Below are 106,750 nucleotides of genomic sequence, written 5' to 3' on the forward strand. Positions count from 1 at the left end.
GCTCAAAAAAAACCTTTCAGTGGTTCTCCAGTGCCTTCCAGGAAAAAAAATGTGTTCCTCACCTTGGCATTTAAGGGCTTCTACCAGACTTAATTCACGCAACTACTCCCCTTGACAAACTCTTACCTTCCAGTCAAACCATACTACTAGCTGTTCCCAGAACTCAACATACCATCCCATCAATCCATACCTGGAATTTATATCCTCATCTCTGCTTCTCAGGTGCCACCTCTTCCAAAAAGCCTCAGTTTTTAAGTCCTTTGCCTGAGATCATACAACTAGTAAGTCCCTGGAGTTAATTCAAACCTAGATCTTTCTAACTTCAAATTGAATTCTCTCTGCCCACTAAAAGATATACAATAAAGTTCTAGCAATAGAATCACTGAATCAAAAGATATGATTAGTTTCCACAACATATTTTTCCACTTAACAAAGTCAATACAAGTTTCAATGTAACTTTAAAATATTATTAAATAAAATAAAATTCATCTTTCAACAAAGAGAAAGCAATTATACAGTAGCAAAGGGACTTGTAGAAATACCTAGAAAACTGACGTCTCTAAGATTCCCAAATATATTTCTTTACAAACATGCAAAACCTTTAGAATTCCAAAAGGAAAGCTTGACTTCAGAAATAAAAGCGAAAGAGCTCATTCCCAGTTCAGATAAGTTAGAGAACGAGTTAGTTTCAAAAAGGCAGTGGAACAAGGAATAACTGACTCATTACCACATCCCAAGCAAAAAAAAAAAAAGCCCCCCAAAATAGGATACAATCTATCAATCTCCTTAGATCTTACTGAATGAAACAAGTTACAAGATATATTACAAGTTACAAGTTACAAGAATGTCCTCCTTTCTTCTTCATTAAGACAAACATCCTGAATTCCTTCTACTGATCCTTGTTTGACACAGTTTCCATTCCTCTCACTTTTCTGGTCCCTTGCCTCAGGATATCAGAAGAATAACTAAGGCAGAATGACTGGCACTTTGTATGAGGGCAACAAAACTTAGAGTATGCTAATAGTAATGTTAGCAATGAAGGTACTCTTCAGCAGGTAGAAGCAACTAAGCTTACTATTAATTAGCAAATAGGAACCCACCAAATAACTGACACGTTCCAAATGAACTCCTCCTGGAAAGAGAATTCAACCTTTCTGTCTCACCTAGAAGGTGGCCTCCAAGCAACAGAACTGTGGTCTCTCTGTAGACTGAGATGGAGATTATCCCAAGATCTCTTCCTCTATCCTCCATATGAGCTAATGTCCCAAGAATTGTGTCCAAAGGTCGAAAGTGTCACTGCTGTCTCTCCTCACTCCCCTGTCTGAATTTGTCTTACTGTTGACACCAGGTACATTTGATGGTGCTCTCTTAGGACTTTGTGTATGCTCCAAACTTGTCAATGTCTTTTGTAAAGTATAGTGCCCAGAACTGAATTCAGTGTTGTACCTGTGGTTTGACAGCATAGAATGAAGGAGTAACTACAAAATTCTATTTACAAAAGTACTATTTACAAAATAAAGTACACTTTCTACATCCTGAACATTATACTTGAAAATGTTAGGTATAGCCTAAGATCAAATTACCTTTTCTGGCTGCCCAGTCACACTGTTGAGTCACATTGCACTTACAGTCATCTAAACCCCTGAGGCTTTTCAAATGAATATCTATCTGGCTGTGACTTCATTTTGTGATTATATAGGTCTTTATATATCAAACCTAGTTGAAGACTTCACATTAATGCTGTTAAAATTCCATCTTTTTACATTTGGCCAACATGATATATTCTCTTTGGAGCCTAATTCAGCTATCTAGCATATTATGTCTCTCTTTGATTTGTCTCTCTCTTCCTGAGGGACAGTATGATGTAGTAGAAAGAGAGCTGAGTCTGGAAAAGTTAGAGAAGCTGGGTTCAAATCCAGCTTCTGCTACTTAATTTTCTGTATGACCTTGGACAAATAACTTAATGTCTCTAGGCCTTAGTTTTATGGTGGCCTCTACAGATATATAGCACCCAGTGCAGATATTCCAAGTCACAAGAACAGATTAAAAAAAAACAACAACTGTTTCCTGTGTACCAGGACAGACGAAAAAATGGAAACCCAAGAGAGGTCATACATACTGTTGGAGCACAGACCTAGAGTTAAGAAGGACCTTGGAAACCATACAATCCAACTTCTTCATTCAAAAAATGAAAACTTTGAGGCTCAAGGGAGGGAAGTAACTTGTCCATGGCTCAGAGGTAGGAAATGGAAAAATCAGGATTTGAACTCAGGTCCTCTGACTGAAAATCCAGTTGTCTTTCTGTTCTACTACTTCTGCCCTCCACATTTCACCTTTGTCCTTTCATTCACTTGCAACTTTGATTCCGCAGACTGGGATGTTCCAAGATTAGCAACTATAGAGCATCATCAGGAGAATGATTACATTGAAAACATGAGGCTTTATTGCAAGAAACAATTCAATATAATTAAAAACATTGCATAATTTTCCAAATGCAATCTAGTCTACTCTCTTCTTTCCACTCAGTTCTGCTCTCAGTTCACTGTATACCTGCAGTCTGTCCCAAATCTATGCTATAATGTACCAACCCAATGGCCTGGCCAGCCAATCTCATCTTGATGGTATGGCATCACCTCAAAAGTGATCTGGGATTTCCTTTGCAAGGGGTACTCCTTCCAGCACCACAGAACCTATATGAACTGATATAAAGTGAAATGAAAAGAACTGGGAGATCATTGTGCACAGTAATAGCAATGTTATAATGATGATCAACTGTGAAAGACTTGGCTACTCTGATCAATACAGTGATACAAGACAATTCCAAAGGACTCATGCTGAAAAAATGCTATCCACTGCTGGAGAGAGAACTGATAAACTCTGAGTGCAAATTGAAGTATAATTTTCTCACTTAATTTTTTTAAAATATGGAAATATGTTTTATATTATATCACATGTATAATTTAATATTATATTGCTTGCCTTCTAAGTGGGTGGGGGAGGGATAGAAGGAAGGGAGAAAATTTGGAACTTAAAATTTGAAAAGAATACTAAAAATAAATAAATTTTTTTACAGGAAAAAAAGCCAAATTAATCTTCCTACAATGCAGGTGTGACCATATCATCCCCTCCCTCATTCAATACACTCCAGTGGTTCCTCAGTCTCCAGGATCAAATATAAAATTTTGTGTCTAGCATTCAAAACCTTCATAACTGGCACCTCAGACCTTTCTCAGTCTTCTTACTCTCCATCTTACTCTCCTCCACCTATAGTGTGATCCAGTGACAATGGTCTTCTGGCTGTTCCTTACAAGCAAAGCTCAATCTCCTGACTCCATCTGTTTTCATGAGCTGTTCCCTATGCCTCTAATGCTCTCCCTCCTCAGTTCTACCTTCTAGCTTTCTTCAAGTCTTGGGGCTAAAGTCCCACTTTCTGCAAGAAGTCTTTTACTCTGTCATCTTGGCTCCACCCTTCCAAGAAGTTTCTCTGAAACGACTCCCAGTTTATTTTAGATAAAATGGTTATTATAAATTTATTATATATTTTTATTTATATAGTTATATAAATTATATATAGTGCTCGAGAGCAGCACTGTTTGTTCTTTCCTTTTCTTTGTATACCTAGCGCTTAGCACAGTGCTTGGCACATAGCAGGCACTTAAATATTAGTTGACTGACTCAAGGAAATTACTGTTTAGTAGGAAAGGTAAGATATGTCTACTAACTGCTGACCAATTGACACTAGTGGGCATAAGTACCACCCTACCACTACCACCAGCATTCCTCCTTGCAACCCAGACCCTGCAACCATCATCCAAGGAAGCAACCCTAGTGGAGGCACCAACATCCTCACTGATTACTGACCAAATGCCATTTCCAGGCCAGGCAAGGCAGCCTAGCTGAAACAGCAAGGTACCATGAGGGAGGGATAGGTAGCAACATGGTCCAGCCACATTAAACAAGCCTGGACTACCATGGGCACTCAGACCTCAGTGGAGGAGCCCAGGACACTGAGCTCAAGAACTCTGGGAATAACAGCATACCCCACACTACCAGCCCTGCTTTCAGCCCAGCCCCCATGGTTATCATCCAGAGAAGCAACTGTGGTGTACGTAGTTCAAAATCAGAAACTGATATGTTTTTTTGTTGATGGAAATTGCTTTGCAATTACATTCAGTTGAAACCTCCAGGTTCAACTCCCAGGAAAATGTGAGTGAACTCCTTGAGTTGCGTTTTAATTCATTCAGAAGTCCAAAAAAGAGACATAAAATGCTCAGAGAGTCCAGGGTACCAGGGAATGGAGCATTTGAGCTGGTTCTAGAAGGATTTCAATCGGCGGATGCATTAAGGAAATGGGCATAGGAGTAATGTGAGATATGATTGGAAAAGTAGGTTGGAGTCATACCATAGAGGAACTTCAATAATAATAATAACTAGCATTTATATAGTTTCTTTGCAAATGTCATCATTTTATCCTCACAACAAGGCTATTACTATCCTCATCTTACAAAAGAGGAAACTAAGACAAACAGGTGAAGTGGCTTGCCCAGGGTCACACAGCTAAAGTGCTTGAGGCCAAATTTGAACTGTTTAGTTTTTGTTGTTCTAATTATTGTTATTTTCAGTAAGCAACAGGGAGCCATTTAACTTTTTTTTTTTTAAGTAGTAGTAGGTGTCGCAGACCAGCTTGTTCTTTCTGTTAGTTGTTAAGTGTTGAGCTGGGCAGCTAGGTGGTACAGTGGATAGAGCACCAGACCTGGAGTTAGGAAGATCTGAGCTCAAATCCAGCACTTACTAGCTGTGTGGCCCTGGACAAGTCACTTAACCCCTATTTGCCTCAGTTCCTCATCTGTAAAATGGTGACACACTGGAGAAGGAAATGGCAAACTACTCTGTTATCTTTGCCAAGAAAACCCATGTTTTGTCTGTGGGATCCCATTGAGTTGGACACGATTGAACAACAACAAATTTGTTGTTGAGTTGAGTGTAGGAGCAACTAGTGGGGTGGGGAGAAGGATGGCGAGTGAGAATGGGGAGATGTAAGACTGGAAGCAGGGAAATCCTACTAAGCTCTTATGATTACAGTTGTCGGGAGAGGCACAGACCTAGGATGTTTGGTAATGTAGAATGGAAGGTGTCGGATGAGGGATGATGCAAACTCAACCTTAACTTGGCCACCTGACTGGATGTGGGGGTGGGGAGAGGGAGGTTTGCCAAAGCGTCACGACCTAGAGACTTGCAGCAAACTTCAGAGCCGGCACCAGTGTGGGAGGTGGTGGCCAGACGGGGGCGGGGGGACCCTGGGCAGTTCTTCCTGTGACTGTCCTCCCCGCCCCCATCCCAGGGAGCCTCCGTGCCAGACAGCGCGGGCAGTTCGGTATTCTGGATCAGGATGTGGGGAGGAACCACTGCTGGCTTTTCCCCACTCGCGGCTCACACCTCATTCCTGCCTAAGCACGCCCTTCTTTCAGCGTTCCCGCCCTTTCCCTTGAAGTCATCACGTGTCTGCGCCGCGGTCACGAGGCTGTGTTGCTGTCACGTGTACTTCCCCGTGGCCACGCTGGAGCCGAGCTAGCTCACCCCACCTCTATACCGGGCTCCAGCGGCCTCTCCCGGCAAGCCCCTCGGGGGCCCAAGAAGCTCTGTAGAACTGGTGCGCGTGCTTGTCGGCCGGAAACCAGAGCGCGCGCGGCCCGGAGCGAGGTCGGTGCCGTGAGCCCCGGCGCCTGCGTATCAGAGGTTCGCGGCTCGCCCGCGTACGCCGTAGCGTCGGGGACGGTGTGCACACCGAGACAAGGGTACGCGTGGCTACGGGCGACGCTCGGACTTTGCCGGACTCCCTTTAGACAGAGAGCAGCCGCAGGTAAATGCATGCGCAGTTATTTCGGGTGGTGGGGATCCGGCCCTTAGGGATCCGGCCCTTTGGGATCCATTCCTGAGAAAGACCGAGCGGGCAGGGCGCGGAGGCACCCTCATAGGGCGCATGCGCGTTCCACCCCTCTCCTGGAGGAGCGGCTGTGCGCGTGCCCGCTACAGCAAGGGGCTCGGGCTTCTCGGGGGCGCTGGGGGTTCACCTTGGATTTTCACCACGTACGCGCCCTGGATTAACTGTTCATTGATGCTTTGTCTCCTTGCTGTCCGCCGACTCTGTCTCGACAGCCGCAGCCGGGAAGGAGGCGGAAGAAGGGGCCGCTCCCTTCATTGATTCCTTCGTTCCCCGCTTAATGTTTGCGGGGAGTGAGGCGTGGTCAGGGAGGCAGACACACCGGGTTGGTTGAGATGGGCTCCGGGCCTTCACGGAGCTGACCATCTGTGGGAGAGAAGACGTTCAGACAGATAACTAACACCGGGAGGAATGGGCACAGGAGAGGCACAAAGGATCGTGTAGGAGCTCGGGGAAGGAAGAGATTACGTATGCCCATGGATTAATGTTCGTGCTGACCTCCCTGGCATCCTTTAAGTCTCAACTAAAATCTCATCTTCTAAAGCGGGAAGTCTTCCCCATTGCCCTCTGTTAGTTATTTCCTATTTGTCTTGTATATAGCTTTGTGTACAATTTATTTGCATGTTGTCTCCCCTGTTAGACTGTAAGCTCCATGAGGACAGGGATTGCCTTTTGCCTCTTTTTGTATCCCTAGCGCTTAGCACCTAGTAGACACTTAAATGTTTATTGATTAAGGAGGGCTTCATAGAGATGACATTTGGGCTAGACCTTAAAGGATGGATAGCATTTGAACTAGGAGAATTGGGGGAAAGGCAAAAGTAGAGAGGTGAATGTGTAGGGGGAGAGAGAAGGAGATTGTTAGGAAACCAGGAGTGTAAGGGTATGGAAGGGGGAATAATGAGACAATGTGTGGTATAGTGGAAAGAGCATGCTGGCTCTTCAATCATATCCCATATCTGACTCTCACTCCCTCTTTGACCTGGGACAAATTACTTAATCTTCCAAAACTTCAGTTTCCTTAGCCACCCCTAAAGTCAGTCTCAGTCATTAAGCTTTTGTTAAGTCCGAGTGCCAGGAAGGAAGGTGGAGCTGGAAAGAAACATTTAGGAGACTTTAGTCACATTAAGTGTGTTGAGTGAATGAATGAAAAAATAACCCGTTCTTCTGCCTTCATTGTCAGTGCATGGGAAGGTCAGAAGAGTCAGTATGTCAATTAATAGTCAAGCAAGGGAGTAGTATTGTTTGAAATTCACATAGAGACCCCAGCACCCCTTGGGTTGGACTAGATAGCCTCTAAGGTCCTTTCCATCTCTAAATCTGTGATCTGAGGAGATCCTCATAATAACAGCTGACCTCTTTATAGCGCATTAAAGTTTACAGAGTGCTTCACATTTATTATCTCATACGAATGTCACAACTCTGTGAGGTAAGTACTCACATATATTATGTTCATTTTAAAGATGAGGAAACTGCAGGTTGTTAAAGTTAAGTGACTTTGTCATCTTCACATAGCTAGTAGGTTTCAAAGGTGGGGTATGACCAGGTCCAGTCCATGACTGTCCACCATAACATGCAGCTTTCTAATTAGAAAGATAGTTTGGGGCCAGGTCTGGGGAAGTCTTAAATGGCAGCCTAAAGAAATTTGGACTTTATTCCATAGGCAGTAGGAAACTATTAGAGGTTTTCAGTGAGAGGATAAGTGGTCAGAATTGTGGTTTAGAGAGATTAATTTGAGAGTACTGTGGATGGGAGGGAGGGAAGACTGGAGGTTGGAGTCCATTTAGGAGACTCTTGACAAGTTTTCCTTGAATGTTGTTAAGGATCTGAATGAAATAGGGTTGCTGGCAATGAGAATGGAGAAAAATAGTTACCATCCATTTACTACATGAACCAAATCCATCCATGGATTGTAGCCCTTGTCTTGCCACCAGTTTAGCACAGGCTGAAAATTACTCTTCTTTGGTCATTCACACAAGAAGAAAGAGGAAGAGAAACAAAGTATATAGGTATATTTACAAGTAGTTTATTATAACCATTGCTAGTTGCAGCAGGACCTATATATACATTTCCTATCACCAGCAGCAACTAGAGGATAAAGAAGAAAAAGGAGAGTTCTGTTGTTTGTTAGGGGATTTATTCTAGAACAGGTAAAATCTAACTCAGATATGCCAAGGAGGTAGAATCAATGGGATAATTGGTTGAATATGAGGTTAAGGAGAAGGAACATTTCAAAATAACAAAGGTTTTTAATTTTCAACATTCGCACCATAAGATTTTGAGTTCCAGATTTTCTCCCTGTCTCTCTCCTCCCCCTACCCCAAGACAGCAAGCAATTTGATATAGACTCTACATATACATTTGTATTTAACCTATTTTCAACTGTCATGTTGTAAAGAAGAATTAGAACCAATGGGAGAAGGCACAAGAAAAGAAGAAACAAACAAAAAAAAAGAGAGCAAATAATATGCTTCCATCTGCATTCAGACTCCATAGTTCTTTTTCTGGATGTGGACGGTATTTTCCATCATGAGTCCTTTGGAGTGATAAAGTTTTGAACATGGAGTACTGGTGATGATACCATGGATGTCAGGTCAGAGAGGTACAGGTTTTAGGAGCAAGATAATCATTCTAGTTCTGGACATGTTGAGTTTCAGGTACGTGGTCCCCATATAGAGATATCTTATAGGCAATTAGAGATCTAGATCTGGAGCTCAGGAAAGAAGCTGGAGCTGGATATATGGATTTAGGAGATGTCTGTAAAGAGGTGATAGTTGAAATTATGAAAATAAATAAGATAACTGAGGGAGAAAATCTGGAGAGAAAAAGAGGTTAAGGGACAGAACTCTCTGGAGCGTCTTTCTGAAGAGATAGGGAAGAAAAAAGCAGATAACAAGGGAGATAGAGAAGAAAGATAGGATGAAAACCAAAGGAATGTGGTTTCTCTGAAGCCAAGGAGGAGAGAGTTATAATATTTATGTAGCTCACTACATTTTACAAAGTTCTGTACCTACATAATATCTGTTTTGTCTCAAGAAGCCCTGAGAGGGTACTATACTTATCCCTATTTTGCAGTAAGGAAACAAAGCTTCAGAGAGGTTGAGTGGCACGTCAGGGATCTCAGGATGAGTCACCATCAGAGGTAGGGTTTGACCATAGCTCTTCCTGATTCCGGGTGAAGCACTTTAGCCACATCTCTATGATGTATTCTGTAGTCTTTTGAACAAGAGTTCTTAACCTCTAGGGCCCATGAAGTTCAGTATTACTGGTTTTCTTTGTAATCCTATATATATATAATAAATTTAAAAATATTATTCTGAGGAGGTCCATAGACTATACCAAGCTTCCACATATGTCCACCCCTGCTGTAGCAGGAGCAAGCCATGTATGAAATGTTACAGAGAGGTAGATGAGGACCAAAGAAAGGCCTTTGGATTTGGCCATTAATAGGCTGTTTGTGACCATGGAGCAATCAGTGCTGTGAGGGGGGGAGAGTTAGATAGCAAGGCTTTAATGAAAAACTAAATAGTGAGGAGGTGGATATGTATAGATGGTGTGTGGGGTTTTTTGTTTTAAAGAAGTTTGGCAGTAAAAGGGATGGAAGATGGATCGGTTTTCTAGTTTAAAGTATAGTTGTCAGAGAAACTTTTTAAAGGCTTGGAGAGGCTGAAGTGTATGTAGGCTAATGATGATAGTAGCCAGCATTTATATAATGGTCTGCACAAAAAATATACTGTATTTAATCTTTTTAAGTTTTAAATTTGATGTCATGAAAGTATATTTTTATTAGTTCAAAAGGCTTCTATATCCTGGGCAGTCTTTTGGAACTTTTTCATGGGATTGGATTGAAAAAAAAATTCCTACTAGGAGGATCTAGATATTTTTTATTATTTATTTATTTTTAGGCAATTGGGGTTAAGTGACTTGCCCGGGGTCACACAGCTAGTAAGTGTCAAATGTTTGGTCTGAGTCTGAGACCTGATTTGAACTCAGGGCCTCCTGACTTCAGGGCTGGTTCTCTATCCACTGCGCCACCTAGCTGCCCCAGGATTTAATTATCTTAAGCAACTTTTTATGAGGTCATTGAACTCCTAAGACATTTTTCAGAGTACTAATTTTATAATGCTTCTTGTTCAGCATAATTTGTCCATGTACTCATTTGAGAATTTAGGATAATAGATTTTACCTGGAAATTACCTTGGAAGCCATCAGACTCCTTCCTTTTCCAGAGAAATTAAGTGACTTGCCCAAGGTCATACAGTTTTATTTTCTTTTATATAAGATCATATCTTTTATCACTCATTTGATAATATATTATTTTATTAAATTATTTTTACTTAAATAATAGTAACCCAGAGATAGAATATGCTTTGGGTGTTTTCATGTTTTCGATATTTGAAGTATCCAGGATTTTTTTTTCAGTGCTAAAGAAATATGAAATTCATAGATTTGCTTGTTTTAAATGGTAGAGCCGGAAATAGATTTCAGTTCCTGACCATCTGCTATATGCCTTCATATAATATAGGGGGGGCAGGGAGGGAGGGAGGGAGAGATCATGTGCGAATATATATTTGTGCAATAAGAATTGTAGTTGCCTGATTTTATTTTCTTAGCCTTTTTCCTGATGCCCACTTACTCATAAATATGAAACACTTATTGTGACTTAAGCGTTTCATTTTTGGTTTTTGATTGAATGCTGCTTAAGTTTGAAAGTTTATTTTTCCCAACAGTTGTTCATTCACCATGCGCAACCTAAAGTTACTTCGGACCTTGGAATTCAAGGATATTCAGACTCTTGGGAAACCTCAGTGCTTTTCTCTCAGGACTGATCAGGGGACATTGCTCATTGGCTCAGGATATGGGCTTATAGAAGTGGATCCTGTTGCAAGAGAAGTGAGTCACTGTGGGAGAATTTTATGTCATCTTGTCATAGTCTTTTGTCCAGTTCTTTTAAACTTTCTGCAGTTCTTTCTCTAGGTTCTAGTGGCATCATTTTAATTGTATGGTTTTTCATTATTCATTTAATGAGAAATCCCTACTGATTTACATGTGTTATGAAAGGTGTAGTTATTTCAAGTAATGATCTATTTCCATTCTCTGTTTGCCGTAAGATTCAGGTGATATATGAATGTGTGTTTTTATCTATAGCTATATCTACATCTATATCTATATCTATATCTATATCTATATCTATATCTATATCTATATCTATATCTATATAGATGTATATAGATATAGATATATGTATGTGGGTGTGGTTGTATATATGTATAATCACTGTTCCATTTCCACTGAAAGAATACTTGTTTATGGTTTTGAGTAGTTACATTCTTCTTTTGTTCCACATCCCATAGGGACTTTAATAGGGGGAAAGGAGACACCAACCTTTTTATTTATAGGTGTTATAGGTACATATTAGAGATAATTACTTGCTTGAATTGTTGAGTGAAAAGGCATACGCCTTGTTAAGTTAATATAAATTTGGGTTTTGCTTACTGAGGGTTTGTGGGTCCCAAAATTGTTTCAGAAACTGCTAGAATTGAAGACTGATGCTGAAATATGCCTCTTGCCTCTTGGAAGAGAAGTCATAGACCATAGTCATGGCGTGAGGCATGTGTTTTCAGAACTGGCCAATGTGTTGATTTGCTTTTCTTGATTATATTTATTTGTTCCAAGGGAGAGAAATTCATTAGGAAGTGACAATGGTATCTAAAAAAGAAAATACAAATGAACTGAAAGGAACTACTGAAATTTTTTTTCTTCTTTCAGATTCCCATACTGCTCTAATAAACAACTATTGAAGCACTGGTGTTCACTTTAGTTTTAGTACCACTTATTATAGTTTTTGAACAGTTAAAATTAGAATTTTAGCATTTCTGAGTGGGATGGGACCTTGGGAGCTACGTAGTACAACCTTGCCTGATTAGTCTTGCCAGGAAGTTCATTTTGCTTTTGGACAGGACCAATTTATTATGATTTTTTCCCCCTTATGTCTAGTTAAAATCCTTTCTACAGCTTCCATGGTTATTCCTAGATCTATCTATCATCTGGAATGAAGTAGAACAAGTCTTCCATTTGACAACACTTCACATACGAAGACAGTTACCAACTCCTTACATGTTCCCATTTTTGGTTAAACATACTCAGTTCTTTAACCAGTGCCTCCTGTGGCATGGATTAGAGTCCTCTTTTCTTGGACATTTTCTGGCTTCTCCATTCCTGAAATTGAAATACTTTTCATTCATCCAGATATATTTTATTTTATTTTATTTCTCTATCTATCTATTTATTTATTCATTCATTCACTTATTTATTTTTTAGGCAATTGGGGTTAAGTGACTTGCCCAGGGTCACACAGCTAGTAAGTGTCAAGTGTTTGGTCTGAGGCCAGATTCGAACTCAGGTCCTCCTGACTTCAGGGCCAGTGCCCCCATCTAGATATATTTTAGATGTGTTCAGGACAGCAGTACAGTAGGGCTCTCACCTTCTTTGTTCTGGATGCCATATTTCTACTAATGCAGCCTAAAATCATGTTGTTGTTTTTTTTAATCTGCCATATCACACTTAAATTGAGCTCGAAGTCTAGTAACATCCCCAGATCCTTTTCACATCAATTCTCCCCTAGCTATATTACCTCCATTCTGTATTATGCAGTTAATTTTTAAAGGTGTAATTGGTAAGGACTTTATATTCATTCCTATCTTTTTTTTTAAATTAAATTAAGCTTATTTTGGCCTTCTAAAATCCTTCAAAATTCTAATTCTATCATATACTATATTAGTTATCTCTAGGTTTTATGCCAACTGCTGATTTAACACACATACATGTTATCTTTGCCTCCTTACAAGTCACTGATGAAAATTTGAAAGGGAGAAGAACCAACAGAACCTTATTGCAATTCTCTACAGACTTCTCCTCAGGTTTACACAGATCCATTAGTCACTACCCTTTGGGGCCAGTTTGGGGTTCAGTTAGTTCTGAGTATATTCAAGTATTGTCATTTACAGCACATCTGCTTTTTTTCTTCAAAGGTATCATTAGATACCTTGTGCACATTCTAACTGAAATTCATATTTGCTATAACATCAGTTGGATCTTTCAGTTTAATAACCCTCCCCAAAAAGGGAATGACGTTGATATTGATGGATATAACAATCACCTCTAAAATTTTGCCTGGAGTTTAAGTGAGGGTCACTGTTCTACAAATTAAATTATATACTTTTCCTCTTCCAAAAAATGGAACATTTGCCCATCTTCAGTTCTGGAGTGCCACTCCTGTTTATTATAGCTTTTATTTTATTACCCTGGGATGTAATTTGCCTGGACCTATTGACTTGAATTCCCTGAAAACACCTGAGTACTCAGAATGCAATTTCTGCCTAGAACAAACAGGATTGGATTGAAATAGTGGGAATCCTTTTAACTAGGTTCTCTCTTCCCATCATCCTACTTTCTGCCTTTCAGGAGGTGAACATTTAGTCTTTGTATTCTTTCAGCTTTTACCCAATTTGAAGATAGAGTGTATTATCATTAGCTTGCCATTCCTCTAAGTAGATCTCACTGACTCTTTACTTGTTATGATCTTTCCCTTAGCAGGGCTTTAAATTTTCCCTAGTTGAAGGTATTTTATGAAACTTCTGTACTTGTAAGGCCATTAAACATTATTTTATGATCTGAGTGTTCTATGCTGTTTTGAGAGCCTTGGTTTTCTCATTTGTGTCTTCTTTTCTTTGGGTGAAAGGTAACCTGTGAGATTTCTTTGATGTCAGAGGGCTTTCTTCCAGAAGATGGCAGTGGCTGCATTGTGGGTGTCCAGGACCTGTTAGATCAAGAGTCTGTGTGTGTGGCTACAGCTGCGGGAGATGTTCTACTCTGTAGTCTCAGCACTAGCCAGGTAAAAGGAAGTTGAATAAATGTCTTCAGGTAACCTGAAAAGTGGCCTAATGTGTCCTGTGTTTACAGTAAAGATCTTGATTTGAATCAGTTACAATATTCTTAGGAGTATATTTTTTAGAAGTTAAATGTCACTGTATTCCATGTTGTGACCTTATACTTAATAGAGTTGCTATCCTGGCTCTGGCAGTGTTTAGACGCAAGGTTGGGGAACCTGTGGCCTTCTAAGTCCTTGGGTGTGGCCTTTTGATTGAGTCACAGTTTTACAGAAAAATCCTCCACACTTGAGAACCTAGAGGGCCACATGTGGCCTCGAGGACACAGGTTCCCTATCCCTGGTTGAGAGGATATTTTTTGGCTAGAACCATGTAGAGAATTTATATTGTCTTCTATTGACTAATCATAGAACTTTACAAGAGAGACTGTTACAGTATTGACAAGAGCTATGCCTTGTGCTTTTATGTAGGTCGACTGTTTCCAGAAAATGTGATCCTAAGTTGCAATTGTTTTGGGGTCTGAATTTATTCATTTCTTTTAAATAACTAATGTGACTTTTTTTTTGGTCATGAATTCATCAGTGCTACAGAGTGTTAAGACTAATGGGGTAAAGGTAGCTTCTAAACTCACTTCATCTTCCTCTATTCTCAGATTGTTGATGGAGTAAACTTTCTTTTTGTAGATATATAGATTTTCCTCCCCCCCCCCTTTTTTTTTTTTTTACTAACAGTGTATCCAAATTAGTGAACTGGCTTCCCTAATTCTTTTTGCTGTCTTGTCTTTCTGTCTCTTACATCAGCTGTATAAATTGTCCATTATAAAACTTCCAGATCATTTTATGATCAGAAGTGTATTGGATTTCAGATTTTGTTTAATTCATTCCAATAAGCATCTGTTAGGGGCCAGTTAGACATTTGTGCTAAGAATACAAAGACAAGAATAAAAGAGTCCTTGTCTTTAAAGGGCTTATATTCTTGCAGGGGAAGGGAGGGAATGAGGAAATGGTATGTACTTAAATAAATAAATGCAAAATAATATTGGTGTTGGGAAAGAGCCCAAACAATTGGGGGGGTGGGATGGAGTTAGGAAAAGCCTCAAGTAGCAAGTGTCACCTGAGCCAAACCTTGTAGGCATCTAGGGATTTCAAGAAGCTGAGATGAGAAATGGAACATCCCAGGAATGAGAGACAACTTTCACAAAAGCATGGAGGCAGCAGGAGCAGTACTGTGTACAAGGTACAGTAAGTAGGCCTGTTGAGATAGAATGGGGAGCTTTTGGAATCAGCTCAGAAACATAGATTGGAGCCATCTTGGACAGCTTGTATTATTTATTATTTTGTTTTTAAAAAATTAGGTGTGGTGCTTACAGGTATTTTGGTTATTATTTTGATTCAGGACTAGGAATCTTAAATAATCAGTGACTCTGAGTTTCTGGTCATTTGAACTTCAGCATTTCACTTTTCTTTTCCTCTGTGTGTTTCAGCTGGAGTGTGTTGGGAGTGTTGCCAGTGGTTTGTCTGTCATGAGTTGGAGTCCAGACCAGGAACTTGTTCTTCTTGTTACAGGTTGAGTTGTCACAGTTTACACTGACCCTCTCATAAAGTATTCTGGCTCAATTTGTTGGATCTTCAAGCTGTTTCTTTAAAAAAAATATATCAGAAGGAAGACTTTGAGAGGAGAAGTAACATAGCATCACAGTCTAGAGGGAATCTCATTTGTGTCCTTAGAGCTTATAGCATAGTGTGCTGCTAAAACCTTATTTTCTAAGTTTGTGGAAAGGGAAAGCAAGGTCATAAAATATTTAAGTGGGTGAGAATGCAGTGTATTTTTCTAGTAGAATCACTGTTGGTAAGTCTCAAGATGCTGTTTGTTCTTAACAGTTAACCTCGTTAAGTTAAGCTTAATCTTATATACCTAGTCTAGTATTTAAGATCTAGGAATTTTGAGATGCCAGAGTGAAAGATACACCCTTATCAACAATTTTTTAAAAAAAGTTTTATTTTTCTCTTTCTGTCTGTATCCCGTATGTAATTGTGTCTGTAAATAGATAACTTTTAATAATGTATTAGTGGTATCCCAAATATTCTTTAATGAATAGTAGTCATCAGTGTTCATGGAACAGAATTGTGATTACTAATGCAGTTACAGGGATAAGGGCATGTGTGTGCACATATGAGCACTAGCACTGACAAGCTAATAAATGAAAGGAAATATTAGGATATATTTTGAGTTCTGAGGAGTGAAAGCTTAGCATAGTGGATAGAGAACCAGCCTCAAAACCAGAAAGAGCTGGCTTCTGGTCTCATCTCAGATACCTGCTGGTCTCTAAGGGCTCTAGTCATCTCTAAAAATGATCAGTTAACCTCTTTTAGTAGAGGGATCTCTTCACTTGAGAGTGCTATGTTTCAATGCAATCACAGATCTAGTTTCCTATCCTTTTGAGTACTAAACATTTTCCTTGGAGAATAAATATTGTCTTTAGGGAGTAGCAAAAACTTGGGAAAGAAAAAAATTTTTTTCTCTTTATCCCACAGGCCAGCAGACCTTAATTTTGATGACCAAAGAATTTGAACCAATTATTGAAAAGCAAATCCATCAAGATGATTTTGGAGAAAGTGAGTAAAAGTCTAACTTTGAAATACCATTTCCTCTAATACTTTTAATTTTAAAGTTGGGCACTAATGCCTTTGTTTTATTATAAGCAAATAACTACATGGTACATGAATATCAAATTGATAGCTGAGCATGTGTGAACAGACATTTGTCAGTGACTTGGAGACAGGGTCCCTCTTTGGAAACTTATCTCCTCATTCACTCCCACCCAGCAGAAGGCTCAGAGTTGGTTTCTGGGGCAGAAACCCAAAGGAGGGAGAGAATTTGGAACTGAAAATAAAATTGAATTAAAGTTTTAAAAAAAAATCAAGAAAAGTGAATGGCAGCTGGTGAGTTGAAAGCTTGCAAATTTTTATCTTTTCCAATAATTTGCTCGTTGTTCACGGGTACATAATTTTGAAAAATGCTCACTTGTGTGAGATAAAATTACTGGCCTACCTTACCAGGAAGATTGTTAAATGAATCTCTAAAATAGTTTTAAAGAACAGGAAAATAGAAAATGCTTCTTTAAAGTCTTCATAGTAATAGGTATACGTATTAAGAAACAAGGTATTTCAGATGAATTACTTTGAGTCAGTTAAATGAAAATTCTAAAAGCTCAAGTAATTGCTGATTAATAGCTTACACAGGAAATAATAGAAGTTTTTGTTGTAATTTATTTAACTTAATCGTTTTATCTTTCACGTTTTCAAATTTAATCTGTAGGCAAATTTATCACTGTTGGATGGGGGAAAAAGGAGACTCAGTTCCATGGATCAGAAGGCAAACAAGCTGCACATCGAAAGCAAATGGTAATGCCTTTCTGTATGCTAACATCTCTCAGTTAAAAAGGGGATAAGTTATGAACATGCAAAGTGGATTTCTTTTCTAAGTTATTTCTTTAATATAAGTGTACTGGTCATACCCAAAAGAGTGAATTCCTGGGAGTAGTAAGTATATAGTGGTAACAGATAAGTTTAATAAGTATGGAAGGAAATATGTTATGAAAATCCCAGGTATCCAGCTAATGATGGTAAATGATTTGGTCTTTACTTAGTGTAATAAAGCTTCAGTTCTCTGGAGCTGTTAGAACCCTTGAGACAATGAGTCTTGTCATGTTAAGTTTTCTCTAGATAATTGAGGTTTAACCTTTTTAAGGATCAGAATTATGCCCTGAGGGCAACCAAACAGTGCATACTGTGATCCTGATCCAGCAATACCACTACTAGGTCTGTATCACAAAGAGATGAAAAAGGGAAAAGGACCCATATGTACAAAAATATAGCAGCTTTTTTTGTGCTGGCCAAGAATTGGAAATTGAGGGGGTGGCCATCAGTTGAGGAATGGCTGAACAAGTTGTGGTATGTGATTATGATGGAATACTATTGTACTATAAGAAATGATGAGCAAGATGCTCTCAAAAAACCTGGAAAGACCTGTATGGACTGATTCAAAGTGAAATGTACAGTGTACAAAGTAACAGCAATGTTGTAAGATGATCAGCTGTGAATGATTTAGCTATTCTCAGCAATACAGTGATCCAAGACAACTCTGAAGGACTTTGTTTTTTTGGGGGGGGGAATTTATTCATTTATTTTGATGAGCTTTACTTCTTTGTTACAAAGGAGGATTGGGGCTAGGGAATGGAAAAGCTATTTTTAAAAATCCTCAATAGGACTTTAAAAAACAGGCCTCAGGGCTAATTCACATCCCAGCGGTGGATTTGGGCCCATTTAGTCAACACAAGAATCTCTCTGGGACATTTTAAGTCATTAAGAGATTTCATTTTCCTTCCTTGGATGGGAGAAGGCCTCGCTGCATGGCTCCATCTTTTCAGGGAAATTCCCCTTTTATGTCTCTCTTGAATCTTGTACTTGAAGATCAAATTTTTTGTTGAGCTCTGGTCTTTTTATCAGGAAGGTTTGGAAGTCCCCTATTTCGTTGAATATCCATCTCCTCCCTCTGAAGGACTTATGATAGAAAATGCTGTCCATCCCCAGAGAAAGAACTGATGGTGTCTGAATGAAGATTGAAGCATACTCTTTTTTTTACTTTTTTTTGAGGTTTTTTTTTGTCTGCTTTCTTTCACAGCATGACTATTATAGATATGTTTTGCATGACCACACATGTATTACTATATCAAACTGTTTACCTTCTCAGTGAGGGGGAGTGGGGAGGAAGGAAGGGAGAGAATTTGGAACTCGGAGTTTTAAAAACAAATGTTAAAAATTGTTTTTTCATGTAACTGGGGAAGTATAAAAAGAAAATACTGGAAAAAAAAAGGAAACAATAAGCAGACAGATTTCAGGAAAACCTGCAAAGATTTACATGAACTGATGTTTCATGAAGTGAGCAGAACAAGGAGAACATTGTACATAACAACAACAACATTGTGTGATGATTAACTATGATAGACTTAACTCTTCTCAGCAATATGATGATCTAAAACAATTCCGAAAGACTAGTGATGGGAAATGCTAACTGCCTCCAGAGAAAGAATTATGGAGTCAATACAGATTGAAGCGTGCTATTTTCTTTTTTTTTCTTTCTTGTGGTTTTTCCCTTTTTAAAATTTTTTTTAATATAAATTTATTTATTTTTAGTTTTCAAGATTCACTCCCACAAGTTTTTGAATTCCAGATTTTCACCCCATCTCCCCCCTCCCCCCACCCCAAGATGGCATGCATTCTGAATATCCCTTCCCCTAGTCTGTTCTCTCTTCTATCTCTCTCCCCTTCTCTTATCCCCTTCCCCTTCTATTTTCCTGTAGGCAGGATAGACTTCTGTACCCCATTTCCTGTATTTCTTATTTCCCAGTAGCATGTGAAAACTTTTTTTTAAACATGTTTTTAAAACTTTAGGTTTCAAATTTTCTCTTTCCTCCCCCCCACCCACCCTCACTGAAAAGGCAAGCAACTCAATATAAGTTGTACATGTGCAGTTATGCAAAACATGTCCGTAGTAGACATGTTGTGAAAAACTAACTCTTATTTCCCTTAATCCTGTCCTGCCCTCCCATTTATTCTATTCTTTCTTTTGACCCTGTCCCTCCTCAGAAGTATTTACTTCTGATTACCCCTTTCCCAATCTGCCCTCCTCTTATCATCCCCCTGCTCTCTTGTCCCCTTCTCCCCCTATTTTCCTGTAGGGTAAGACAGATTTCCATACCCAATTGAATGTGTATGTTATTCCCTCCTTAAGCCAAATCCTATGAGAATAAGATTCACTCATTCCCTCTCACCTTCCCCTGTTTCCCCTCCACTGAAGAGACTTTTCTTTTCTTTTTTTTTGTGAGATAATTTACCCCATTCTACCTCTCCCTTTCTTCTTCTCGAGTAATCCTCTCTCATCCCTTAATTTTATTCTCCAGATATGACCCCTTAATCTTCAACTCACCCTGTGCCCTCTATCTATCTATCTACATATACATACATATAATTTTTTTCCCAACTACCCTAATACTGACAAAGGTCTCATGAGTTATAAATATCATCTTTCCATGCAGGAATGTAAACAGTTCAATCTTAATAAGTCTCTTATGATTTCTCTTTCCTGTTTACCTCTTCATGTTCCACTGAGTCCTGTATTTGAAAGTCAAATTTTCTATTCAGCTCTGGTCTTTTCATCAGAATGCTTGAAAGTCCTCTATTTCACTGAATGACCATTTTTTCCCCTGAAGGATTATACTCAGTTTTGCTGGGTAGGTGATTCTTGGTTGTAATCCTATCTCCTTTGCCCTCCGGAATATTATATTCCATGCCCTGCGGTCCTTTAATGTAGAAGCTGCTAAATCTTGTGTTATCCTGATTGTGTTTCCACAGTACTTGAATTGTTTCCTTCTGGCAGCTTGTAATATTTTCTCCTTGACCTGGGAACTCTGGAATTTGGCTATAATATTCCTAGGAGTTTTCCTTTGGGGATCTCTTTCAGGAGGAGATCTGTGGATTCTTTCAATTTCTATTTTGCCCTCTGGTTCTATATATCAGGGCAGTTTTCCTTGATAATTTCTTGAAAGATGATGTCTAGGCTCTTTTTTGATCATGGCTTTCAGATAGTCCAATAATTTTTAAATTCTCTCTCCTGGATCTATTTTCCAGGTCAGTTGTTTTTCCAATGAGATATTTCACATTGTTTTCTAATTTTTCATTCTTTTGGATTTGTTCTACTGTGTCTTGATTTCTCATAAAGTCACTGTCTTCCAATTGCTCTATTCTAATTTTTAAGGAAGTATTTTCTTCAGTAATCTTTTGGACTTCCTTTTCCATTTGGCCAATTTCTTTTTAGGGCATTTTCTCCTCATTGGCTTTTTGGACCTCTTTTGCCATTTGGGTTAGGCTATTTTTTAAGGTGTTATTTTCTTCATTTTTTTGGGTCTCCTTTAGCAAGCTGTTGACTTGTTTTTCATGATTTTCTTGCATCACTCTCATTTCTCTTCCCAGTTTTTCCTCTACTTCCCTTACTTGCTTCTCAAAATCCCTTTTGAGCTCTTCCAAGGCCTGGGACTGATTCATATTTTTCTTGGAGGCTTTGGATGTAGGAGCTTTGACTTTGTTGTCTTCTTCTGGTTGTATATTTTGATCTTCTTTTTCACCAAAGTAAGATTATAGTCTGACTCTTTTTGCGCTGCTTGCTCATGATCCAGCCAATTACTTGAGTTTTAAACTCTTTGTTAAGGTAAGAGTCTGCTTCCAATGTGGAGAATGTACTGTCCCAAGCTTCAGGGGTTTGTATAGCTGTTTTCAGAGATACTTGTAGGGACCTGTAAATTTTCAGTTCTTCCAAGGTGGTATGATAAGGGGCGAGGTGTTTACTCCTTTCCTGGCCTGTGACCACAAGTATTCCTTTCTGTCCTGTAACTGTGAGGAGGGTTCCTCTCCACAGCCACTACAAGCTCCACCACGCCGCTCCTCCTCACCCCAGCACTGCCGCCAGAACTGTGACCCAGATCCAACACAGGCAAAGCAAGAGATTCCTGCCTCAGCACTGGCAAAGAGATCCCTGCATCCCTCTCTGATCAGCCACTGGATTCCCCCTCAGTCTGTGGGCTGGAAGCTGGAAGCAGCTGCCCCCTCCACCCCCCAGGGCCACACTCTTGGGGAATGGAGCTGAAACCCCACCTTCCTGTCTCAGCACCAACAGAAACAGACTTTTCCTACTGACCTTCTAAGTTGTTGTTGGCATTGGTGGATTGAGGAGTCTGGAAACTTCCACAGCTGCCCGCGATTCAATCCTCTGAGGCCTGGTCCAGGTTCGCAGTGCCCTGTGCGCCCATGCAGCGCCATGCTCCCAGCCCGGCGCGATACACCTTTCTGATCAATCATCCAGGTTGTCTTAGGCTGGAAATTTGTTTCACTCTGTCTTTTTGTGGGTTCTGCTGCTTCAGAATTTGTTTAGACCCATTTTTTATGAGTATTTGGAGGGGTGTGGAGGAGAGCTCAAGCAAGTCATTGCTCTCACTCCGCCATCTTGACTCCACCCCCAGTTTTTCCCTTTTTTTTCTGATTCTTCTTTCACAACATGGCTAAGTGGAAGTATGTTTAACGTGATTGTACATGTACAAAATATCAGATTGCTTGCTATCTTGGGAAGGGAGGGAGGCAGAAAAACGTGGAACTCAAAATTTTACGAAAATGAAAGTTGAAAATTATGTTTATATGTAATTGGAAAAATACTATTAAGAAAAAAATAAGAAATAATCTACTTCCTTATAATGAAATCTTTAAGTGTCTCTGGTGACAGAATTGTTCTCCTTGCTTCAAATAAGCTCATGGTCCTAAAATGATCTTTCACTAAATGTACACAAAGCAGTTAAAAGTAGTTTAATTATCTGTGCATTAGTTGATCTGTATACAGGAGATAAATGTATGATGCCTTTATGATGGTGAATTTTTCAATTTTCAGTGAATTTTTTTTTTATCACATGTGTAAGTTCAGGCAAAAGCAATCTGCTTAAATGTGAGGCACACATAATTTACAAATACTCCCTGGGTAAAAGTAGATGAGTTTTACCATTTTTGTAAAATTGACTATGCCCAAATGAGTTATCTGGGAAAAACCACATAATTCTTTGGCCACATGATTTGTTGAATTGTTTTTCATCAGCTATATCTGGCCTTCTTATGCCATGTCTTAGTTTGAAGTGGCAGTGTCACCCTTCAGAAAATAGACACAGCTTATCTGACTATTTATAAAATATATATATTTTTAATGAACATTGGGCTAGAAATAGGGGTACCTTCAGATTTTTTTCTTCAAGAAACACATATACAAGTTGGTTTAAGTTGTCTAATTTAGTTGTGTGTTACATAGCACAGCTTTATATTGAGGAGACTCAGATCTGCAAAGAAAATTTTGGCAAGCTACACATTCTAAGCCATGGAGGTTCACAGTATTTTAGCAGTCATCAGCATTTTCCTGTGCTTCCCTTTTTTGAATCATATGTAGGTGTCCATTTTATATTTTAAAGTTAATGCAACCTTTTTATACTTCTCTGCTTAATCTTTGACCTAACACCAGTCAAAGTTATAGCCCTCCTGTACTGCTGAGTCAGTGAACTGACCTGCTATGGGATGCAGTTTGTCACAGTGGGTACAATATTGATGTGGAGTCAGGGAGACTTGCATTTGTAAACCACCTCAGATGCTTACTGCGTGACCTTGGACAAGTCATTTAACCTCCTGGCCTATTTCTTAATTGGTAAAATGAGGTTAATAATAGCACCTACCTGACAGGAGTATTTGAGAAACAAATGAGATGATGTGTGTAAAATGTTTTGCATAAAATGCTTTAAGGTGTTGCATAAGTAAGAATTATTAAGTAATATTATGACTCATTGAATATAATCTTCAATTCTAATAGTCTTGTCAGTGTTGTTCCGTTATTGTTAGATGTTCAGGGTCCTCTGCTTCATTGCCAAAGAAGTAGTTGGGGTTCTGTTTGTTTACTTTTATAGGGACCCACCACTTCTAAGTATATACTAGTTACGAAGCCTGAAGGGTGAAGAGGTATTTTTGATAGTTGACCTCCAGGCAGTTAGGGTTGTATTCTACATACAAAATATTTTATTTTTAATAACCAGAGACCCTTTTATGGGAGGGGACATGCATTGTTTCAGGTATTTAGATGATGTTTTTGTTTCTCTTTTTCTCTTCTCCACTCAGAATGAGCAGCCCGCTTTACCCTGGGATGATCATAGACCCCAGGTTACCTGGAGAGGGGATGGGCAGTTTTTTGCTGTGAGTGCTGTTTGCCCAGAGACAGGTATGGAGATGAACTGCTTCCATAAGTATTCTTTTAAAAATTTGATCTTATTAGTAAGTTCAAGAAATTGTCTCTCATTTCATTGTGGGATAATTTTTTCTGATTGGAAACTTCAGGGATACATTTATAAATGCTAAAGAATTAAAGAATCTGATTGATGAAAAGAGAATCAAAAGGTCTAAAAGTCTTGATCCAAAGTCTTAATGAAAGAGCCCGTCTTTTTTTTTACATAAGTTTTTTTTATAATGCAGATTTCTTTCAGCAAAGTCAAATTTGCAAAATGTGAATTTATACAAAGCAGTAATTGTCTATATAAAAATTGTTGATACTAAGGCTTTCAAATATATAACAGATTTTGTATTTTATCTTTTCAATGTAATGAATGCTGACACATTTTTAAAGAATTTTATTTTCTATGATATTTCTATAAATGTCTCAAATATCTATTGCAGGAAATGAAATATACTAAATTTACTAGCCACTTAACAGAATTAAAATTGGAAGTATTTTCCCTTTCTTTTCTAGGAGACAAAATATTTTGATTACACTAATGTCTTTGGAAAGATAAATCATGTTCCTCAAGGATTTTTAGGACTTAGTGTTAGATTACTATTTTTTTGCCTCTTAGCCTACTTTTTAATAATAAGTTATTAAGGTTTAAAATTATTTAATGTTGTTTGGGTATTTTATAGTGGATGGCCTGGTGGATGAACAATCCCTTGTGTAGCACCTTTCATTTTGGTTATCTAAATTCTCATTGACTATTTCCAGTGTTAGGAGCTTACTACTTTTCAAGGCAGCCAGTTCTCTTTTTAGGCAGCTCTGATTATTAGAGAATGCTTTTTAAAGAATGAAGCCAAGGGGGCAGCTAGGTGGTGCAGTGGGTAGAGCACTGGCCCTGAAGTCAGGAGGACCTCAGTTCAAATCTGGCCTCAGACCAAACACTTGACACTTACTAGCTGTGTGACCCTGGGCAACTCACTTAACCCCAATTGCCTAAAAAAAAAAAAAAGAATGAAGCCAAAACCTTTCCTCTATATTTCACCCATTGGACCTAGTTCTTCCCTTTGGAGATAACAATGTCTGATCTCTATGCTATATGATCTTCCTTTACATATATATAAAGGGCTATTACCTCTCCCCCAAGGCTTCTCTATTCCTGGTTAAATAATGATTGATTCATTGAACAATTATTTGTTGAGCAGCTACTATATATAAAACACTGCTTGGCGCTGTGAGGGATGCACAGATGTATAACATAACGCTCTTGCCCTCAAGAATTTTCCTTCAGCTGTATCTTACTTGACATGGTTTCAAAGCTGCCCTTCCTATTCATTATTTTGGCAGAGACCCACATAAAGTATGGTGACTCAGAAAAGTAGGTACTTTTCTCCCCAAACTCCCTGGCTTATTTCCCTTAAGTAACTAATAAATAGATTTTAGTTTCTCAGTAACTTAATGTTAGACACTTGTTTCCTCTCTCTCTTCCTAGTGAATATTTGTCCTAAAGACATAATGTTTGTGTCATCATCCTTTTCAAGAGATATAATTCTTGGGCAGATTTTGCCCTTTTTTTAGGTTATTTTTTTCTCTTGAATACAAAATTTGAACCAGTCCCATTGAGAAACAGAAGTGATCCAAGATGGGACAGACTCTAAATTCTAAAAGACTCAAGGATCTAGCAGAAAACTGTGAATGTATTTGTGTGTAAACTTATATATGACAATTAATCTTGAATTTTTTACTTATGAGGGAATTCCTCAAAAAGTGGTTGAATTGACAGTAATTTGTAGCTTCCCCTCATTTCCTTGATTCCCCCCTTGCCTCCTTCCATGCTTCTTTAAATATTGAGTTACTCTTTTTCAAACCATTTACTCTATAGGGGCTCGCAAAATCAGAGTATGGAATAGAGAGCTTGTTTTACAGTCAACCAGCGAGCCTGTTGCCGGACTAGGACAAGCACTGGCATGGAAGTAAGTGGAGAAGAATACTGCTTTGTTTGCTAGCTTATGGTTACCTTCAAGACCTTGACATTTCTTTTTCTGAACTCTCTTAAAATTCTGGTGAGGGTAGCCATGTAGAATTGTAATGCTGCTAGATTTTTATGTATTTTTTGTAGTTTGTCTTTGATGAGGTCTGACCTCACTGCTCTTTGTAGATCTCATTTGGGTAAAGGTCAGAGACTTGCTTATGATTTTCAGTTCTCCATTAGAAATGAGTGTTGAAAAAGATATTTATGTTATCTTTTTGTATACTTCAAGTTCTCTAAACAATCTAGTTCCTGGTCATGAAAGAGCTCCTTAGAAGTACTATCAATTGAGATAATATATAGGATGTTCCAGAAGTCTTAGTGCAGTTTTAAGCTGTTATATTTTATGTGAAGTACTTCGCAAACCTTTAAGATCTATGTAAGTGTTAACTTATCGTAACTATAACACATGGTAACGTTTGGACTTCCAGCTACCCAGAATTTGTTTCTGCTGCCTTGCTTATTCTTAGATGACAGTAGAAGGAGCAATGTATATGTTAGTTCTAGCCACTTTACCTCAGAGGTATCACACAAGTGGCCCTTGGGCCACAATGTGTTTTTCTAATGTTGGCCCACAGGTATCCTTATGTTTGGTTAATGGCCACAGTTTCTTTTTGTGCTCGACACCACTGCTTAACCTCATTCTGTGAAGCAAATTTAAGTAGAGATTGAACCAACATCTGTAAAAGATTTACTTTTAAACTACATTGTTTTGGTCGTACTCTTATCACAAAATACACAATTGTACAATTCAGTTTTGTTTTATGCCATAAAACCTTTCACAAGAAATGAGTGAGAGTATTTCATTAAACAGTAGAATGGGTTAAAAAAATCAGTAATTTTGTTCTGATCACATAAAATTGAAGAACTTTGACACGAATAAAATTAATGCAATTATAATAAGAAAGGAAGTGATCCACTGAGAAGAAAATATGTTTGGTTGCTTTTTTTTTTTTAAGAAAATCTTTATATCATTATCTCTGATAAGGGTCAGATATCTAAAATTTGTAGGCGCTAACAGGAGTATATGAGACCCAAATACAGAAATGGTCAAAAGATATCAACATGTAGTTTTCAAAGAAAGAATTGCGGACTATTAACAGCCGTAGGAAAAGATGGTACGCATTGCTAATAAGAGAAATGCAAAAGAAGGCAACTCTGATGTTTTACTTCACAACCAATGATGACAGAGGATGGGGATAGTCAGTGGAGATGGGGGATGAAAAGTACATTGTTATAGGATTTTATATACTGTTTTGAGCATAGAACAAGTAGTCCAGCCATTCTGGAAAACAGTTTTAAATTATTCAAATAAACTAAAACATCCACACAGCCTTCATTTACACATTTAATTTATTATGTTTAAAGGAAAAGCAAGCAGTTTATAATAAGAGATTCACAATTTTACATACAGTTCTCTTTTTCTATTAATGTATATGGAAATTCTCATAGGAAGGAGTGATTGAAACAAGGAAAATTCTGAGCTGATTATTTTAAGGACTTGTAAGAACTCTCAAGGAATGAATGTAGCTTCTACTCATTGGGAATCTAGTGAGAGTATGATTTATAAGAGTGATAAATCTTTAATGGTTGTAAAAGATACAAGGAATATTTTGGACCCATGGCTAAAGAAATGAAGTCATTTAACATGGAGATTTTGTGGAAATTTAAAACTTTTTAAACATTAATATCACTTCCTTTCACTCCACTTTTCTCTGAAGTAGTACCTTCTCTTTTTAACAAAGTACAATGAAGAAAAATGCTAATTGGCATTGTCTGATAAAGGATGCTTCATCCTATACCTATAGTTCACTGTCCCTCTGCCAAGAAGAGGAAGGCATGCTTTACACTCCATTCTCTGAAGTTGTGATGGTTTGCTGCATTAATAAGAGTTATGATGCCATTGGATGTTGTTTTCCCTTCTTGTGCTTATTATGTAAATTATCCTAGTTCTGCTTATTTTGCAGGCCCTTTTGGAGACCCTTTTTACTTCCACTTTCTTTGCTATTGAAAAAAAAAATCTCTTGACTTTACTGAAATACTCTTTTGGTTTGCTTTAAGGCCTTCTGGTAGTTTGATTGCATCTACACAGAATAAACCTAACCAGCATGATGTTGTGTTTTTTGAAAAAAATGGACTTCTTCATGGAGATTTTATACTTCCTTTCCAGAAAGGTCAGGTAAAGGTAAGTAAGTAGGTACATGATGAATCAATATTAAGCTTGCCATGTTTAGCAAGCTTTTTATAGCTGTAGGAAAGCTTTATGATTGTCTCTGATATAAAAGGAGAAGTCTTATTAACTGATATTAGATTAATTATTAATAAAAACATGAATTCTTAATAAGGAAAATTAATCAGTTACAGCTGGCATTTCATTCAGCAACCATTTATTAAGCACTTTATGTAATACACTACATGATTCTTTTCTTAAAAAAAAGAGAAAAATGCTTTTTCAAAGTAAATTTAAAAAACAAGATGTGTCCCCTTTTCCTTGATTGTATTGAGAGGGATAAGTTTAATTTTTGCTTTCTTTAATGATTCTGATACTATAGCTTCGTAGATAGGGTTGCTTTTAAATTCATTTGGATATCTATTAAATATTTGTTGAATTTGCAGAATCCCTTCCCTTGATTATTATGAATTCTTTCTCATAGAAAGAATCATGCTTATGTCTGATAGAGATAGACAGCATAATAAGTACAGCTGCTCTTTTGGCGGTTACCCACATTTTTTCATCTCAGCACTTAGTTGCTTTGGACTGACTATTTGCTATACCTGGAGCAAGTCAAGTCAGTAAAGATTTAGTTAAGGCCTCCTATGTGCCAGTAATTGAGCTAAGTCTGAGAGTGCACTTCCTCCTTAAAATCTCTCTCTTCCTATGGCAAAGCACAAGTGCTATCTTCTGCATAAAGTCTTTCTGATCTCCCTAGTGGCGAGAGCCCCCACTTCTTCCCAGACTACTTTGTACCTAATTACTTTGTATATATTTGTATTTGTTCACTTTATATTTTTGCTGTATGTATTCATATAAGTAATTGATGTCTCCCCCATTAGAATGTAAGCCCTTTGTGGTAAGGATTGTTTTATTCCTTGTACTTCAGGGCCTGACATGTGTTTGTTGTTCTGTCATGACTAATTCTTTGTGACTCTGTGGACCAATTGTCCGTGGAGTTTTCTTGGCAAAGATACTGGAGTGATTCGCCATTTCCTTCTCTGGTCTTGTGCAGTCAGGGATTCAGTGGCTTGCCTAGGATCACGCAGCTAGTAAGTGTCTGAGGTCAGATTTGAACTCTGGTCTTTCTGACTCCTGGCCCAGGGCTCTACCCACTTTGCCACCTGGCTGTCCTGCCTGCCATATAGTGCATGCTTAATGAATGCTTACTAACTGGTTAAAATACAGACTTTATGAGTAAGCAAGTGCTAAGTAGGTTAGCTGACTTCTCTTGAGAATTAATCTTGAGGTTGGACTCATTTAAAACTGTTTGGTTTAAGTAAACTTTGAAGAGTTGTGAAGTGCATGGGACTGTATGTGGGATGCAGTCCCTTAATCTGAAGCTCAGAGTTTTATACTTAAAACAGGATAGAGACAGATGCATACAGACATTTTTTTCTGAATTCTTCAACAGTTTGTTTACTGTTTCAAGCACTTCAAATACAATTTTGAAAAAATCTATTAATATATAATCTTATTCTCTTCTTTGTATATGGGAACATTCATTGATGTTTGCCAAGTTTATAACTTTTTTTTTTAAAGAAAACCTTATCTACATCTCCAAATTGGGTGCCTGTTGTTAAAAACATGACTCTTATTGAGCCATAAACATTGAATAAATGTCAGATTGAATATGTTCATTTGAATTGATTTTTTTGTCCCTTTTAGATGTCAATGGTTTTGCTCCTGAGGCAGAGAGAGAAGGATTGTTGAAATGTGATATGTACTCTATCACCCCTGAGTTTCCCTGAAACAAAGTTGTATTGGAGATGAATGAACTGTATTAGAAAATGGGAGTCTGGGTAGAGAGAGAAATTTGTTGTGTTTTATTGTTAATTTTACAAGATAATCACCTCATCAGCAAGCTAATCACCAGTTAAAAAATCAGATACCACCTTTGAAAGCAACTTAGTCACCACTGAGGTATTATTTGAGATCTTGTCAGCTAAGCAGCCGATTAAGTTCTTGGAGCACTTGATTTGTACAAAGGGGCAGAAACATTTCTAGCATCAGTGAGTCTTTGGGTTTTGGAAACGAGTAAAAAGTCAGTGGTAGTTAAAATACAATGACGACAGAATCTTTCTTACCAGGTAAATGAGCTGCTTTGGAATTCAGATTCTACAGTCCTCGCACTTTGGCTGGAAGACCTTAACTTTGAAGAGAATGCAGGGCCAGCATCCTATGGTAAGATGGTGTAGGGTCACAGCTTTGCTTATCTTGAGTTTGGATAAAAATATTAGGGTGGTAGGAAGGACAGGAGATCTCTTTTTTTATTCAGGGACATCACAGTGCCTTTACTCTATTCTACCATTTGCTTATTTTGTTTGTTTTTAATAATTATGCATGTACGTGTATACAGACAGTTCTCACTTTACATAAGTGGACCTTTCTGTAGACCTCTCTGTAAAACAATTTTTATGTAATACGAATTTGCCCATGGACATGGGGAAGGGAGGGATGTAGGAAGGCAAGAAAGAGGCTGAGCCAGAGGTGGGAAGAGGCCAGAACATGATTCAGTAACATAAAGAACATTTGGGAGGCAGACAAGCGGTGGCTGAACATAGACACAGATAGGAGAGGACAGGCGACACACCAGGGAGGGGACAGATACTCAGTATTTGACTAGATGAATAGAAGACAGATACGTGACAGATGGGCCTACTGGGGCAAAGGTCTCTTCTCTCAGCACAGAGATCTCAAGCTTGCCCCCAGTCCGGCAGCTCGTCTGGGGAGGGGACAGGCTCCCTGCCTTTCCATTTTTCTGCTTTCACTTGGAGGTTTTGGGCGGGGGATGGTTTTGTTTGGTTTTGTTTTGTTTCATTTTGTTGGTGAGGTAGTGGGAGGCTGTGGAGTGCCAAGCTGAGGGGCGGGAGAAAAGTTAGAGAGCATGGCATTGTGCAGTAAAGTTTACTTTGGATTTTTTTAGATTGTGGATTTCTTTCAGAATTTTTTACATAATGTTAAATTTGCATAATGTGAATTTACATAAAGAAGTACTCTAGGGAACTAAATCAAATATACAAGAATAAGCACAATTGATAAATGGTCAAAATAGTTTTCAGAAGAAGAAAATAAAACTGTCAATAAGCTATCAATAGCCATATTTTAAAAAGTTCTTGTCCCTAATAACTAGAGAAATACAAATTAAAATAACTCTGAGGTACCAGCTCATATCCAGTAGATTGGTTATTGTAACAAAAAAAGGAAAATGGCAAATGGTAAAGGGGATGTGGGAAAATAGGCACACTAATACATTGTTGGTAGAGCTATGAACTAGTGCAGTTATTCTAGAAAGTGATCTGGAACTATGCCCACAAAGCTATTAAACTGTGCATGCCGTTTGACTCAGTGACACTGCTACTAAATCTGTACCCCAAAGAGATCACAGAAAAGTACTCATACGTACAAAAATAGTTACATTAGCTTTATTATTTTTATTTTTTGTGGTGGTAGAGAATTGGAAATTGAGGGGATGCCCATCAATTGGAGAATGACTGAACAAGTTACTGTATGTGAATGAGATGAAATATTACTGTGTTATAAGAAATGAAGAGAATGGTCTCAGAAAAACCTGGGAAAACTTGTTTGAACTGAAGCAAAGTAAAATGAGCAGAACTAGGAGAACAGTGTAACAGCGGTAATGGAAAGATAATCAATTTTGAAAGACTTATTAACTAATCAACACGGTGTCCAACCACTATTCCTAAGGATTGCTGATGAAGCACCTGTCCACCTCCAGATAGAGAGGTGATAGACTGAGGGCAGACTGAAGCCTTCCTCCTGTCTTCCTTCCCTCTCTCCCTCCCTCCTTTCCTTCTTTGCTTCCCCTGTTCCTCCCTCGCTCCTTTCCTCCTTTCCTTCCTTCCTTCTTTTTTTATGACTATATGTTTGTAATGGGTTTTATTTTTCTTGTCATCTCAATGGGGAGGGGAGGGAGAGAATATGGAACAGAAAATAAATTCAAAATAAAATAAATACTTGTTCCTGCCACCACTACCCTTTCCTAAGGTCACACAGTTTGTATGTTGTCAGATGCAGGACCTGAGTGAGCCTGGCATTTTCTCTACTATGCCAAACTGTCTCATGTTCATTAATATGGCTCAACATGGTGATATTTAACTGCTTTAATAATATATAATTATTTTTCTCAAAGGATTCTTGTTTCTAATCTGTGTTTCTCAGCCAGCTGAGTACTGAGTACAAGAATATGACCAAAGTACTACTGTCTTGGCAGTGTACCTTAATTTCAGGCCAAGTCTGTAGTACAGGGGTGGGGAACCTGTAGCCTCAGGGCCACATGTGGCCCTGTGGGTCCTCAGGTGTGGCCCATACTTCACAGAACAAATCCCCTTGATAAAAGTATTTGTTATGGGGCAGCTAGGTAGCGCAGCAGATAGAGCACTGGCTCTAGAGTCAGGAGTACCTGAGTTCAAATGTGACCTCAGACACTTGACACTAGTGTGTGACCCTGGGCAAGTCACTTAACCCCAATTGCCTCGCCAGAAAAAAAACTATTCTGTAAAACTTGGACTCAGTCAGAAGACTGCACCCAAGGATCTGGAAGACCACATGTGGCCTTGAGGATGCAGGTTCCCCACCCCTGACCTAGAATAAAAACCTTTTTGGTGCTGAACTTACAAATCTAAATATATAGTGACAGCAGTAAGTTCACAATTATATAAAGGGTAGGGTTTTTTGCTAGTTATTTTTAAGGGCCATTTGCAGAATTTTTCCAAGATATCTTCTGTAACTGTTACTCTGTGAACAGCCTTCCAAGAAAGAGCATGTTATGCCTTAGGATTATTTCTCTGAGTTCTTATTACCATGAAGTTCAAATCCAGGATAAAAGTAAGCATCTTTATGATTCCCCTTATTGATACCTGACATTTTCTTTCCATAGGAACCAGTCTTTTAAAGAAATTGTTATCTCTTGTTGTCTTTTCCCCTCAACTGAACCCTCCCTTTTAACAAAAAAAAAATTAGCTAATCAAAACTATTAGCACTGTGACTACGTCTGACTGTGTTCTACCCTAGTTGTCAATTTCTTGCTTTGTCAGGTCAAATGGCTAAAGAGCTGCCACTGCCTACACTTTCACACTCTTGCAAATAATAGAAAGTTTAGTTAAGTCTTTATAGCTTTCAACAGCCCTGTTATTTTCTCCTGTAGTTCAGCTGTGGACAGTTGGAAACTATCACTGGTACCTTAAACAAAATCTGTACTTCAGTAATTGCAAAAAGAGCAAGATTGTGTCCTTGACCTGGGACCCAGTGACTCCATACAGATTACATGTCCTCTGTCAGGGATGGCATTACCTCTGCTATGACTGGCATTGGAGTACAGACCGGAGTGCAGGAGAGAATGCATGTGACCTAGCAAGTGTGGCTGTCATTGATGGAGGTAAGTTTAATCAGGGAGAGCTGACATGCAAGCAATTATATACAAGGGTAAATTGGAGGCAATCTCAGAGGGAAAGCACCAGTGTGAAGGAGGTCTAGAAAAGGCTGCTTTTTTTTTTAAAGGCAGCTGGGGTTAAGTGAATTGCCAAAGGTCACACAGCTAGTAAGTGTCAAGTGTTTAGTCTGAGGCTAGAACTCAGGTCCTCCTGACTTGAGGGCCAGTGCTCACTCTATTGCACCACCTAGCTGCCCCAAGGAAAAGCTTCTTGAAAAGTCTGTAATGACTTGGGCTCAAAGAGTCCATTCTGCATCTTTGTGATTGCTGTTATCTTAGATGTTACCTTTATCAAGAGCCATCTCTTTCCTAATATTTTCTAGAGCAGAAATCTCAAACATACTGGGCTATCAGAACCAGTAATTGGGAAATATTTAATAAAATAAATAAAAATAAAACAGAACATAGGTAATGTTAATAGGTGTTTTTAGAAAGCTCAGTATGGCAGTTTCTGGCAGAAACTAGGTATAGAACAATATTTTACACCATGTACTAAGGTAGTAGTCAAAATGAATACATGACCTAGATATAAAGGGAGATATCATAAGTAAATTAGAAGAACATGGAATATATTTCCTATCAGACTTAAGAATAGGAGAAGAATTTATGAATAAACAAAGCATTGTGAGATGTAAAATGGCTAATTACATTAAATTAAAAAGGGTTTGTACAGATAAAAGCAGGGTAGCCAAGATTAGAAGGAAAGCAGAAAATTGAGGGAAAAATTTTATAGACAGTTTTCAGATAAAGGTGTCATATCTCAAATATATAAAGAAATTTGTCAAATTTATAAGAATATGAATCATTCCCCAATTGATAAATGGTCAAAGGGTATGAACAGATGGTTTTTTGATGAAGAAATCAAAGTGACATGTAGTCTTATGAAAAAATGCTCCAAGTCATTATTGATTAGAGAAATTCAGATTAAAACAACTTTGACACATCATCTCACACCTATCAGATTGGCTAAAATGATAGAAGGGGAAAATGACAAATGTTGAAAGGAATGTAGAAAAATTCCACACTGTTGGTGGAACTATGAACTCATCCACCCATTTTGGAAAGCAATCTGAAATTGTGTCCAAAGGGTTATAAAACTGTGTATGCCCTTTGACCCAGAAATACCACTAATAGGGTCTATTTACCAAGGTGATCAGGGAAAAAGGAAAAGCACCTATGTGTTCTAAACTATAGCAGCTCTCTTAGTGGTGGCAAAGAACAGGAAATTGAGGGGATGCCCATCATTTGGCAGGAGTGGCTAAACAAATTGTGGTATATAATTGTGATGCAGTACTACTGTGCTATAAGAAATGATGAGTTGGTTGATTTTAGAAAAAAAAAACATGCAAAGACTTGCATGAAATAATGGAAGAGTGAATGAGCAGAACCAAGAGAACATTGTATGCAGTAACAGCAAAATTGTTTGAGAATAAGTGTGAATGACTAAGCTATTCTGAGTATTATAAGTACTCAGGTCACCTACAAAGAACCTGTAAAGAAAGATAGCCACCTCTAGAGAAAGAACTGATAAATAGAAGTGTGCATAGTATTTTTTACAGGTAGGTAATAGGTAAATAAATATCTGTGTCAACTGGTAGCCTTCTGTAGTGTAGGGAGGAAGGGAAGGAGAGAAACAGTTCAGAACTAAAAATATAACAAAAAATGAATTTCTTAAAAAACGAAGTCAGTATACTTCCCATGTTAGCACCCCTGCCCCACTTTCTATTTGTGTTTGATATCATTGTTCTAGAGTTTTGCCACTACTCGAAGATGAGCTCGGTGGATTATAGTTTAAGACAATAAACCTTCCCTTTTTTGAAAATTGGTCCATTTCTGTTCCTGACGTGTCTGTCCTGTTCTTTTAGATATCACTTTAGATATCACTTGGCAATTCTTGGCCATCCCTGGCGGGGGGAGAAACCTTCCCAATATAAACAGCATATATTTGGGTGCCCTTTGTGTCTCCTTATCTGGTAAAGCTAATGGGCATTCCACCATAGCCTTTAAGCTTGTTATTACGCTTTTCTTTCATTTTACATTTGTTTGTTGCAGAGACAGAAAAAGTAAGATAGATTTTAAAGGAAAATTAATGGAAATATGCTACTGCCATCACTATTTAGTTATTCAGTGTTATTTAAATGTCTACTTTTTAATGACAGCATCATTGTAGCTAACTCTTTATGTACTGATTTGTTTTTCAATTGAAGATAAGGTATTGGTGACAGCCTTTCAACATTCTGTGGTGCCTCCACCTCTCTGTACCTATGAGTTGCATCTTCCACATCCCGTGAACCAAGTCATGTTCTGTGCACATCCTAACAAAAGCAGCGATCTTGCCATTCTTGATGCCAACAACCAGATTTCTGTCTATAGATCTGGTATGAATGGTATTTTTGTTTGTTTGTTTTGTTTTGTTTTAAATACATAGACTTTTATTTTTCCTTGTTTTATTCTGGTAGAGACTTTCATCCAAAAAAATAAAATAAACTCAAGTGTTGTATTTTAGTATATAAAAAATTTAAAAATTTAATACTGGCTTTGGAGTGTATTTTGATATTAAATTGAACTAAGGGTTACTTTATGTTTCTGTTGGCTTATAAATAATTCTTGTAGAGCATCATGAGCTTGAAGAGTGGGTATCTAAGGGTATGGTTGTTCCTGGGGAATATACAATAGCTATGGGACTCCTTCTTTATTAAAACCAAAATATAAATTTTATGTGATGCTTGTACTCTGAGTTATAGTCACTGTCAGGCAATTTTGCTTAAATTGGGGAGGGATAATATTTTGTGAGGGCAGTTGTTTAAGTGTTGGGAAGCATCTGCTATGTCAAAATATTTTATCAATAAGTAAAATTTGATGCATTCCGATAACAGTGAATTAACTTTTGGTTTTGTTTGTGATTTATAAAATTATTTTATAAAAGCCTTGACTTGTTCTGTAAGGACCAATTTTTTTAAACTGGAAAACCCATGCTAGTCATTCTGTTATCTAGTGCTTTCTACCCTTCCCCTTCTCCCTGCCTCAGCCGTCTAGTTGCTTAATATTTGTTATAGAAATGAGAAACAGTGTGCAAGAGTCATGGATAACTTAGGTAAATCAGCTTCTGTGTGTTTCAGTTTCTTCAGTAAAAATAAGGAAGCTGTCATCCCTACTTTAATCTGCTTTTAAAGAATGATCAGTCATTCCAAATAAAAAAATAAGAAAACATTATTCTATTCTGGATCAGTATCTGTGTATGGGGAGGGGGGATAGTGTCCCCTCAAGCTTTCACTCCTTACTGTGTAGTAATGCATTTATCAAGCAGTTTGGTGGTAATGAAGGAAAAATTGTAGTGAATTGTATTCTTGCATATGTGTATGATGATAATAATTACATTTGTCTTCTAGGTGGTACTGCAGATTTAGACCCCACAGTGAAAATAGGAGCTGTAGGGGGAAATGGATTTAAGGTTTCTGTTACAACACCTCGCCTGGAAAAAATATACAAGTAGGCAATTTTTTTATGATATGATGCTACAGTGTGGAGTCGGGTAGAACCTGACCTGCTAAGTCACCTTTGAGAAAAATAAATGTTTATTAATTTTTTCGAAGATTTCTTGGTCCAGGGTATTTCCCTTTACCCCTGCTTTCCTCCTTTTGGGGATACTATCTGCTACCCCATCAGGTGTGGGTTTGTTTTCCCCAGATCCCTGGAAGGGAATAAAGGGGCATAGAGACTAAATACTTAAATGCTGAAAGTGAAATACTTTGAGCACTCAAAAATTTGATCTACATTCTCTTACTCTTTCTTACAGTTTGCCTTAAAACTGTTCCCAAGTTATTTCAAATATGCAAAATAAGATAATGTATATTAAAATGCTATAAAATGCAAAGCATTATGTTTATTATTTGTATATGTCTACTCAACAATACTTCTAACCAGTTGAACTAAAGGTTCACCTAATTGAAATGCAGAAATTGTAATAGAAATGTGGATATCTGATTAATCTTAATGGTATTTACTTCATTATATCACATAGAGCAGTTAACCTGGGGTCTGAGAACGTGGGTTTTTAAAAAATATATATATTTCAACAACTGCATTTCAGTAGAACTGCTTTCTTTTGTAATCCTGTGTATTTTGTGTTATGCATTTAAAAACATTATTGTGAGAAGGGGTCTGCAACACAAAAAAGTTAGCCCTTGTGTAGAGGAAATTAACTCAGTAGACTTTTCCTCTTCAACGTGTAAGTGCCTTTTTAACATCTAGATGTCTTTTCTGGCAAACTTCTACTTTAAAATTGTGCTTGTTCTTATCCATATTAAATATGAAATTCAGAAATACTGTTGAAATATAAAGTTTATTACTGATCTGTAATTGGAGCTCAGCCTATTAGGTTTTAATTAATTAAAGCAGTCACCTTGTTTTAATTGAAGGATAATGTATTACTTTGAGAGATAAGTGGTATATTGTAGACGTGTCAAACCCTAATGCTACCCAGCAGATTAAAATGTAATTGGGAAATGTTTAACAAAAAAATAAAAACACATTACAACATAGGTAATATTCATTGAAGTTTTCTAAGTCAATGTGCTGCTGGGATCCCTTTCTATTTGGGTTTTACATTACTGGCATAGTGGATTAAGGCCCAGCCTTTGATCCAGAAAGGCTTGAGTTTAAATCCTGCCTCTGATACATGCTATCTGTATAGTCATAGGGCAAGTTACTTGACCTTTGAAGGCCCCAGTTTGACTCGTAGATGGACTTTTCACATCAGGGTTTCCTTACACAGATGAAATCACAAGTTCAAACCAAAACAAAAGACACTGATTTGCAAATTACCTTTTCTTTTTGGTAGATTGGTCATCGTTAGTTTTTGGCCATGATTTATCTTTATTTTAGAGTAACAGCAACAATAAGAACTAGAATTTATATAGCACTTGAAGGTTTGCAAAGAGCTTTACAAATATCTCATTTTATCTTCAAAATGCCCTTGGAAAATAGGTGCTATTATTCCCTTTTTTACAGTTGTGGAAACTGAGGCAAACTTGAGATAAGTGACTTGTCCAGGGCTATATATCTGGTAACAGTCTGAGGTTAAATTTGAACTTAGGTCTTCTTGACTCCAGGCCCAGAAATCTCTCTGCTGGGCCTTTATATAATCAAAGAGCAATATAGTTGCCAAGAAATCTGAATAGTTTATTCTGTTACATATTATCATCATTTGTATAAATTGTGTATTCCATTGCACATCTTGCCTTCAGATTTTTGTTGGCAAAAGTATGTGGTAAAATGTATTGTAGAAAAGATCTCGTTTACTTTTGTTTTCAGGTGCAGAAGGAAAGATTTTAAAATCAGTTGCCATATTTCTTTATCATAACTTAGAGCAGGTGGAAACCAGAGCATAACAGTCTAAGAAGTGACAGCTTGTTTTAGGCTAGTGTTTTCTGGTGGCCTGAGAAATGATGCCTTTATACTTTATCATGGAATCAATAGCATGGAGTTCTGAGCAAGGAAATAGGGTGGCAAGATTTAAGAGTCTTTTACCTCCTAAGCGATGTATGTGCAATGTGAAATCATTGTTTATTTTTTTAAAGTGTTTTGAATTCCAAGAACATAATATATACTCACGTACAAATGAAAATACATTCAAGTCATTTTAGCTGTTCAGAGCATAAACATTTTTAATAATAACAAAATAATTGTTTTGAAATTTAAGGGTTACTTTAAATTTACATGGAGCAATTAAAATTGCAAAAGTAGTTTATAGATTACATACAAAAAAATTTCAGTTTGACTTTAAAACTTTATTGGTGTCTTGAATTTCTTGAATATTTTACATAGAATTCTGTTTGAGGATAAAGAAGATCAGGAAGTAAATCCCTTGAACTTGTGCCTTCTCACTTGGATCCAAGAGGATGCTTTCTTGGCTGTCAGTCATGATCAGACTGGCCCATGTTCTGTTGTGCACCATTTGACTGTGGCCTCTTCCGAAACAGAGGACAAAAGTGGACATCTGAATATCAGGTATTAGGAACTTTTAGATGTTTTTGATTCATTAATAATAAAAATGGAATTATGGTGTTTGAACAAATATTTATTGAATTGACTGTCATTTGGTAATACAAAATTCAAAGCCATGAGATTTCAGAAGAAGAGAGAACTCGGTTCCCTTTCTTAAGATAAGAGGAGACAAGAAAACACTCATTTAAGGATAAGTGGGATTTAAACAGGCAAATGTTGGGAATAGGAGTAAGGAAATAATTGGCATTCCTCTTCAGGTAGAGGGATGGATGAGCACAGGTTTTGAAGCAGAAAAGGGTAAAAAGTTCAAAGTTCAAAGAATGGCAGATAGTTTTACTACCCTGTAATCTGTGTGACTTGGAATAATGTAATCTTAGATGGGAAAGGTGGTTGGAGACAGATCATTGAAGACTTTGAATGCTAGGGTAAGGAACTTAAAATTTTATTCTGTAGAGAGTAGGGTGCCATTGAAAGTTTTTGGGCTCGGGAGTGATTTGATCAGAACTCTGCAGTGATCAGTCTGGCAGTGCTGTATGTAAGATGGATTGAAGGGTAAGAAGTCTGAGATCAAAAGACTGGTAAGGTAGCATTAGGTCAGATGGATAGGAATGAAATGCTGTACAAAGAGTGGAAGGACGGTAGATAAATTCAAGAGATCTTAGATTCTGTTATCATGAATTTTTTACATTGAACAAGTAGGGCTTTTGCCTTGTGTCTAGCAAAGAGCTTTTCTGACAGAAAAGGCAAGTCTTTTTATATTTGTGTTTGGACAAAAGCTTTTGTGACCAAGAAAATAGTGTACCTACTATAAAAGCATAGTCCTTATTTAGCCATACGGTATTGCATCAGGTGGAATTAAATATTTTTAGGTAGAGCTGTCAAAAACATGCCTTTTTTTTTCAAATTTGGAATTATCTCACGTAGAGACACAGAAAGACGACTAGTAAAAACAGTAATAAAATACATTAAATTTACACAGCACTTTATATTTTACCAAATGCTTCCCTCACATCTGTCGTGTAGATAGTACTGGCATTAGTATTTAACTGGTGAGGAAATCAAGATGCAGAGAAGCTGTTACTTCCCCAAGGCCATAGGACTTGTACATGATGGTTGGACTCCAATCTAGGTTTTCTTAACCTAAGCCTGGGCTTTATTCCACTGTACCATGCTTGCCTCTTTATGGAAATAGAAGAAGTCATGCCATGTGGAAACTGGCTCTTATATTCCTTTCCTTGCTAAAACCAGGAAATCTGTCAAATAATTGTTTGTTCCTCTCTAATTTTTGTTAGCTCATCAGTGACTGTGGATGGAGTTGTGATCAGTCTGTGTTACAATCCCAAAACCAAGTCAGTGGCACTACAATTAGCTGATGGACAAATCCTCAAATACCTTTGGGGTAAGTATAAAAATTTTACATAATAAGTTTTATGGATTTTCCTTATAAATTTAAATGGAAGAGTTTAGCTATTGTACTTTTTAGGGTGTGCTAATAAAGAAACAAATACTAGATTTTTTTTTCTTTTCGGTGAGGCAATCAGGGTTAAGTGACTTGCCCAGGGTCACACAACTAGTAAGTGTCAAGTGTCTGAGGCTAGATTTGGACTGAGGTCCTCCTGACTCCAAGGCTGGAGCTCTATCCACTCTGCCACCTAGCTGCTTTTGAATGCTAGATATATTTCATAAGCATGGGTTGGAACTTCTGTCTGGCTACTGTATCATTTTTCTATCTGTTAGTCTTTTAGAAAAGTGTAATATATTTCATTGAGCCTTTTTCAGGGTTTGAATTCTTGCCTTTTAAAATGTAATTTATATTGTTAAATGTATTATTTTTCCTTTTATGTGTTTTGGAGGGTATAAATGACTTGGTATACTACATCACCTGATAATGCCTTAAAACTTGTGCTGTTGTTTCTCTGAAGTATCAAAATCCAAAAAGAATGCTTTTGTATGTATTTGTAGAATCTCCAACTCCTGCTATTGAAATATGGAAGGATCGTAGTGGTTTTGCTGTCCAGTTTCCCTACCCGTGCGCACAGACTACACTGGCTGTAATAGGTGGTGAAGTAAGTGATCCTGGAAGAGTATTTCTCCAAGAGGGAATTCTGTGCTAGAAACGAATTGCCCTATGCAGCTGACTTCTGTGTGCTTGGCGTAGATAGAGGAAGAGTTTAATAAATGCTTCTTACTCGTTCTTTGAGTGCATCAAGATGGAATCTAAACCTTATTGGGCAAGTGTACATCCTTCTTGCACAAAAAATTCAATGGTGGATTTATTGTGTACTCACTTTTTGGGTTGTATAGAAGTGAATGGAAAGATAACCAGTGTTCAGAAAGCGTAGAATATTAGGAAAAGCTGTTCATGTGACATGTTATCGTACCCTATAAGTGTGGAATGTTCTGGTAACCATGGCAAAAATTTAGATTCTTCCCTTATAGAGTACTATTACTATATATTTGAATATGCTTCAATCAGTCATTGGTCTTTTCAGTGTGGGTATTTCCTCTAATGGTGCAGATTGCCACCTATCTACACTTTCTCAGCCTATCTGAATCTTGCCCTGTGTTTTTCCCATAAATTCCCCCTAGATGGTCCACCCAACATCCTGGGAGCCTTCTTCCATGTTTTTTAAACATTATGTGGGTATGAGTACAACACAGAGGCTGGCCATTTAACTTTATGACTGGTCCACATCTTCATCCAGCCATTCATCTCTTTGGTCATGTCTCTTACATTGTTTCTTGTGTACAATTAAGTATTATCAGTATTCTGCAGCCTATTTGTGCTGACCATATATCTCTGCATTGCTCTTTGAATGATCCATAATTTTGATTCTTTAGAGATTGTGGTATTCCCAGTCATGTAGCATCATTGGAATGCTTTTAGTATTAAAAAGTTGAGTTTTCGTTTCAAAGAGAAACTTGGGTAGTTGAAAGGGTAATTTAATTTTCCAAATGCAAACCAGCCTGCTATCTCCTTCCTGTTTTATTCTGGGCCAGGCTTATTTAAATTTGCAATGCATGTACGAAATATATGTCCTGATAGGCCAGTTTGATGGGCTGTCCATCCAACTGCATATCATGGTCTAGAAAATAAACTTTTTTAAAAAAAGAAAGAAAAGAAACTTTCTTTACTAACTTTTTCTCTTTTCTGGTGAGGATTGTTAGGCCTAATTCCTTTGAGTTGTTAGTTTAAATAAGGGAACTTTGTAATATTCTGGAACTCGATACAATCACCAAAATGCTGTCTGCAGACAGCAGCAGCATCTTATAGTTGAACTAAGTGATAATCATTCTTCATGACAGTGAAGGTACCCTTAGTGAACTAATTCCTTCCCATTTTGTGCTTCTGTTAGTTTTGATAATCAGGATCATCACAGTACTTGTGTTACAACTATGAAGGGGTCTTGTATGATTGAAGTACACAGGGGAGGGAGATTGTTGGAAGAAGTTTCCAAGGCTATTTTTTTACATAATGAGCAAACTATAAGCACAATTAAATCTTGTGTTTTCTGTGCCTCTTAGTCAATTATATGATTATGTATGATCCATTCTAGATAATCCTTTGCAAAAGCTGCCCTTTTCCATTCTAATGTTTTTATCACATGTATCTTTGATGTGTGTATAGATCATTTTCAAAGATTTTTTAAGTCTTTATTTAGTATTTTATTTTCCTCCAGTTACGTGTAAAAACAATTTTTAGCGTTCATATTTAAAACTTGTGAATTCCAAATTTTCTCCCTTTCTCCTCCTCCTCCCCTCCCCCACATTGAGAAGGTAAGCAATTCGATATACATGTGTATTCATGCAGAACACTTCCATAATAGTCATGTTGTGAAAGAAAACATATTAAAAAAAAACACCTCAAGAAAAATAAAGTAAAAAAAACCAATTATGCTTCAGTCTGCATTCAGACACCATCAATTCTTTGTCTGGGAATGGATAGCATTTTTCATCCTAAGTCCTTTCAGATATTTTCAGGATCCTGCCCTTTGCAATAATGGCTTCTTCTGTGTCCTAGTTCACTTGCTGTTTCCATTCTCATCATCTTGAGTATCATTTTTCTTTCTTCTATAGTTATAATATCAATGATGATCAAAATAGTTTGTTATGGAAATGTTAATGGTTATGTTTTTGCTAGTAAAGTATGGTGAAGGTAAATTATTCTAGGCTATAACTGTTACTGAACAAGAAAACAAAGAATTCAGCTTTTTTGTCCAGGAATACATTTTCCTAATTCTCCTGGCTCACTCCAAGTGGAAGGGCCTTTGAACTCAGATCAGTTTAACTTTTCTTAACATATCTTTAATTAATCCTATTTTTACTTTCTAGTGGTTTGTACCCTTTCAATTGTTATGACCAAACTTTTGGAGAAATTCTTTCTCTCACAGCAAGCAAAGCAGCTCCTAATTTCTTCTCAAAATTGGGTTAGGAGGGAATATGTGAGGAAAGAAGTTGCATATCAGATTGGCTCAGCAAAATTCATCTTTTGGACTAAAAAAAAAAGAGCATTAGGAAAAGCTTGATCTTTTTTTAAAAGACATTAAAATATCCAAATGAGCATTCTAGGAGAAGTGGTATCGTCTATAGTCCTTGTACTATCAGTAGTGAAAAATTAGGGTGGATCTCACAATCTACATTTTCTTTTCTTTTTGCAGGAATGCATTCTGGGGCTGACTGACAGGTGCCGTTTTTTCATTAATGACATTGAGGTATGTAGGTTAACTTTTTTAATTGATCCATTGAGCATAGCTTTGAATATAGGCAAAATGCTGACTTTCTCTCCCTTGCTTTACTCTCCACGTTTGTAGGTTGCATCAAATATCATGTCATTTGCAATATATGATGAATTTTTGCTGCTGACAACCCACTCTCATACCTGCCAGTGTCTGTACTTGAGAGATACTTCTTTTAAAGGTAAGTTTTCAGATTAGAAATATAATCAACTGTGAAAGAAGTTCTCTGTCTCCTTCTAAAGACTTGATGAATTTGTGTTCTTGCTTATTTTTTCGTTTTTGTTTTTACATATGGGGGAGTGTGTAAGGAATCTTGAGATATAGTTTAGTCACTTCATTTATTTGTAGACAGGATAATTAAGCCATTCTAAACCAGTTAGAATCTGTCCCATGTCCCATTTATAAAAACCTCCAGAAATTAAGATTCTACAATTCTCTTTAATGATTACAGTTAGTAACCCATTCTAATGTTCAGTGGTTGTCTTGTCAGCAATGTTGCCATATATATGACCTCCTAAATCCATCATTCTACAGACTAGGTCTCTTTCTTCGTATTTTATGTACAGTAGCAATAAGAAAGGACAGCTTAGTTAACATATTTTCCTCTTCCAGCTTTTCCTTTATTTTGTCCACCTTCTGAAGGAACCAGTCATCTTTTAGTTTGCTTAAAAAGACAAGGTCCTTTCTACTTTGTTTCTTCTGCATTTTAAAGGTTACTGCTTTTCACTTATCCTAATGTACTACACTTAATTTAATAATTCCTCCCACTACCACCCCTTCCATTTATCAGCAACTGTGGGAGTCTTTCCTTTTTTTCATATGATTACATTAGATCATTCTGCTTGAAAGTTGAAAAGCTGCCCATAAATTTTTTTTCATTTTGTTTTTCTTTTTTTTAGGGCAGTAGTTAAGGGGATTGTCGTCCATGTTAGGGAAATAAAACTTATTGGCAAAAATAAATATTCTCAGTTTTGTTTGAGGAGCAAAAGATCCTGGGTAACATTTTATTTAACAAGTTTTTTGAAGGGGTATAGGCAGGCTAGGTTCCCTAGCCCCCTCTCTGTATCTCCAGAATAAGGGTCATCCTGAACATGAGGCATTTTGTTATCTCCCTCTTTGTAAATAGGGTAGGATGGATGTTATTAAGCAGACAGATATTTAGCATATAAATCGATGTTTGGTAAGTTCTGTAGACATAGTTCCTGTTCTTAATTCCTCAGTCTGGGTCTCATGAACCAGGCCTGTAGTACCTTCTACTTTACTTCCATGATAATTCCTCCCAGGAGTAATTGTAATTATAATTATATCACTTAATTATATATTCATATATTATTATATAATATATACAAATATATAATTATAATTATTAATTATAGACAGTTTCAGTCCTAACATGCAACAGCATCTTCTCTGTTAGCAGCAGCTTTCACTTGTTACTTCAGGCTTGTGCACTTTAGTTATCAAAGGTCACAAGGCTACAGGCAGTTCATAACTTACCTAAACCTATGTTACACATCACAGGCTGCCATAGCTGCTTTCTAAGGACGAGGGAGGACAAAGTTTTTTTGTTTTTGTTTCTTTGCATTATTGCCCATTTTCCTAATCTTGTGTACAAATGCCAGGCGTTATGTTAGGGGCTGGGGATACAAAGAGACAAAAGGTAGTCTCTGCCCTCAAAGAGCTCACAATTCACAATTAGAGGAGATAGTATGCAAATATATACAAAGTAAGAGATATACAGGATAAACAGGAAATAAATAGCAGGGAAGGGGGAAGGTTTACTGTGGAAGGTGGGATTTTCATTGGAACTTAAAGGAAACCAGGGAAGTCAGTGGGCAGAGCAGAGAAGGGAGAGTGTTCCAGGCATGGGAGATGGCCAGAGAAAATGCCTAGAGCCGAGAACGGAGTGTCTTGTTTGTGGAAGTGAAGCCAGTGTCACTGGATGGAAGAGTACATGTCAGGGTGTAAAGTGTAAGAAGACGGAAAATTAGGAAGGGGCTGGATTACAAAACTTTGAATGCCAGAGTATTTTATGTTTGATCCTGGAGGCAATAGGGACCCCCTAGAGTTTATCAAGTGAGGGTGACATGATTGAAAAATCACCTTAGGAGAATGAATTAGAGTGGGGAGAGACTCAAAGTAGGCAGACCCACCAGTAGGCTATTTCAGTAGTCCACAGGTGAGATGATGAGAGCCTGTACTAATGTGTGGGCAATGTCAGAGAAGAGAAGCGTATATTCTAGAGATATTACAAAGGTAAAATTGACAGGCTTTAGCAAAACAGATTGGATATGGAGGGTGAGAGATAGTGAAGAGTCCAGCATGACTGCTAGGTAGTGAGCCTGGGGGACTAAGAGGGTGTATTAACCTTTACAGTAACAGGGAAGGTTGGAGCAGGGGAAGGTCTTGGGGGAAAAGATGAGTTCAGTTTTGGACATATTGGATTTAAGATGTCTCCTGGACATCCAACTGGACATCAAAATGTCTGAAAGGCAGTTGGGAATGCAAGATTGGAGGTTAGCAGAGAATTTTGGGCGGAAAGGTAGATATAAGAATCATCAGCATAGATTTGGTAAGTCCATGGGAGCTGATGTTGCTCTACAGAATGGTTAGACCAGTTTGCAGTTCATCAGCAGTATATTTGTGTGCCTGTTTTCCTGCGGCATCTCCTACAGTCACCATTTTTTCATTTTGTTTTCTTTGCCAGTCTTATGAGTATGAAGGAGAACCTCAAGAGTTTTTTAAATGTACATTTCTCTTGTTAGTTATCTGAAGCATTTTTTCATATGATTGTTGATAACTTTTCTTTTTTTAAGAACTTTTCATATTCTTCAACCATTTATCTATTGAGGGAAATGGCTCTTGTTCTTATATATTTGAATCTGTTCCCAATTAGTCTTTGATACCGGCCCTTTATCAGAGAAAAGACACTTTTTCCCCATTAAGTTTCACTTTTTTGTTTCTTTCCATATACATTGTTGTAGTCACTGTATATGTTGTTTTTCTGGTTCTACATACTTCACCCTGCATCAGTGTATATAAACTTGTCCTCTGCATCTCTGAGTTCTTCATATTCATTTTTTCTTGTGGAACTCTATTGTAATCATGGAGTTGATTGCATATTAGTATGTGTTATAAATAGGCTAAGTTTTCTTAGTCCTCTGTTTGATCCTGAGTACAATTCTGTGAAGTTCCTAAAATATATCTGCATCCTTTTTCAGTCCAGGCCTTCACTACATATAGTTCGGTGATTATGGCAGTTTTTCAGCTTGTTTTACTATTGTGATGTTTTCAGCTTTCCAAGCAGGTCTGACCAACAGCACTGCCTCTAATGAGGAAACTCTCCGGAAAGTAGAAAGAGGATCCCGCATTGTCACTGTTGTGCCTCAGGACACAAAGCTCGTGTTACAGGTCAGCTTTTTTTTTTTAAAGGTAATTTTTACTATATAATTGCTGCCAGAATTGAAAATATGTCCAGAGGAAGCCGTTGCCCTTGAGATTTCTCCTCTGAAAAGTCATCCAAAGCTTTTATTAAAAGCCTATCTTTGTATCATCTCTATTGAACAATGTAGACAAAATTGTGCCCATAAGGAACTTTGTTGGAGGTTTCCCTCTCATTGATAGCAAAGCAAGAGGTAGATAGAGATTCATCATCATCAAAAGATAGTTTAATGTTGAGCCTCTACTCTTAAGTCTGTGCCAGAAAGTGTGCCAGTTACCTTGATCCCAATTCCCTTTGCACTTGGAGGCTATTATCTGTCTGCTTTTTTTTTTAACATAAAATTTAATATATTATTTACATTATTATGTTAAAGATGCCAAGGGGAAACTTAGAAGTTGTCTATCATCGAGCCCTGGTTTTAGCTCAGATTCGGAAGTGGTTAGACAGGTGAGTGCTATATACGGTTTCACTATTTACAGTATTGTTAATGTGATGATCGTGGAGTTTTTTATTGGCATTAGGAAAATTTTAGAGCGTTAAAGAAAAATTGCCTTTGAACAGCCTTGTGAGTTCTTTCTGCCTAGGATTCTTGTCCCTACAGTAATCTTTTAAGAAGTTCAATGAACTCTGGCACTTGCTTTTTTTTTTTTTTTGTGCTCTTGGAAGTAGAAACCCATTACTACTTTCTTGTGATAGAAATTCATTTTTTTGCATGTGAGAGATAATGTACTTATAATTTTTTTTATAGTAGTAAAAACATTATAGTTCTACTGAAATGAATTTTTCTGAAATATATATTTTCCATCTTTTTTTTTAATTATCTTACCACAGGCTTATGTTTAAAGAAGCATTTGAATGTATGAGAAAATTGAGAATTAATCTAAATCTAATTCATGACCATAACCCACAGGTAAATGTCTAAATCTCTAATATTTTCATGTATACGTTCCTCAAATTCATAAGGGAATAACAACTCCCATCCTGTACTTAAATCTTCCATCTGGAAAAGAAACAATTAAGGCTGAAATGAGAGAAGAAAAATAATGAAGAAAATTTTCAAAGAACCAAAACTGACCAAGAATGCTTTCATTTTAGAATTAGTATGAGAGATTATACATAAAATTGTTCTAAAATTATACATTTACATATTATGGAGTCATTTGAAGGCAGAAGTTTATTAACTCTAAACATTTCCTTTTGTTTAGCATCTTTTTGTGTTATTTGATAAACTGAAATCATTTTTGCTTTTTTGTCAGGCATTTCTTGAAAATGTGGAAGCCTTTGTAAAGCAGATTGATTCTGTAAATTACATCAACCTGTTTTTCACAGAATTGAAGTAAGTATTGGGGGATTTTTTTTTACCCTCCTCCTCATAAGGTTTTTATTACTTAGAGCTTGTTCAAAAATGGAATGGGCTATAAAGTAATTTATTTCCGTGTCACTTGAAGTATTCAAACATAGGCTAATAGAGATTTTTTAGAGGGGATGTCTATTAGGTGGGAGCTCATACACAATGATTTTTCTGGTTCTTAGAGAAGACCTCTAAGAGGCTGTAATCCTCTTTGAACAATGATTCTTAATTTTGATGTCATTAGGAATTGAAATAAATTTGAATGACTTTTGGGGACATGAATAAACTGCTAGGATTTACGTCTGGCATTTTTGATAAAGACAAATACCAGATTTTTTACTCTTTAGAACCGTACTGCTGGTTCTTGCGCCTTTTTTCATTGTTTTACTTAGGCACATTTGGATGTAAATTAATAACTGGATTCATGTGATGGGGTTCAACTAGTGATGTTTCATATACATACACACACACATACACATACTCACGCTTTTTTTTTTTAGGGAAGAAGACATTACAAAGACTATGTACCCTCCTCCAGTTGCCAACAATATCCAGATGAGTAGAGGCCCTGATGGTAAAAAAGTAGATCTTATCTGTGATGCCATGAGAACAGCCATGCAGAACATAAATCCTCACAAGTATGTATGCTGTTCATTAAGAGAAATTATGGAATAGCAGGAGTATGGAATTATGCTTGCATAGCTTTGATATTCCTCAGAATTTGAGGTTACTGTTTTGTTTTGTGTGTAGACACTTCTTGCTTTATGTAAATTTGCATTACACAATTTCAGCTTCCTGGCAGACAAGTTGCAGGACCCTGCCCCAGTTGCAACCCCACTCCAGAGGTCCTTCACTGCAGGCATTAAAGCTGCTCTGGCTGTGGGAGTGGAATGGGGCACCAGGCACTGAAACCAGGCTGCAGAGCCACCTAGGGAATGAGGGCCACATGGAGCCCCCAGAGGGAAGGGAAAGAAGAGGTCTATAGAAAGTGAGCACTGTCTGTATTCCCTAGAATCTAGTTCAAAATTTGCATTTTTAAAAATTTTACCCTAAGAGGAAGTATAGTAATTATAGAAAAGACCCTTGGCTTGTAATCAAAAGACTGGATTTAAGTTCTTAATATCCAACACTAACTCAGCCTTTCAGGACCTGAGTATTCTAATTTGGAGAATGGACAGAATAGTACTTACACTATCTATGTCAAAAAAAATTGTTGCATTGCTTTTGTAAGCATCGAAGCATTTTAACAGTATGCAGTATTTTTATTCCACCATGGGGAATATTGTCATGACTTTGTCTTGAAGATAAGATAGTGAACTCAAATATAAATTTAAATAATGGGATATTGGCATATTTATCAACTTCAGATTTTGCTCTTGAATTCTCAAAATAAAGACAGTAAAATAGGATCATTTATTTTTGGAGGTGAGAATTTTTTGCTCTGAAAAAATCCTTTACAATTAGCGAATGCTCATTGAACAATTCTTGCGTGTTATGTTTCATGGAAAATACAGTGAAGTATAAATCATCATCCCTGCCTTCAAGATATTTGCAAATCTAATTGTGAGGCAAGATATATACTTAAGAACAGTTGAATGATGATACAAGGCAATGGTACAAGACACATTACCAGGCAGCATATGATTAATTGCCAGATGAGTGGCATAGATTGTAAATCCTCCAAGATCATTGTATAATTACTGGCCCAGAAAGGTTTCACAAGAGGGATAGAACTTGACCTGGGCCTCAAAAGAGATAAAGAACATGGATAAAAGAAGAGGAAACAGTAAGACATTTTCGAAGAGGGGAAGTATGAGCAAAGGTTTGGATAGTCAGGAAAGTACTAGACTTCTTGAATAAATCAGTAGAAGTACATAAGGGGTATAGGAAAATGGTGGAGCATAGGCTAGATAGGTAGGCTGAGGCGAGTTTAAGGAAGACTGCCTATTGGGGAGTTTGGACTTCATCCTATAGTGGTGGGGTAAAGTAGAAAGTATTTAAACAGTTGAGAGGCTGATATGAAATAGTATTACAGGGTGTTCATTATGGTGATAATTGTTCAAGATGAACTAAAGGAGGAACAGCGTGCAGGCAGGAAGAATTATGTTGTTAGAGTAACATGAAGCTTTTTACAGCATTCTATTTGTTGTTTCTAATCAAAATTTAAAAAATGGTATCAGGGATTTATTTCTAAAAAGGACTTCCAGAGTATGTAATGAAGTACATACCCAGAGCCACTTCATTCTATTGTTTTTAAAATTTGACAGTGTTAGACAATGTTATTTGAAGTTTATAATAGTAACTGACTCACTGAAAGATTCTGAAGTTGCTTCTGAATCATCAAAAAAAGATTTGAATTATTTTTATGGTTTTAGTGTCAATCATATTTTAGTATAGTCTAGTTCTTTGAAAATTAGTGATCTTGTATGTGACATAAATTTCAGTTAATTAAAAGACCCTAGTTACTCAATTGAATAATAAGTTAAGCTTTACAGGATGTATCTAAGACACCCTAACCTTTGGACTCAGTCAAAAGGCCATACCCGAGGACCTAGAAGGCTACATGTGGCTTCGAGGCTGCAGGTTCCCCACCCCTGCAATCAATATCGATTATAAATAAACATGATTTTACCATAGGCAAACCTTTAATACTAGTATTTCATTTCATACCTAAAAAAAGGAGGAACAGAAGTATAATCTTTCTGAGTAAAAAGTCAAATGAAGTCTCTAGTAATGCTGATTAACAGCATGATGAAATGTTTTTTCATATTTTTTTCCTCTTTTCATCTTAGGTACTGCCTATGTATACTGACTTCTCACATAAAAAAGACTAAACCAGAACTAGAAATTGTCCTGCAGAAGGTCCATGAGCTTCAAGGTACAGTAACAATGTGTTAATATTGTTGCGGTCTGAGAGGTTGAGACCCCTTAAAGACCAGAGTACAGGACGGGGTTATCTGGAATGAATTCACAGACTCAAGCATTCTTTGAGTCAAGTTGGCAAAGATTTATTATTACGCTATATAGCAGGCAAGGATTCTTAAGGAACCTACGAGAGATGGATGTAGGGGTTTATGTGGAAAAGGGCATGGGAAAGGAATGCTAGGGATACTATGGTAATCTAAAGGTCCAGGTGTCTTTGGGAGCTATGGATGGGAAAATGTAGGGAAAATGCTAGACAGGGAGGGGCATGTCAGAGCCATCTTGGGAATCTGGTGGGAGGAAAAGTCCCTGGTCCAGCCAGGGACGGAAATCCTTGGGCCAGGCACTCCTCTCTCTGTCCTGATTAGAGAATGCTTTGCAACAAGGGAAAGTTTTCTCACAAGACAGGAACTTACTAAGGAATTGGGAGGCTTCCAGAGATGTGGTTTTAGGTTGGGAGCAGCCTAGCACTCTCTCACCCAGCTTTGTGTAACTGCACCAGGGAGAGAGAAGTGTCTTGTTGGGGTCCACTCATGAGTAATTGCTAGGCACAGTGTCCTTGGGCTGGGGGAAAACTGCTAGGGATAGTGTTTCTGAGGCCAGGGAGAAATTGGGGTCCAAGCACAGGCACCCAAGCACCCCATCAAATATCATCGTTTTAATTTTCTTAATTTGCTATAAATCTTTCTGTGGAGCTATGCCATTGGCACAAGAAAAAACTAAAACTATTTTTTAAATAACAGAGTAAAGCTTCATAATGTAATGCATGCATATGAGAAGGAATTAGGTAGGAAAGGGGGAGGACAGAGATGGTGTTGCATGTTGTATGCAAAACTTCAGAAAAATTTATGTTCAGATATGTCAACTCTGTCAAAATATGATACTACTTTACTGCTCAAAATGCAGGCTACGCTTTTCTACAAAGCTACCTTGTATAGAATCCTGATGTGACTGGTATTTTAATTGCTTTTCTGGGTGTACTTGAATACATTTTTTTCTTTAGTGAGATTTCCTTTTAGGACAATGGTTAATGTAATAGCATATTAGCATAAAACTTAATGGTAGGCCCAACTTAGTTATTGTTGTCTTTTGCTGTGTTGACGTGTGTATTTTTAAATAATTATAGGAAATACTTCATCTTCTCCTGATGCTGTGAGTGCAGAGGAAGCCTTAAAATACTTACTGCTTTTGGTGGATGTCAATGAATTGTATGACCATTCTTTAGGGACATATGACTTTGACTTGGTGCTCATGGTAGCTGAGAAGTCACAGAAGGTTTGAATAATAACAATAATTTTTTGTTTTTATATCTTTTTATCTCCATTACTTTGATAGTGGCAGTTGAGGTTTTATTCCAAAAAATTGATAGAAATGACAAAATTTAAGAACTTTTTCAAAATAGTAGGTAAAATATTGTTAATGCTAAGTAATCATATGCATGCTGTGTGCCATTCTGGAAAAATGGAAAGAACTATTTCTTATTGTTCCCAAAATTTACTTGGATTAAATTATGGTTTCTTGTAAAGCCAATCCCAAGGGTTTGGTTTTTTTTTTTTGCTTTTGTAAATGAGTCAAAGACCCTAAAGAGTAAAATTTACCCACATCTTTCTAACTTCTTCAAAGCACAAAATAGATATTCTCTCCTTTTTCCCAAGTTAGGTACGAATGACCCAATTATGTTGAGTGCGTCTGCTCTGTCAGATAGGACCTAAACAGATTGCCCAATAGCTCTGCGTGATGTAGTGGCATCGCAGAACCTAAGAGTTGGAAGGGAGGGTTCAGGGATCATCACCTTGAACCAGTGACTTCCAACAGCTGATTAAAGGCTTCCAATGAGGGACACCCCATTCTCCCTGTTCCCCAGCCCACCCTGTGGCAGCCCAGTCCATTGGATGACTCTGTTAGGCCATGGCTAAAGCTTAAATCTTCCTCTCTGCAACTTCTAGTCATTGTAGGCAAGCACAGCAAGAGTTAAGTAACTGCTGTGTGCTCTGTGGATACAGAGATGAAAAGGAATTGTTCCTGTCCTCCCCCAGTTTACATTCTGCTGAACGGGGCTGACCACTCATCTGTATCACAGTCTTTAAATATTTGGAAACAACTGTTATATCATCTCTGTCTTCTTTTCTCTGGGCTAATTGTCCTTTGCTCCTTCAACCAGTCTTCATATGGAATACTCTCCAGTACTCTCAATATCCTGGTTGCCCTGTTCTGGACATGCTTTGCCTTTTCTGTGTCTTTCCTAAAATGCATTGCCCAGAACTAAACGTATGTGGCTTGATTAAAATAGTATAAAGTGGAGTTATTCATTACCCACCTCACACTGGACATTGCTTCTTTTAATGCAGCCTAGGATGGCAATAACTTTTTTAGCTAAGCAGCGAAGTAGATAGAGCTCAGGACTTGGAGTCAAGAAGATCTGAGTTCAGATCCTGCCCCAGATAGTTGCTCACTGTATAAACCTAGGCAAGTTACTTAACCTTTTTTGACCTCAGTTTCCTCATCTATAAAATGGGGGTAATAATAGCACCTACTTCACAGGGTCATTGTGAGGATTAAAATGAGTTAATATATGTAAAGTGCTTTGAAAACCTTAAAGTACTACGTAAATATTTACCATTAATCATTATCATTATTATTAACTACTATGTCACACTGTTACCTCATGTTGAGCTTGTGGTCTGCTAAAACCTTTGAATGTTTTTCATACCAACTGTTGTTTAGCTTCGCCTCTGTCCCCATACTGCTTTTGTGAAGTGGAAGTTTTCAACCCAAATATAGAACTTTAAATTTTTCCAGGTTGAATTTCTTCTTACTCACTTCAGCTCATTATTCTATCGTGTAGACTATTTTTGGATCCAATTTTTGTCATCTAATTAGCTATCTCTCCAAGCTTCATGTCTTCCTTAAATTTGACAGGTATTCCATCTGTGTCTCCATTTAAATCATGAATAAAAATGTTGGACAGGATTGGACCGAGCATAAGTTCTTTGGGCATTCCACTAATTACCTCTCTCCAGGTTGTCAATGACCCATTAGTGACAACTCTCTGGATCTTGTCATCCAGCAAGTGAGATTACCTTGAGGAGAGGGACCGTAGAGGCTCATCAGATTTAGAGCTAATATAGAGACTTTAGAAATTATTTAGTCCAGCCCCTCATTTTACATATGAGGGAACTGGGGATAAGATTTAATTAATTTAGGTAAGATCATACAAGTAATAAGAACCAGAGCCAAAATTTTAATCCAGATCCTAAATGATATGTTGGAAAGAGTGTTGGACTTGGAGTTAGGGAGGCTTGAGAATATACATAAGGCACTTTACAAATCTTTAAGGGCTCTATTAATGTTAGCTATTTTATTTTATTATACTCTAATATCAGTGCTCTTTCTACTAAACCATGCTGATTCTCTTTGTCTTTTGTTTTGTGTAAACCTTCCATGGCTCGCTGTGGTTTTGGAGATTGGCATTCAGTAAATACTTGAGTAAAAAGTCCTAAGACTTGTTTAATGTACACCTTGCTATACATTCAGTTTATTTCATACATAGCATTTGAAAACAAAGGGAATGTAGTGAGAGAAGTCTATTGCAATTATCTTTAGGGGGGAACTTTGACATTATTAGCTTATACAATAAAGCATGAGAATGAGGTAGATGAGGTGAATTTTTAGTTAAATATCAAAATGTATTCTGCGTGAAAAGTAAAAATATTTTAGATTTTTAAAAAATTTAGCCTAAATTGACTTGTGTTATTTGATATTCAAGAGAAATGAATGTAGCAATGTTGTTTGGTTCTTTAGGATCCCAAAGAATATCTTCCATTTCTTAATACACTTAGAAAGATGGAAACCAATTATCAACGGTACACAATAGATAAGCACTTGAAACGGTATGAGAAAGCCATTGGCCACCTCAGCAAATGTGGTAAGTCTATGACAGTATTTGTTATGTTTCTTTAAAAGGATGACATTGATAAGGAAGTCATGCAATGCAGATCATAATTTCTCCTATCTAAAATCTATATTGTTTACTGTAACTACACATCTTACTTTAATCAGCTAGATATCTTACTAAAATGTGGCATGTCATTCAGATTTTTAAAAGTGAAATCATTTGAAATTAATTAAGGGACATTGCATACTTAAATTTTTTTGCTATAAATTTATTAATAAAAATAATTAAATAAGCATGCAAAGTAAGAAATAAAGTCATACACGAAAACCACCAAGCTTATTATACTATACATTCTTTTAAATAATTTGAGAAATTAACAAAAGATGATAAAGAAAAATTAAATGTATTTTCTGTGTTCTTCCTAATCTTTCTTAAACACTGTAGCTCTATTGTCTTTAAAAATATAATTGCAGTTTGACATCAGAAAATCTTACCACTTATAGCCAGGCTCTGGTTACTAAAAGAATGGTGTCAGTGTCTAAGGAAATGTTGTAAAGGTAGAATCAATAGGACTTAGCAACGTATTGGATTTTCATTAAAAATAAATTTTTATATAAATTTAATAACCATAAACAGACTATCAAATACACATACAAAACAAGGCATTAAAAACATTTAATTAGCAGTACAGAAGCAAAACAAGGTAACAGAAAACAAGGAAGATGTGTTCATTCTCTGTTCCATCTAATTCTGTCTAAGGTTTTACTGCCTTTGGCTTTCTTACTTTGTTATTTGTATCTGTGTGTGTATGTATATCTACTTGTGTGTACAAATATATACATATACGTGCATGTATGTAATCAGTGTATATTCACTTCTCGTTCCACTAAGTTAGCTTTGCAGTCTTTTATATGGGTCTTTCTGGTTCGAAATGTTATACATATTAAACTGTTTCTAATTTTTTTATTATTATAAATGATGTAGCTAATGAATATTTTTGTGCAGTGACAAATACTTTTTTTTTAACAGAGAGGTGAATTTTATGGCATTTTTAGAAGGTCCTAGTATAGAAATTAAGGGGTCAAAAGATAGGATTAAGATTCTTGTATTTTGCCAGGCTGCTTTTTAAAATATTTGTATGAATTTTATAATTTTTCTTTTTTTTCTTCTAGTGTTTTGATTTTGCATTTATCTGATTATTAGGAAACTTGAGCTTTGTTTCCCATAGTTATTAAAGGATCTGTATTTCCTCCTTCATAAATTACCTATTCATGTCCTTTGACTCCATTGAAAGTTTATTATTAGTCTTAAAGAGTTATTTCAATTAAAGTTCAGATTCTTTAAATCAGATTTTCTTTTTTTTTTTATTAATTTATTTTTAGTTTTCAACAATCATTTCCATATGCTTTGACTTTTAAATTTTTCTCCCCTTTCCTCTCTGCCTCCCTCCTCAAGACAGTGTGCAATCTGATACAGGCTCTACTTATACATTCCTATTAAACATAAAAGTAAAAACTTCAGCTATGATCATAATTTTTTTTTTTGCAAGGCAATTGGGGTTAAGTGACTTGCCCAGGGTCACATAGCTAGTGAGTATCGTGTCTGAAGCTGGATTTGAACTCAGGTCCTCCTGACTCCAGGGCCAGTACTCTATCCACTGCGCCACCTAGCTGCCCAATAAATCAGATTTTCTTAACACAGGACACTGCATCATTCTTTTCAACTTGATTATGAATGACTTCATGAAATATATGTGATTAAGAACTTCAAATTTACTTATTCTTAAAGAGACTGAATTTCATTTAAAATGACACCTAGCTTGAGTCCAGTTCATGAAAAAGCCAATTTTGTTTTTCATTAATTCAGCAAACATTAATCACAGGTATGATTAATGAGCACTTACTAAAGAACAAACTTTAATAGCTTAGCTGCACTAAGACTTAAGGACACCTTGTATATATACATGTACATGTGATATATACACCTGTGTGTATGTAATATATAAGTACGTGATAATTGAAGCGTTATCCACATACATATATATGTGAAATTGAATCTACATTAAGCACACTGTCTCAAAATCTTATGGTAGGTGAGCCATTTATGAAGTAAACTTTTACTCCAGTAAAATGAGTAAGTTACAAAGTGGCAAATTTCAGTTCGACAGAGGGAAAAATGACCTAGTAAATAGTTTTTCAACAGGCTGTCCTTGAAGGTAGTGAGGTTTATAAACAGGTGGTAAAGATTGATTTATCTCTCAGGGTTATTCTGAATGGGATTAATCACTAATTGGACAATTGAACTAGATGATTTCTTAGGTCCCTTCTAATTCTAAATTCTGTATTTTAATTAATTCTATGTCCATAGGACCTGAGTATTTTCCAGAATGTTTAAACTTGATAAAGGACAAAAATTTATATAATGAAGCTCTGAAATTGTACCCATCAAATTCTCAACAATACAAGGTATGTGATTTGTTATCCCAAGGCTTTGTTGAGTTTACGGTAGCATTATTTGGACTAGTATTAGGCCCAGCAGCATTATTGTTGACTTTGAGGTTTATCTTCAAGATACTTAGACATATTATCATCCTAAATAAGTGAGTGGTAAAAAAAAAAATGTATGACCAAGGCAGCCTCTGTTGGGTCTATTTTATTGATGCTGGATTTTTTGTACTCTTATTTGCCCTTAAATTCACTTTAGGATATCAGTAGCATTTATGGGGAACACCTGAAGCAAAAGAATCTTTTTGAACAAGCAGGACTAGTATTTGCACGCTCTGGTGCCTATGCGAAAGCCCTGGATGCTTTTGTGGACAGTGGCAGTTGGCAGCAAGCCTTCTCTATGGCAGCTCAGCTGAGCTATACCAAAGACCAGTTGGCTGGCTTGGGCAGAGCACTCTCAGGTAAGACTGGAGACTTACTTCACCAGTTCTTTGCAACCCTTTTCTTTTTGTTACTTCTTTGATACATTTGTACGTTCTTAATTTAGTATGCCACACTGTAAGGTAATTTACACAACTGTCAGTTAAGATTGGGAATGTTAGAATACCTAAATCCACCACGATTTAGGATAGAGCTAGTTTCTAATTTTGGAGGTAAGAGGGTTGTGGATTATGGAGTAAATGGGGAAATGAAAGGCTCAGAATAAACAGGTTAAGAACTAGCCTGTTAGCAATACATAAATGGAGCCAGAGAGCTTCAGAGAAACCTGATTTACTCTATCATAGCATAGAGATCTTTTCAACTCACTGTTTTGTCCACAACACTGGTTGGGAAGCACGTTACAGTCATACCATAAACAGAGACTTGAGTAGTGAAGAAATAGTGTTCTGTTTGTATCCTGTAGTTCCTTATCTGCCAAATTCATCCCTGTCTTTCAGCCTCGTCTCTGTCCATTCAGCCCCTACTTTAGTCTTTATGCCCATCCACTCATTTACTTTTTATCATTCATCGGTTTTGTATCCTTTCACCTGTATGTATGTGTATGTGAGTTTATTTGTATATTTCATTGGGTTTGTGGACAATTTAACACCTGCCAAGTGCCATAACCCAGCATCCTGGCCTATAAATCATTATACATCTGGCCAAAAAAATGAACTTCTCTCATAGCCCTATTGATAATTTTTTAAAAATGCACATTTTGAATATAACTAAAATATGAAATAATTTTTGGCCGTATAGAATTGCAAGCCAAACAAAAGCCAACAGAAGAAGAGTTCTAGGGCCAAATGACTTGGAGTATTCTTCAGTTTTTGCCACATCTTATTCTTCTCATCTTAGTCTTGTCTAGAGGAAGCATCAGTTCTCTTTAGACTGTGTGTAGGAGAGAGATGACTTGCAGGCACCATGGAGGCATATAGCTCTAAGAGGAGACAGTGTTACAGTGCAGCTTGAACGTTTCTGGTAGTAGCCAAGAGCCTTTTTCCCAAAGGGACAAAGACTTTGTTGTGCTAAGGCTTCTTTGTAGAAGAAGTTCGAGACACTCACTTGCTTGTCTTTAGAGTGCACAATGCTGTGATACGTCTTCCTTCTCTCACCTGCTGAAAATCCTTCCATGTGCTCCCAAGGTGCTTCTTTTCCAGTGGTCATAGGCCAGGGGTGGGGAACTGGTGGCTTTGCGTGACCATATGTGGCCTTGTAGGTGTGCAGCCTTTTGGCTGAGTTCAAGTTTTACAAACAAATTGTTTCATTAAGGGTATTTGTTCTATGAAGTTTGGATTCAGTCAAAGGGCCACATTTGAAGCCCTAGAGGGCCACGTGTGGCCTTGAGGCCACAGGTTCCCCACCCTACTCCTTCTGCTCCCAGTTTTCTGCTTCTGTTTTATTCAAGCCATAAAGGCCATCTTACCTGAGCTGTAGGTTAAAACAGCCCCAGGTAACTAGAAGTAAATATGCCACAGCCAGCTTTTTCCAAGTTTCCAGGAAATTTTTCACATGAGGTAAGAAGATGGAATTTTTAGCCATGTAGGGATATAGGTAGGAAGATATTTCATAAGTTTTCTAAAAATGTTTTGCATGTCTAAACTGCCGAGTGATTGAGAGGTATTTCCTGCAGACTTTGTTTTCCACACTTTGAGCATTTTCTCATTCTTCATGAATGTTGGATTTCTTCTGTCCAGATTCTCTATCCTTTGTTCATTTTCTCTTCTGTGTATTTTTAATTAGGCTCTGAAGTTGATCCAGGTATTGTTTTTTATATTCCTTTCTCTGCTTTTTCTCCCATTGTTGGTAGATAGAAATAATCTTAATCTAAACCCATGTTTCAGGTTAATATCTTAATCCAGATAAACTGCAAAATTTAACTTGGTTCTCTCTTTCGCCACGTAGCTCTTTTCTTGCTGAAACAGTAGGTAAATACTATGCTACAAGACGGGAAAAGCTCCAACGTGTTTATGTTTGCATAATAAATACTTAGATAGCAGCTCATTTTCTGATCCATGGTGTAATATGTAAACACTTTTTTCTTCAGAAAATGTTGTGTTGATCTGTTGAAATATAAAATTTCTTCTATCTTTTTGTTCTGTTGATTCAATGTGTCTCTGTGTTTAGGGAGTCAGTAAATTAGGTTGCCTTTAATCAAATCAGCTATGTTTAAAATTTGTGTTTTTCTCATTTCTGTTCGGATTTGCTGTTTTTTAAATACTGTACAGAATTGTCCTTAGTTTCATAGGATCTTGATAAAACACCATTCTAAAGAGGCATTTATCTGTGCACTCTGATAACTCTTAATTTCAGGTGATTGGGGATTAAAATATCTTTTTTCCTATATTAAAGCAGTATGAACTAAATACTATTATAAATTTACTTGAAGGGGTTTCTAATAGGTTTTTTTTTTGTTTTTTGGATTTTTTTGCTTTTTTTAGGCAATTGGGGTTAAGTTACTTGCCCAGGGTCACACAGCTAGTAAGTGTCAAGTGTTTGGTCTGAGGCCAGATTTGAACTCAGGTCCTCCTGACTTCAGGGCCAATGCTCTATACATTGTGCCACCTTGCTGCCCCTCTAATAGGTTTTTCTTGACAAGTTATCAATTAATAACATCCTTTTCTTTTTTTCATTTTTTAAAATTAATTTATTTTTAGTTTTCAACATTCACTTCCATAAGCTTTTGAGTTTTAAATTTCCTCCCCTCCCCTGCTTCCTCCCCAAGGCATATAGGCTCTATATATGTATTCCTATCAAACATATTTTCACATTAGTCATGTTGTAAAGAAGAATTAGAACCAATAGGAGGAACCACAAGAAAGAAGAAACAAAACAAAACACAGAAAAAAAGGAGCAAATAGTATGCTTCAATCTGCATTCAAACTCTATGGTTCTTTCTCTGGATGTGGATAGCATTTTCCATCATGAGACCTTTGGAGATGTCTTAGATCTTTGCATTGCTGAGAAGAGCTAAGTCTATCAAAGTTAGTCATCGCACAGTGTGGCTGTTATTGTGTACAATGTTCTCCTGGTTCTGCTCACTTCATTCAGCATCAGACCACACAAGTCTTTCCAGGTTTTTCTGAAGTCTGCCTGTTTCTCATTTCTTATAGCACAATAGTGTTCCATTACATTCATATGCCACAACTTGTTCAGCCATTCCCCAATTGATGGGCATCCCCTCCATTTCCAATTCTTTGCCACCAGAAAAAGAGCTGCTATAAATATTTTTGTACGTGTGGGTCATTTTCCCATTTGTATGATCTCTTTGGGCTACAGCACTAGAAGTGCTATTGCTGGGTCAAAGGGTGTGCACTTTTTTATAGTCCTTTGGGCATAGTTCCAAATTGCTCTCCAAAATGGTTGGATCGTTTCACAACTCCACTAACAATGCATTAGTGTTCCAGTTTTCCCCACATCTTCAACATTTATCATTTTCATGTTTTGTCATGTTGGCCAATCTGATAGGTGTGATGTGGTACCTCAGAGTTGTTTTGATTTGCATTTCTCTAATCAATAGAGCATTTTTTCATATGACTATAGATAACTTTAATTTCTTCGTCTGAAAACTGCCTGTTCATATCCTTTGACATTTATCAGTTGGGGAATGGCTTGTATTCTTATAAATTTGACTTAGTTCTCTATATATTTTTAGAAATGAGGCCCTTATCAGAGACACTGGTTATAAAAATTCTTTCCCAATTTTCTGTTTTCCCTCTTAATCTTGGTTGCATTGGCTTTGTGCAAAAACTTTTCAATTTAATGTAATCAAAATTATCCATTTTGCATTTCATAATGTTCTCTATCTCTTGTTTGGTCATAAATTCTTCTGTTCTCCATAAATCTAACAGGTAAACTATTCCTTCCTCTCCCAGTTTGCTTATAGTATCAGCCTTTTTATCGTGTACCCATTTTGACTTCGTGTTGGCATATGTTTTATGCCTGGTTTCTGCCATACTATTTTCCAGTTTTCCCAGTGGTTTTTTTTCCAAAGAGTGGGTTCTTATCCCCAGAAGCTGGGGTCTTTGGGTTTATCAAATAATAGATTACTGTAGTCATTGACTACTGTGTCTTGCATACCTAACTTATCCCACTGATTCACCACTCTATTTCCTAGCCAGTACCAAGTAGTTTTGATGATTGTTGTTTTATAATACAATTTAAGATCTGGTACAGCTAGGCCACCTTCCCTAGAATTTCTTTTCATTAGTTCCCTTGGTATTCTGGACCTTTTGTCCTTCCAGATGAATCTTGTTATTATTTTTTTCTAGTTCTATAAGATAATTTTTTGCTCGTTTGGTTGGTATGAAACTGAATAAGTAAATAAATTTAGGTAGAATTGTCGTTTTTATTATGTTATCTCAGCCTACCCATGAGCAACTGATGAATAACATCCTTTTCTTACAGGAAAACTAGCAGATCAGAGGAAACACAGTGATGCAGCCCTAGTTTTGGAGCAGTATGCTGAGGTAAAATCTGTTCTCTTTCCTTCATGTTAACTTCCTTCACCAATCTGTACCAGTCCTAGTCAACAAAGTTAAAAATTAGTATGTCCTAATTTGTGAAGTTCGTAAACCTCTTCTTTTGGCGGGATGTGTTGTAGCACGTCTCTTTAATATGCTAAACAAGAAAGATTTGATATTTGGAAACCCAGAAATTTAGTATAATTTCTCTGCATTATTGAAAATGCTTTATAGTAGTTGTTAGAGCAGAGGTCTGCTTTGAAAAATGCACTAATACTTTATTTGTTAAAGAGTATAATTTTTACTTCTTTAGTAGTTGTGCTTTAAATAATCCCTTATTGACTAGGAAATAGGAAGTAAGGGAGAATATTGTTATACAGGTCATTTGTAAGAGTAAATTGTTATATGGGCAAATAGTGCCCAAAAGACATGATTTCACCACAAATCTCAAACTAATTCGTTGGGGTATCCCTCTCTACCTGCTTGTGTTGTCATTTCCTCTGTTTTCTATTGCCTCATGCAGTTTTATGTAATCCTAAATTTCCAGTAATACACAGACCAGATCGGGAGGGAAAATTGAATATACCAATTGCAGAGAGTCTCTCTTTCTGACCAGCTGTCTGACATCCTTACCAGCTCTAGGCTGAGAGCTCTACAAACTGCTGTCACTAATTCTTTCAAGGCCCACCACTGGTGCTGCCATCTGGCCTGCTCAATGGGCTGGCCACCACCCCAGTGACACAGACCTTTCCTGCCTACCTCCTAAGTCATCTTAGGCTAGGAAAATGTCTCACTCTTACCTTTTATTGACTGTGACACTCCAGAATTTGATTTGAGGCATTATTTTAAAGTTGTTTGGAAGGAACGATGGGAGAGTTTGGCTGGTTTGCTGCCTTTACTCTGCCATCTTGGCTCCACCCAAGAAAACCTTTAAAAAAGCAATTCAGCCAAAGGAACCGCCATAACCTTGTCTGACAACACATGCAATATTCCATATCCATTGGCCCCACCTCTGCAAAGAAGGCAGGGAGGTATAGTTTCTTAACTCTTCTTTGGAGTCAAGCTTGGTCATTATAATTAGTGTTGACTTATGTGAATTGAATGTTGAAATCTGCTAGGATGATGGTAGGGGAGAAGGTAGTGAGGATTAAATGTCAGTAACTAAAGTCATTGGGAATAGTGGGAGATTATAAAGCAGCAGCTATCAAAGTCATTTGGTTAAAAAATTGAGAGGTAGTTCAGTGGAATACACTAGACAAGGAAGAAGCTGAAATAGTGGAACTCATTAACCCAGTGTTCAATAAACCCCAAAATATAAATTACCTAGGAAAGAACTCCCTATTTGATAAAAACTTAGGGGAAAACTGGAAAGCAGTCTGACAGAAATTAGCCTTAGACCACCTCTTATGCCATATTCCACAGTTCAAAATGGATAAATAATCTTAATATTTTCATATTATGGTCATTCCATAAAAAAAAAAATTAGAAGAGACAGATTATTTACCTTTCACAGTTGTAGGCAGATGTATTCTCAAAAATAATTAGAAATAAGAGATAATTACAAAAGATACTACAGATATACTTAAAATTGAAAAGATTTTACACAAAGAAAATTAATGTGTCTAGGTTAAGAAGGAGAGTGGTCCTATGGGGAAAAATCTTTGTGTCAAATTTCTCAGATAAGGATTTTGTATCCAAAATATATAGACAACTTAGATACATGTAGATAGAAAGATATATCTGTATCAGGTGTCCCAAAAGTCTTAGTGGAGTTTTCATCTTTAATAGCTTTGTGCCCTCTTCCTTAAATTTTGATAGCTTAAAACATCACTAAGACTTTTGAGAAACCCTGTATATATAAGATCAAAAGCCATCCCACAATAGATAATTGGGGTGGAGGGGGTGTGAGGTGAGGGGGAATACTGAGAATCATTTTAGCAATGTAAAAACAAATGATATCAATAAGAAAGTGTTTTTTAAAAAGAAAATAATAGATGAATGTCCTGGTGGTCAGATGATAGACAAGAAAGATGGGAAAAGCTTCATATAAATGAATGGTATGGCCTTAAACAGAGGGGATGGTGTTGATGTAGTGTAGAACCATGGTTTAAGTTTACATAAATATGCTTCATATAGCTCTTTTTTCTGGAATGTATCCATAATTTTGAGGTATACCTATAACATGTCAGCTTAGCTGAAGAAGTAGGAAGAGAACACAGGCCTTAGAATCAGAAAACTTAGATTCAGATCCTTCCTCTGCCATGGAACTAGATATACAACTTTGAGGATGAGCTTCCCCCTCCCTGGACCTCCTCAAGCTGAAATGAGGACATCCTCAAATGAAATAACTAGGTCATCTTTACAGCCTCATCTAATTCTAACATTTTGTGATTCTGGCTTCCAAAGATCAGTACAATTATTAGGAGATCAAGGGTACATATAACTTGAATTTCAGAAGTGTGAATTAAATCAGTGTGAGCTAGTGGATGATCTGGAAGTGAAACACAATACTTTGCTTCCTAGTGCCATACGCTGACTCCCAATTCAGTGTTCTTTGTGCCTTCTTCTTTTTCTCAGCAGGTACACATTAAGGAATAGAAAACAATTTAAATACCACTTAAGATTATAAAAGTAGTCAGAACCCTAATTTATGTTGTCCTTTAAATGGATACAGAGGTTGATCTGGCTTGATTATAGAATTTTGACAATTTCTTAATTTCACTTATTTTAACATTTTTGAAAGCTATTGAATGTTGAGGATTATGCATAAATGATTACCTTACCTTTTATTTCCCTCTCAGGACTATGAAGAAGCTGTACTATTGCTGTTAGAAGGAGCTAATTGGGAAGAAGCATTAAGACTGGTAAGAGCTTTTTCAGACTTGTTGTTTTGATGGGTATTGAGTTAATGTAGTGAAAATGGAAAGAAAGTCACCTGAAGTCTTTCATTGGCTGATGGCAAGTAGTGAACTCATGCTTTTAGGCTGAGGGTCTGAGGAAATATATTTAGATAAGGCTCATATTTTTTGTTCTTTCATTATAAATATGGAAATGAGCTCAGCCCTAATATATATATTTACATTTGGTCTGAAATTAATAAGCTTTACTTTTCTTAGCTTTTATTGAACCCAGTACTCCAAGCTGTCATTTAGTAATTCACTGGGAAGGATGTTCAATTTCTAAAATTAGCTATTCGTAAAGAATATTTATTTATCATTGGTGGAGGCCTGTTCCCTTTGTTCCTGTTATTATTGTTGAGTTTTTGCTTTTAGGTTTACAAATACAACAGACTTGACATCATAGAGACAAATATTAAACCTTCCATTTTAGAAGGTGAGTATTTCATCTTGTTAAATGGGGACTCATGCTTTACAATGCCTCATTTGAAACAGAGAGGAAGACACTGAGAGGTCCTGACCATTTTCTTTTCCAGTGTTGTCACACTCTGGACAATGAAGCTAGGCAGCACAGCCGATAGAGCACTGGACCTTGAGTCAGGAAGACCCAAGTTCAAGGTCAAATCTGCCCTCAGATGCTTACTAACAGTGTGACCCTGGACAAGTCACTTAACCCTGTTTGCCTCCGCACAGGGTTGTTATGAGAATAAAATGAGTTAATATTTGTAAAGCTCTGGGCCAACCTTAAAGCACTATACAGAATGTATAAAAAGTCTTAGTGTAATTTTAAGCTATTAAAGCTTAAAGCCATTATTATATATGCCTGTCTTATAAATCTGATGGCTATTTTTCAATCCCTGTCCTCCTTGACTTCTTTGCATAATTTAGCATTGTTGGCCCTCCTTGATGTCTTCTCCTTCCTTGATTTTTTTTTTTTAGTGAGGCAATTGGGGTTAAATGACTTGCCCACAGTCCCACAGCTATGAAGTATTATGTGTCTGAGGTCGGATTTGAACTCAGGTCCTCCTGACTCAGAGCTGGTGCTCTATCCCCTCGCTGCCCTTACCTTCCTTGATTTTTAAGATATCATACACTTTAGTTCTCCCACTTTGATGCCTCATTCTTCTGTTTATTTTGCTGATTTCTCTTCTTGATGCCCTAAGAAAAGTTTTCTCACCAAGATTTGGTCAGGTGATAAAATTAGCTCTTTATTTCAATTTCTATATTGATTTTAGTGCTTTATTAACCATAATACTGCCTCACAGACTGGAGGTTGGACTCTCACTTTCCTTTTTAGCCCTACTAAATTGTAAGATACATATTATATTGGCTAGTGAGAATTTTGCTATCTTGGTTAGAAAACTTCTGAGACCCTTGTTCTTCCTGGGTTTTTGTTTTTGTTTTTTTTAATTTTTACTTGTGCCTCTTTCCTTTAAAACCATTCCAAAATTTTTTTTTCCATTTTATCACTCAGCCCAAAAAAACTATGTGGTGTTTATGGACTCTCAAACAGCCATTTTCACCCGCCATAGAAAGCGTTTACTGGTGGTTCGAGAGTTAAAGGAACAAGCACAACAAGGGAATCTAGGTGAGTGCTAAATGATTTAATTTGCATGAGAGTAAGGCACTTCATGGTAATATCAGAAAAATAACTTTAGTTATAGTGAATCTTAAATGGTCTTGTTTAACTTTCAAGTGAACTTTTGTGGTTTTGACCTATTTTCTAATTGTGTATTTTTCCATTCCGTGTCAGGTTACCGTGGTCATCTTACCCTGTCACATTAAAATGTTTGGAAGGGAAACTCAGAAGTGAATGAGTGTTTTTGTATGTCTTTGACTATGAATAAAAACATTTTTGTTTATCCTTCTTCTGTTACAGATGATGACATGCCAAATGGCCAGGAGTCAGACCTCTTCTCGGAAGCTAGCAGCATGAGTGGGAGTGACATGAGTGGCAGATACTCTCATAGTAACTCCAGGATATCTGCGTGTGTATACTGATCATTCAACAACTTACTGTATTCTTAGCACTGTGGTCTTCATGCTATAAAATGCAAGTGTTTGGTATTTCTAGGACAGAGGTTGCAGGATGCAGCAGTGGAAAGAACCTTGATTTTAGAAGCAGAGAGCCTGGTTCTGCCATTAATTTGCTGCTGGCCTTGGGCAGGTTGCCCATTGCTTCCAAACCTCAGTTTCCTTGTCTGTAAAATAAGATGTTAGGACTAAATGGTATTTAAACTTAATCTGAATAATAATGCAAACTCATTAAGGCAGCTAGGTCTCCTAATACCATATCATCAATTACTATCTTGGGATTTCATTTCCCATTAGTATTTTTCCCCTGTATTTAGTTGTTTGAAGATAATTTTTTTTTGGTAGAGGGAAAAAAGCGAAAATGTAGTTACGTTAATTGTACCTTTTCTTCATCCCTCCTGTTATTGTTGTCCAGCCAAAGACCACTATTTTCCTCTCCCAGGACAGATTAAAAAGCCCTTTAAAAAGTCTTTAGCATTCATTTCAAGCTTCTGTGGACAAATTTAATTCTAGTAGTATTTTATGGGATCTTCATTCATTTACATTCATCCACAGTTACCTGGCCTTGCTTCAGTTTGTTTGTCAATAAATTTTTCTGTGTTAAGAAACTTGAGTCCTTTAGTCACTTCTCCCTTATGGGCCATATTGGAATCATTTTTGTTTGTCTCATCAGAAATTCTTTCTTGAGAGCATCCCATCTCTTTTAAACTAACTTCCCTTGTAGAATCATAGCCCTCAAAATAGGGCCTACCTTTTTTGTGAAATCTGCTCTCCGTGAGCCTAGGATTTGGATTGGACTGTGCCTGGTAGCCTCCTTTTTATCTATTACAGATGATATGATCATGTAGCCACTTCTTCCCCTAAAGGTTCATCATTTCTAGTTTCACAACTCCTGATGGGTTTTAGTGTGTATTGTGTGTATGTTTGTTTGATATTGCCAGCATAGCTAAATCTGCACATTTGTTTTGCATCCAAACACAAAGGGATTCCGACTTTAAGCTGCCTGCAGAGAGGCAGCAAGATGCACAGGACATGAGTTTGAATTTGCCCTGCCATATACTCCTTGTGCAATTTTGGGCAATCATTAAACTTTTCTTGGCCTCAATTTCGTCATCCCAATGAAGAATCTGGACTAGATGACTTTAAGGGCTCTTCCAATTCTAAATCTACTCCAAATTTAAATCTCCTTTAGGCAATTGCTTCTTTAATAGTAGGTCTCAGTTATTTAGCGATTGATCACTACCCTCCCACTCTACTTAGGTTCTCTTATTCTCCCATGAGAAGCTCTCCTTTTTGAAACTAATTCTCAAATCTAATAGGAGGTCCTCCAAGAATCGTCGAAAAGCAGAAAGAAAGAAGCACAGCCTGAAAGAGGGGAGTCCACTGGAAGACCTGGCCCTTTTGGAAGCCCTGGGTGAAGTGGTGAACAGCGTTGAAAAGCTGAAGGGTATGTTCTTGATGCTTGTGTGCCAAATATGTTGGTTCATGTAGAAGCTGCCCCTTAGGAGGAAAGTGCTGAGTTTTTTGGACAGACTTACTGGCTGACAAGAAACTAGTAATGGGTGTAATATACTAGTCATAAGAAACAGGAGGCTTTGAACAAAGAAGGAGTCATGTCTGATGCCCTCATGAAATGGCCCTGCCTTTGGAGTTAACATAGTTCATAAGAAATGAACACTCTGGGGGGCAGCTAGGTGGCGCAGTGGATAGAGCTCCAGCCTTGGAGTCAGAAGGGCCTGAGTTCAAATCTGGCTTCAGACACTTGACACATAAAGTCACTTAACCTCCGGTTGCCTCACCAAAAAAAAAAAAAGAAACGAACACTCAGAAGTAATAAAAATTTCACCCTGGATTCCCACAATGAGCAATCAAACCTAAATTCTTAACACCACCACCAAATTAAAGGAAACCAGTGGAAAGGTAGAGTAACCCACAGTACGACTATTTTCCATGAAGCAGAACCACTGAAAACTGCAGTTTGTTGTTTGGAGGAGAGGGATATGTAAGGATTCCACCTGTAGTGTATGAAATTATCTATATTCCTTTTGGAAAAAATAGCCTGTGAGCCCTTCAACAGCATTTGAAGGGATTGAGGATGCAGTTGCTTATTCTGAGTCCTGATGACATCTCAAATTTATTCTTCCTAGATGAGGTTTATCAGCTTTTAAAAGTACTCTTTCTCTTTGAGTATGATGAACAAGCAAGAGAGTTACAGAAAATGTTTGAGGATACCCTGCAGCTGATGGAAAGTTCGCTGCCAGAAATTTGGACCCCCTCCCGCCAGCAGAATCCAGCTGTTCCTGTAAGTTTTCTCTAACTTGATTCTCAGAGATTACATAATTCATATATTACATTGCTTTGTTTTTAAACTTCCATTTTATAAGTAAGAGAACTTATGATTTGGTTCTTTTCATTGAGTTACCAAAAATAAATTTCCTTGGATTTTTTTTTTGATTGGTAAACTGACTGGTAAACAACATAAAAATCCAAGAAAATTTAGTTAAGGCAACTCAATAAAAAGGGACAGAATGATGAATTCCCTCAACTGTAAAAGGAAGGTTTAAAAATGAACAGAAATGGGATGCATGAATACTGTAATCCTTGAGACTTAAGAACTTTCTGGTTTTCTAATCATTTTGACATATTTTACTTCATTTGATCCTCACATATATACCTTTTGAAGTAGGTAAGTTAAGTACCTTACAAATTAGAAATCTGAGCCTGAAAAAAAAGGTTAAATAATTTGCCTGGAACACATAGTGAGTCTTTTATTTTTATTACAAATTTAACAGATATCATCCAGAATATTTCCAAAAAGGAAAAGAAAAAGAAGATTGTATGTAAGTCCAGGATTGATCATAGCATTTCACAGAGTTGCAGAATTTGAGAGTTGGAAGGGACCATCTTGTCTAACTCTTACCCAAAAGGAATCCTCACCATAAGCATACCTGACATGTGGCTATCCAGCCCCAGCTTGAAGACCTCCAAGGAAGAGGAACTTATCAGCTTTAGAGGCAGTCCGTTTCACTTTTGGACAGTTCTTATATTATTAGGAAGCTTTTCCTGACATTAAGGCAAAATTTGTCTCTTTGCAACTCCCACCCATTGCCTTTCAGAGCTCGACAGAATAAGTCTAGTGCTTCTTCCACATGACAGCCCTTTAGATTGTCTGACACAATTATCACGTGCTCCCTGAATCTTTTTCAAGCTAAAGTTCTCTAGTTCCTTTAATATAGGGGGTCCCAAAAATCTTAGTGCAGTTTTAAGCTAAGCTTAGCTTACAGCTAAACTTAAAACTGTACTAAGACTTTTGGGACCCTCTGTAGACTCAGGATGATCATTCATTATCCTGGTTGCCATCCCATAGACAGTATTCTACTTATCAGTGTACTTCAGCTGTAGTGCCCAGAACTGAACCCAATGTTCCAGATGAGGTCTGAGGGCCTCTTGACTTTAGATGCCTTTTAGTTTTGTTTTATATACATTATTACTAGTTGTTGGCATATATTCTCTTGGTTTTCCTTTCTTCATGCTGCATTAGGTCATATAAGCCTCCCCATATGTCTCTCAATTTCTCATACTCATCATTCCATGATGGGAGTGGGGCTAGGGGTAGTTCAGACCTGTGATGCCTTTGGTAGAGGAGGTCAGCAACTGTTCTGCAACTTTGGGTCTTAGGGAATTGCTTTGGGCAGTCAGAGGCTAAGCTGTTTGCCCCTGGTCACATAGCAAGGATGTGCCCAAGGTGGGCCTTGAACATGCTCTGAGACCAGCACTTTATCTCCTTTGTTATGCTGCCTCACTAGGCCATATGATAATCTTTTGGGATTCAGTTTGGGTTTTTGTTTGTTTGCTGCTGGGTTTCAGCTTATATACTTAAATTTATTTTCTTTTCTTATGCTCTTGTTCATATATTTGAATGCTTACCTATACTTGTCACCTAGTGAAAGTCAAAATTATATATTTTTTAAAGTGATCATCTTCATTGAGATTGCAACTTTTTGGGTAAATAAGCTGTCTACAAGTTTATAATCTCTTTTTTTCTCCTTATAGTTTTACTGAACAGTCATCATCTTGTCAGACACCAAATCTATGCAACTTTGGGGAAAATGACAGAACACTTTTTTTTGGTCATAAGCTCTAATGTAGCATCAGTTAGTGAATTCCCAGCAATTTCTTTTTTGCATGCATGTATACATGTATAACAGGGTTCAGATCCTCAAAATCGACGCTTTTTTCTCTAGTAATGAAGAATTGAAAGAGCTAAATAAAGCCATTTGTAGGAGTTCACACATTCTTGTTCCTCTGAGAATTGTGTGGCTATGCTCTCAAAGTGCCTTGGAAAAGCCCTGTCTTCATTCATCTGGTAGATCATTTGAATGCTATAAACAATTTGCACCCACAAGAAAAAAATTATTCTTGAATGTGCTGCCAATAATATTTGCGTTTTCTGCTTTAGGTTATGGGTCCCAATTCAACTGCAAACAGCATCATGGCTTCTTATCGACAACAAAAGGCTTCAGCTCCTGTATTCCAGGGTTAGTTTTTCAAAGGAATATGAATATGTTACTAAACTGAAGAAAAAATTTTATGTCATTCCAGCTTTCTAGTCATTGTTTCCATAAGTTCTTGGCTTTAGATTGATAGGAATGGTTTAGCATTCAAGTCAAATCCCATCGTAGCAAACTTGAGGATCATTAAGAGTATCCAGATTCCTTGATTATATTAGAATTTGATTGTATCAAATTTGATAGAGCTTTGTAATTGTAAACTATCATCCGGAAAACCTCTTATTAAATCAAGATTTTACGTGGAATCTGATTAAGGTGGTGACAGTGACTCTAGGATCTTGTTGTTGCCTCCTGAAGTTGGATACAGTGACATGAGGAAACTAGAAAAATGACCATAGCAGGTCATTGGGAAGAGGACAAAATCTCAACCTCACCACCAAGTTATATTTCTTAGTGTTGAACCTCTTAAATGAGTATTGTCTTTCCATCATGTGTACGTAAGGGAAGCACTGTGTAGTTCCCAAGAGCATCAAGTATAATCATTTCTGATAATAGACAAAAAAGTAAGGTCAGAATCATTTGTTTCCTTGGTTCCTGTTAACAGTGTATCAGCCAGATATTGAAATGAGGGATTTCCAGAGTCGTAGAATCCACAGGTTCATTTCCTTTTAGCATATAATTTTAGCTTCTCCTCTTAAAGCTAGATGTTATCTTTCTTTGTATCATTCAGATTTTTCTGTTTTTTTCCCCCTTTTTTCAGGTGCAGAACTTTTTATACCTCCGAAGATCAATAAAACTATCCAGTGGAAACTGAGCCTTCTAGAGTAATTCTGATGCCATTTGGAGGTGCTCTGAGGGTGAATAGTATTATTTTAAACTCATCTCAGTGTTTTTCCATCCCTCCCTTGAGGTCCTACTGTCTGAACCTCGAAGAATATAAGAGGAATATCCTCTGAAATTACTGTTGCTTTTTGAGTCAGACCTTGGCTAACACCTTAAAATTATTTTTTTCAGAGTACTCATCTCTTCATTGTCTTATGCTGTACTTCTCATTTTGAAACAGAGACTTCAGAATGTATACAGTTTCAAGTTACAAGTACCTTATTCATGGTGTTTTAAAAGTTAGTGAGTCCTGTGTAGTGCAGGAGTCAGGACTGCTTCTCTTTTTACCACCCAGCAAATCACTTGGTCTTTGTGCCTCATTTCCCCATCTTTAAAATGAGAATGATTCCTGCTTCCTACCTCACAAGAGTATTGTGAGGGCAAATGACATCGTGCCCATAACATGCTTGAAGTTCTTGGCAAAAGACAGTATGTATGAAAAATAAGCTATTAGTAGTTGTACCACCTAAAGAGTTGTAAAAATTGATGATTTATGTGTCTTTTTCCAAGTTAACTAAAGCATAATAAAAAGTTTTATGGTTCCACTGAATTTTTAAACTCTCCTATTTATCAATTTCACTTAGTTGGCAATTGTTACTTTCATAAAAATTACAGGTTATACCCTAACAAACCATAAACTTCTAGGTGTTGAGTTTTTACCTCCTGTAATTGGTTCGTACATGTGGACTATTACACTGCCTTGATACTTACTGCTAATGAGATAGCAGTGTTAGAAGACGGACTCAAATTGAAATGCCTGTGAGATACTGTTACATTCACAACAGAATTTAGCAGAGTGCCTACATAGCATATATATATATAATGTAATAATAACTCCTGGTTCTCCAAAGACTTTGCTTTTATTAAGATGTCTTATGCAGAATCTCAGATCCTACTTTGTTTTAATTATTGGTATTCTGATTTCCATTCCATTCTTTTTGACAAATAGCAGATTTTTCAGGATGATTTTCTTCCCTGTTTTGAGGAAAGAAGTTGGAATTAAAAGGCAGATTGGGTGTGGGAATACAAATGTTGAGCTTGGCAGTCTACTTTATTCTGATTGCCACTTCATGGCCGTTATGTCTTGTCCGAAACCTTCCATGAGCTGGCTTTTATACAAAATAAAACCCGAAAGCAACTCATATGCAGAAACCACCAAGAAATTCTATTTCTATTACTCTGGATGGATATAGAATACTAATATGAGAATGTTTACACCCTTCTTTGTCATTGGTAACTTTCTGATAAATCTCTAGTCAAATTTGTCGTATTTGATACTGCTTTAAGCAAATTATAAAAAGCAAAGTTTTAGCTTGGAATAGGAATAAAATATTTGCAGAGTTTTGCTTCTTGTAAGCCCTGTAACAAGTAAGATCCCACTACTTAAGAGTTGAATCAGATTAGAGTTTGGGCTCTGATAATTTGGCATTCAACAAGCATTTATTAAGCACATACTATCTTTGAGGCTTTGGAAAAATGTATCCAAAAATTAAAAATAGTTCCTCCTCTTGAGGAGTTTACATTTTACTAGAATCCCAAAGGAGTTCTTTTACTGCCTGGAGCATTAGTAAGAACACAAGATCCCTTTAGAATGCTAAGACTACATCATTTGAAAAATGGCTCAACAAATTGTGATTCTTGATGTAATGGAATAGTATTGTGCTATGAAGAATACAGACACTCCTGGAGGAAAAGGTGAAGTAAGCTAAACCACGGAAAAATGTATATGCAAATGATTTCAACAGTGAAAAATGGAAAGAATAAAAAAATCTGTTATTATAATGAGCAGTCTTGGACCTGAAAAAGAGATATGAAAATGTACCTCCCTCTCTTTGGAGAGGAGATCCAAAGATGTGGAACACTGCATGTACTGTGGAGGTGAGAGATATAGTGAGAAATTAAAGTGATGTAAATAAATATTTAATAAAAATGTTAAAGTTGAATCAAAAAAATTCAAAAATAAAATGTATGTATATATGTATATACATACACATACATAACGTAATCAATTTGCAATGATCCTTTTCTAAAGAATATACTAACATAGTACCTAAGCGAATTGCCCTACCTGCATGAAGCCTTTCCCTGTCTTGCCAGTACCACCACCACTGCCCTCACATTCCCTTCATCCTGCCTTCCCACCCCCAAAAGAAAAATTCCTTTTATTTAGGATATAAGGTCCTTGAGGGTATTTTTGTATTTTTAGCCTGGCACATGCTAGACACTTAAATACTTCTTGATTGGTTGAGTGAATATAAGCAAATGGGAAGAGATCGACTAGGGTGAGGCGTGTTGAGTTTTTTATAGCCCAGCCAGCCCAAGTAAGAAGCTTTCAAGTACAGGAATAACTCGCTGTTGGCCTGCTAAATACAGTGTTCAAGTCCTTCCATAATCTGGCTCCAAACTCTCTTTCTTACTTTCTCATACTATTTCTTATCATGTACTCTCTACTTCAGCCAAACTGGATCCCTCTTTCTCTTCCAAATGGATCCTATACTTCCTAATGTGTCTTTGTTCATATTTCCCTAAACCTGCTCCCCTGTTACCACATACACAAATACACACACTTTTCATCCTATTTCTGATATATTGCCCTCCTTCAAGAGAGTAAAATGCTAACCTTCCCATGAAGCCTTCCCTAATCTCTCCTAATTTGAAACGAGTTTTCCCTCATCTCAACACTTTGCATTCCTCTTAGCATTTATCATATTCTAGTTTTAGATATATGTATCTGTATACATTGCCTTACTGCTACTAGATTGTAAATTCTTGGAGAGCATGAGGACTGTGGCTTGCTTATTTTTGCATTTCTAGAGCTCATACAGTACGTGGCACATGTGGATGTTTAATAAATATTTGTTGAATTCATTTACCTTGTGAAAGGTTAGTGAAACCGGGGAAAAACATGTACAAAGTGGCATCCCTTAATTTAGGATCATTATCTATGTGTATTGTACAAACCAAGAAAGGTCCCACAGGAGGTAATGTTCAAGGCAATGTCTGTTGAACAAGTCATAGTACCAGGATACAAAGGCAAGACTAAAATGCTCCCTGCCCTCCAACAGCTCACATCCTGTCCTGAGAAGAACACATGTAAGTAAATGAGCATATACAAGATATATACAAAGTTCAAGGTGATTTTGCAAGGGTGGGCACTAGGATCTGGGAGAATCAGGAACAGCTTCATCTAAAAGGTGATATTCCAGGTGAGCTTTGAAAGAAACAAAGGATTTTATGAGGTAAGAGTGAAGAGAGAGAACCTTTCAGCGGTGAGGGACAGCCAGAGGTACAGAGAAGGAAGACGTGTTGTAAGGAGTAGTAAGGATAGTTTGGCTATATCCCAGAGTACAGAAGGAAGTGATATATAATTAACCTGAAAAGGTAGGTTGGAGCCAGGAGTTTGTATTTGATCCTAGAGCCAATAGAGAGCTTCCAGTTTACTGGGTGGGATAGCAGATTCATACTTGTAGGAAGTCTTTTTGGCATCTCGGAGGTGAATGGATTAGAATGGGGAAAGGCCACACAAGGAGAACAATTCAAACACTACTGCAACAATATAGGTGAGAAGCATTGATGGTTTGAACTAGAGAATAATAGTGTGACTAGACAAAAGGGAATAAAGTAAAAACAAGATGTGGCAACTGATTAGATATGTGGAGTGCACAAGAGTGAAGAACTGAGGATAGTACCAAAGTAATAAACCTGGGTGACTGTGGTCGTGCTCTTAACAGAAGTAGGGAAATACAGAGAAGGGAAAAGATGAGATTAGCACTGCAGATGGTAACCCATCCATGCCTACTCGTCCTGTGTGCCAACTGTTCGCTAACTTGGACTACCAGCAACTTGAGGGTGGGTGCCTGCCACAACCATGAGATGCTTTGGGAGTAGGGTGTGAGTACATTAGGAAATGAGAATTTTCCCAGTGGCAATTACACGGTAAATGTGGGTGCCTGGACCAGTATTAAGTTGTAAACACCTGAGGAATTGTTGCTTGGCACTGGAAGGTGGAGATAAGGAATTTGCACGATGGTGAGAGTAGGGGAGTGGTAGATGATAATGAGTGAAGATAATAATGGCATGCTGGAAACAAGCCTTCAGTTGACTACCATAGGAAGAGTGGGATGCCACTCGTTTTCTCACCTTCCGGTTGGCTTGTCATGAACCATCCTCCCATCGACTGCTTTGGGGGGTAGTGGCCCTCACTTTGGAAACCACTCCTGTAGATGATCCTGAGCAGTAGCAAATTGTTCTATATGATTCATTTTTGCCAGGAGTACCCTGAAGCCCAGATATGTGGGAGGCAGAGCCAGAAGTTTATTCCACACAGGTCTAGATTTCTGTTAGAGTTAATAAATTTGTCCTTTTATGTAGTGAAGGGCAGGGAGGGGAGGGAAGAGAGAAGGGTTACAACCAAAGGGATTCTAGACCAAGGATGAGTTGGCTCTAGAGTAACCCAGCCTAAGTTGATATTTACTCCCACTATGCTTCACCACCCTGGAACTCCTAAGAACATTTCCAGACTTGGGTGGAAAATACACAGTAGAAGAAAATGCTCTAGTTTTTGGCCGCCTACTTCAACCACAACACTAGTACAATTATTTCTGTGCATGTCATCTCCCTAAATGGGCTCAAGGTGCCACAAATGCAAGGCCCGTGCTGCCATAGCGCTTAGCCAGCACCTTAGCACATCAACAGCAGGCATTCACCTAGGTGTCACAGAATTTTAAATCTAAAGGATGCCTTATAAATCCAACAGTGTAATTGCAGATAACAAAAATGAAGCCTAGAGAGAATATAACTTGCCCATGGTTAGGTAAGCTTTTTGAAGGTGGCAGGGATTGTATCTTATGCAAAATCAAAGATCAGAAAGTTAGAACTAGAGGGACTTCAGAAGTTGTCCATTCTGGCCCTCTATTTCCAGAAGAGAGAATTGAGACTCAGAAACACTGAGTGACTTGTCCAAGATCTCACAGATAGAAACCTGACTAAAGCTAGCACTCTTTCCACTGTATCACACTGTCTCACCCATGGTACCTTACACAAAGATATTTAGTATATATGTATGGAATAAATTAATGAATAAGTGTCAGATCTAGGACTAGAAGATAACTCGAGACCATCTAATCCAACTGATTTTGCAAATAAGGAAACAGGCCCAGGAAGTTTAAGTGACTCACCTAAGGTTGACAGTATTGACAAAGGGACTTTTCCCACCATCAGAACTTTGTGTCTTGACTGTCTGGGGAAATGGGAATGATTAGGTCTGTGACCCATCTGGGTATTGACTATGCAGCCCTTAGCACAGTGCCTGGCATTATGCCAGTTGATTATGTACTTCTTTGTATGGTTGGCCCATTCCTATAATCAGCTGTGACAAATATAACCTGCTCTAGCCTGTTTGGAAAGGTATGAAATAATTCATACCTACAATTTTTTAAGTTTATGATCTACTGACAGGCCCAATTCTATGAATAATTTCATATTTATTTGATATATATGGCCCTGGGTGGAAAATTTTAATGTAAATTTGCATTTTTCTATGAATGACCTAGCAGAGGTTTGTGAACCTGTAGTCCAAGTTGCTTCTACTTAATTGCTGATTTCCTTATTTATGTCTGTACCGTGCTGAGCCTTGCTTGCCCACTTCCAACAGAGTATATATACAGATGATTGGCCTTTTCTTGTTATCTTGAACATTTCTCTTCTTGGATAATTTTACCCCAATTTTGAGGAGAAAATATGCATTTTTTTTTGTCTCTCCTGTTAAGCTATAAATCAACATTATAACTAATGGAACTTCTTCCCCCAAATATATAAATATAAAATTGCACTAAGTATTGCATGTAAGTAAATAAACTAGACTCTTTTTCCTCTAAAGGAAAAATAAGTCTTTTAGGTTAAACAATATAGTATATGCCTTTAAACTTCCCTCCTCCCACTACCCTTTCATTTTGGCAAATACCTAAGTCAGGTGACATATTTGTGATGTCTGCCATTCCTGTGAAATCAAGCAACAGAAGATCATTTACACTGTGAATTGGAACATGGTAATTATTGAATAGAACACGAGTTATGGTATTTTAGATATGTCTTGGGCCACTGTCCTGAGAGGTAGCAGTTAAATGAGTTATGAGTACATGTTCCAGCAGGCATGCTTTGGCTTCAGAAACATCTCCTGTATAAGAAGAAAGGCCCATGTTCCTGATATTCTGACCGCTGGACCCAGAGTGACTGAAATCCTTGGAGTGAGGCCAAGATTGACCCTCCAGTCCATACTGAAGAATCCCTTTCAGGTAACACATTCACTGTAGGTGTGTCATTTGGGCATATCTTAGACAGCTCCTTCTGCAAACGGACAGGAAAGCCGTTCAACATGGTACTGCCCCCACACAACAAAATGTTGTTCATGAGATCCCTTTTGAGGGCAACGTCACACTTGTTGAGGCAGGTGATAGTCTGGGTATGAAGGCCCAGTTGCATGGATTTGATAAGGGAAGGCTTGAAGAACATCTCAGAACACAGGAAACGTTCTTGGCCAATAGTAATCTGTTCTCCATCTGGAAGCTGGTATTTAATCATGTCATCTTTGGTGTAGGAGCTCCCATGGATGGGATCAGGAGCCATAAAGCAGTATTTCTTCTTGATGTCTTCTACAATGTTTGTTTGGTCTTCTGTAAAGTGCTTCCCAGATTGATTCATTAGCGTCATTAGATAGGCAGTAAGGTCAGAGCCAGCATAGTCTAGCCTACCTGTGATGCTTGGCAAAGGATATCCCTCAAAGATTGGGACCACATAGGAAACGCCATGGCCAACTTCTACTACCAAACCTGATGTCTTTCCATAAGAGTACATGGACAGTCGAGATTGATAGGCTATGTGCATTGCTGGAGTGTTGAAGATTTCAAAGAGCATCTCGGCATACTTCTCCCTGTTAGTATAGGGACCCAGGGGAGGATCTGATACTAAAACAGCATGTTCCTCTGTAGGGATCTTCATCTCATGCAGAAAAAGATATTCCCAGATATCCTGCACTGTATCCCAATCCACGATGATACCATGTCTCAGGGGATTAACTAACTTAAGGCGGATATCAGGGTACAGGAGCTCATGTCCAATAAATGTTTCTTTTCGATTGTCTCCAGTTTTAGCGGTCTCCATATAAGGTTTCCCTACCATAGATGAAATCATATGGCTCGGCCTTGGCTCTCCAGCATAGCCACATTTACAGTAGCCTGTGCCGATGTCAACAACCACTGCTCTAGTTTTCTTCACTCTCTTTGGTTTCTCCTTAACTAATGTAGAAACGGCATTTTCTTCAGGTTTCTTCTTATTATTGATAAGCAGTGCCTTTTTTGCAGGACCTTCTGTCAAGGAGGCAACCTGGAAAGACTCAGGTTCCTTTGAAAATTGTTCACTTCCTTTAACAAGTAGAGCTCTCTTTGCTGGACCTTCCCCTATAGTCACTACCTGTGGAGCCCATGTCCGTGTGAATGCCATATTTTTTCCCCTCCTCTCATGGATGACTCTTTTCTTAGGCTCTATTGGCGTAATACAGAGGAAGAGGCCAAAATCAAAATGGTGACTTCAGAATCTTCCTGAAAACGACATCACTGATTATGACAGAAGGCAACTGTTGGTAGGGCCTGGTGGAATAATGATTTTCAGTGACTGAGAAGTTTTGTCTGTTGTAGGATAAATCTTGGATTTTAAAAAGTTGGTCATTTCTGTGTGCTGTTTTCCTAGGGCTTCCTACTTTAAATCACTCAAACCTTTGGCTTTCCTTTCTATACCACTTGCCATAAAACACTGTATGGGTGATTTCTTTTTCCTTATCTCTGCCTCTCAGTGGTTCTCAGGTCTTACAGTGGGGAAAATCATCATGGCCATCCTATTTCATCTGTTGCCACTTACCACGAGTGTGTGTGTGTGTGTGTGTGTGTGTGTGTGTGTGTGTGTGTGTGTGTGTCCCTGAGAAAATGAAACTAAATGATATTTCAAAATTAAATATCATAAAAATTATTCATGCTAGAAAAAAAAGTATTCCTTTTTTTCTATCATAACAATGCTCAAGGTGACTTGCTTGCTGGTCAATGAAAAGTCCCTCAAGTATACTCTAAAAACCACTCCTTATTAACTAAGCTGCCTGGAACCTCTTCTCCACTCCATTCTCTTACGAGCAACCTTAGACACCATTACCCTGTGAGACTAAAAGTGTTACCTGGGTTATGGTCCTATTCAGCCTTTCAACTCTGCAAAGCTATAGTGGAGATATAGCTTCTTAAAATAATGTTAGACAGGCTGTATTATAAACAAATATAAAACTAACAAAAAAAAAGATTCTTCAAGATTATTTTTGTTTATAACAGAGAAGCTTATATGTTTTCTGTGTTATCTTAAAGGAAGAAAATGGAATGGGCCTATGGACTTAATTGGTTAAGGAAATACTATATGAGGAAATTCCCTCTATCTATCCATATTAGTACTTTCTCTGCAACTTATAGTTTTAGAGCAAGCTGTTCCCAAACTTTTTGGTCTCGGGACTCTTACACTCTCAAAAACTCAGTACCACAAATAGCTTTTGTTTATATATATTATATCTATCAATATTTACAATATTAGAAATTAAAATGAATAAAATTTTAAAATACTTATTGATTTGTTTAAAATGTAACAAACTCATTACATGTTAACATAAATAACATTAGTTATGGAAAATAGCTTCCAAAACAAAAAAAAAATTAGTGGTAAGAGTGGCATTGTTTTTACATGTTTTTGAAAATCATGTCTGGCTTAATAGAACTGATTGCCATAGTCACTTCAATCTTGTTACAATGTTTTGATTGAAGTATAGAAAGAAAATTCAGCTTCACACAGATATGTAGTTGGAAAAGGGAGTATTTTAATAGGTATAACATTTTAGTTATTATTATGAAAATAATTTTGACCTCACAGACCCCTAGAAAAAGGTCTCAGGGACCCCTGGGGGTCAATGGGCCATACTTTGAGAACTGTTATCTTAGAGAGTTGACTGGGGACCTGAGAGTTTAAGTGACTTCTTGCCCAGGGTGACATGGCCAGTGTGTGTCAGAGACAGGTCTTGAACCCAGGTCTTTCTAACTCTAAGGCCAGCTGTCTATCCACTACACCCACTATATCTCACTCTAATAGCACAATAATAGGCTATAGAAATAGTACTTGTTAATCATGTTTCCAGAAGATGATTAAGATTTGTTGTTAATATTCACTATAGGTATCATTGCTCCCATCTACATGAGTGTTACTAAGGGTAGGAGGTAAGGAGCTGAATCCATCAGATTTAGGTACTCCTGAAGCCAGTCAGAAGCCCTGTTGCCCCAAAGCCTTATGCAGTACAATCTCTCTCTCTCTCTCTCTCTCTCTCTCTCTCTCTCTCTCTCTCTCTCTCTCTCTCTCTCTCTCTCTCTCTCTCTCCCTCCCTCCCTCTTCCTCTCCCTCTCCCCCTCTCCCTCCCTCTCACTCTCCCTCTCTCCCTCTCTCCCTCTTTCCCCTATCCTCATTGATTCCCTTCTCTAATAATCAAAGCAAGGGGGCAGACCCAAGATGGCAGAGTGAGAGCAGTGACTTGCTTGAGCTCTCCCCCAAACCCCTCCAAATAGCTATAAAAAATGGCTCTAAACAAATTCTAAAGAAGCAGAACCCACAAAAAGACAGAGTGAAACAAATTTCCAGCCAAAGACAGCCTGGATGGTTGATTGGAAAGGTATATCGTGCTGGGCTAGTAGGGGAGTGCAGTTTGGTGTAGGCGCACAGGCTGCAGCGACCCTGGAGCAGGCCTCAAAGGACTTGAATCACAGGTAGCTGTGGTGGTTTCTAGACTTCTCAACCCACGAATGCCAAAGACAACTTAGAAGGTCAGTGGGAAAAGCTTGGTTCTGCAGTGAGAGAGGTCTCAGCCTCAGTTCCCAAGTGAGCGCCGCCCCGGATGGTAGCTGCGTCCTGAGCTTCTGGCCCACAGACTGAGGGGGAATCTGGTGGATGATCAGAGAGGGATTGCAGGGATCTCTTTGCTGGTGCTAAGTCAGGAATCTCTTGTTTTGCCTGTGCTTAGATCTGGGTCACAGTTCTGGGTGGCAGTCCTGGGGTGAGGAGGAGTGCTGGCATGGTGGAGCTTGTTGTGGCTGTGGAAGAGAGAAAATCCTCCTCACAGTTCCAGGACAGAAAGGAATGCTTGTGGTCTCTAATAGACCAGAGCAGCAAAGGTACTCCTGAAGCCAGTCAGAAGCCCTGTTGCCCCAAAGCCTTATGCAGTACAATCTCTCTCTCTCTCTCTCTCTCTCTCTCTCTCTCTCTCTCTCTCTCTCTCTCTCTCTCCCCTTCCCTCCTTAAGCCAAATCCTATGAGAATAAGATTCACTCATTCCCTCTCACTTTCCTCTGTTTCCCCTCTACTGTTACAGCCTTTTCCTTTGGTTTTTTTGTAACATAATTTACCCTCTTCTACCTCACCCTTTCTCCTTCTCCCAGCATAATCCTCTCTCACCCTTTAATTTTACTCTCCAGATATGACCCCTTCATCTTCAACTCATCCTGTGCCCTCTATCTATCTATCTATATCTATATACATACATATAATTTTTTCCCTCCAACTACCCTAATGCTAACAAAGGTCTCATGAGTTATAAATGCCATTTTTCCATGCAGGAATGTAAACAGTTCAAACTTAATAAGTCTCTTATGATTTAGGTCCAGGAAAGGAATAAACACCTCACCCCTTATCATACCACCTTGGAAGAACTGAAAATTTACAGGGCCCTTCAAGTATCTCTGAAAACAGCTGTACAAACCCCCAAAGCTTGGGACAGCACATTCTCCACATTGGAAGCAGACTCTTACCTTAACAAAGATTTTAAAACTCAAGTAATTGGCTGGGATCATGAGTAAACCTCTCAAGAAGTGTCAGGCCATAGAATCTTTTTTTGGTAACAAAAAAGATCAAAATATATAACCAGAAGAAGACAACAAAGTCAAAGCTCCTACATCCAAAGCCTCCAAGAAAAGTATGAACCAGTCCCAGGCCTTGGAGGAGCTCAAAAGGGATTTTGAGAAGCAAGTAAGAGAAGTAGAGGAAAAACTGGGAAAAGAAATGAGAGTGATGCAAGAAAATCATGAAAACCAAGTCAACAGCTTGCTAAAGGAGACCCAAAAAAATACTGAAGAAAGTAACACCTTAAAAAATTGCCTAACCCAAATGGCAAAAGAGGTCCAAAAAGCCAATGAGGAGAAGAATGCCCTAAAAAGCAAAATTGGCCAAATGGAAAAGGAAGTCCAAAAGCTTACTGAAGAAAATACTTCCTTAAAAATTAGAATAGAGCAATTGGAAGCTAGTGACTTTATGAGAAATCAAGACACTGTAAAACAAATCCAAAAGAATGAAAAATTAGAAAACAATGTGAAATATCTCATTGGAAAAACAACTGACCTGAAAAATAGGTCCAGGGGAGATATTTTAAAATTATTGGACTATATGAAAACCATGATCAAAAAAAGAGCCTAGACATCATCTTTCAAGAAATTATCAGGGGAAACTGCCCTGATATTTTAGAACCAGAGGGCAAAATAGAAATTGAAAGAATCCACCAATCGCCTCCTGAAAGAGATCCCCAAAGGAAAACTCCTAGGAATATTGTAGCCAAATTCCAGAGTTCCCAGGTCAAGGAGAAAATATTACAAGCTGCCAGAAAGAAACAATTCAAGTACTGTGGAAACACAATCAGGATAACACAAGATTTAGCAGCTTCTATATTAAGGGACCACAGGACATGGAATATAATATTCTGGAGGGCAAAGGAGATAGGATTACAACCAAGAATCACCTACCCAGCAAAACTGAGTATAATCCTTCAGGGGAAAAATGGTCATTCAGTGAAATAGAGGACTTTCAAGCATTCTTGATGAAAAGACCAGACCTGAATAGAAAATTTGACTTACAAATACAAGACTCAGTGGAACATGAAGAGGTAAACAGGAAAGATAAATCATAAGAGACTTATTAAGGTTGAACTGTTTACATTCCTGCATGGAAAAATGGCATAACTCATGAGACCTTTGTCAGCATTAGGGTAGTTGGAGGGAAAAAATTATATGTATGTATATAGATATAGATAAATAGATAGAGGGCACAGGTGAGTTGAAGATGAAGGGGTCATATCTGGAGAATAAAATTAAGGGTGAGAGAGGATTATACTGGAGAAGAGAAAGGGGAGGTAGAAGGGGTAAAATTATCTCACAAAAAAAAGAAAAAGGCTTTACAGTGGGGGGAAATAGAGGAAAGTGAGAGGGAATGAGTGAATCTTATTCTCATAGGATTTGGCTTAAGGAGGGAAGAACATACACACTCAGTTGGATATGGAAATCTGTCTTACCCTATGGGAAAATAGGGGGAGAAGGGGACAAGGGAGCAGGGGATGATAGAGAGGAGGGCAGATTGGGAAAGAGGGGAATCAGAAGCAAACACTTATGAGGAGGGACAGGGTCAAAAGGAAGAATAGAATAAATGGGAGGGCAGGATAGGATTAAGGGAAATACATTTAGTTTTTCACAACATGACTGCTATGGAAGTGTTTTGCATAACTGCACATGTATAACCTATATTGAGTTGCTTACCTTTTCAATGAGGGTGGGTGGGGAGGGAGGAAGGGAGAAAATTTGGAACCCAAAGTTTTAAAAACACATGTTTAAAAAAAATGTTTTCATGCGCAACTGGGAAATAAGAAATACAGGAAATGGGGTACAGAAATCTATCCTGCCCTACCGGAAAATAGGTGGGGAAGGAGATAAGAGAGGGGAGAGATAGAAGAGAGGGCAGACTAGGGGAAGGGATATTCAGAATGCATGCCATCTTGGGGTGGGGGAGGGGTGAGTTAGGGTGAAAATTTAGAACTCAAAATCTTGTGGAAGTAAATGTTGAAAACTAAAAAAAATAAAGTTAAACCCCCCCCCAAAAAAATAAAAAAATAAAGCAAAGGAATTCATTTACTAAGCATTCTTCTCCTATACTTTGGGACAAGTGGAGCGCAGCCTTGGAATATACTGATGAGGACACATGGACAAGGCAACTCCTGCCTCTGGTTCTGTAGGACCCCAATGTCCTTTCCTCATAAGGTGTCTGCACACTGATCTCCTCTAGGCATAGTATCCGATAGTGCTAGGCAGGTTGCTTACCTGAACTCTATAAACCTGCTCTCCACAGCCCAAAACTGCTATCCAGGCTACTTCTTTCTTGAGACTCTCTTTTCTGCTGCCAGAGGCCTTGCTCCTTAAAACTGCTTCCTGTCTAGAATGTGTCTGTCTCCATAGAGAGTGTGCATGTGTCTGCTACCCTTCAACTGGGGCTCGAATTTTCTCAAATTGTCAAACTGTCTTTTAAGGCCTATTCTGGGCAGGTGTGGCCAATCACTTTCTCAGTCAATGGCCAGTCTCCCCTTGTAGTTCTATCAGGAGTAATTTCACTTTTCATGAAAGGATAACAGGGTGTTGTTAGCATGTCTTTGTATCCTCCCCTTCGCTTTCTGTGATCACATGAACTGGCTATGGATAGAGGCTTTGGAACCAAATCCCACCTTTCTTGTCCACTACACTTGTACTGTGTGTATATTTTCTATATACTTATATGTGGTCCAGTGCCAGGGGTTGGGGGGTGGGGGGGGGCACTACTATCCTACTATCCCCCAGCACTTTTGGGCTTACGATCCTTCAGTATCTCCACTGGGGCTTAAGAGGAAGCAGTAGAGGTAGTGAGTGGTTAGATCCTTGCTCCTCTCAGAGACAAGATGAGGGGTGGGAGGGAAGCATCCTGGGTTTAGGGAAGTAAGAACAAAAGCATGGAAGTGAAAAAGGATGAGACCCATCTCAGGGAGAAAAAGGGCATCCAATTTGGCTAAAACACGCAGTACATGATGAAAAGTCATATTAGAGAAGGCTAGAAAGGTAGCTTGGAGCCAGATTATGAAAGAACTTGAATGCGCAATTGTTATTCAGTTGGTAAAGGAAAGCCATTGTTGTATTTGAAATTGGCTTCTTGCTTGGACTGCTGGGTCAGGCTATTAGGAACTCAACCTGCCTTACCCTAGACTGGCTGATCTCTCCCCGTTTACATGTAATCAATCAACAAACAGTTAAGTGCCTGCACCAAATACTGCCCTAGACTAAGAAGAAAAAAATGAAATAATCTCTGCCCCCAATGAGCTTACATTTTAAATACAAGGTAATTTTTTTAGGGGAAAGGGAGGTGGTAGTGCCATCAGGTCAGGGAAAGGCTCATGCAGGTGGGGCTTGAGGTCAACCTTGAAGAAAACTGGGAGACAACTTTAAAATCTATCATACCATCAGACAAACAACTCCAGACTTCCTGGTAGTTATGCATGGCTCAACAGATTTGCCTCATAGTAAGGGCTTATTTAATACTTTTTCATTCGTTCATTATCTTCCCTGATAGAATGTCAGTTCCTTGAAGTCAAGGTCTGTGTCATGTTTATCTTTGTAACCTCAGGGCTAGCCCAGTGCCTGGCAATAGAGTTGGTTCTCCTGCTACCTACCTGACTGCTTCTTCTCAAGATCCTTTGCTGGCTCATCATCCATTTGGTTACCAAGCATGGATTAAGTGCTTACTGTATACCAGGCACTGTGCTAAGTGCTTGGGTATACAGAGAAAGCAAAAAATAGTCCCTGTCCTCAAGGAACTAGCATTCTAATGCAAGAGACAACATGTAAAGAATGAGGTTCGTACAAGATACATAGTAGAAAGAAGGTAGATTCTAGAAAAGTCCCTTAGTCTCCTAGACCTTTCCTGGGCACAGTGGATAGAGTGCCAGGCCTGAAGTCAGACTTCAAATTTGGCCTCAGATACTAGCTATATAATCCTAGCCAAGTCACTTAGCCTCTGTTTGCCTTGGATGGAGATGATAACATCTACCTCCCAGGATCAAACGGGATAATAATTGTAAAGTGCTTAGCCCTGTGCCTGGTATTCAGTGAGCACTATCTAAATATTAGCTATTATCATTGTGTGTTCTCACTCCTGGCGATTTAATCAGCCTCCCTGCGGTCAGTTGTAAGATTACTACCAGATCTCACCTCTCTTCTGAGCACCAGGCTTGCATCACCAACTGCCTATTGAGTATTTCAAACGAGATGTTCTGTTGGCAACTCAAATTCTGCAGACACGTCCAAAACAACTCATTATTTCTCCTTTCGAACCCATTTCTCTTTAAACTTTCCTATTACAGTTGAGGGCACCACCATTCTTCCAGACGCCCAGGTTGTCCACCTTGGTGGCATCCTCCACTTGTCACTCTCACTCTATATATGCAACCAATTGCCAGATCTTGTTGTTTCTATCTCATGTGTCCCCTTCTCTCCACTCACATAGCCACTACCCCAGTTCAGGTTCTTATCCCCTCTGTCCTGGAGTACTGAAATAGCTTCCTAATTGGTTTCCCTGCTTCAAGCCTCTCCCTAAGTTTTACTAATCTCTGTCTCCTATACAAATTTTGTATTTTCCTATCTCCCTGCTTTTAGGTTCACACCATCCCCTATGGCTGAAATATTCTCCTCTAACTCTGTCTTCAAGATTTGTTAAAATAATACCATTCATCCTTAAAGAATTGACTCAAATGCTACCTACTTACTCCATGAAGCCTTCTCTGGTTCGCAGTTGAAAATGATCCTCCCTTCCTCAGATGTTATATGCTTTGTACCCCTCTTATGCATGTCTGTTCTGTTCCATGTTAGACTTACTTGTGTATTATTTCCTTCTAGATTAAAAGCTACTTGAGGGAAGGGATTGTGTCTTACTCATATTTGTATATTCCCTAGCACCTAGGCCAGGACAGTACACCTAGAGGACCTTAATGAATGTATATTGAACTGTTCTGTTTATTCTGTTTTTTAATTGCTGCCATAGATCCAAATTACTTTTAACTATCATAATAATGCCATTTTTAAATTTTATTTTTTATCTTGAGTTTATTAAAACTGAGAGAGAGAACATTTCCATATAGTAGAACAGGGAAAAGGAGGATCATGAAAATGGTAATGTAAATAATAGCTTTCATTTGTATACTGTTCTACATTTTACAAAGAACATTTACCTACGGCATCTCATTCGATTCTCAAAATCACACTGTGAGGCAGGCAGGACCGTTAATTAACATTAATCCCTTTTAGAGCTAATTCCCCTGAGCCTCAGTTTCTTCAAATAAAAGTCAGAGGTCACACAATTAATGGCTGGAGATAGATCTGAAACTAAAGTCTTCTGATTCCAGGTCAAACTCACTTTCCATTACTCTACATTGCCTCTTAAAATATAGTAAAGGAATGAGTATTGGATTTATTTCATTAGTATAGGCTACTCCTTCTACAATACAGGTCAGTATCTTCTTTGCAATTTCTAGTCTTGGAGAATTGCTTAGAGTACTGAAAGTTATTTGTCTTGGGTCACATAGCCAATATGTATTTGAAGGGGACTTAATCCTCGCTCTTCCAGGCTTCAAGTCTGGCTCTTTATTCCCTATGCCACAACTATATTTACTGAATTAGGTTTTTGTTTCTTATCTTAGAATAGCATTTCTAAAGTTGCCTCCCTTGACTTGCCTGGCTGACGGTTTTTTATATCTTCTCAAAGAAGTTAATCAGGGGAACTTCAGTTCTGGACCTGCCTGATTCTTTGAACACAAGTGTTAATAACACCTTTAGAGGACTCAGCCCTCCTTAGCAAAGGAGGAAAAGGAGAAGGCATAGAGCACTTCTCAGAATAAATGGAGTTTGGAGTTTTAAAATGAGTTCACTGGTTATGCATTTTCCGCTGGATAAAAACTTTTAGGTGAAGAGTTCACATGTCCTCAGTACATCATATAGACCACTGAGGGGCAGGAGGCAGAGAAACTGTGAAGTATGAATGCTTATTACATCATAATTACAGCTATCGCCATGACACCCACCAGAAAGTAATCCTTACTTATTTCTCACCACAGATCTCAAGTATGTGGATGTGAAAACTGAGTCAAGGAGGCAAATGGCAACGAGGAACAACCCCAGCCCTAGGCCCATGCCTGTAGGAACTGCCCAAGGTGATCCTGGGGAAGCCAGTGTGTTAATGAGCCTAGATGGGAAATCCATAGATAATGGGACATCAGCACAGATGAAGATGAAACCAAAGAAAACAAGGAAGGTCAAAGCACTAATCATTGACCTTGGCTCCCAGTATTGTAAGTGTGGCTATGCAGGAGAACGAAGGCCCACCTATTTCATCTCATCGACAGTTGGTAAGCATTTCCTGGAGACTGCCAACTCGGGAGACAACCAGAAAGAAACCTATGTTGGACATGAACTTTTGAACACAGAAATACCCCTCAAGTTGGTCAACCCTCTCAAACACGGTATAGTGGTGGACTGGGACTGTGTCCAGGACATCTGGGAGTACATCTTTCATTCAGCCATGAAGATCCTCCCCGAGGAACATGCTGTTCTTGTTTCTGACCCTCCCCTGAGTCCCAGCAGTAACCGGGAGAAGTACGCAGAACTGATGTTTGAGACTTTTAGCATCCCAGCCATGCACATCGCTTCTCAGTCCCTGCTGTCCATCTATTCCTATGGCAAGACCTCAGGACTGGTAGTAGAGAGTGGCCATGGTGTCTCCTATGTGGTGCCCATTTCAGAGGGGGACATCATGCCCGGCTTGATAGGCCACGTGAACTATGCTGGCTGCGACCTAACCAATTACCTAATGAAATTACTGAATGAAGCCGGGCACAAATTCAATGATGAACATCTACACATCATGGAACACATTAAGAAGAAGTGTTGTTACGTGGCATCCAATGCGGATGAAGAGTTCAGCTTGCCTATCGAAGACCTACGGGTCGACTATGAGCTCCCCGATGGGAAACTGATCACTATTGGCAAGGAAAGGTTCTTGTGCTCTGAAATGCTCTTCAAGCCCTCCCTGACTGGCTCTAGCCAGCAAGGCCTGCCCTCCATGACCGCTGCCTGTCTCAACAAGTGCGAAGCCTCCTTTAAGGAGGAGATGATGGCCAATATCCTGTTATGTGGGGGCTGCACTATGCTGGATGGCTTCCCAGACCGCTTCCAGAGAGAGTTGAGCCAGCTCTTTGCCAGTGATAGTCCACTTGTGGCGGCAGCACCAGAGAGGAAGACTTCTGTATGGACTGGAGGCTCCATCCTAGCCTCACTCCAAGCCTTCCAGCAACTCTGGGTCAGCAAAAAAGAATATGAAGAAAGAGGGAACGCTGCTATCTACAGCAAATGCTAAGCTCCAATGAGGCCCAGATGTCCCAAGCAACAATACCATGACAATGTTAACACATTACACAGTTACCGACTTTCACATAAAGCTTTACCCTGAATTGCTTTGATGACGCTTTTGTCAGATTAGTGGGTAAGATGGCAGCATTGTGATAGTTGGTGGGAAATTAAGTTAATCAAAAGACCAGTAAGCCATAAGAGCTCATATTTCTTTAGTACTTTGAAGGCCACAAAGTGCTTTCCTTAGAACTTTTTGAGGTAGCTAGATAGTGGGGGGGGGGAAGGGGGCTAGGTGGTGGTGGTGGTAATGTATATTCTATAGCAATTTAATTTTTACAAAATGTTATCTTCACAGCAATGAGGGGATAATAGTAGTGGTAATCATAGCAAACATTTCTATAGCTCTTTAAATCTGTGTAAAATGCCTCCTTCACAACTTGAGAGGGGTGGGAATAATCATTTATTTAGTATTTATTATAAAATGCTTTCTTTCCTCACAGTGACATCATGTAATTGATAGTGTACTGGCCTTGGCACCTAGAAGACTAGGTTTCATATCCTATTTCAGATATTTACTAATTCTGTGTGACCTTGGGTAGGTCACTTAACATCTGTCAGACTCAGTTCCTCATCTGTAAAATGAGAGGGTTGCACTAGATAGCCTCTAAGGTCCTTTCTAGCCCTAAATCTATGGTCAAGTATTTTGGTTCAGACTCATGATTTCCATTGGTATGAGGAACTCCCGATTTGGCAACTCTCTCCACTGATAAAGATTGGCCACTCATCTGTAGACCATGGTTTTAGAGAAAGGTCTGGAGCACTGAGTTAAGTGATTTGCTCATGGCCAGAAAGCAAAAATGGTACTTGAACCCAGTCCTCCAGGCCAGGCCAGCAGTGCCTTCTCTGTAAGATAGGTGGTGTAAGGAGGCAACATGAGGGGCCTTTGGAGCAGGCCCAGAGGGCCTAACATGGAAGTGCTCTGCATCCCCTACTAGGTGAAAGGATGTAGCCTCCTCTGATTGGATGCATAACCAGAAAGGCTGCATTTTTAATAATGGCAAGACTAAGATGGTCCTTTTTTTTTAAAATTAATTTATTTTGAGTTATTAACAATCACTTCCATATGCTTTTGAGTTTAAAATTTTTCCGCCTTCCTCCTCACCACCCTCCCTAAGACAGCACACAATCTGATATAGGCTATACATATATATTCCTATTAAATATATTTTCACATTAGTGATATTGTAAGTAAAAATTAGAACCAATAGGAGGAACCACCAGAAAGAGGAAACAAAACTCAACAGAAGAGAAAAAAAATAGCAAATAGTATGCTTTGATCTGCATTCAAATTCCATAGTTCTTTCTTTGGATGTGGATAGCATTTTCCATCACGAGGCCTTTGAAGATGTCTTAGATCCTTGTATTTCTGGGAAGGGTTAAGTTTTATCAATATTAGTCATTGCATAACGTGGCTCTTATTGTGTACAATGCTCTCTTGCTTCTGCTCACTTCACTCAGCATCAGACCATACAAGTCTTTCCAGGTTTTTCTGAAGTCTGCCTGTTCATCATTTCTTATAGCACAATAGTATTCCATTACATCCATATACCACAACTTGTTCAGCCATTCCCCAGTTGATGGGCATCCTCTCAATTTCCAATTCTTTGCCACCACAAAAAAAGCTGCTATGAATATTTTTGTACGTGTGGGTCCTTTTCCCATTTGTATGATCTCTTTGGGCTACAGCACTAGGAGTGCTATTGCTGGGTCAAAGGGTATGCATATTTTTATAGTCCTTTGGGCATAGGATGATCCTTCTTTCTGATTCACACTCTTTTCTGCACTCCCTCCTGCTAAATCCAGAGGGTGAAGATCACATTGTTCAACTGAATGAACCTGTGAGAGGTAAAAAGTTCCTTCCCCTGCACAGCCTCTTTTACCCTGGCTCTGAGAGGAATGGTGTTGAGTTTATTCTAGTGTCAGGTGTTGGAAATGATTCCCACCACTTCAACCCATGGTGACCTTCGAGCAGAAGCTTGCAGCCAGGCTTCCCAACAGGGGAAACTGATGGGGGCTTTGGACTTGGAACTTGAGACTGTGTGTTCTGTAGGTAAGTGAGTTAGCTGAATTAAGATATGAACCTCATCCTCTTCCAGTCCCCCAGAGTATGAGGTTAGTAGTATAATGATGGAGGTGAATTATGTTCCACATTTTGGGAGAGTATGCCTATCTATTTGTTGTTATACCTTTGAAGTAAACATTCCTTTGTAAAAGCTACTTTGTTAGTGATTAAATGGAACTGAGGTGCTGGGGACCCTCCCATACACTAGAGGTGTCCACCTTTGGTGGCATGTTAGAACCGATTGCAGAGAGCCTAGAAAACTCCTTTGCTTCTCCTTAAGAAGGGTACTTAAGAACCCTAGGAGAAGGATAAAATGTAACCTACCTGGCCTTCAGGTAATGAGGGCCTGAGTAATAAATGTTACAGCAGAATAAACATTATAATCTCTATTTTAAAACGGAGGTAACTAAGACCCAAAGAGGTGAAATTACTTGTCCAGGTCACACAGCTTATATCCAGGTCATTCAACTCCCAGGAGACCAGAACTTTTTCTACTTCAGTTTTCATAATCTCTTTGGCTATATAGGTTTCATGCTTATGAGGGAAGCACAGAATGTTTGAATTAGAATGTGACATGTCTGAACCTTGAAAGCACAGTTGATTACCGTTAGTTCTTCTGAATTATTAGGTAGAAGTAAGCTTATTCTTCAGTGATGAGACTCTGAGCTTGGTGGGTGATAACAAAAACGACTTTAGAAGTATTTTCTGACAGAAAATGCAAGTAACTGTCTTTCATTTGAGCCTTTTGGTGTTAATTTGCATTTGGGGCAAGTGAGACAGGTCAAAATGGAAAGGACTTGTTCAATATTTTGAAACTTAAAACAGAACCTCAGGCTTCTGACCATCAGTTTCATGCTCTGCTCATCAGGGAAAAGTGCTTAGACCTGTCCTGCTGAGCTGAGGGAGGGGATCCTGATTGGAATTTAGGTATAGAGAAGGGCAAAGAGTGATGGGAAGAAGTCCAGAGGGAAGAAACAAGAATCAGATCCCCTAGATGGGGTCAAAGTTTTAAGTTTCTAAGGGACTTTGGGGATCATCTGGTATGACTCTTTAATTTTAAATATGAGTACAGGAAATGGGGTATAGAAATCTATCCTGCCCTACAGGAACATAGAAGGGGAAGGGGATAAGAGAAGGGGGGCTGAGATAGAAGGGAGGGCAGAATAGGGGAAGGGGTGTACAGAATGCATGCCATCTTGGGATGGGGGAGGGGATGAGATGGGGAGAAAACTTGGAACTCAAAATCTTGTGGAAGTGAATGTTGAAAACTAAAAATAAATTTTAAAAAAGAGAAAAAAAAATTTAAATATGAGGAAACTGAAACCAGAAGCCACACAGGTAGAAAAAAGTAGAGCTGAGATTTTAACCCAGGTCTTTTGCCTCCCCCCACAAAATATGTAAAGCATTGTATTGTAGTAGGCATTGGCATGCAAAGACAAAAATGATCTAGTCCATGCTTCCCAGGACACTTACATTCTAATAAGAAATGGATGCCATACATATAAGTAAATATTAGGTATTATGAAGGGAAAGCAGGCACAAATTGGGAGGACCACAGAACGGTTTGTGGAGAAGGAAGGTCATGCTTGTGACAGGCATAGAAGAGGGTGTGAATTCCAGGCGTGACTTATGTGAATGCTAGTGTTGTTCCTCAGAGGTTATCTGCCAGTTTAACCAACCTGTATCTTGTTTGTGCACAACCGTTTGCGTGTTGTCTTCCTCCACAAACCCCCTAAGAATGTGAGCTCCTTAAAGGCTAGGACTGTTTTTTGCCTTTCTTTGTATCTCCAGCAATTAACATAGGACCTAGCATGGAATAAGTACCTAGTGAGTGCTTGTCAACCTCGGAGAATAACCAGTTTGGCCAGAAGTGATATTGCACCAAGGAAAAGGAAAGGTAAGCTGAAGCCAGATTACTGGGAGCCTTCCAGGTCAAGATAAAGAGTGTGTATTTTATCCTCTTAGAGGTATTAGGGAGTCACCAGAGGCTTTTGAGCAGGGAAATGACTTGGTTAGACCTGTACCTTAGGAAGAATTATTTTGGCTATTATATGGCAGATGGATTGGAGGGAAGGAAAATTAGAAGCAGAGTGGCCAATCAGAAATCTGGTCCAGGGGAGAGATGATGCAGGCCTAAATGGGGGGTTTGGTAGAGAAACTGGGAGAGATGTTATGGAGGTAGAATTGACCAAATTTGGCATTTGATTAACTGTCGGTCGACTATGGTGTCCAGGCACTATCCTGAGTGCTGAGGATACAAAAAAAAAAAAAAAGGAAAAAACAAAACAAAACCAGTCCCTACCCTCAAGGAACTCAAAATATCATGAAGAAGACAACATGTAAATAACTACGTACAACCAAGATAAGTACAGGATAAATTGGTGGTGATCTCTGAAGGTAGGTACTGGGATTAAGGTTCTGAGGAAGGTTTCTTGCAGAAGGTAGGACCACAGCTGGGACTTTAAAGGAACCCAGGGAAGCCAGGAGGTGGAGATGAGGAGGGTGAGAGTTCCAGGCACGCGGGACAGTGAGCCAGAGAACGTGAAGGGTAGTAAGTTGTAAGACGACTGAAAAGGTAAGAAGAGGCAGGATTGTGAAGGGCTCTGGAAGCCAAACAGAGGGTTTTATATTTGATTCTGGGAGTAACTGGGAGCCACTGAAGTGTATTTAATGGGTTTTGGAAAGGGGTGTGTGATATTATCAGACTTGCCTTTTAGGAAGCACTAATTTGAAGTGAAATGGAGGAAGGATTAGAGTGAGGAGGGGGGGCTGTCTTTCTGATGTTCTGAAAGTTAAGGAACTTTTAGCTACTTCTGGTCACAGGAAAGCGGGGACTGAACGGGTAAAGGAGTCACACAGACTGGAAGATCAGCATGTGTCATCTTTCACTAGAAAATTCAGATTGAGGGGTGGGGGGAACAGCTAGGTGGTAAAGTAGGCAGAGCACCAGCCCCAGAGTCAGGAGGACCTGAGTTCAAATCAGGCCTCAGATACATAACACATACTAGCTGTGTGAGCTTAGGCAAGTCACTTAACCCCAATTGCCTCACCAAAAAAAAAAGAAAGAAAGAAAGAAAGGAAGAAAGAAAGGAAGAAAGAAAGAAAGAAAGAAAGAAAGAAAGAAAGAAAGAAAGAAAGAAAGAAAGAAAGAAAGAAAGAAAGAAAGAAAGAAAGAAAAAAAGAACTGGACTATGGAAAATTCAGATGGGAACAAGGTAGTGCTTTTTACCTCTTCCTGAAGGATGCCAGCAGGATTGTGGCATGTATGGGGTGGAAAGGTCACTGTGAAGCCAGGCTGTTTATTATAAAACATCATTGTTTCAGTAGAAGAGATTTCACAATATTAGATTTTTCTGCCAAAGATATATGGAAAACTGAGCTGGATCTTAGTGCTAATAATTACTTTTATAATTATCTCAGGGTGAGAGAGGAAGTAGAGGTGTCAAATTATTTAGAATTAGAATATTAGGAAAATAAAGGCCTGTTGGGATAATCAACAAGCATTTGTTAAGTGTTTACTATATACCAGGAACTGTGCTAAGTACTAAGAATACTAGAAAAAGCAAAACCCATCACTAACCCTCCATTCAGCCCCACAGTGTATAACACAGGTAATGTAGTGTAGTAAAAAAAAAAAAAAAGCAACTGGACTTGAAATGAGAGAGGCCTGAGTTCAAATCCCACAGCTGAATTCTTAGTAGCTATAGGGGGCAGCTAGGTGGCGCAATAAATAGAGCTCTGGCCTTGGAGTCAGGAGGACCTGAGTTCAAATCCAGCCTCAGACACTTAACACTAGCTGTGTGACCTTGGGCAAGTCACTTAACCCCAATTGCCTCACTTCCCCCCCTAAAAAAAAAATTCTTAGTAGCTATATAGCCATGGGCAAGTCAACCTCTCTGAGCATCTGTAAAATGGGCATAATAATACCTTTGTACCTACCTCATGAGCTGTTCTGAGGATAAAATGCAGCAGCCCCTAAAGCTATTGCATTTTGGGGCTGCATTAATAGAGTCATGGCTTACTGCAGAGGTTCTTAACCTCAGGTCCATGAGCTTTCTAAAAAAATTTTTGATAATTGTATTTCAGTATAACTGGTTTTCCTTGTGATCCTATGTGCATGATTTTATGCACTTAAAAACATTCTTCTGAGAAAGGAGTCCATAGGCTTCCCCAGACTGCCAAAGGGGTCCATGTCACAAAAAAGGTCAAGAACTCCTGGCCTATAGGAATAAGGAGGAAGCCAGCAGTCTGCCCTGGACAGATAACATCTGGAATATTGTGTTCAGTTCTGAAAACCATACTTTAGGAAGAACATTGATAAATTGGAGAATTTCCAGAGCAGAGCAACTTGGTATGGGTGAAAAGCTCTATGCCATGTAATAATCTGGTGAAGGAACTGGGAATGTTTAGCCTGGAGAAGAGAAGGCTTAGACATGATGGCTGTCTTCAAATATTTGAAGGGCTGTTATGATCAGACTTACTCAGTTTGGCTCTGGAGGACAGAATTCAGAGGAACAGATGAAAATTTGAAGGAGACAAATTTAAGCTTATTTCAGGAAAAAAATTATGAACAATTAGTGCTATCCATAAATGGGAATGGACTGCCTCTAGGTAGGGGTTTCCTCTCACTGGAGACTTTTCAAGCAAGGGCTGGAGGATGTCAGGGATGGGAAGGGGGATAGATTGTTTAGATGGCCACAAGGCTCCTTCCAACTTGGGAACCCTTGCTGCTTTGCAAACCTTGAAGTGTTATGTATATGTCAGTAATTATTACAGAGGAGGAAGTGACTTACCTGAGGCCACACAATGCAATTTAGTGGCAATAACCCATGCTCTTTCCACGGCAGCACCATTATGTAACAGAATCTTGATGAGTACATTTGGCTACTCCCCTCTCAATAGTCTCTCCTCTAGTGGTTTCCATGACAACGGATTTTCCTGGCTTTCTTCCTTTCTCTCTAACCACTTGTTCTTTTCCTGACTCCTTAAGAGTAAACATTCTCACAGGTTCTGTCCTTGGCCTTTTCCTCCTTCCCTTAATCTACATTTTCTTTTTAAGTGACCTCATTCACTCCTATGGCTTCAGTCAGCTATGACTCCCAAATCTTTATCTCCTTCCCTGTCCTCTCTCCTGAATTCCAAACCCACCTTTCCAACTGCCTGTTGGACAGCTCTATTCAGGTGTCCTGCTAAGAAGCACCTTAAATTCAAAAATTTCCAAAACTGAGTTGCTTATATTCCTCTTCACACTCTACTTCTTCCTCAGCCATGGCTACTTCTGTTGGTCTATCTAATTTTCCTACGTTTGAACCTTGATGTTTTCTTTTACTCTTCCCCTTCCCTCACCTCTCATACCCATCTAGTTACCAAGCCCCGTCTATTTTGCCTCTGCCATCTCTCTCAGCCATCCTATCTCTATTCCCATTACTACTACCCTAATCACAATACCACTCACCTGGAAAATGACAATAACTTCCTAAACTTTGCTCTCTTTTCACTCCAATTCACCCTTCTTACAGTGCTGCCAGACTAACCGAATATATCTGGTCACGTCACTCCTTTGCTCAGAAACCTTCAGAGCCTTCCTATTGCCCACCAAGTTTAAGTTTGAACTTCTTAGTCTAGCATTCAAGGCTCTCCATAATGTCACCACTACCTTTATATCCTTGTCTCATACTATTCCCCTTTATGGACTCTATGGGCTACAACCCATGATCAATATTTCTCTGTGTATGTGCCTTCTTTGTCCTCTTCCATATACCTGGAATGTCATTCCTTTTCCTGTCTCATCTCCATTTTCACCAGTTGAATTCTAGCCTTTAAGCCAAGGCCAACTACCTACCTCCTCCATGAAGCCTTCCCTGATTAGTACCAACCTTCTCCTTAGAATTTTACTTTGTTTTCAACTATTCAGTGCACTCAGCATCACTTACTTCACATTATAGTTATGCGTACTAGCTCTGTGACTGTAGGCAAGTCACTTAACCCTTAACCCTCATCTGTAAAATGAGCTGGAGAAGGAAATGGCACACCGGCATCTTTGCCAAGAAAACCCCCAAATTGGGTCACAAAGAGTTGGACGTGACTGAAAAGACTGAACAGCAAAATAGTTACTTGCAATATTTGGGTTTTTTTCCCTAAGAGACTATCAGCTCCATAAAGGCCTAAACTGTTTCTTAACTAAATTTCTTTATCTAAGGGCTATTATCTTTTGTTCTCAGGACATTTCCCCTTCCGTTTCTCAATGAATTCAGTACTTTGCTCATAGTCTTTCTTGCCTCCTCATTTCCTTTCCTCTTACCAGAGTCCTTCAATATACATTTAGTCTTGTTATAGCACATCAGTGCTGTCCTTGGGGTTTTCTTGGCGAGGATAGTGGAGTGGTTTGCCATTTCCTTCTCTAGTGGATTAAGGCAAACAGAGGTTAAGTGACTTGCCCAAGGTCACACAGCTAGTGGCTGAGGCTGGATTTGAACTCAGGTCTTCCTGATTCCAGGCCCAGCCCTCTATCCACTGAGCCACTTAGCTGCCTGTATACATATTGGGACCCCACTCCAATACCCTAAAATCTACTCACTTCCCATGACGGCTTCAATCCATCTCAGCTAGACATAGAGATAGTTTCACCCTTGATCTTGCCATCACCCACAAGTATTACAGGTACTTTTTCACAGATTTGTTCTTGTTCACAAACACTGAAATTCCTTTATCTAATCATAATCTTTTATTGTTCTCTTTCCCAGTGCCTTAAAAACTCTAACCCTGTTCTTCCTCCTCTCCACCCTCAGTTCTTATCCAGGCCATCACCACTGAACTGACTCCACTCTCCTCTCTTCCCTATCTTTGAACCAAATGAATTCCATCTTAAATTTCTTCCCTCTTCTTATTACTGATCATAACTTAACTACCCCCCAACTCTGGATTACTCCTATCATCTGCCTTTTTTAATTTCCTTTGCTGCTGAATGGAACTGGAGGAAATCACAACACTCTGCTGACTTCATCTCTATACTCTTAGTTTATACTCTTAGTTGAACACCTTGCCTCATATTTCACCCTCCCCTCCCAATTGAGACTACTAACAAAGAGCTACCCCTTCTCCTCTCATATCATTCAGATATCTTTCCCAATAATCTTCTTCACTCCAAATGAAAAACTGGCCCTCTTCCTTGCCAAGGCCAATCTATCTACATGCACCTTTGACCCTATCCCCTCCTTATTTCTCTAGTAAATTGTGTCCACTGTCCTTTCAGCTCCATCTTATCATCACTCTCCCTATCTACTGGCTTCTTCCCTTTACAGTCTGCCTTCAAATCTCATCAATCAACTGAAATTGCCCTTTCCAAAGACACCAATGATCTTTTAATTGCCAAGTCTAATGGCCTTTCCTCAGTTCTCATCCTTCTTGACTTATCTTCAGTATTTTTATGATCCTGGTTCCTCTCTCTCTAGGTTTTCATGACATTTCTCTTACTGTCTGCTGACCGCTCAGTCTTTTTTGCTATATCTTATCCAGGTCATGCCAGTTAACTATGGGTGTCCCCCAGGGCCTTTTTTCTCTTTTCCCTATATACAGTCTCACTTGGTGATTTCATCAGCCTCCATGGGTTTTCAATTCCCAGATATGTGTGTACAGCCTTAGTCTCTCCTGAATTTACAATCCTGTATCACCAACTGCCTTTTTAATATCTCAAACTGGATGTCCCATAAGCATCTTAAACTCAGTGTGTCCAAAACAGTACTCATCATCTTTTCCTCCATCCTCCCATTTACCCATTCTCATAATCTCTTGTATCGTCCTCAACTTCTCACTCTCAGTCACTTACTCCACATATGAAATCTAATGCCAAATCTTTACATTTCTATCTTCACAGTATCTCTTTGTGTACTTCCCCATTCTCTCCACTTACTCAGGATCTCATCATATCACCTCTCTCTTGGACTATGGCAATAGTCCTCTGACCTTGTCTCTCCCTACTCCAATCTATCCTTCGCTCAGCTGCCAAAGCATTTTTTCTAACGTGAAGATCTAATGATGTTCTTCCACCCCCCTCTCAGGCCCTATTTGCTGGGCACTGGTGGCTTCCTTTCCCATCAGCATGAAATATAAACTCTTCTGTTTGACTTTTAAAGCTCCCCACAACCTGGGGTCTTCTTACCTCTCCATTATTCTTGTTATTTATTCCCCCCACCAAGAATGATATAATCTAGCGATGATGTAGGACCTTGAAGGACACTCCATCTTCCATCCCCATGCCCTTTTTACTGGCTGTTCCCTATGCCAGGAATGTTCTTCCTCCCTACCTTTGCCTCTCAACTTCCTTGGTTCCCTTCAAGACTAAGCTTAAATTCTACCTTCTGCAGGAGGTCCTAGCAACTAGTGCCTTCCCCTCTCATATTATCTTTATCTTTTTTACCTTTGTTATCATTACCTTTCATCTTCTCTGTATGTATTTTGCACATACCTAATTATTTACACGTTGCCTCTTCCCCTTGACCTCCCACCATTACACTATGTGCTCCTTGTGGACATGGATAAGGCTTTTTCTTTTTTTTCCTTCCTCAATATCCTCAGCACTTAGCACTGGCTCCTAGAAAGTGCTTAATAGAAGCTTTTTGCCTGACTGAGCTTGTTCCTATAATCTTCCCAGCTCCAGCTCCTAGCAGAGTATTCTGCACGTAATTGACAATTAGGAAATGTCTAATGCATGACTTGAACTACCTGTTCAAGTACCTTTGAGGCCAAATTCTTTTAGCCTTGTGAATGTTTTTCAAGATTTGCACCTAATATCACTCAGCAGTCAACCTGAGGTCCTAACAGACTGAATAACCAGTATAAGAAGGCAGTGATCTCTAAACATTTTGCAATTATGAGCTTGGTTTTCTGGCCAATGGCCAGCAGCAATCCACAGAAGACCTTTCTGCAACATGAAAGAGAGAATTCTCTTTCTGTGTCACTAAAAATCAAGACAGAGGTTTAGACCAGAGTAAGATCAGATACAGTATGTGTGAACTGGTATTGTTGAGGGTAGAGTCCACAGAACCCCCCCTGCCCTCAGGTCCATAGATTACAATTATTTTGAAAAAAAATTAAAAAAAATTACATCTTTATTTTTACTAACCTCTAAGTGAAGTTTAACATTTTCTTTCATTGTGAATGTAAGCAACAAAACACAGTGATGTTAGCAATAGCTGTGATTTTATCACCAATAGAAATCAGATATTTTCATATTATATTAGTAGTTGTAGATTTTCTTGAAATATCATTTCAGCTCATCACTCTTTGAAATTATGGTAGTTGCTAGAACTGCTGCTAGACATATTGCTATATCACACATTTCTTTAACAGGTTCATAACTAGGTTTCAAAATGATGGGTTACTTTGCATGTGTTTTATTTTATGCAACTAAAAACATTATTCTGAGAAGTGATCCATAAACTTCACAAGATTGCCAAAGATTGACACAAAAAAACCAGTTAAGAATGCCTTCTCTAGGGGTTGCTATCCACTCTCAACATTTTCCTAAATGGTTTTCAGAGCCCCTTAGGTACTTTCATTAGCCCACTGTTGGAAAATTCACCAACTAACAGCAGAAAAAGAACAGGAAGAGGATTTTTTTCCCCTTCTTCAACTCCCAAGGGGTTCATCTTATGCTTTGCACAAAAAGAAGGGAGAAATCAGAAAAATCTAAATCTGAAATCTGGGCTTCCAAGTAGCTACTACATCAGCTCAGGTTTCCAAAGTACTTTGCTATCTGCAAAGTGCTTGGCTGCTACTAAAGGTAAACACTTTAAGGACAGCCTTCTTTTCATAGAGGAGGAATCTTCAGCTCGGAGCCTTTCAGTGACTTGCCTGAGGTCAGACATCAAGTGTCGAAACTGGTCAAACCCAGACTTTCTGACTCCCAGCCCATTGCTTTAAAAAAAAAATTCTATTAAGCCAGGTTGATATTAGGAATATTTATGAGCCTGAAGCCTTCAGATGTTTTACTGGTCCAACTAGATCTTTAAATCCTGTTGTGTTCAGGGAGTAACTGAGCCTCCCTTCTCACATAAATAACAAGAGAGCCACCATCCAGGGAGTCATGTGGAGATGGCCATAGAACTGCCATCTGGTTTATCATAATAAGCTGACTGACCTGCTCCTGAGTTCTCAATTATTTCAGAAACCCATCAGATATATTGGACTGCCTTTCTTTATTCAGTAGATATGTTCTGTAAAAACTATGTGTAAATCACATTTTTGGAAAAGGAATCCTATTTAACTATCCCTAAGGGCTCACTATTTACAGGACTCCTATATTGAACTCTTTTGTAAAGCAAATAACCATGTTCTAATATATGTTGGATTTGTATATGCTTAATTTTTTGTTGAGACTGGATCTCCCTATCTCACCTGGGCTGGAAGTACAGTGGCCACCCATAGGCCCCATCCTAACAGTGGTCAGCCCAGAAGCTTTAACCTGCTTGCTCCTTTTTTCTGAACGGGGCTGGTTCACTCTTCCTTTGGCAGCCTAGAGGCCCTCTATTTCTGAGCGCTCACCAGGCTGCAAACACCCATTAGCTTTAGCTCTGCTGTAACTAAGTGCCTCTAAAGTGAAGCAATCTACCAGCTTCAGCCTCCCCAACTGGGAGAAGGGGGTAAGAGTGTACTATCACACAAAGCTATGAGGTTTTTTTTTAAAGTGGGCACATATGTAATGCTTCTATAGCAGGGAAAATGAACACAGAAAGACTTTTAAGACCAGGAGTGAATGTTAGCATTACAACAATGTCACATACTTTAGAATACTTTTTATTACAAAATTGTTTTAACACCATTAACTGATTAATCTTAACAACATTCGTGGGAGGTAGATAAGCATCACACCAATTTCACTAATGGAAAAACCAAGGCAGAGAAAAATTAGGTTGCGCTCAAGGGCACATTTCATGGCAAAGTTAAGAATAGAATTTGCAGCCACCATTAATCCCATTATTCTTATTCCTTCACTGGCTTCCAACAGTTGGTGAATTTTGCCAACATAGAAGTTGGCACGATACAGCAGGACCCTATTTACTTGGCTCTTCCAAGGGTCATCTTCAGCCTATCCATACTAAATGTAAGAATATACAGTCTCATTTTAAGCATTCCACAACTCCCTTCACACACACACACAGAGAATAATTTGGCCTCCAGGATGTGGGAGAATTGAGGCCTATGTTGAGAAAGGGGAAACAGTGCCAAGCTAGAAATCTGGGGAAATGAAATGAAGTAAGGAAGGGGAAGCCATATGGAAAAAATAGAGAGAGAAGACATGGGAACAAATGGGGAAGATGTCAAGAGAGGTGAGAAGGCGAGAAGGAAAATAGGATGGCCATCCAGGAATGAGCCATAGATAGAAGAGACCAAGGAAATCCAAGGGGTCCAGTGAGATATAATTAGGTTATATGCTTTGACATTGAGGCTTCCAAAATGTTATGAAATATAGTACTGTGACAAATATCATTCTTCTCTATGCCATTGGAATGTACGGTGGAATTGCCTCATTATATTTCTTACAGGGAGAAAAATGTCAGTGTCATAGGGTACAAAGGCAGAGGGATATGACTGGCAGGAGACTGATGAATTAGTGCCAATGAAAATGCATGTCCTCTTCTTTTCCAGGCTTATGAGTTTTTACAAACCAAGCCTCTTTTCTCCTCAGCCTCTGCCCATGGTTCACAATTGGACAATATTTTTGCCATTCTCCCTACAGAGAGGCCCTTTAAAGTGAAATATAATTCACTTGCCTTTCCCAAAGAGATCAAAAGAAAAAGAAAAGGACCCATATGTACAAAAATATTTATAACAGTTCATTGTGGTGGCAAAGAAATGGAAATCAAGAGGATGCTTATCAATTGGGGAATGGCTAAACAAGGTGTAGCATATGATTGTGATGGAGCACTATTGTGCTGTAGGAAATGACAGGGGATGGTTTCAGAAAAACATGGCAAAGCATATATGGACTGATGCAAAGTGAAGTGAGAAGAACTGGGAGATCATTGTGCACAGTAACAGCAAGGCTGCAGTGATGATCAACTGTTGAAAGTCTTGGCTGCTTTGATCAATACCATGATCCAAGACTGTTCCAAAGGACTCATGATGAAAAAACATTATCCATCTTCAGAGAGAAAACTGATGGACTTTCAGTGCAAATTGAAGTATAATTTTCTCACTTTGTTTTTCTTCCTTTTCTTAAAATGTGCTAGGAGTGGAAATATTTTACATAAAAAATTCATTTGCCTTCCCCAAAACACTGCCCTCATAATAGACTTTATTTTTAATGTAAATGCAAGAGGACGCTACTACAATACTAGCCAAGGAAACGTTCGCTTTTGTAGGCTCTGAGCAACAGAGAAAGTGATGTGTTGTACATTCATTCCGTTAAATGGACCTAAAGCTCCTTTATAGAAAGATGCTTTTAAAATATCAGCATTTCATCATTTGTGGAGGCTCAACTGCCTGGACATAGAAGGTGTTGGCAGGGAGTAGTTTCCCAGCCCTCAGTCAGTAGCAGTAGTGGTGCTGCCACGTGAAGGTAGCCATAGCTGAAGATGTAAGCAGTATCAGGAGCAGCAGAACGGATGGTGGTGGGGCAGTGGAATGATCCCAGCAGCAAAGGCAGAGATGACCACAGCTGAGGTAGTGGGGTGGAAATGGAGTAACAAAAGAAGGAAGAGGAGGGGGAGGCAGTAGTAGTATTGTAGGGTTCCTGGAAGGGCTGGGGCCCAAGAGTGTACACCTGTGTCTCCTGTAGTATCTCCTCTGGACCTGGCATCATGGCATCACTTTTCTCTAATTTACCCAGACCTGAAACTTCAGAATAATCTGTCTCTTCCCTCTTGTTCCCTCAACTCCCATCTCTAAATCTGG

At 38.3% G+C, this 106,750-nt stretch overlaps 3 protein-coding genes across 4 annotated transcripts; 2 read left to right on the forward strand and 1 right to left on the reverse strand.

The window, feature by feature from the left end:
• Positions 1-5,770: 5,770 nt before the first annotated feature.
• On the forward strand, positions 5,771-75,440 carry ELP1 (elongator acetyltransferase complex subunit 1). 2 transcript variants are annotated; one of them, XM_020995507.2, is made up of 37 exons: positions 5,771-5,860; positions 10,669-10,831; positions 13,680-13,832; positions 15,311-15,392; positions 16,362-16,442; positions 17,146-17,231; positions 23,580-23,679; positions 25,562-25,652; positions 27,770-27,893; positions 30,011-30,104; positions 33,088-33,318; positions 35,580-35,750; positions 36,762-36,861; positions 39,199-39,381; positions 40,671-40,777; positions 41,341-41,444; positions 44,037-44,090; positions 44,190-44,295; positions 47,410-47,525; positions 47,930-48,003; positions 48,388-48,466; positions 48,813-48,892; positions 49,408-49,545; positions 51,700-51,785; positions 52,956-53,104; positions 55,631-55,754; positions 58,092-58,189; positions 58,428-58,629; positions 63,056-63,117; positions 65,913-65,975; positions 66,384-66,444; positions 67,483-67,596; positions 67,888-67,996; positions 69,362-69,489; positions 70,190-70,344; positions 72,502-72,580; positions 73,314-75,440. In XM_020995507.2, exons 2-37 carry the CDS (start codon positions 10,682-10,684, stop codon positions 73,379-73,381), a joined length of 4,002 nt encoding a protein of 1,333 aa, XP_020851166.1. In that variant the 5' UTR covers positions 5,771-5,860; positions 10,669-10,681; the 3' UTR covers positions 73,382-75,440. The 2 variants fall into 2 exon arrangements, with proteins under 2 accessions (XP_020851166.1, XP_020851167.1); XM_020995508.2 differs by lacking the exon at positions 5,771-5,860 and adding an exon at positions 6,064-6,510.
• Positions 73,323-91,835, forward strand: ACTL7B (actin like 7B). Its single transcript, XM_020995511.2, has 2 exons — positions 73,323-73,410; positions 90,444-91,835. Exon 2 carries the CDS (start codon positions 90,485-90,487, stop codon positions 91,739-91,741), a length of 1,257 nt encoding a protein of 418 aa, XP_020851170.1. The 5' UTR covers positions 73,323-73,410; positions 90,444-90,484; the 3' UTR covers positions 91,742-91,835.
• On the reverse strand, positions 79,598-81,152 carry ACTL7A (actin like 7A). Its single transcript, XM_020995510.2, has one exon. The coding sequence runs from the start codon at positions 80,930-80,932 to the stop codon at positions 79,598-79,600; it is 1,335 nt and encodes a 444-aa protein (XP_020851169.1). The 5' UTR covers positions 80,933-81,152.
• Positions 91,836-106,750: the final 14,915 nt, after the last annotated feature.

This window comes from Phascolarctos cinereus, unplaced genomic scaffold, assembly GCF_003287225.1.
Source record: "Phascolarctos cinereus isolate Bilbo 61053 unplaced genomic scaffold, phaCin_HiC Scaffold_4;HRSCAF=312, whole genome shotgun sequence".
Classification (NCBI taxonomy): domain Eukaryota; kingdom Metazoa; phylum Chordata; class Mammalia; order Diprotodontia; family Phascolarctidae; genus Phascolarctos; species Phascolarctos cinereus.

Coding starts and splice junctions, on each gene's coding strand:
- ACTL7B (XM_020995511.2), top strand. CDS start 90,485: ATGGCAACGAGGAACAACCCCAGCCCTAGGCCCATGCCTGTAGGAACT.
- ACTL7A (XM_020995510.2), bottom strand. CDS start 80,932: ATGGCATTCACACGGACATGGGCTCCACAGGTAGTGACTATAGGGGAA.
- ELP1 (XM_020995507.2), top strand. CDS start 10,682: ATGCGCAACCTAAAGTTACTTCGGACCTTGGAATTCAAGGATATTCAG. Junction 48,467..48,812: donor TTCATGACCATAACCCACAG/GTAAATGTCTAA, acceptor CTTTTTTGTCAG/GCATTTCTTGAAAATGTGGA. Junction 63,118..65,912: donor TTTTGGAGCAGTATGCTGAG/GTAAAATCTGTT, acceptor TTTCCCTCTCAG/GACTATGAAGAAGCTGTACT.